Source organism: Bubalus kerabau, chromosome 6, assembly GCF_029407905.1.
Source record: "Bubalus kerabau isolate K-KA32 ecotype Philippines breed swamp buffalo chromosome 6, PCC_UOA_SB_1v2, whole genome shotgun sequence".
NCBI classification, from domain to species: Eukaryota; Metazoa; Chordata; class Mammalia; order Artiodactyla; family Bovidae; genus Bubalus; species Bubalus kerabau.
Genome location: NC_073629.1, coordinates 17,366,211 through 17,504,973, shown reverse-complemented (window position 1 = coordinate 17,504,973; position 138,763 = coordinate 17,366,211). Strand labels below are relative to the sequence as shown.

Below are 138,763 nucleotides of genomic sequence, written 5' to 3'. Positions count from 1 at the left end.
ACTTCTGCCACCCCTTGTCGTTCACCACACTGCCATTCCGGTCCAAACTAGCCACTAGAACTTCCGTCCCTCCAGCCATTGACAGGTGCTCTGGAGAGCAGAGCAACCTAGAAATTCCGTGACCTGTCTCCCTCACTCTACGTATACAGGTACGGAGCACCCTACTAGCTGTCAGTCTGCAAAACTCAGTTGTATTCCTAGCTACTGACAACAGTTAGGGGAAGTTTTTTTATAACTTTTCTTGGAGTAGAGTTGGTTTACAGTGTTGTGTTACTTTCTGCTGTACAGCAAAGTGAATCAGTTACACATATACATATATCCACTCTGTATTAGAATCCTTTCCCATATAGGTCATCTTAGATTATTGAGTAAAGTTCACTGTGCTATACAGTAGGTCCTTATTAGTTACCTTTTTTATATAAATTACCATGCTTATGTACATCCGAATCTCCCGATTTATCCCTCTCCAACTCAGCCGAGGGAAATTACTAATGCCATTTGTAATAGAACCAAAAAAAATTTTTTTTAGATATCCAGGAATCAATCTAATAAAATATATCAACTCTGAAATGTTGATGAAAGATCCCAGATAATTTTGAAGAAGATGAACAAAGAGTGGACTTCCCTACCAGATAGAAGACTCATTATAAAGCAGTGGTCATTCAAACATTGAAGTAATGGTGCAGAGACAGAGAAATAGAGCAAAGTAGAGATCCCAGAAATAGGCCCACACATATAAATGGAAATGAGAGTAAGGGGGTGCCATTGAGAGGGACAGTGCAAATCAGTAGAAAAGGACAGCCTAGTTCACAAGTGGCACTGAAATAATTATGCGTACGGAGAAAAAAAAAAAAACTGGTTTCCATGCTACATTACATAGCATACAAAAATAAATTCCAGCTGGGTTAAAAACTTAAATATAAACTTGTAAAAAAGAAAACTTTAAAACCTTTAGAAGAAAATTATAGAAAAATATCTTTATGACATCAGGGCAGTAAAGGTTTTCTTAAAGATAAAAAGAGTATAATCTGGGGCGGCAGGGAGGGAAGACTTCCCTACACTTAAATTTAATGTTCATCAAAAGACACTATTGAAAAAAATCTATCAGCCAGGGGAAAATATTTGTTTTGTATTGTTATATGTCTTCACATATTACTGACAAACATACAGTATCCAATACACTTTTTTAAAACTACAAATTAACATGAAAAAGACAAACGATGCGATAGAAAAACTGTTTAAAGAATAAGAACAAGCAGTTCACAGAAGAGCAATGATGGAAATTCAAGCTTCAATTATATCATTGAGATATCAGATTAGGGAAAATATTTAATCTGACATTTAGGACTTTGCACAAATTCATACACTGCTCAAAGGATTCACATAACCTCTTTGGAGAAAATTTCAGCAATATCAAATGTAGGGAAAATGTACATTCCCTCTGACCCAGCAACTTCACATGGAGGTTTATTCCCTAGAGAATCCTGTATACAGAGAAATATGTGTAAGAAAATGTATGGGAATATTGTTTGTAACAGCAAAAAAAGGAAGTAAGTCTACCTGCCAGGAGACAAATAAACAGGAGAATTCTAGGAAAGTGGGTACATAAATTACGCAGTATTCATGAAATGAAATATGATACACAGTACAGTACTACATAAAGTGACAATTAGTGAACTAGCACTAATAACAACATGGTTGGATTTCACAAAGACAATGCTAAAAAAAGACAAATCAAGTTTCAAAAGTATAAAGTTTAAAACAAACAAAACAATACTAAATACACAAGGGAAATGATAAACACCGAATTCAAGATGACAGTCTCTTGAGTGTAGGGGCATGAGAGAATAGTGGGACCAAAGAGGATTCAACTTTATTTGCAGTGGTTTATACAGTTTTTGTAATTGTGGTAAAAACACACATAACATGATGTTTGCCGATTTTACGCGTACAGTTCAGTGCTATTAAGTGCATTTACATTACTGCATAACCATCACCAACATCCATCTTCAGAACACTTTTCATCTTGCAAAACTGAAACTCTGTACCCATCGAAACAACTCTCTGTTCTCTCCTCCCTTAGCCCCTGGCAATCATCATTTTACTTCCTTCTATGAGTCTAACTGCTAAGTACCTCATATAGGTGGAATCACAGAGTATTTATCTTTCTGTGACTAGCTTATTAGCATAATATCCTCAAGGCTCATCCATGTTATAACATGTGTCAGAATTTCCTTACTTTTTAAATTTTAAGGCTAAATAACATGCCGTTGGATGTAAACATCCCCATGTTGTTTACCCATCCATCTGTTGATGAACACTTGGGTTACTTTCTCCCATTGACCTTTGTAAATAATGCTGCTGCTGCTGCTGCTAAGTTGCTTAGTCGTGTCCGACTCTATGCAACCCCATAGATGGCAGCCCACCAGGCTCCCCCATCCCTGGGATTCTCCAGGCAAGAACACTGGAGTGGGTTGCCATTTCCTTCTCCAATGCATGAAAGTGAAAAGTGAAAGGGAAGTTGCTCAGTCGTGTCCGACTCTTAGCGACCCCATGGACTGCAGCGTACCAGGCTCCTCCATCCATGGGATTTTCCAGGCAAAGTACAGGAGTGGGTGCCATTGCCTTCTCCGAAATAATGCTGCTACGAACATCAAAGTGAAAGTGTTAGTCACTCAGTCCTGCCCGACTGTAGCCTGCCAGACTCCTCTGTCTATGGAATTCTTCAGGCAAGAATACTAGAGTGGGTTGCCAAGCCCTCCTTCAGAGGATCTTCCCGACCCAGGAACCGAACCCTGGTCTCCTGCATTGCAGGCAGATTCTTTACATCTGAGCCAGGGTGTACACATATCTCTTCAAGACTCTGCTTTTAACTATCAGTATTTTTAATATAAACTCAGACATCAAACTGCTGAATCATATGGTAATTCTACTTCTTCCCTGGCAGTTCAGCTGGTTAAGAATCCCCCTGCAATGCAAGAGACCTGGGTTTGATCCCTGGGGTGGGAAGATCTCCTGGAGGAGGCCATGGCAACCCACTCTGGTATTCTTGCCTGGAGAATCCCCATGGGCAGAGGAGCCTGGTGGGCTGCAGTCCATGGGGTCTCAAAGAGTCAGACACGACTGAGCAACTAAGCATAGCACATGGTATTTCTGTTTAATTTGTTGAAGAACTACAACACATTTTGCCACAGTATTTGACACTCCCACCAACAGTGCACAACGGCTCCAATTTCTTCACATCTCCAACACTTGATTTTTTCTTTCTTTTTTTTTATATTAGCCATCCTATCGGGTGTGAGGTGGAAAGTCATTGTGGTTTTGATTTGCACTTCCCTAATGGTGAGTAATGTGGTGCATTTTTATGTGTTTATTGACCATTTGCATGTCTCTGGGGAAATACCTATTCAAGTCCTTTGCCTATTTTTCAATCAGATTGATTTCTTTGGTTGTTTAGTTCTGGGAGTTCTTTATATACTCTGGATATTAAGCTCTTATCAGATACAAGATTTGCAAATATTTTCTCCCATCTCATGGATTTCCCTTTTACTCACTTGATTGTATCCTATAATGCACAGAAGTTTTATTCTGATGTAATCCAGTCTGTTTTTTACTTTTGTTGCTGAGCTTTTGATTTTGTGTCCAAGAAATCATTGCCAAATCCAATGTCACAAAGTTTTCTCATATGTTTTCTTACAAAAGTTTTATAGTTTTAGTTCTTGCATTTAGGTCTTATCAAAGACCTAAATGGTTTATATCTTTAGCTGGTGGGTAATTGGGCATTCCTTATGTTATTTGTTTGGGCTTCCCTGGTGGCTCAGAGGTTAAAGCGTCTACTTGGAATGCGGGAGACCCGGGTTAGATCCCTGGGTCGGGAAGATCCCCTGGAGAAGGAACTGGCAACCCACTCCAGTACTCTTGCCTGGAGAATCCCATGGAGGGAGGAGCCTGGTAGGCTACAGTCCATGGGGTCGCAAAGAGTCAGACACGATTGAGCGACTTCACTTCATTCACTTCTTTATGTTATTTGTTACATTGTGTGATATGTGCATGTATAGGTCCTTTCTGCTTCACTTGTTTTTCTAGGACCATATGACATGTGGTCCAGTCAAGCTCTCCTTGCCGTGGTCTCTGGTGCTGCTCCTTAGAAACCACCTTGTATCGGGCTTTCTGGGTAACTCAGCTGGTGAAGAATCCATCTGCAGTGCAGGAGACCCCGGTTTGATCCCTGGGTCAGGAAGTTCCCCTGGAGAAGGGATAGGCTACCCACTCCAGTTTTCTTGCCTGGAGAATTCAATGGACAGAGGTGCCTGGTGGGCTATGGTCCATGGGGTCGCAAAGAGTCAGACACGACAGGGCAACTTTCACTCACTCACTCACTCGGTCCAGCTCTGGAGTCCATGCTCTTCATGCCTCTGCAGTAGCAGTGGCAGTGGGTTTTGCAGTGGTTGTAGCGGGTTTGGGGGTGGGAGGAGGTGTCAATAGTGAGTGCACGCCATAGTCAGAGTTCAAGAATACGAATGTAGACATTCAACCACTGGAGTGAAATGGAAAAACTTGATGACTCTAAAATTGATCATTAGAATTTATTAAGGTTTTACTTTAATCCTGAAAGTAGAGCTGTCCTTTTCTTTCTGGGCCCAAAGGAGAAGAGGTACAGAGCCCTGTGATACAAGCGCAGTTGGGCTGAGAGCACCAATAAAAGAGGGACCAACATGTGCCACTCTTGGGTATATATTTGGACCAAACTCTAGTTCAAAAAGATACCTGCACCCCAATGTTCATAGCAGTACAATTTACAATAGCCAAGACATGGAAGCAACCTAAATGTTCACCAACAGATCAATGCATAAAGAAGATATGGTACACATATAGAATGGAATGGCAAGGCACTCCAGTATTCTTGCCTGGAGCATCCCATGAACAGAGGAGCCTGTCAGGCTACAGTACCTGGGAACACAAAGAGTCGGACACAACTGAGTAACTAACACTTTCACTTTCAGATCAATGAATAAAGAAGACTGGGCTTCCCTGGTGACTCAGACAGTAAAGAATCTGCCTGCAATAAAGGAGACCCAGGTTTGATCCCTGGGTTGGGAAGATCCCCTGGAGTAAGGGAATGGCAACCAACTCCAGTATTCTTGCCTGGAGAATCCCATGGACAGAGGAGCCTACAGTACATGGAGTCGAAAAGAGTTGGACATGACTGAGTGATTAACACTTTCGCTTTCAGATCAATGAATAAAGAAGATATGGTACATGCATACAGTGGAAAGTTACTCAGCAGTAAAAAGAAGGAAATAATGCCATCCATGCAGCAACATGGATGGACCTAAACATTATCATAGTAGGTAAAGTCAGACAAAGACAAATATCATATGATGTCATTTGTATGTGAAATCTAAAAGTGGGTGAAACAGGACTTGCCCAGTGGTAAAGTGGTTAAGGCTCTGCTTTCCAATGCAGAGGATGTGGTTTAATCCCTGATCTGGGAAATAAGTTCCCACACGCCACCAGGTATGGACAAAAAAGTTAAAGCAGTAATAATAAAGTAGAATATGAAACAAATGAACTTATTTACAAAGCAGAAACAGATTTACAGACACAAAATGCAAAATTCTGGTTACCAAAGGGGAAGAGAGGGGAGGGATAAAAGAAGAATTTTGGATTAGTAGATATACACTTCTGATATAAAATAAACAACAAGGTCTTCCTGTATAGTACAGGTAACTGTATTCAATAACCATAATGAAAAAGAATATATGTGTGTATGTGTGTGTGTGTGTATGTGTGTGTAACTGAATCACTTTGCTTGTACAGCAGAAACTATGCAACACTGTAAATCAACTATACTTCAATAAAAGTAAACAAATAAATAAAATAAGAGGAGCTGAAAGCCATTTCCTCACCCACCAACCTTCCTCCTTCACCTCAACCGGAAAGAAGAGCTAATCAAACACTGAGCCCTTCCTCACCATTTTCAGGAACTCCAGAGAAATGCAGAGTATTTCCCCTTTGAGGAAATGCCCTTCAAGGTCTCCCTGTCCTAAACCTGGACAGGCTGCAGCCTGAGCCCCACCCCACCACCCCCAAGGGCTGGGGGCCGAGTGGGAGGCCCCTCACCTGCCTGCCGTCCTGTCTGAAAACCCAACACTCAGTCAATTCTTTGTATCTGGTTGCCCACCACAAGGTACAAAGCTGGCTTAACACTGGCTTTATCCCCTTAATTCTCACCACAGTCAGGTGGCGACTTGACTCTGGGTCCCAGCCAGCCCCGCAGTCTGACTTTAATCCCTCTTAAAGACTAATGAGCTGTGACCTATTTTGTTTTGGCTTTTCACTGTGGCTGATGCTGCTGCTTACCTTGCCCCTGGCAAGAGACAGCAACACAGAGTATAATAGTGCCTCCCTTATCCGGAGGTGAAAGGCTATAAAAGAAAAAGAAACACTCAGGAACCAAAGAGGGGAAGTTAACATTCACTGAGTGCCAACCAGGCGCCAGGCACAGCTTCAACTCTCTAAACAATCCACTGTCCATCTCTGAGTGAGGAAACCAAGGATTGAAAGAGGTGAGCCTGCCTGAAGTCACACAGGGCACGGACTCCAAGCTGTGGCTCCCACTGGAGCCCCCTGCCCCAAGCCCTGAACAGGGCAGCTGGTTTACAGATAACAAGGCCAAGGCTGGCAGAGGTCACATGACTCTCCCAAGGCCACACTGCCAGTGAGGGACAGCACAGTCTTAACTCAGAGCTCCTGAACCCTAACCCAGGCACTCATGCCTTCTTTGGAGGGTAGTAGAGGGCTGCTATTGACTCCTCAGGGGGGCAACACTTACATAATTTGCTGACCACTTAGTTGGCAAGCCAAGGAACTTGCTGAAACACAAGATGGGAGAAGGAAGCCACCTCAGCTCTCTTGGGGTAGGACGTCCTGGTATATGCAGTTTGGGTTCTGGGGGGAAGCCCACGGTCACCCCTCAGCATGTTTAGAAAACTCCAACTTAAGCTTAGGGTGAGGCGGCTCACCCCATCCTCTCTGTGCCCAGCCTGGGCCCTGGGGCACAGCCTCACCAGGACAGTGTTCTGGGTACTGAATAAGGACAAGGTCAACACTCACACCTGCAAGCTCTGGAAACTCCTGAGGAGGCAAGATGGGCTGACTTCTGGAGCCTTCTCTTCTGTTCCCTAAACTCTCACCCTAGCCCTTTGGGTCTCTTCCTTGAAGCCCCCTCCCTGGTCTTTCCCCAGCTGAGCACCCCTCCATCTAGCACCTCCCATCCAATCTATGTCCCCACAAAGGCGTCCCTCAGTGAGGCCTCCCAACTTACAGGTCTTATCAGAGCCCTTAGGCCCATCATCCCTCACAGAGCTGGAAATTCCCCAAGGACAGGGCTGTTTCTTCCCCATCTGACAGGTGTCTGCTATTTGTTTCATCTGCACCGCTGCCCTCCTACTGCTAAGGACAAGACGTTTGGATCAGGAAATTCAAGAGAAAGAGATGTGTTCTGGTCCCAGTTCTTCATTCCCAGTCATGTCCAGGAGTGCCCGGTCACCATGGAGTTTTTCCCAACAGAGAAGGAAGGAATTCTATTGCCAATGATGCAATGCCACCCTCCACCCTGTGGGCTCAAGGCAAGTCATTGTGGTTGAAACTGGCAGGAAGAAAAACAGAAACAGGCAGCTCTGATGTCAGATTTCAGGACACCCCAGCCCCAGTGTGGGTGAAGCACCCCTCACATCAAATGCACAGCCCACAGTTATGCTCTGGACCCCAACACATAGGCCGTCTTTAACCTCAAAAGCGCTCCTCCTCTTCCTCCTGCAAGGCCCCAGGAGTTGGTCTTCGTGCCTCTCTTCTGCAGCAACTCCATCCCCCTTCATCCTTTGGGTTTGCAGCAATCACTGTTGGTCACCAACAATCTATCGGGCCCCTCCCCATCCTTCCTCTTTTCTGGCAAACTCCACCTGCCATGAGGAAAGTTGAAAATGCCAAAGACATCTCAAAAGTTCCTTTGCTCCTAGAAGTGGCCAACTTCAGATCTGGTTCTGAAGTACTGTGAAGGAGAAAGACTTCTCCTGGAAAATTTAGGAGAAACATTTTCTGCCTTGGTAAGAAAAAGATTTGGTGGGGGAGGGGAAATATCTCCTTCTTATGTTAATTGTTGTTGCTGAGGGAACTATACTTAAGGCTGCTGGAGAGGGGAGCAAAAAGAATTACAAAGAAATTGGCATGGTTGAGCTGCAGAATTACCCAGACCAGGAACCCCTGACATCCAGGTTTCTTGTTATGAGAGAATAGGCTCCACTTGTAATCCAATTGAAATCAGTTTTTCTGGGTTTTTTGTTTGTTTGTTTGTTTGTTTTCAGCCTAAAGGATCCCAACTGGTACAAATTTCCTCTTCCCAAGACTAATCATAGAGACACTCAATCTCCAGCTCCCATCCTTGTACCTGCCCAGAAATCAGACTTCAGAAATCAGAAGTCCCAACCAGACACTGTCCAGCCACAAGGCCCACTTGGGCTGAACTCCTGCCTCCCATCTATATCACTAAGAGAAAAAGAGGTAGAGCAAATATTAATATCTGGAAACCTGAGCATCTGGAAATCAGATCATCAGATCCCAAAGGGAGGTCAAGAGGATAAGGTAGAGAGAAATGAGGTCCGGTTATCCAGTTGGCTTTTTCACTGATGCAGCTTGGTATGCTATTTCTGCTATCTTCGAAGTAATGTAACGATATTTCTACTGTCTTCTAGATGTGACCTCCTGGGACTTCCCTGGTGGTCCAGTGGTTAAGCATCCACCTTCCAAAGCAGCTGGCGCAGGTTCAATCCCTGGTTGGGGAACTAAGACACCGCGTTGCAACTAGAAAGCCCATGCCTCACAACTAAGATCCTGTGTGCCACAACTAAGACCCAAAGCAGCCAAGTTATTAAATAAATAAATAAAAATTAATTTTTTTTAAATGTGACTTCCTCCTTCTGTAATTTCCTCTTTCATACTAGATCAGTGCTTTTCACCATATCAGTTCAACTCCTCCCACCTTTGCACTCAAGGCCTCCTTGTATTCAAAGCCCACAGCTCTTCTCTGGTGGGACAGGTCTCACAGTCCCCACTGCACACCCTCCTTCAGGCTGCACCTGCCTCCTTTTCTCACCCACCCATGGGCCTCCACCTGCCAAGCTCAGATCAAGTCTCCCTTGCTGCACAAAGCCTCCCAAACTACAGTAAACCTTCTGACCTCTTCCTTCCACAAAGGCTTGAGATTTTATTTCCTCCAACACATCATTCAGCCTGTAATGTCACAGGCGTAACCATTTAACTGCCATGTACATTACTGCCTGTCACAAAAACCAAGACCCTACTCCCTAAGTCATGGCCCCAGAGGGCAGGCAACATAAAGGTCACCCTGGCTTGTAGATTCTCCAATTGGTGGGAGCCGGTGGCCTTGGAGTACAGAATGAAGCAGGGCAAAGGCTAATAGAGTTTTGCCAACAGAACACACTGGTCATAGCAAACACCCTCTTCCAACAACACAAGAGAAGACTCTACACATGGACATCACCAAATGGTCAACACTGAAATCAGATTGATTATATTCTTTGCAGCCAAAGATGGAGAAGCTCTATACAGTCAGCAAAAACAAGACCAGAAACTGACTGTGGCTCAGACCATAAACTCCTATTGCCAAATTCAGACTTCAGTTCAAGAAAGTGGGGAAAACCACTAAACCATTCAGGTATGACCTAAATCAAATCCCTTATGACTATACATTGGAAGTGAGAAATAGATTTAAGGGACTAGACCTGATAGACAGAGTGCCTGATGAACTATGGATGGAGATTCGTGACATTGTACAGGAGACAGGGATCAAGACCATCCCCATGGAAAAGAAATGTAAAAAAGCAAAATGGCTGTCTGAGGAGGCCTTACAAATAGCTGTGAAAACAAGAGAAGCGAAAAGCAAAGGAGAAAAGAAAAGATTCCCATTTGAATGCAGAGTTCCAAAGAATAGCAAGGAGAGATAAGAAAGCCTTCCTCAGAGATCAGTGCAAAGAAATAGAGGAAAACAACAGAATAGGAAAGACTAGAGATCTCTTCAAGAAAATTAGAGATACCAAGGGAACATTTCATGCAAAGATGGGCTTGATAAATGAGAGAAATGGTATGGACCTAACAGAAGTAGAAGATATTAAGAAGAGGTGGCAAGAATACACAGAAGAACAGTACAAAAAAGATCTTCATGACCCACATAATCATGATGGTGTGATCACTTACCTAGAGCCAGACATCCTGGAATGTGAAGTCAAGTGGGCCTTAGAAAGCATCACTACGAACAAAGCTAGTGGAGGTGATGGAATTCCAGTTGAGCTATTTCAAATCCTGAAAGATAATGCTATGAAAGTGCTGCACTCAATATGCCAGCAAATTTGGAAAACTCAGCAGTGGCCACAGGACTAGAAAAGGGCAGTTTTCATTCCAATCCCAAAGAAAGGCAATGCCAAAGAATGTTCAACCTACCGCACAATTGCACTCATCTCACACGCTAATAAAGTAATGCTCAAAATTCTCCAAGCCAGGCTTCAGCAATACATGAACCATGGAATTCCAGATATTCAAGCTGGTTTTAGAAAAGGCAGAGGAACCAGAGATCAAATTGCCAACATCCACTGGATCATCGAAAAAGCAAGGGAGTTCCAGAAAAACATCTATTTCTGCTTTATTGGCTATGCCAAAGCATTAGACTGTGTGGATCACAAGAAACTGTGGAAAATTCTGAAAGAGATGGGAATACCAGACCACCTGATCTGCCTCTTGAGAAACCTGTATGCAGGTCAGGAAGCAACAGTTAGAACTGGACATGGAACAACAGACTGGTTCCAAATACGAAAAGGAGTTCGTCAAGGCTGTATATTGTCACCCTGCTTATGTTAACTTCTATGCAGAGTACATCATGAGAAACGCTGGGCTGGAGGAAGCACAAGCTGGAATCAAGATTGCTGGGAGAAATATCAATCACCTCAGATATGCAGATGACACCACCCTTATGGCAGAAAGTGAAGAGGAACTAAAAAGCCTCTTGATGAAAGTGAAAGAAGAGAGTGAAAAAGTTGGCTTAAAGCTCAACATTCAGAAAACGAAGATCATGGCATCTGGTCCCATCACTTTATGGGAAATAGATGGGGAAACAGTGCAAACAGTGTCAGACTTTATTTTTGGGGGCTCCAAAATCACTGCAGATGGTGATTGCAGCCATGAAATTAAAAGACGCTTGCTCCTTGGATGGAAAGTTATGACCAACCTAGACAGCATATTCAAAAGCAGAGATATTACTTTGTCAACAAAGGTCTGTCTAGTCAAGGCTATGGTTTTTCCTGTGGTCATGTATGGATGTGAGAGTTGGACTGTGAAGAAAGCTGAGTGCCGAAGAATTGATGCTTTTGAACTGCGGTGTTGGAGAAGACTCTTGAGAGTCCCTTGGACTGAAAGGAGATCCAACCAGTCCATTCTGAAGGAGATCAGCCCTGGGATTTCTTTGGAAGGAATGATGCTGAGGCTGAAACTCTAGTACTTTGGCCACCTCATGCGAAGAGTTGACTCATTGGAAAAGACCCTGATGCTGGGAGGGATTGGGGGCAGGAGGAGAAGGGGACGACAGAGGATGAGATGGCTGCATGGCATCACCGACTTGATGCACATGAGTTTGGGTAAACTCCGGGAGTTGGTGATGGACAGGGAGGCCTGGCATGTTGCAATTCATGAGGTCGCAAAGAGTCGGACACGACTGAACAACTGAACTGAACTGAACTGGCTCTGCCTGCCTCAATTCTGACTCCAAGAAGGACAAGTTCACAGTGGCTTTATTTGTGAACAACATGTTCTCCAGAAGCATCCCAACGCAGGTCCAGCCTGCCATCACCAAAGAGCACATCCCATGTCAACAAAGAGGGGCAACTTCTCGTGTTTGCTAGTCACAGGTCTCACAATATCACCCAAAACACCACAAACACCGACTCTGACCATTTCACATTTTTCCAGCACTTATCTCCAAAATATTTTAGGCCTTTATATATTTCTCTCAACCAGAATCTATAAATCAAAATACCTGGCAGTCCAGCAATTAAGACTCCAGGCTTCCACTGCACAGGACTCAAATTCGATCCCTGATCAGGGAATTAAGATCCCACGTGCCATTCAGGACAGCCAAAAAATTAAATTAAAAAAAAATACAAGAAAGTTGTTCATTAAAAATAAAATTTTTAAAAATAAATAAATTGGGACTTCCTTGGCAGTGTAGGGCAGTGGCTAAGACTGCGGGTTTGCTCCCTGGTTGGGGAGCTAAGATCCCACATGCCTGGCAGCCAAATATCCCAAACATAAAAGCAGAAGAAATATTGTAACAAATTCAGTAAAGACTTTAACATACTAAAACCACCTTAAAATAAATGAATAAATAAGTAAAACATCTAACTTGCTTTTGTTGCCTACATGTGAACAGGGGCCTCCCTGTCCATTGCTACCACCGCCCCTGCCCTGCCTGCCCTGCCTCTGTTTCCCCAGTTCCACATCTGTCCAAAGCCCTCCCCAAGATGCCTGCAAATTACAGGAGTCTTTACATTTTCTCGCTTCTCTCTGCTCTGGAGAGTGTTTTCTGAAATACCTCTATGAGTAACCTGTAACAATGAGTTACATGTGAAATTTAATCTTTTCCTCAATTTCCACCTAAAAACAAAGGAAAGACATACAAAGGACCCACGTCTGCCTCCACCAGCTTCCAGCAAACCACTCCTCACCCTCTTTCCTGTGTGTGTTTGTGTTTGTATACACACACATGCACACGTGTGCTAAGTCACTTCAGTCGTGTCCGACTCTTTTCGAGCCCCTGGACAGTAGCCCACCAGGCTCCTCTGTCCATGGGATTCTGCAGGCAAGAATCCTGACGTGGGTTGCCACGCCCTCCTGCCCCACCCCTCTCTCTGAGTCCCCTAAATGGGGATGACTTCCCTCCTTTTTCCCCTCGCCCCACTCCTCTTATTAGAGTAACGCTGCTGCCCTCTCCTGGCCATTTCAGCAAAGGCCCTAGGCAGCTCTGCAGTCCGTCCCCTTTGTCCTGCCTGCTTCTCTGAACTGAGAGGGCTGATGTCCCCAATCCTCACATATACCATTCCCCACAGCTACTGCTCCCAGGAGTCAAGGACACATCCTTACCTTCTTGGCATCAGGCTGGAAGGGCAAGGAAGAGACCCACAGGCCTACTTTAACCCACCCAGAGTGAAGCCTTATCCTTACCATTAGACCAGCAATTCACGTTCAGGGGCTGTCTCCTGCTCAGAGCAGGACTTGGGTCTCCCCTCCTTAAATTGGGAGCTTCCTGGGGGTCATTCTATGATTGGGGCTAGCCCCTACTTCTCCTGGCTTCCTCAGGCGGATGAGAGCAAGCTCAAGGAACAGAGCGGCCGCAGACCAGATCTCCAGCCGCAAACCAGGGTAAACATAGCAGCTGAGCTTCCAGATGGTGAGGACAGGCCAGCGTCACCTTGCTCTGAACTTTGCTGAGACAAAGAGGATCAAGGTATATTGATTTTTTTTCCCTCAGATATTAATCACATTATTAAAGCCCTATTTTAACTTTTTAAAATATAGGTGCTTGCATGAGCTGGATGAATATATAAAAAAGGAGGAAACACTAGAAAATCAACACACCCTGGGAGTGGATCATGATGTAAGCTCCTCCCTGACCACTGCTGTGGTTCTCACAGCCGTCTCCCGTGAAAGCAAGCAATGAGCTCACCTCTCCCCAGGGCCCAGGGCCTTTATTACCCGCACGGCCGGTGCTTCACCCCTACCTACCTTCCATCACCCCCTCCTGTATCCTTCTACATTCCCCAGACAACATCATGGACTGGCCACACAGGCCACGGCAGACGCAGATACTGGGAATCTTAGAGGGCCCTCAGCAAGAAAAATGAAGGTGTTAGTCACTCAGTCGTGTCCTGCTCTTTGTGACCCCATGGGCTATACATAGCCTGCCAGGCTCCTCTGTCCATGGAATTTTCCAGGCAAGAGGACTGGAGTGGGATGCTATTTCCTTCTCCAGGGGATCTCCCTGACCCAGGGATCGATCCCCTATCTCCTGCATTGGCAAGCAGGTTCTTAGCCACTAGCACCACCTGGGAAGCCCTTTATTTTCCAGAGCTACCTCCTTTATTATATATTCACCCAACTCATGCAAGCACCTAGATTTTTAAGAGTTAAATGGTTCAGAAAAACTTTTAATAATAAAAAAAAGAGCATTCCCTGCCACCTGCAGGTCCTCTCTCCAAATACACATCATTTTAACTGTTTCTCTTTCGCTTATTCTGTACTCACTGTTCATCACCATGCCATGCTTGTGGCTTATGCTTCTTTTACTCCAGGCACTGACTTTAGACATTATCTGCTGAATGCCTACAATAAACAATAAAGATTAACTTGCCTTTTTTTTTTTAATTTAAAAAAAAATTTTTTTGTCAGGGACATAACGTGGCACACCCTTGCAGTGGAAGCCTGGAGTCTTAACCACTGACTTGGCAGCGAAGTCTCTAACTTGCCTGTTTTCTACTTCCTAACTCTTCTCCCTGTCTTCCTCCCCAGTGTTGATAAACTATTATTCCAGCTCTTCTCTTGACTACTTGTGCAACTTCTAATAAGAAATGGAGGCCCCCTTTGTTTGTGTTCAGCCAGTGCCTCTTAGGAGAAGGCGATGGCACCCCACTCCAGTACTCTTGCCTGGAAAATCCCATGGATGGAGGGCCTGGTGGGCTGCAGGCAATGGGGTCGCTAAGAGTCAGACACAACTGAGCGACTTCACTTTCACTTTTCACTTTCATGCATTGGAGAAGGAAATGGCAACCCACTCCAGTGTTCTTGCCTGGAGAATCCCAGGGCCGTCTATGGGGTTGCACAGAGTCAGACATGAGTGAAGCGACTTAGCAGCAGCAGCAGTGCCTCTTAACCTGTCCCTCTTTAAGATGAACTTGTCAGCACTTCAGCCTCCCCACCAGTCACCTCCCCGTTCCTTCTCCTCCCACCTTCTGTCTTATAAACTGTTGTGCAAAAGATTCATGTTCTGCTCTGGGACCGTAATTAAACCTTCAGGCTCTGTTTATAGGTTTAGTATAAATAACCGAAACCAAAGCACAGAGCTTACATTGCTATGGCAACATAATTATTGTTTACTCCACAGCCGGAAGTTGCTAAGATGACTGTTTTATCTAATGGTCCAGGGTCACTCTCCTGGTTTCTTACAGGACAGGCCTAGCATCAAAGTTGAATAAAGCCTTCTTTTCTTTCATCCTGTCCATTGCTCAAAATCATGCCACATTCTGGTTGCTTTGTTTCTGAACCATGACTTTCTTATTATTTTCTATTTTATCTCAAGTCACTCATTGCTTTGGATTTTTTGTTGTTGTTGTTGTCTTCCTCTGGTTAAGAAAAGGCAACTATGGGACTTCCAGGGTAGCGAAGTGAAGTAAAAGTCGCTCTGTCACGTTGTGTCTGACTCTTTGTGACCCCGTGGACTGAAGCCTGCCAGGTCCCCCTGCCCATGGAATTCTCCAGGCCAGAATACTGGAGTGAGTAGCCATTGCCCTCTCCAGGGGATCTTCCCGACCCAGGGATCGAACTGGGGTCTCCTGCATCACAGGCTAGTTCTTTACCAGCTGAACTTGTAGTCGTCCAGTGCTTAAGAATCCACCTGCCAATGCAGGGGACGTGGGTTCGATCCCTGGTCCGGGAAGATGCCACATGCCGCAGGGCAACAAAGTCAGTGCACAACTACCACTGAGGCCCACATGCCGAGAGACGGTGCCGTGCAACACGGGAAGCCACAGCAATGAGAAGCCTGCACACTGCAACAAGGAGTTGTCCCCACTCTCTGCGACGAGAGAAAGCCCACGTAGCAGTGAAGATCCAGCACAGCCAGAAAGAAACAGATACGATTTTTAAAAGAAGAAGAAGAAGAAGTTCCAGGGAGCTTGTTCATTTTCTTTAGGGAAATGCTGGGTCCAGACAGCTACTGCTCCGCAAGCAGGTAAAGGAAGAGAGGAGAGGGGTGTGGCTGCTCTGGATGCCCACAGACTTTCAGCCAACTCTAGCAATGCCAGCCCCCTACTCATTCCCATCCTCCATGGCCAACTCATCCTGAAGTCTCCCTGGTACTCCAAAATGCACATGAGTTTCCAGTTTCACTCCATTCCCTTCCTGGCATCATATTCTGTCTGAGGCTTCCTTCACTCAACCAACATACCTCCTTCAATTTTCCGTCTGTTGTAAACCTTTGAATCTCTGACTCACTATCTGATGCATCTCACATCACCTTTCCTGCTATGAGCTTCCATCCCCTTTCCAGTGGAATCTCTGGAGAGAGACACAAACACAAATCCTCAACCCATTATTTGGAGCCAAATATCCATTATGATTCATTTACTATGTTCTCTTCCAGGTTTTTTTCTAACCATAAGTTTCCAGTTCATGTTCCACAGCATATTAATTTCACAGGAGATTAAGTTTTCTGCAAAGAAAAGAAAAACATGTAGGCAGATCACTTTGGGAAAAAATTCCCTTTTAGAAATTTACAGTTACAGATTAACATAATGTCAGTGTTCAGAATTGCAAGCAATGGGAACTGCCTCAAACTGATTTGAACAGGAAAAGATTTTAGTCAAATGATGGTAGACATTTGACAGGTTCACCGAGAAGACTAGGGAATGAGAGCTTACAGGCTAGCGAAAATGGGCAAGAATAACAAAAGTTACACAAACAGAAGCGTAGACATAACTGTGCCACTGTAGCTTCTGGCAAGGACCTGCGTGGTCACGCTGGGCACTGGGCTACACAGGCATCATGGCCCTGGCAAAGCTGCTGCCAAGGCCAGGAAGGAGTCTCCATAACCCCTGATTCTTGGGGTACCTGGCCCCCCTCCAAACTTCCAGGCAGGTGCATCTGTGATTGGTGCAGTTGTCAAGGAAGAGAGAAATTAAGTATATAACCGGAATTTTGAGCTTCTACAATGGGAGATGGATTCCACTTCATCAGATGAGATCTTCCCCACACATGAAATGGAAATCCAGGAGCTGGGCGGCCAAAATGAAAAATTACCCACTTCCCATATCCAACAAGGCTCTGAGAAGACTCGCAAAAAATAAATCCTTTCTGATAAGGTTTCACTTAGGCTCTCCCCACCTTGCAGTACCACATCTCCTTTTCTAGAACAATTATTAACATCTCACAGAAAGTAATGCTCTACAGAAAGCAATATGGGAGATGCTGTTACATACATATACTTAGAGTAATATCAAAATTGGAAACATACTGTACACATAATTTTGTATTATTTAATGTGCAATATTATATAACAATATATACGTTAACAGGGCATGGTTAATATACTTCCCTTGTTTCTGCTTTCTTAATGCTCTCCTTTTTTATACTTTCTTGCTCTTCCTTTGATTACTGCTTTTGTTACATGGGTCACGCTTTATTTCATCATAGTTTCTCCAGTTACTTGGAAAACATGTATTTCACTCTCTATTTTTCCTGTGGATACTTTAAAAAAATTGTTTTTAACTTTCTACAAATATTATTCTAATCCTGAAAGTCAAGAATAAAATTGTATCCCTTCATTTTCCTCATATATTATAAAGAAATGTATACACTTTTGCTTTTTCTAAACCCACTTCCTGTTTAATGTTAATATGGTTTACAATTTAAACTGCAATTGTTGCCAATAAATTATTGTTTACATTGTATTTTTTCTTGAAATAATTATTTTTAAGCTTACTTTTAAAGTTTAGTGGAACAGTAAATTAATAATATATTTGGTTATTATATTGTGGACCTAACTATAAGTTAAGTGTCTTTATTGGTTTATTATTAAGAATTCTAAGCCACTATGCCTCAAGTTCTTCATTTGGATTCATCTTTTGATTGGGGTCATACTTCCAGTAACTTATTGCAAGAAGAGAATATAATCAGTATATTTACTTCCAGAAGAGAATATAATTAGATCACTTTGACCTTGGCAGGTCTGAGAATATTTTTCTGATGCCTTCACAGATGGCCAATAACTTAGTTATAAAATTCTGAGTCAAAAACTTTTTCCCCACAAAACTGAAGATTTTGCTCACTTGTGATCCTTATGAGTAGATTCTAAGAAGTATGAGTCACTTGAATCATTTCTTTCTAGATAACATTTTCCCTCTTATAATCCAATAACTTTTTCCAGAGCATGTCTAGGCATTTCTGCCTTTATAAATTTTGCATGGATTGCAGTAAGTCCTCCTCCTACACATTCTTGTATCTTTTTATCTCAAGGAGATTTTCTTTCTTTGTGTTGTACATAATTACTTCGGCTCTCTTTATTCTGCCCTCTTGCTCAGGAACAATCATCATCACACGGGCTGGTGCTGAGATTAAATATCCAGGTGTGGAATCAGGGCCACCTGGACTCACACAAGCTCTGTGATCTTGGGCATGTTTATTAATCTTCCTAAAGCTGTTTCTTCAATGGTGACAATCCTCGGCAAGGATTAAATATGATGCTTATAAATGGATTAGCATAATGACCTGAGAAGTATCAGGTTGCAAAGTAACCAGGGTTTTGTCTTCTTGTTCAAACTCAAGTAGAAAGAAAGGAAGAACAAGGAAAACACTTTTTTATGATTATAACCTCACGTTTGCTTCATCTTAATTTTGCACTTGATACTTAATCCACCGTGCTTGGAATAATTGTGTTTTTAATTTTTCCCTCTGTTAAGAGTGTTAAGATGTTTTAAGCCTTTTATATAACCCAAATAATTTTATTTATAATGTGAATAATTTCTAATTTATCTGTGTGCAATGAAGATATTCAGGCATTAGTATGAATTTTTAAACAAGTATTCTTTTTAATATTTGTTTATGTATTTATTTGTCTGTGCCAGGTCTTAGTTGAGGCATGTGGGATCTAGTTCCCTGACCAGGGATCAAACTTGGGCCCCCTGCACTGCGAGCTCTGAGTCTTAGCCACTGGACCACATTATGGAAACTCCTAAGGTGAATTATGTTTAATAATATAAAAAGCTAATCCATGTGCTAGATGCTACAGCTCTAGAGTAAGTTTGGGATTTGTTGTTGTTGATTTGTTGTTTGTTCTGTCCCCCTATACCTACCTCACCCATGTTAATGGCCAGGTCTTCCGCGAGTGACAACTCACAATCCTATTAGACTACTTAGCAGCTGCCATTACTGTTACAATAATGTCACAGACCACTTCCAGGCTCCTCTTTCTGCTCTCTTACACCTTCTTCCTGCCCTCTGCTTCTTTGGGAATTGCATCCTCAAAGAGTCAAAAACAACTGAGTGACTGAACTGAACTGAACTGATGAGATACCATAAGATTGGGAAGAACAGGAAAGATCCCGGGGCTCTGGTTACCTCCGATGGATAGAGAGAAAAACAGGATTGCAAATATACGCTTAAAATAAAATAAACCTTTCAAGAGACTTGTCCAGTTACTGATAACCCTGTGTAGCCAGGAGCTTCCCTCCTTGCCCATATTAGGAGAGAGAGAAGGGGACTACCCTTTCTAAGAACCGCATTCTGGGACTTCCCTGGTGATCCAGTGGTTAAGACTGTGCTTCCAAGGCTGGGAATGCGGGTTTGATCCCTTGTTGGGGAACTAAGATTCCATGCCAGCGGTCAAGAAAAACAGTACCATTCTTCTAGGTATCCAGGCCCCCACACACATCCATGTGGCTGTTCGAGAATGAGATGGAAGTTTCAGCCAAGTCTTCAGGCCCAGGGCCACCTTCCTGCTGAACCAGCAGATGCTGGCCCTGATCAGCTGCAAGAGGCACCATCTTAGGGCCAGACCTTGTTCTGTAACCTCAGTGACCTCTGTCTGCTCCTGCACTCCAACCCCACCCAGTCATTGCCCTGGCTCCTTGGGGGTTAGGAGGTGCAGGGTTTGAGGTTTGGAGGAGGGGTCTTAGGGAAGGATTACATATGTATCCAAATCTTTATTTTCTTTTTTATCTCTAGCCCAACTCTTTAAAATGCAAGCACCAAAAATGTGACATCGATGTCCTTTCAGGTTCTGCACTAACTTAAAGCCACCAAGTGACTCTGGTCCAGCAGCCTAAGTAGTTGGAGGGCTTGGGGTATCACTCAGTGGAACCAGAAGAGGGAAGACCACCAAGGGCCCCCAGCTCCAGCTCCGACCCCTTGCAGAGAAGACCCTTGAGGACAGTGGTTCTCAAAGTGCAGTCCACCAAACAGCAGAACCAGCAGCTCTCGGGAACCTGCAATAAACGCGAATTCTCAGCCCCACCAGACCTACTGTTAGAAACTCAGATGGTCCTGCGATTTGTGTATTAACAAGCCTTTCGGACGATTCTGATGCATGCTACAGTTTGGGACCCATGGCTCAGATAACAAATGTCTCTCTTGTTTTCACAAGCAGAAGAAACTCTCCTGAGAGAAGACAGAGGAGAGTGCTGCCAGATTTCCTCAGCCCTCGTTCTTCCTCATATTTCATACTTGTTGTCCGTAGAGATTTTGTCTTTCTCTCTACTTCCATGAAGGGTTTCCCAGGTGACATAGTGGTAAAGAATCCATGTCCCAGTGCAGGAGACTCAGATTCAATCCCTGGGTCTGGAAGATTCCCTGGAGGAAGAAATGACAACTCTCTCCAGTGTTCTTGCCAGGAAAATTCCATGGACAGAGGAGTCTGGCAGGCTACAATCCACGGGGTTGCAAAGAGTCAGACATGACTGAGCAACTGAGCGTGCACACACGCCTAGCCATCGTGAATCATTCTATAAGAACATGATGGTATCAGGGGATGCAGCCCAGACCCCTTTTCACCAGAAGCTCTCTTTGCAATCTCATGGCAACTTTGTGGGATGGATCATGTTATCCCCACTTTTCAGCTGAAGAAACTAAGTTTCATAGAAGTTAACTGCCCTTTGAAAATCCACCTCCCTCCCTTCTGCAATGCCATTCAGCACCAGAACACCTGGGCATGTGTCTCAGCCCCGCCACCAGCCCTGAGCCATGGGCCCCGAACTTCACTTGTCATAGCCTCTGTCTCCTCATCCGTAAGGTAGGAGCACAGCTGACCTGGCCAGCCCATCTGCCTCACAGAGTCATTTGCAGAGCCAACTGGGAGGAGAAGACATTAATACAGTAGTTATCTCTTAATTATCCTCGACTGTATGTGCATGTGGGGAGGGGGGAGGTGGACAAAAGACAGTGGCCCAAGGAGTTTGGGGTTGGGGCGGGGGCAGAACCACCAAGGATATAAGTTGCTGTGATAGAGTATGAATGCAGGGGTTCTGAAGGGACGTCTTATGAGGACTCTTCTGACTGAAAAGAACAAAACTAAAAGTAGCTTCAGAGGGAAAAAAACCTCATATCACTAGAGGATACAGAGAAATGCCAAGACTCAAATGATATCACCTGTTTTCTAGGTGATGGATCCACTGATGCCCTGTCTCTCTTAGAAGATCCCATTCTCCCCTGCCTAGGAGGACTTCCTCCATGAGAAGACAGACGGCTTTTATCACATATGTGTGGCAATCACAGGGAAAGAGAGCTTTCTTCCTCTAGCATCCTTCCCCCAGGAAAGGACCCCGATTGGCCCAGTTTGGGTCCCATGACTTAAAAGACTTGCTCCTTGGAAGAAAAGCCATAACAAACCTAGACAGCGTATTAAAAAGCAGAGACATCACTTTGTCAACAAAGGCCCGTCTAGTCAAAGCTATGGTTTTTTCAGTGGTCATGTATGGATGTGAGAGTTGACCACAAAGACTGAGCACCAAGGAATTGATGCTTTTGAACTGTGGTGTTCGAGGGGATCAAACCATTCAATCCTAAAGGGAATCAACCCTGAATATTCACTGGAAGGATTAATGCTAAAGCTGAAGCTGAAGCTCCAATACTTAGGCCACCTGATGGGAAGCCCCAACTCATTGAAAAAAGACCCTGATGCAGGGAAAGATTGAAGGCAGGAGAGAAGGGGTGACAGAGGAGATCATTTGATGGCATCACCGACTCAATGGACATGCATTTGAGCAAGCTCCAGGAGATAGTGAGGGACAGGGAAGCCTGGTGTCCTGCAGTCCACGGGGTGGCAAAGAGTCAGACACACAAAAAAATAATAATAATAAATTTAACAAAAAAGAAGAGTCGGACACAACAGAGCAACTGAACAAGGTCACGTGACCGCCCTTCAATAATCTTGTGGCCAGGCTGACATCGTGCACAAGAGCTGGATTTGAGGCTTGAAGAAAAGAGCATTCTGACACCTCATTTGTGTAGTTTGTTTTTATTGCAAATTCCATCCCACAAGACATTCCAGAGGATCTCAGGCTGGAAGTTGTTCTCTGAAGTTTTCCAATTCCCCCTCATGTTTTTGACTTTGTCACAATGAAACTGCAGAGTGACAAGATCAAAAGCTGACCTTCAGGAAACTGCATCACCTGGACCTGACCCCTAGTTTCAGGCACAATGTCCTCTTGGCTCTGAGCCCCCTCTTGCTGTATCACTCCTGTAGCAAAGCCACACTGCATCCAGGTCAGCGTGGTCGTCGACCCTCATCCACCACGTGTCTCCTCCGTCCCAGGGCCAGGAGGGACTGAGCACAGCAGGCCAGCCAGGGCCCGCAGCGCCAGGGGACAAGGCTGTCGGACCAGTCAGCCTGCATTTACACACCCACTGCAGCTTGTAGGAGTAAAGCGGTATAACTGGGAGCACAGCCAGAATGAAGTGAGTGGGGAAGGAAAGTTCCTCAGAAGGGGAAGAGAGAGTGGTCAGACCTGAGTGCATGAAAATGAAAGCAGCAAGCACACCAAGAGCCAACTGGCCTCCACGGGCCTTCATGGGGCATCTGACCTTACTGAGCCCTTCTCACCCGTCATGTGGTCCAGTTTGACTCGCCAGCTCTGCGCAGCTGGCTTCCTACACCAGCTCCATGAAGAAGAGTTTCCATTTCCAAGACCAGAGAGGGGAGGCTGTGGAATTTTTTGGCCAGAGAACCCCAAGAGCGCATGAGTCAGCCATGAGGGCCCAGGTCCTGGGGCAGGGAGGAGGGGCTGACCCAGCAGAGAGGAAGGGGGAGGGGAGGACCTGGACTGGGGCTCGGAGGGAACAGGAACCTCTCTCCTGCCCACCAAGGCCACTCTCCAGGGACCCAGCTCAGGGCTGAGTCGGTCAACCCCACACAGGGAGGGAGTGCAGATTGCCTGCAACCAGGCTGAGTGAGTTGGGGAGAGGGGGAGGGTGGCTAGCAAGGTGGGGATTCATCTCTGACTTTCTCCTCCAACAGCTGCCCAATCCAGGAGCTGGAAACTGGCTTCCCCTCTGGACTGAATTCCTCACTTCCTGTCTCTTCTCCTCCTGCTGCTTCCAGCCAAGCCTGAGCCCCAACCCCACCCTTAGCCTGCTGACAAAGCCACCCCTGGCCTCTGAGGAACAATAATCCCAACAAATGTATTACTACCAGAGTGAAGACTCTCCTGCAGGCTTCATCATCTATTAATCTATGTGCTAAGTGGCTCAGTCATGTCCAACTCTTTGCAACCCTATGGACTGTTGCCTGCCAGGCTCCTCTGTCCATGGGACTCTTCAGGCAAGAGTACTGGAGCGGGTTGCCATTTCCTCCTTCAGGGGATCTTCCTGACCCAGGGATTGAACCCACATCTCCTGCATTGGCAGGTAGATTCTTTACCACAGCACCACTTGGGTTCTCGTTAATCTACATCATCTCATTAATCCTAACCCTGTATGGTGGCTTCTATAATTATCCCTATTTAGAGATGAGCCAATTGTAGAGAGAATATGCAGCTGTCCCCAAAACACACAACCAAGAAATGAGAGAGCCAGCGTTCAGGTCCCAGTCTGTTCTGGGGATCCAAGCTGGGCCCCCCTCGCTGCTCTCCTGCCACCTCATGGCTGACCCAGGAAGCTTCCTGGTCATCCCTTTATTCATTCCACAAACCCTAGAGTCAGTGTTGCTAAGAGAGCGCCCTAAAATGGAGCCAAGAGGCCACTGAGGGACTGAGACCTATGCCCGTCTCAGCCCATATGGAAACTGACCTTTTAACCTTTCATTGTCTTCACAAAGACATCCAGAGCATCTGCTCGATGTTCCAAGATACTTATCGGGACACTTACCCTAAAATAACTCACGACAGCCTATCCCTTAAGGACAATACTTCCTTCCTGTGTCAGAGGACAGATTTGTGGCTTTTGTCTTTGTGAACCCCTGACTGTCTCTTCCTCAGAACACTCTTTCTGGTTTACCCCAATCTGTGCCTCCAGACTGCAGGTGTTAAGAGCCCAAATGAAGTTCTTTGTTCTTTGAGGCCTTGATACTGATTGTTGTCGACAAACTTGACGTAACAGGATGTTAAAAAAAACAATGGAACTTTTTCAACTGCCTTCTTTTTGACTGAGGCTGCAGGCTGAGGTCAAAGGGTTAAGTTTCTGCACATTCTAAAGAGAGGCTCTTAACCAACTATGGAGAACTTCCTAGGAAGGAGGTGAAGCAAAAAGGCAATGTCTTTACCTATCCCTCGACTCGGGGGAAGGAAAGGCTGGGGTCAGTCAGAGACAGGAGGGAGGCAGGGTGGTGCGGCAAGGCTATTATCTGTTCCCTCCCGACACCCGAAAGAGGTGGAGGGGAAGGCGCTTCTCCTTCCCCTTAAGCCGAGTGAGAGCCACTCAGGGCACGGGCTGTGTCCTGTGGACACCTGAACCCTCCAGGCGAGAGGCTGGCTGCTCCAACAGCAGGTGTGGAGAGATGCCTGCAAAGGGGTGAGATTGCCCTCCCGCAATTGTGGGACAATTACTGGGGTCCTATGGCCAGACCCTCACCAAAGGGGGCCTGCCTCCAGGATGGAGGGACCCCAAATGAGGGCCTGCGTGGAGACTTCTGCTGGAAGTCAGAGCAGAGTAGAGGTGAGATGCTGTAAAGGATCAATGTAGGGGGGTTCTGACAAACCCATAAAAGTTACCCTCGCCCTGAGAGAGTCAGCATTTGAGCCCCCACCCATGAGGACTCCAAGGCCTTTTGATGCGTGCCCTGGTCACTAAGACCTCTGTGACCCCTTGTCTCTCCTGTCTCTGTCCCCCTAGAAGGGCCAGAGGTGACGTGGTGAGCAGGGAATGAGGGTGAAAGGGCGGGTGAGAGCAGTGAAGAGGCCACCTCCCTACCCCACAACCCCCACCCCCACCCCTCTTCAGCCCCCACCAGGCAGGCCAAGGGCTTTTACTGGGATGAGAGATGGAAGTCTGGACTCAACTTTTCACTTCCTGAAAATTAAGAGCTGCAAGATTTCCTCCACAGATAGAGAAGAATGAGAAATCAGGTTTAACGGAGAGCATTTGGAGGAAATAGAGATTCGTTTTCATCAATACTTCACTGAGTGCGAGCATTCAATAAGCTGGTTATGTTTCGTGAATCACCTGCTCTGCACCCCATACGGTGCTGGGAATGAGGGACACAGCAGTGAATATATCCCAGGTTCCTTGTGGTCCTTCTGGCATTTCCATGAGAGTGGAATTCCAGGTCTATGCCCACCCATAGCTGTGTTTCCCCGCCACCCCTCAGCCATGTTTCTGAAAGGGTAACTCGTGGATACCCTCTGCTTGGTATGTGCAGACTCAGGACCCACGTGTTGAGCCTGATCTTGACTAATCAATTCCTCCCTCCCCCTGCCTCAGAGCTGAACTTGTTCTCCAGCTTCAAGTTGCGTGGCTCCGAGTTCTGTGTAAAAATTCTTGTGCGGTCCCCCATTCCTAGCCCTTTATCCCACATCCTTCCTGAGTGTGGAAGTGTGTCCATCCATCCAACAAAGATGTATGGGACGCTTATTAGGTGGCAGGCTCTGTGCTAAAATAAAGATAAGGATGACACGGTCCCTCACTCCGAGTAGCTCCAAGTGTGAGTATCAGGAGAGGAGATGGAAGGAAGGGGAAATGAAGGAGAAGAGGCTTATAGGCAGGTGTTTCCACTAAGGCATGAAAGTGAAGTCGCTCAGTCATGTCCGACTCTTTGCGACCCCTTGGACTGTAGCCTACCAAGCTCCTCTGTCCATGGGATTTTCCAGGCAATAGCACTGGAGTGGATTGCCATTTCCTTCTCCAGATCCACTAAGGCGTACCAGGACTAATATAGACAGGTATAAGAGGTGCTATGGGAGTTAAGAGCAGAGACCCAACATGTCACAAAGCAGGTGACACTTGAGCCTGGAGTGGGTTTCCCGAGAGAAAGAAGAAATTGCCTGGACAAATCATGGGATGGACACGGCAAGATCTAGGGACCAGGGCAAGTGTCCAGCGTGTGTGCAGTGCTCCTTTCTACCAGCAGAGGGTACTTATAAGGGCACCAATCCCATCCTGAGGGCTCCACCCCCATGACCTCATCCAAACCCAATTATTTCCCAAAGGCCCCAGCCTCCAAATATCATCATGTTGGGGATTAACATATGAATTTGGAGGAAAGCAACATTCAGTCCATAGCAGAAGTCAATACAGGATTTTAAGCTGCAGAATCAGCTTTATTAGCCAGAAAGACAAATTTGACAGCAATGTGGAAGACAAACCAGGTCTAACTCAATTTTTCCCTATGCTGTAGGACTGCCCATCAGCAGAGCGGTGCGACTCAGCACTAAAGAGGGAGGGTCTGACTTCTGATCGAGACATCTGGCCATCGGGTTCTCCCAGGCAAACTGTTGGCAAAATCTCACCACCCCAGACCTCTCAGGCTTCCCTGTATACAGGACCACGCTGAGTGGAGACTGAATGGCCAGCAGGGGGCACCAGAGGACTGGTGATTGGACTGTCACAAGTCTGGTCAGAGCCTTCCCACCACGTGGTGAAAAGGAAAATCTTCCAGGTACCAGACCCTGGCACAGCCTGATCCCTTGGGTTCCATCATTGCCAGCCTCTCCCACCCCTCACCCCAACCCCACTCTGACCTCAAATAAGAGATCAGAAAAGGAAGGAGGTGGAATTTTTTTTTTCCTCCAAATTCAGGGCAAACATGCATACATACTTTTTTTTTTTTTTTTTAAGGCTTTTCTCAGTTTCTTAGGAAGGTTTTTACTTACCAAACTCAGCAACTTCCTGATCAAGTTTTGGGTCATACTTTTGTGTGTTCCTAAACTAATGCTCTGAGCTGTGAGCAAGGACCCTTCTCAGAACATAAAATCACAAGCTAGAGCTGAGTGTGAGCCTCAGAACTAATTACTATCTGGTAATAATTCATACGACTGAAGGGACTTAGCAGCAGCAGGAGCAGCAATAATTCACACTCGAGAGTAACTCACAATTTAAATCTATATTTATTAATATATTTACCATAGATATCTGTAACTGGGAGGAGGAAAGGACCATCTAAATGTCCAAAATTAAGGGACACCAGCAAATGTGGAACACCAACAGGAAGGAACTGTGTCACCAGTAAAATGGAAATGATGTACTTGTAGGAAAATTTGGTAAGAGAGTAGAAATGCTTGTCTCTTCTTTTTGTAGGGGAAGGGGGAGGCACTAAAAGAGTTTAACTCAAATGGCTATCATCAAAAAAAATCCACACATAATAAATGATGGAGAGGGAATGGAGAGAAGGGAGCCCTTCTACACTGTTCATGGAAATGTAAATTGGTACAGCCACTATGGAGAACAGTATGGAGGTTCCTTAAAAAACTAAAAATACAACTACCCTGTGATTCTGCAATTCCACTCCTGGACATATATCCAGAGAAAAACATGATCTGGAAGGATACATGCACCCCACTGTTCATTGCAGCTCTGTTTACCAAAACATGAAAGCAACCTAAATATTCAGCAACAGAGGAATGGGCAAAGAAGACACGGTACAGATATACAATGGTACATTACTCAGCAGCCATTAAAAATAGTGAAATAATGCATATGCAGCAATATGGATAGCTCTAGAGATTATCATGTTGAGTGAAGTCAGACAGAGGAAGAGAACTATCCTATGAGCAGAATCTGGAAAGAAATAATACAAACGAAGTTATTTACAAAGCAGAAATAGACTCAGACTTAAAGAAGGAATTTATGGTTACCAGGGGGTAGGGATAGTTAGGGAACTGGGGGCTGACGTGTATACACTGCTGTATTTAAAATGGATAACCAACAAGAACCTACTGAGCTCTGCTCAGAATTATGTAACAACCTAAATGGGAAAAGAATTTGAAAAAGAATAGATGCATGTAAATGAGTAACTGAATCACTTGGCTGTCCACACGAAACTACCACAGCATTCTTAATCAACTATACTCCAATATAAAATTAAAAGAATTTTTTTCTTAAGTTTTTACTCATTCCTGGAGGCAAATGTAGTCTTCCTTCCCAGAGAGAGTGAGGGCAAGCAGAGGAGTATCCTGCTTGGTTGGGAATTTGATTGTTTGCTCATTTATTTTAAAGAATAAGTGATTATAATGCCTGTTTTATATATTTCTGTATTCTGGTACATTGTGTAATTCTTAGGTACAAAACTATTAGCATTTTGTCAATATGGCAACATTAATTCAATATTTTTTAAAACCTGAAACCCTAACCATTTTCATATTGAGGTGTACCTAAGAATTATAGGTTACATTAAAATTTCAACTCAAACAAAGGTTAACTCTATTAGAAAACATTTTTCTATACTTCCATAATCTGCAAAAGGTGACAGAAAATGGCAATCAACATAGTAAAAAATAATTCTTCTTATCCCTGAGCAAAGGATGATGGACATTTTAGTAGTGGTTGAGAATCTACCTGCCAACGCAGGGGACACGGGTCTGATCCCTGGTCCGGGAAGATTCCACATGCCTTGGGACAGCTAAGTCTGTTTGCCCCAACTACTGAGCTCCGGAGCCCCCTCCTACCTCCCCAAGCCACAGCTACTGAAGCCTGCGTGCCTAGAGGCTGTTCTCCATGACGAGAGAGGCCACGGCCACGAGAAGCCTGCGCATGGCAACAAAGCATGGCGCCCTCCCCCACCACAGCAACCTGAGAGAGCCCACACAAAGCAATGAAAACTCAGTACAGACAAAAAATAAATTTAAAAAAAATTTTTTAAGAAATGAGGTCATTAGGAGATGGAGCCAGCTGCCCCTCACCCCTCTCAGTCTAGATGAAGATGACAGAACCTTCAGTAACTGTCAAACTGTCCACAAAGTTACATTCACAGCTCAAGGATGCACCACTGATGATGAATGCTCTTTTAAATTGTGTTCTTTTTTAAATTAAAGTATAACTGGTTTACAATATCATATTAGTTTCAGGTGTATAACATAGTAATTCAATGTTACATATTATAAAACGATTACCACAATTAGTCTAATTATCATCTATCACCATACAGAATTATTACAATAGTCTTGACTGTGTCCCCTATACGTGTATATATCCCCGTGGGGATATAATTTCACATTTACTTTTCACATTTATTTTCACATTATTCCATTCACATTTATTTTACTTATAATTTTCACATTTTATTTCACAACTAGAAGTTTCCACCTCTGAATCTCCCTTACCTATTTCATTCATCCTCCCCTGATCTCCATCCCCTGGCAATCACCAGTTTATTCTGCCAGAGAGGAAGAAAATGTTCCCTGCCCTTTTTGGTTCTTCTGGCTGGTATGAGAATTAAATTGACATGAGGCAGATTAAAGGGAAAACATCAAAGAGAAGTTTAATAACATACATACACAGGAAAGTCCAGCCTCGTGGTGTGGCCAAAATTAATTAATTAATTAAAATCTACAAGTATTTACTATAGTTTCTACTGAAACAATTTTTTTCTAAAATCACCCTCATTTCTAAACAAGATAGCCAAATTAAGACTAAAAATAAATTCAGTTTCATTAAACTTGGTCTGATTATTTAACATAAATCCAACAAGAATAGCTATTGACCAATAGGCTCTTTTAAATCAGCTTGTTGAGAACTTTTCATAAGAAATCTCCAGAGTGAACTTTTAAACGCCTCCGAGGTCAGGAAACCATGCCAACAACCTGCCATCAGACTTGCCTGTGATCCTTACAAATTTGGGTGAATTCCTCTCTGTCTGAGGTCCCCCAAATATCCTGAGGTTCTTGTGCCTGCCAGGAAGCGACCATTCTTACTCACCTGGTAAGACTGCTGGGAACCCTGTAAGGAAGGTTCCAGACTATTTTTCCAAGGGGCTTTAAGACTCAATAACATCAATCTTAGCTCCTTAAAGCTGTCACATCTAATTCTATGCATGTCTCCTTCAAATATGATATTCCAGTCAAAGTCTTTATAATTGTGTTTCCAATTGTGTCCTATTAGAAGGAGAACAGATTCTTAGCAAATATATTAAGTAATTATATTGCCAGGGCATCCCAAGTGGTGCTAGTGGTAAAGAACCCGCCGGCCAGTGAGGAGGGGAGACATAAGAGACGCGGTCCACGGATCCCTGGCTCAGGAAGATCTCCTGGAGAAGGCCATGGCAACCCACTCCAGTATTCTTGCCTAGAGAATCCCATGAATAGAGGAGTCTGCAGGCTACAGTCCATAGGGTCTCACAGAGTTGGACACGACTAAGGCAACTTATCTCACACACACGTATTACTGTGAAAATAAGAACACCCACTAAGAGGTGCCAACTTCTGAAAGGACCAGGGAAAGAGAAAAATAAAAATGTTTCAACTGTCCTTACAAAGGTATAACTTACCAAATAGCTGTTAAGTCATAGTTAGCTTAAAAGGAAAGGTGTCCTTATAACTGGAAAACAAAGATTAAAAAGTCAGTAATATCCCAGCTATGGTTTTTCCAGTCGTCATGTATAGATGTGAGAGTTGGACTATAAAGAAAGCTGAGCACCGAAGAATTGATGCTTTTGAACTCTGGTGTTGGAGAAGACTCTTGAAAGTCCCTCGGATTGCAAGGAGATCCAACTAGTCCATTCTAAAGGAAATCAATCCTGGGTGTTCACTGGAAGGACTGATGCTGAGATTGAAACTCCAATACTTTGGCCACTGAATGCAAAGAACTGACTCATTGGAAAGGCCCTGATGCTGGGAAAGATTGAGGGCGGAAGGAGAAGGGGACGACAGAGGATGAGATGGTTGGATGGCATCACTGACTCAATGGACATGAGCTGGAGTAAGTTTCCGGAGTTGGTGATGGACAGGTAAGCTGCAATCCATGGGGTCAAAAAGGGTCGGACACGATTGAGCGACTGAACTGAAACTGAACTGAATATTCCAGACAAAAAGTTATACAAATTAGAATTGTACTCATCAGTTCATTTTAGTCCCATATAATTAATTCTTGTTGATCTCGATCTTTTGTTAGTATTTTTAGTATATTCAGAAAGCCATCAGCGTTTTCATTAGAGTTCTGTAATTTCTTACCTAGTTTCACTGGTATTATCTAAAAGTCATCAGAAACTTGTCTGTTTTTTAAAAAAATGTCCTATCTATGAAGCTTAAAGCATTTCCCCCAAAACATCAGAGTAAGATAACTGTCTTTAAATGCCAAAAGACTTTAAATGCCACATTAAAGATTTGATTACAATGCAATTGAAAAAGATATTTGGTCATTTCTGTGACATACAACATTTGAACATAATAACTAGAAATATAACTGATGACATAACAGGATATATCCAACTTTTAGGAATTTTATACAATTTCTAGCATATTTATGTTAATGACATTTATCCATACAATATAACCTAAGAAGATTTATCATTATTTATTTGATAATGTGTTGCATGTAATTTAACATGATGAATGAGACTAATTAGTTTAATATCTCTTTTGGAGATGTTTCAGGGGCCCTTTGATTCTCTAAGTTAGCTAGTGGTCAAAAGGGCTTTATTTAGCATTTGATGTGGGGAATTTTATCAAAGATTTTTTACACACTTGGTCAAATAGGATCATAAGTCACTGTGAAACAATACTTATCCATTTAACCAAAGTTTCAATAAAAGATTTCAAAGACAAATACAGGAAGTTACAACATATTATTAATACTTAAAAGGTAAAGAAATTTGTACAATTTGTTACCAAAAAAAAAATCAATAGGGAATTCCCTGGTGTTCCAATGGTTAGGACTCAGCACTTTAACTGCCATGGCCCAAGTTCAAAATAGATCGATATTCCAAGAAAATGCTCTCCTGTTATTAGAGAGAGAGAGCCAGATTCTAATTTTGTATCAGCTTACTTCTATATTAAAACTCATTCACTTAATTAAATTCATTTTAATCTTAGCCACCTTGACCATATATAAAACTCTTTTTTCCAAGGTTCCTTTTCCACAAATCTTCTATAATTTAATTCTTTACATTCAGAATTTTGTCCCACTATCCTCTCTCTCTCAACCTCTCTTTAGTATAAAATTACTTTCTTTTCCCTTAACAAGATGCATTTCCATAACTTTATACTTCTAAAATTTCTTTGCATATGAGAATGTTTTCCTTCTTAATTTTAGTAACTTTAATTACATATGTTAATTAGAATTATTAACCCTTAGAAACCTTAATTTCTATTTAAAAGTAGGAAGCAACCAATTGAAGACTGTTATACCAGTATTTTTTCTTTGGCAAACTTATACATTTTATAATTTCTAAAAATATACATTTCCTCATAGCATAACTTTTTTTTCAGTGGTACATGACATTTTTCTAATAGACCCAAACATCTTTAGTTTTTCAATAATAAGAAAAAAGTAAGTAAATTCAGGCTTATTTAGCAATTAATGTTTCAGCATTTTATCTTATTTGGAAATAATCTAGGCAACTAATGAATTTCCATCATTTAACTTAGCAGAACTAAAGCGTTAGATGTTCCTGAAAGATCTTGGAAACTATCTTTAGACCGTTAGATAGATTTACATCTTTCTAAGTCAATAAACTGTGGAAAATTCTGAAAGAGATGGGAATACCAGATCACCTGACCTGCCTCTTGAGAAACCTGTATGCAGGTCAGGAAGCAACAGTTAGAAGTGGACATGGAACAACAGACTGGTTCCAAATAGGAAAATGAGTACATCAAGGCTGTATATTGTCACCCTACTTATTTAACTTCTATGCAGAGTACATCATGAGAAACGCTGGGCTGGAGGAAGCACAAGCTGGAGTCAAGATTGCCGGGAGAAATATCAATAACCTCAGATATGCAGATGACACCACGCTTATGGCAGAAAGTGAAGAGGAACTAAAAAGCCTCTTGATGAAAGTGAAAGAGGAAAGTGAAAAAGTTGGCTTAAAGCTCAACATTCAGAAAACAAAGATCATGGCATCTGGTCCCATCATTTCATGGCAAATAGATGGGGAAACAGTGGAAACAGTGACAGACTTCATTTTTTGGGGCTCCAAAATCACTGCAGATGGTGACTGCAGCCATGAAATTAAAAGACACTTAACACTTAGAAGGAAAGTTATGACCAACCTAGATAGCATATTCAAAAGCAGAGACATTACTTTGCCAACAAAGGTCCATCTAGTCAAGGCTATGGTTTTTCCAGTAGTCATGTATGGATGTGAGAGTTGAACTGTGAAGAAAGCTGAGCACAGAAGAATTGATGCTTCTGAACTGTGGTGTTGGAGAAGACTCTTGAGAGTCCCTTGGACTGCAAGGAGATCCAACCAGTCCATTCTGAAGGAGATCAGCCCTGGGATTTCTCTGGAAGGAATGATGCTAAAGCTGAAACTCCAGTACTTTGGCCACCTCATGTGAAGAGTTGACTCATTGGAAAAGACTCTGATGCTGGGAGGGATTGGGGGCAGGAGGAGAAGGGGACGACAGAGGATGAGATGGCTGGATGGCATCACTGACTCGATGGACATGAGTTTGAGTGAACTCCAGGAGTCGGTGATGGACAGGGAGGCCTGGCATGCTGCAATTCATGGGGTCGCAAAGAGTCGGACACGACTGAGGGACTGAACTGAACTGAATATATTATAAAATTTTACATTTAATGCTAATAACTCTAAAGACACTCTTATTTTAATTAAACCAATACCTTTAAACTTGCTTTTATTTACTTACCAATGATTAATCCTATATCATGCGAACTTGAAAACATTTGAGTTAGTTTCTATTATACTTTTGAGCTTTGGAAATATTTAATCTGTAAGTGGTTGCATTTATTTATTTAGGCCATGCCACATGGCTTGCCGGATCTCGGTTGCCCGACCAGAGATTGAACCCGGGCCACAGCACTGAAAGCCCAAGATCCTAACAATTAGGTCACCAGGAAACTCCTGTGACTACTTACTTTTTAGAGTACTTTTTCAAGTTAATTTTGGCAATATGATTCTGAGATAGAAAAATACCATATCTATCATGTACATACCCTCTACCTGCCTAACATTTTTCTGTCTGGTCTAAGAATTAAATTGACTTGAGACAGACTAAAAGGAGAAAATCAAAAGTTTGATAACATGGATACATGGGAGAGACCCAGAAAAACTGAGTAACTCACCAAAATGGCCAGAACACTCATCTTAAATACCATCTTCAGTGAAAGATAAAATAAGATGTTGGAGGTAGTGGTTTTGGACTTCAAAGGGGAAGAAGGTAATTCCCATGGAGATAGAAAAGCAAATGTTTGGTAAACAAATATTTGCTGGGTCATTTAAAGATTAAGAGACACAGAGAGAAATTTTATCAGAGTGTGTTAGGTTCCTCCCTATCTACACACCTAGTCCAGTGTTTCCAGCAGCATTTATTAAAAAGGCTGTCTTTTCCCTTTTGTATATTCCTGCTTCCTTTGTTGTCGATTAACTGACCACAGAAGTGTGAATTTATTTCTGGACTCTATTCTGTTCCATTGATGTATGTGTTAACGCCCTCAAGGTCCATCCATGGTGTCGCAAATGGCAGGGTCTCCTTTCCTCTCATAGCAGAATAATACTCCATTGTGTATATATATACACCACATCTTTATCCACTGAAATTCACTTAAATAGTTCCCAGATGTTGACTATTGTGGGTAATGCTGCAAAGAACATGGGAGCACAGATGTCTCTGAGAGATTCTAATTTCAAGTCCTCAATAAACCTGTTTAAAAAAAGAGAAAGAGACAGCTAATTTTTCTTGTAATGAAAACAGTCCCTGGGTGAGGTGCTAGCCTCTGGATAGAGGGCACCTATTAGATACAGAAGTCACTGTGCCGAGAGCTTTGAAAACAAATTCATTTATTTTAAAAGTATGAGAAATCTGAATATGCAAATAATGCATATATAATAATGAATCCATTTTGGTTCACATTTGTCTTTATGCCAATACAGTAGTAAAAGACGATTTTTATTATGCTCCTATGGGGGAAAGAGTTCACAGAGGCAAAAGTACTTAGAGCTCATGAAGTCAAAAGCAGTCCCGCTTCGAGGTAATTTGTGAGGAAATTGGTCACAGCCCTCAAGCGCTGCAGGGAAAGAACCAGGATTGGCGACCCTACTCCTCAGTCTGGAACTCTACCGCCTCCCCTCAACCCTGAACCCTCCAGAGAGGGCAGAGCCTGGGCAAAAGCTCTGTTAGCTCCCAAAGCATCAAGGGCCTGAATACTGGAACACCCTTAAATAAGGAGAGCAGAGGCGTGTGCTGAGGGAGGGTCTGGAGGCTTAAAGAACTGTGCAAGGAGGAGAGCTCCAGGGAGGGAGCTTCCATATAGGACTCCCCACCTGAGAGCCCTACCGTTGACCTGGAAAGTGAAAGTGTTAGTCGCCCAGTCGTGTCAGACTCTGTGCAACCCCACGGACTCTGCCAGGCTCCTCTGTCCATGGAATTCTCCAGGCAAGAATACTGGAGTGGGTTGCCATTCTGTTCTCAGGGGATCTTCCCATCTGAGCCACGAGGGAAGCCTGGAGGCAGGAGAATAGCCTCCTGAGGCTGTGAGTGTAGCCTTCCCAAGGAGAGATGTGAGGGGTGCCTCCGGACCTTCCCCACCTTTCCCCCTCCCTCTGAACAGGGGCCTGGGGTGCTTTCCCCTGGACTCGGGGAGGACACAGGCAGGGCAAGGGTCTGCTTGGACATCCCATTGAGCAATGACCGGTGGCTGACTAGAGTTTCCCTTTCTCCCCTTCTCCCCTCCGGCTCTCCCACCACACCCTTCCTACAAGAAGCCAGAAGAGCCGCAATCAGCCCCACTTCTGACCCTACACACCCCCCACCGCCCCTTACCCAGCTCCTTTTTCAGGCTCCTCTGGGTCTGTCCCTGCTAACCACCTCGGCTAGGTTTATAAATTAATTCCCAAAGTGCCAGGAAGACTGGCATGCTCACTGCAGGAGTGTCATCACAGGCCTCCTAGCCAACCACTGGGTGCCAACCTGGGGCATCCTAGCTTGTCTACAAGTCCATCCTCACCACATATCCAGGAGATCCTACAGGTTCATCTTTGGGTAACTGCCTGCCCTCTTCCTGCCACCCCACCGCACTCCAGGTCAGATCCTCATTGTCCCACTCACAGGGGTCACCAGCTTCCAGGCCTCTTCCACGGGCTCCAGATCTCTTTGAAGTCCAGGCTTTCATCAGATCACCACCTCATTCAAAACCTTCAATACCAATTGCATACCCATAGTTTAGAGGCAGGGCTTTCAAACATTCCTATCCCTGGAAAGTGTTAGTGGCTCAGTCGTGTCTGACTCTTTGTGACCCTATGGACTGTAGCCCTCTGTCCATGGGATTTTCCAAGCAAGAATACTAGCCATTATCTTCCAGAGGATCTTCCCAACCCAAGGATCAAACCCAAGTCTCCTGTATTGCAGGCAAATTCTTTACTGTCTGAGCCCACCAGGGGAGCCCTTTATTCCTGGAACCCTTTCTTAAAAGGAAACACTATGGAGGAGGCTGGTCTATGAAAAATACCAAAAATAGGGCTTCCCAGGTGGCTCAGTGGGTAAAGAATCTGCCTGCAATGCAGGAGACACAGGACATGTGGATTCAATCCCTGGGTTGGGAAGATCCCCTAGAGAAGAAAATGGCAACCCACTCCAGTATTCTTGCCTGGAGAATCCCATGGACAGAGGAGCCTGGCGGGCTACAGTCCATATGACTGCAAAGAGTCGGACACGACTGAGCAACTGAGCACACAGCACTGGCTGAAATGGTAAGTGGTCAGAGCTGCACCAAATGAGAATCACCCCACCATGGGCCAGCCCCTAAACCACCTTTGAGAACCCACAAGAGCTCTTGTAGTTCAAAATCCACTAGATCCTATCAGACTAGCTAAAACTTTTTAAAATGATACTGCCTAAGGCTGTCCAGGATGCTGAATCGTTTACCACTAGCGGGAAGTGGGAACTGTGACTGTCATTTTGAAAAGTAATATAGTAATAGCTATTTAAATTAAATCTGTATAACCCCTTTAGCCCAGCAATTTAACTCCTGAGATTCTGTACTAAATAAATAAAACCATCAGTTCTTGAAAATGTGTATACAGAGATGTTTATTCATCAATATTATTATTGTTTATAGTGAAAAAAATTGGGGGTAGGAAATGCCCACCACTAGGGAAATAGGAAATAGGAAACAGCAAGCACCACGTGGTGCCTCTGTACTATGGAATAATATACAGCCATTAAAAAGAAGGATTTAGACCTCTACAGGTTGACTTGAAAGGATTTTCATGATATATTGATAAATGGAGAAAAATAAAATGAGAAAAACATATACAGATCATGATGCTATTTTTATAATACAATTATACAAAACATCTCTTATATGTGGGACTGCGTTTATATATAGTAACACAGTCATAAACAAGGTATGGAATAATGCATTCTAGTTTGTTAACATTAGTTGTTTGCGAGAAAATAAAACTTCAGTGAACATCTCAGTTCCCCAGCACAAGCCCTAGTCTCCTGGTGTTGCAGGAAACAGGACCCCTTCCAGGGCCTAAAAGTGGGCTCTTGTCTAACACTCAGAAATGAACTGTCCAAGGAGACACATGTGCTGACAAAGCAAGAGATTTTATTGGGAAGGGGTGCCCAGGCGGAGAGCAGTAGGGCCAGGGAACCCAGAAGGACTGCTCTGCCATGTGGCTCTCAGTCTCGGGCTTTATAGTGTTGGGATTCGTTTGGGGGTTGTCTTTAGCCAATCGTTCTGACTCAGAGTCCTTGCTGGTGGTGCACGCCTTGTTCAGCGAAGACGGATGCCAGCAAGGATTCTGGCAGGTGGTCGGACACGTGGTGTATCCTTCTGGCCTTTCCTGAACTCTTCCGGTTGGTGATGGCTTATTAGTGTTGTGTTCCTTACCAGGACCTACTGTGGAAAGCAACTCATGCGGTGGTCCCTATGGCGCCTGGCTGGGTGGGCTCCAGTCAGCGTGCTTCCCCCAACACTGGGACTCTTCACATACCTTGAGAATTACATTTGCAGGCGTTCTGTACTGAATTGTTTTGCTCCAGAGCTTCCCTGGTGGCCCAGATGGTAAAGAATCTGCCCACAATGCAGGAGACCTGGGTTCGATCCCTGGGCTGGGAAGATCCGCTGCAGTAGGAAATAGCAACCCATTCCAGTATACTTGCCTGGAGAATTCCATGGACAGAGGAGCCTAGCCAGGCTACAGTCCATGGGGTCACAAAGAGTCGGACGCGACTGAGCAACTAACGCTTTCACTTTTCTCTCCCTTGTCTCCCGAGTCAAATGCTTACTGTCTGTGGTAGGTCCCAAGGTTAAGCTCCAAGGAGCTCAAGAAAACAAAGCTATCTATCTAGGTATTTATACTTCAAAAGAGATGAAGACTCAGAATTTAGAGATCTCTAGGATCTAAAAACTGGAGACTCCTGGAGCTATCTTCTTCCTAGAGAAATTTTATTTACATTCCAAAGGGTGGTGTTAGGATTCAGGCCAGTGACATTCCCAAGGAGACCATTCCAGAAGAAGAGAAAAGGTTCCCTTTCCCTCCTTACAAGTAGTGAAAAATCATCTTTCCTTGTCACTAGTCTTTGAATGTCTGGTCCTTGAATGGGACCCAGCCCAGGATAAGATCCAGGCCAAGGCAACTCACTGATTATTTCTATAAATCATTTTGTACACTCTCAATACGTAATGAAACCATTTAAGAGAACAACATGAAAAAGAAATAGCCAAAATATGTCATGATGCGATAAGCACTGATGAACTGGCAAAGAGATTGGAGAGGTCCCAGTTCTGAACTGAAGCTTGCCCAGGGTGGAGGCACTTACTCCTTTACTGGTCTTTTCACTTGTCAAACGAGGTTAATAATTCATACCACCCATGACTCTTCTGAGCACCACAAAAGACAATGGATAAGAAAGTGCCTTGTAAAACTAAAAGCGCTATACAAATGTACAGCGGCTTTATTCTCCACTGTACTGGGTACGCTTGGCAGAGAACAAAGAGTTACAGACTGTGACTCAGTCCTAAAACTCCTTTGACTGGGGCCCGCCCCAGCTTACAGACATGGGCTGTGATGTTGCTGTTTCAGCTTCCTGGGAGTCAGGCTGACTAGGCTGTAGGATTAATGCCTGTTTATACACCGCAAGGGAAAAGGGAGCCTCATCAAGGGCCATGGGGGAACACATGGCCACTTCCACCAGAGGCCTGTATCAGCCTCAGCAAAGGGACAAGGTGTGAAGCCCCCAGATCACATCTGAACATTTCCTTCTGCTCTAAGCCCAGACCCCTGTTCCACAGCGTGAGCTAAAGACTTCACATCCAACCTTACATCAGTTAGAAGCAAATGCAATAAAACATGACCAGTCTGTACCTCCCCTCCACACCCAATCCCCTTCACACCCAGTCTGTGCCTCCCCTCCACACCCAATCCCACCCTCTGAGCAGACCACCCGCCAAATTTCATTGTAAATGCTGCCGCCTCCCACTGCACCCCACAAAAAAAAACTTAAAAACCCTAACTTCAAAGCAAACAGAAGATTTGCTATTTGTTTGCGGTTTTATTTTTAAATCTGTGTTCCTGTTCCCCACCACTACTATGGAAAGACAGCTGATAAAGGACACATCTGTTAAGACGCAGGTGAACCGTGCCTGTTTCATGATTTCCTTCGGCCTCACGGCCTGCCCACCCACCGGAGCTCCCTGCAGATGCAGGGCTGAAGGCCTTGTCTGAGTAGCCCCTCCCCCTGCAGTGGGTCTTCACCCGCTGAAATGACCCCTCCTCCCTCTTTGTATGAAGGTCTTCTTGGCCCCGAAATTGAGGGAGGGGAAGGGAAGGGTTCAGATCCTATTTGTCTTTGCAAACCGCCTTCCTTTCTTTGACTTGCTGGTGGCAGGCGTGTCTTAGCTGAAGCTGAATTGCTTTATTTGAGGGCTAAGTTAGGTTTGTGTTTGTTCAATCTCTAAGCCATGCCCGACTCTTTGCAACGTCATGGACTGCAGCACACCAGGCTCCTCTGTCCTCCACTATCTCCCAGACTTTGCTCAAACTCGCCTGTTGAGTTGGTGACACTATCTAACCATCTTATCCTCTGCCACCCCCTTCTCCTTTTGCCTTCAGTCTTTCCCAGCATCATGGTCTTTTTCAAGGAGTCGGCTCTTCGTGTCAGGTGGCCAAAGTACTGAAGCTTCAGCTTCAGCAACTGTCCTTCCAGTGAACATTCAGGGTGGATTTCCTTTAAGACTGACTGGTCTGATCTTGCTGTCCAAAGGTTAGGTGCCAGGAGCCAAAAGATCACCCGGCTGACATTCCCTGAGCACCAAGTGGCGTGTCCTTCTTCACTGGAAGGGCTCCACCACCATCGGCCCCTCCCCAGGGGCTGGAGAAAGCCAACCCCGCCGGTCTGCAGCGTCCTGCTCTCTGCCCACAAGAGGGCGCTCGCTCCACGCCCCAATATGCTGGGCTCTGGGGTTCTGGGAAGGTACCTTTCCAGGTGGTGTTGGGTGCAACCAAGGCCCTGCAGCCTGGGACCTCAGGCCCTGGGTCCCTTCCTGGTTCCCAACTGTGCCAGTCACTATACCCTGCGGGGAAGGAGAGGCCACTAGAGAAGGAAGGACACCAAAAGATAAGGCTTCCAGCCCTCTTGAGACTGTCCACTCATCTCCACCCCAAGGAGGAAGAAGACAATGCTGCATACCTGGGCCCCAGGAAAGAGCAGAGGTAAGAGGAAAAGCAGGATATGGTCTCCCTTTGAGGTCCCAGAGCCTACAGAGGAACTTGCCTGGGCCCACCAGGCCTGGAGGGGACAGACTATGACAACTGCCCCATCACCCTGAGACACAATTTACCCCCTTACCCCACCCTCACCCCCCACGTGAAAGTGAAGTCACTCAGTCGTGTTCGACTCTTTGCAACCCCGTGGACTGTAGCCCACCAGGCTCCTCCGTCCATGGGATTCTCCAGGCAAGAATACTGGAGTGGGTTGCCATTTCCTTCTCCAGGGGATCTTCCTGACCCAGGGATCAAACCCAGATCTCCTGCATTGCAGGCAGATGCTTTACCCTCTGAGCTACCGGGGAAGCCTAATGCAAACAATGAACTCAGGCAATAATTCAGACAGTTACTCACCTTCCCTGATGGGGGCTGAGAATGAGGCTTGGCTCTAATGGAATAACTGGGGTGATTCAGTTTGCTAAGGCTGTAGGGATTGGCTGGATCAATATTGACAGAAAAGCTTGAAGCCGTGGTTGCCCAGCCCTGGGATCCCCACCCAATCCTGGGGACCCCCCAACCCCACCCCTTTCACGAACACCCCATGATTCACATATTTACACAGCTCCCAGCTTCTCAGACCACCACCCCTAGTACAAATTACCCTGCCCCCTGAATGCATGGACAGACTCCTAAAGCGTGCTTCCCAACTTCAACCACCCAGGGCATAGGCAGCAGAACGGAACTCAAGCATCCAGTGTCCTGTCCGTCTGTGGTGGCCTCAACAGAATGACAGAACACTCCCTGACCAGGCGCTGGGCATGTCAGTGGCGCCTTCGCTGCCCCCACTTCACTGTGGTGAGACGTGGGCCAGCCCCGCCCCCCAGCGCTTCTGGCCCTTCCACTCTGGCCATACCCAGAGCAAAACTAAGTCTTCATCATCAGGGACCTTGCTAGGACTATCTCTGCTCCACTCTGGGCTCAACACAGCCTTACTCAAGCACTATTTCCTCCAAGCCCATCCCAGAACCCACTCTACTGGGGACCACTTGTGTGTGTGTGCATGCTAAGTCACTTCAGTTGTGTTCAACTGTTTGCAATTCCATGGACTGTAGCCCACCAGGCTCCTCTGTCCATGGGATTCTCCAGGCAAGAGTACTAGAGTGGGTTGTCATGCCCTCCTCCAGAGGATCTTCCTGACGCAGGGATCAAACCCCCATCTCTCATGTCTCCTGCATTGGCAGGCAGTTCTTTACCACTAGTACCACCTGGGAAGCCTGGGGACCACTTGAGCCTTTCCTTAAGATGGCTTCACCCAGAGTGGACATCTTTTCTAATTCACATAAAAGCCAACTTGTGAGCTCACAGCCACTCTGTTAGGGTACATCCACCATCTTGTGAGCCTTCCCACCAGTTTTCCTGGCCTGGTGAGTCACTGAGTCACTCCCAGAGGTAACTGTGAGAAAACCTTCTGATGGTTGATGCAGCATCAAGCGGAGGAGGAGACAGAAATCACTGGGAAGCCAGGACACAGGGGTAGATTTAACCAAAAGATAATAATAAATTTATTGTACAATTACCACCATTAGACAGGCAGACCAAATAGAGGGCGTCTCCACCTCCCAATTTATTTTCAGTCCTGGAGAAGTTCATTGTAGATCATAGCCAAGGCCCCAGGAAGGTGACATATTCTTGGAAGTTCACCACCTGGTCCTTGTTCTGGTCCAGTTCGTCCATTAGCTCTGCGATTTCCGCATCCTGCATCTTTTAATGTGTCAGAATGGGAAAGCCAGACTCAATGGTGATGAGACCTTGAGTTCTCTGCATTTCCCCCTCCCAGGCAGCCCTCTCTCATACAAGTGTCTCTGTTCTCACTCATCACCAAAGATCCAGTTCCACCTTGGGTTCACTTGGCTTTACCCCTCCTCTGTTCCTCACTCAAGGGGAGGGAATTCCAGGCTGAGAGTAGCCCCAGCCCCACAGAGTGTGAACCAATGGTAAGGCATGTGGTCTAGGGCCCTGGAATGTGGACAGGGTGAGTCAGATGTGCCTGGCACCCCGCCCTCTCCCAGTCCTGCTGCTAAAGAGTGGGAGGTGGGGAGAGGGGGCCTGGGAGGCTCACTCATCTCCCCAAGGCTGAGCTCCTTCTGGACAAGCTCTTTCAGCTCCTTCGTGCTCAGGGTGTTCTTGACACCCTCATGGCCGGAGTACTTGTGGCAGATGGCCACCAGGAGGCTAATGGCCTGATCTGGGGGGTCCCCATAGCTGAAGACTGGGCTCAGAGCTGCAGGCAGCGGGACAGGTCAGCAGCCTGGGCAGCAAGGCTTCTCACTCACCCACACGCCTCAAGACCACTGTCAAGCAACCCCTTCAACTCCCTTTGACTAGGGTGAGGTGAACCTTGGTGGAGAAAGAAGAAAGCCTGGGGCTGGAAGGGGAGGGGGAGGGCAGACTCTAGGGCCAAGAGATGCGTGCCCTGCAGAGAAGGGAACCAGAGCAGAGGTGGTTCGAGGATCCTAAGGAATAAACAGGACCACAGTTGAGAACTCTCCTCTAGGGGTTCCAAGAAAGTTGGGGAGTATGTTGGGAGTGTGGGATGGAGGCTGCACACCCAACACACACACACACACATCCTCACAGGACCACATACCGTGCCACTGACACACCCCACGCCCGGGACACACCCTCCTGCAGCCTCCCAGGCCCGCTGTGGGGAGCTGCCCCATAGGACGCCTTAGCCCGGGGCCAGCCTGACAGGGCCTGCCTCTCCCTGCCACCGGCCTACTCTGAATGCGAGCGGACCAACCCGGGAGCGCCGCCCCAGAAGGACCGGGGCCGCCCTGGTGAGAGAACTCACCGCCGGTTGCAGCGAAAGGAGAAGGGAGCGACTGAGCGGAAGGCTGAGCGGTCGGCCACCCGCCTTGTAGTGGCCCGGCCGAGAAGCCGGTCAGCGAAGGCGCCCCCGCCGCGCACGTCCCGCCCCACGCCCCACCCTGCCGGCTCTTTACGCAGCACCCCGGCCGAGCTTTGCAAGTCCCCTGCCCCGGGGGCTTTTCGGGGCTCCGTGGGGTGGGTGTGAGGGGCTTAAGGAAGACCTGCACTCCCTCCTAATCTCCAAAATTCAGTTTGTCCCCCGTGTCGTGATGTGACAGGGCAAGGGGAGTAGACGGAGAACCGGGCAGGGACTGTGTGTGTGTCTGTGTGTCTGTCTGTCTGTCTTTCTGTGTAGAAGTAAGGGGGTAGTGATGCAGGGAAAACCCTCAATGAAGGATAGAATTGACAGGGCATCTGGAACAGCCATCCCACTAGGGAAAATAAATTCCTGCCACCACCACCCCCTCTCTTCCCGCACCCCACCCCCTCCCTTCCCACACCCCACCCCCTCTCGAATTCCACTCGGAACCTCTTGGCCTTTAAAGTGCACGCACACCCGGGCGAGCGGAGCCCTGTGTCATCAGTTATTTACCCTCCACTGCAAAGTTTTTCAGATCCTCTCCTAAGGATTTTGATATGGAGAAGTGGGGAGAGCAGAAATCTCTGGACCCCAGAGATGATGGGGCTGGGGCTCATTGCAAAGGGGGAAATGGAGGAGAAGGGGGCTGGCATGGAGGTCAAGGCCAGACTCTTGTTTTCTTAGTGTGTTGGGGGTGGGGACGGGGTGGGGGGGGTGACGGGGAGGGGGGTGGATGGCGGGGAGGGGGGGGTGAGGGGCGAGCGGAGGGAGAGCCTCCTGTGAGCCAGGGACAAGTCGTTCTGGCCTGCCCACCACTGCCCTCAGGAACCACATCCCAGCTGCCCCCAGTGATAGGGACAGAACAAAGGGGCCAAGTAGTGGGTAAGTTAATCCCACTGGGGGATTATAAGTAGAAAAAGTTTGAGAGACCCCTATGAATTGATGATTACTCAAGAAAGTGTGTTTGCTTAGCCACAAAATCAAGCAGGCTTGCTTAGCAACGAAACCATGCATCAGAACATAAGACATACCCCCAAACAACAAAACAATGATGGCCTGAGCCCCACATCCTGCCCAGTGAGCTCAGTAAGTTAATGATCCCTAGGTCGTGCTCTCTGTACACATAAAAAACAGTGATTTGTGGACCTAACTTGACCATGTAGAGATAAGAAAACTCCCCTGCTCAACCCAGAGGAGGAGCTAATGATGGAAGGATGATGTCTACTCAAGAAAGACAAAGGTCTTCTCCCCCTCCCCACCTTTCCTCTGATTGTAAAATTGTAACCCAGTAAGTTCTTAGGGCCCGGCATCTCTCACTCACCCACTTGTTAGCCTCACAATCGTCCTCTTCCAGTAAATCACTTCTTATCTACCACTTAGCCTCTTGCTGAATTCTTTGCTGTGCTGAGATTTAAAGGGCTATGGTACCAGAGCTCTTTGGAGCTCCTGAAACAGCACCTAAGGATTTCACCCATGTCCTCATTCCCCAAGCCACTTTCCCCCAGCAACTTTCTCTGCATACTTGCAGCATTCCCTCGAGGCAAGCAAAAGCCTGGCCCCACTTCCCTGTTTTGTTTTGTTTTTTTTTTGGAGGGCAAGACTATGCCTGGATAAGATTAGTCACATCCACTCTGAAAGACTCAGAACCCTAACTCCCAGAGGCTGTCCACTTACTCAAGGAGAAGCTCTGCCTGGCCCCACCCCACCCCCAGCCAAGATGGAAAAGAATTCTACCAAACCAGCCCTGGACACCTGAAATGGAAAACCTTTATTCCTCTGCTGGAGGGGAAGGCTGAAGCAGAGTCTATCTGGGAGGGAGGGGAAGGCGAGGGGCCATGCAGGGTTTGTGAGCAGAGCTGCAGGGGCCAGGGACCAGGTCCCGGTCACTGGTTCTCCTCCAGAAAGAAGTCATTGTAGGCCATGCACAGCGTGGTCAGGAACACCGAGTACTCCTTGAAGTCAATCTCCTGGTCGCTGTTCTTGTCCAAGCTCTTCATCAGGTCATCAATGCTGCTCTCCCTCATCTTCTTCAAGGGCCCAGATAGAGAGACAGGTCAGCCAGTCACCTCTCCCAGCCCTGCCGTGCCCCCCTGGAAAGGTGGCCTTGGGCTGATCCCCAGCTGAGTCAGCAACACGGAGCATCTCAACCCCCAGAGCCTCCCCCCAGGCCACAGCCAGCATGGGATCTGACACCAAACAGAGCCTCCATGCCCTGACTCCTCAACCTGAATAAATGACTAGAGTGCAGGCTACTGCAGGCACCCCTCTTCCTCTCAACAATTTCTACCATTCAAAGAAACAGCTAGATTTTCCTACAACACCTCATAGAAACAGCTTGGTGACTATACTGGCGCTGAGCAGGATCCAAGTCTTGCTCTGTCCCTGTTGGGGATCATTCAGAACGCAAGCAGATCACACATCCCTCCACGAGAGCAGTGGTTAGAGCTGTGTTCCCTAGCTAGGAGAGCCTGCAGGACAGCTGTATGGCACGAGTGCATGGCACCCAGGTCTGCTCTCTGTCTGGTCCCCTGCCCTCCCAGCCCAGCTGTACAAGAGGAGGGAGACAGGGCACTTGGGGGGGGAACAGGAAGAAAATACAGGCACATCCTGCCTGCTCCTCTCCACTGCCCTCCACTCCAGCTTTGCCACAGGAGACAGGACGTCGGGACATACAGAGATGGAAACAGCCTCTCTGTGACGCCATGCTTGTCCCCAATCTGGGCTCCTGTTATAGTCAGGCCCTCCCCAGGGCCTCTGTCTCCCTGTAATTAACCCTGCCGGACCCATGGCCCCTCCCTCTGCCCTCATTAACTCCAGGATGCAGAGAAGTAGGCAGGAAGGCCAGAGGGAAGGCCTGGTGACACCCACACCTGCTTTGGTCCCCTGTCCACAGAGACACATTCCCACTTTTCTCTAGGGAGGTCCACTAAGGTTCAGGATGCCACAGGAGAGCCCCCCGCCCCAGGCTGATTTTAAAGGAAAGAGGGAGAGTGATACATGGAGCTGGCCTGGAATTCCAACCTCTCACTAGCTGGAGATTATATAATGCATCTGAGCCTCAATTTTTTTTAACTGTAACAATAATATGATGACTACCTCACAGGCCTCTCCCTCTTCAGTTGCCTCCCTCCCACCATCTCCATCTGGTAAGAATCAGTTCTGCTTCCTTCCAACCTGTGTTCACAAACTAGCAGAATGGTCCTTTTGGGTCCCATGTCAGCATTGGCTGAAAGCCCCAGCAGTGGTGGATGCACAGAGCAGGGCCAGGTGGGAGCCCTGGACCTCCGAACCCCCTCACCCACCACCCACCCCATTCCTCTCACAGATTCCACAGCTGCAGGAACCCAGCCTCAACCTGGAAGTCTCCTCGATCTCTCTCTCTGAACCCCTCACCCGAGCTGAGGTCCTCCCTGCAAACACTGCTCTCCTCTGTTCCCAGTGATACCTGATTCATCCCTCAGCGCTAGGTCTAGAGTTGTACACGCCCAGGATGTTCACCGTCTTCCTTGGGTCTCCGCCCCTACTTTGGGCCGTCCTGTCCTGGCTGAGACTAGTGTACCTTGCAGACACAGGTGTGTCCCCTCTGGAGGGGCCTCCCCACCTCATGCTGGGGAGCCCCTGACAGTGGCATCCCCTTCTTTTCCCTCCCCTCCCCCACCTGCCCAGGGAGCACTGGGACTCTGGGGTGCAGGGGAGGGACCGGAACCTACCTCACCAAGACACAGCTCCGTCTTGATCAGTTCCTTCAGCTCCTTTCTGCTCAGAGTCAGTTTGCTGCCCTCTCTCCCAGAATATTTATGGAAAGTGGTGACCATAGTGGTCAGTGCCTTCTCCAGAGGGGTCTCCATCACGGTGTGCAGTTCCAGAGGCTGAAGGAAGAGGGAAAGATCACATTCCCCAGGAAGCCGGACCCCATCACTAGCCCCTCTCCAAGCTTCTCCTTCAAGGACCAGTGACTGGAACTCATAAGACCAAAGTCTGGCACGTGGACCCCAATGTCTCAGGATAGGCTGTAGTGAGACCCACAGCAAACTTGGAACAGCCAGAGCCTGACCAGCCCTGGAAGGAGACTGCACACTCTCCTGCTTAGAAGATGTTGAAAAAAAGGTCTAGGTGCAAGTTGACCTCCCCAGAAGAACTGGTGGCAGATGGTGGAGCCAGTGAAGGGTCAGGATTTTCTTCCGGCCTGACCCAGCTTGGGCACTCACTTTCCAGAGGTCATTCTCCTTACCCTAGTCGCCCTCCTTGGCCCAGGAGCCTGAACCGCCCGCTATCAGGGAGTGTCCCATTACAGAAGTGGGGGACAGGGCAAAGAGAGAGTCCGGGGGTTGGAGGAACCTGGGGCTGAAACTGGAAGATAAGATCTCAACAGGAAGCCTGGAGGGGTGACAGGACTTGTCCGGCTGGTCCCCAGGCTCCAGCCCAGAGAACTGTACACACAGACCAGTCATGAGTCAGGGAAGGAAGTGGGCCTCCTCTCCGGGGTCATTGTGAAGGCTGGATGCAGAGACTGGGTCTGATGGGGCCCTCCAGTCCACCAGCACAGCCACACACCCCTCCAAAGGAAGAGGCTCTTGGAGCTCCTGTGACTCAAACTTGGAAACCACTTCCCCCTTAGGCAGGAAGAAGCCAACACCCAAGGAACTTGGGGTTTGCAGGTTAATCTGTGTAGGGTCCTGAGCCAGGAAAGGAGGAAGAAGCTGCTGTCTCCTAACCTCAGCCGGAAGCCCACCTGGCTATTCCTGCCTCCTACCTCCCCAAACCCTCAGGAGACTCCCCACCACCGGGAGATTCCCCACCACCGGGAGACTCAGCCAAGACCACAGTGGAAGGCAGGGGTCTTGGCAGTTGCAGCAGCCTCCTGGCTGGTTCTGATCCCCACCTCCACCTCCAGAGCCACTTCTCGGGAAATTCTCATAGCCATGATGCCAAATACCTGGCCCTCTCCTCCCTGAGCACATGCCCACTCATCGGACCCAGCCTTTCTTGGGGGAGGTCACCAGAGCTTGTCAGCTTCTGGCCTCATCGCCCAGCTTGCCCTACCGTATAAATGAGCAGGGAGATCAGAAGGAAGGACTCACCAAGGAAGGAGAGAGCCAGAGAACTCACGCGGCAGACACAGGCTGCCTGCCACTGCGCTCTGCCTTTATTCCCTTGTTCCAGTCCCCAGGAAACCAGGGGAAAGAAAGGGCCAATAAGAAGGGGCCAGGGACAAAGAGGCCTAGGTCAGAGCCTCCTGGGACATGGCTGCAAAGAAACCCCCTTTTGCAAATCTCACCTCCCTTGTTTCTAAACAGAGGGGATGGGAGCATATGGAGTTTACTATGGTACATACATTTTCAATCCCAGAAGCTTTGTCTTTCCAACCAAAACCCAGAACTCACAGTCTGATGGGACGACAGCCAGGCTCCCTGGAAAGAAGAATCAGGAGGTATGCAGGGTATCCACCCATACCCTAGGCTGCTTTTTTTTTTTTTTTTTTTATACCACAGCCACCCAAGAGCAGAACAGATGCATCTCAAGATGGGAATCAGCAGGGGAAGATGTTTCCTGCCAAGGGCATGGTCAAGGTCATTAGCGAGTATGGAGACTAAAATTTTAAAGGACTTTTCAATGATGATTCCTTCAACACCTCACTGGTCACCATGGGAAAGAATTGTCAGAGACTCTTGGGGAACTGAGAATCAGGGAGACCAAGGCAGAAATCAGGGAATGGTAGGGCTGGATGATGGGGTAGAGGCTGTGGACTCTGGGGAGCAGGTTCAAGGTGCAGTAATGACCAGGGTGTGGGTCAAGGAGATTTGCCTATATCCCAGGAGAGACTCAGACATTGTTCTGTGATTAGTTGCTCAATCGTGTCTGACTCTTTGCAACCCCATGGACTGTAGCCCACCAGGCTCCTCTGTCCATGAGATTCTCCAGGCAAGAATACTGGAGTGGGTTGCCATGCCCTCCTCCAGGCGATCTTCCCAAACCAGGGATTGAAACCAGGTCTCCCACATTGCACACAGACTCTTTACCATCTGAGCCACCAGAGAAGCCCAAGAATACTGGAGTGAGTTGCCTATCCCTTCTCCAGGGGATCTTCCCAACCCAGGAGCCGTGTCGGGGTCTCCTGCATTGCAGGCAGATTTTTAATCAGCTGAGCTACCAGGGAAGCCCGGACATTGTTCTACCACCAACCAGTTCAAGAATGAGAAGAGAACAGAGTTAGGGGCTTAGCACCTGTGGCTGATGCCGCCTCACCCTAGCCTGTCTAGATGCTCCCTGCTGCCCCCAATTCCACTCCCACCCTCAGCTGCCAAAGGTAAAGAGGCAGCAGGGACTGGTCGCTAAGCAACAGGAGTTTCCAAAGTAGAGAGTGATGCAGAAGGGAGACTCAGGGGAGGGCACTCCAATGGAAGATGGGCAGACCCGGGGCGGGCGATGAGGGGGAGAAGGAAGAAGTGGCAAACTTTTTCCTGGATCAAAATTCTATCTGAGTCTCTGTAGTCACACTCTGAAGGAACATCTGAGTCACCTACCCCACTCCTCTGCAACTTGAGAGAAAAACAACACGATGAGAAAAAAAGGGGAAAGCTTGAAAGATCACGGGAACCAGACCTTCTCTGTCTCTGGACCTGCCTTCTACTCACCTCTTCATTGAAGGTCCCTGTACCACCCAAGCAAGGCCTGAAAATCTAACACCCACCCATTGCAGGCTGGAGCTGCTGGTCTTTAACCTAAAGAGAAGCACTATCGTGCCTGATATTTTCGGGAGGGGTGGGGAGGAGGGGAGGAGAGTCTCAATTCACTTATCAGATTTTATGCCTAGAATTTTGTCTCCAAAACTCTGGTCGCCTCCCACTATCTCCCTCCCTCCCAGCCCAGTTACTGTCCACTCTTCAGTTCCAAGGTCCTTTGTCCTCCTCTGATGGAACATGACTGTTAACTGGTAACAAATCTCATCCCAGGGCCTCCGGAGAGATAGGCTTAGAGAAGGATGATATTCTCATGCTGTGGCCATCAACCTGCCCTTCCTCCATGTCACCTCCCTGATCTGACCCTGGACAGGAAGGATTCATCTTTCCTGGGGCCGGAAGCCAGGGCACTGGAACAGATGGCAGGCAGGGTCCGAGCTGTAAGTGTCAGGACTGAGCCTTCCTCCCCATTCCACTCTGGCCTCATTACTTCCTCCCCATGACTCAGCCCTTTCCCCACCATCCCAGGGCACCCACACTCCATTCCAGGCCCCAGCCAGGAGCAGATGTGACCTCCGAATCCATCCCAGCCTCAGTCAGAGGTCCTGCCAGAGGCAAGGCTGGGGAGGTGGGATGGGTGAGAACACTGTCTAAGATCCTACAGCTGGGACATTCCAAGCCTCTGGGGTCCCTTTCCCTGCCTTTGACCCCATCCGGAGTCGCCTCTGTCTTCCACACACATGCACAGTCCCCCACATCGGTCTCCCACCCTCACTAGTCGGCTCTCCACTCTCCACAAGACGGCAACTCAGCTCCCAGCATCCTCCATTACCCCCGCCCCACTGCCCCCGCAACGCATCCCTCAGGCCCCACCCCCACACCCCCGGAGTTTCTCAGACCATCAGCCTCATAGCTTTCAAGAATCTTTATTGAACTTGTTCAGTATGGTGCTCACGTCTGGAGGAGCCAGGGTGAGGTGATGTGCCCACTGCCAACAGGAAAGACCCCAGCTGGCAGCGCCCCACTACCCACACCTGAGGAGCCTTCACTTTTTCCGGGGTTGCTTATCAGGGAAACCTTCGAAGAACTCATTGCACATCATGGCGATGCAGGACAGGAAGACGCAGTACTCCTGGAAGTCCACCTCGTTGTCCTTGTTGCAGTCCAGGTTGTTCATCAGTTTCTGGAACGCAGCTTCATCCGTCCTTTTCTGCAGGAGGAAGAGGCTACGGGTGGAAACCGGAAGCGAGGTCGGGGTGGGGGAGTGGGCCAGAGCTAGGACTGGGTGAGGCTTGAGCTCCAGATGGGAGCTCAGGAAGCCACAGGCACCCCTTTGGGGCCTGGCTTTGGACCTCCAGCCCTAGGGGCTAAGCTACCCCTCAGATGAAGTCTGAGGACCTGGGTACAACTGCATAACGGAGACCACAGCCTCTTCTACCAAGGTCATTTTAAGAGTCCAATTATACAATGGTCATGAAAGCGTAAAGATTGATACAGACGGCAACTGGGATTGCTCAGGAGAATTCTGTAGGTGTGTGAGTGTCTCCAGAGAACTATATCTTCACCTCCACAACCCAAATAGAAACTCAAAAATGGTTTATGGGGCGGGCGGATGGTGATAAAATAGGAATATGAGATTAACAGATATACACTACTATATATAAAAGAGATAAGCAACAAGGATTTACTGTATAACACAGGAAACTGTATTCAATATTGTGTAATAACTTATAATGGAAAAGAATCTGAAAAAATAGATGTGTATATATAGCTAAATCACTTTGCTGTACACCTGAAATGAACACACTGTAAATCAACGATATTTCAACTAGAAAAAAAAAAAAGAATAAGAAGGCATATAACTTTCACAGAGTCTTAAAAAAAAAAAAAAAAAGAGGTTCATTGCTGGAGTGATGGCAAGAGTTCGACCATCGCAGTTCATGATCTCAGCTTTAAACACTGACTTCCTTGGGAAGTTACTTAGCCTCTCTGAGCATCAGTTTCCCTCCAGGGAAGTTGTACAGAGCACCATACCCTATCTGCTCACTCTGCCCTCTTTCTGAGGGTGCTAGGAAGTGCGCGGCGGGTGCTCACCGTGCTTTGGCCACAGGCACCCAGGGTAAGCTCTCTGCCCAGAAATTGCCCATGTCAGCAGCAGATGCCAGCTGTAGGTAATGCTGAGCAGAGGACGGGTGCCTCCCAGGCAGTATCACTCACCCCCAAGAAGCTGGGCAGCTCCCGGGTCAGCAGCTCCTTTAGCTCAGACTTGTTGAGCTTGAACTTGTCACCCTCCTTGCCCGAGTACTTGTGGAAGGTGGACACCATCACATCGAGGGCCTTCTCCAGGGGGTATGCCATGGCAGCAGTCAGGAGCTGGGGGCAGGGTCACAGAGACAACCTTATTTTCCCCACCCCACCCCCAGCTATATATTTGTAAATGCCCCCGACTCCCATCCCTCAGGGAGCACATTGGTGATACTGTTCCCATCCAGAAAGGGGTTCAGCTCCTAGCGGGAGAGGGAAATGTATGCTTGGGGCAGCAAACCCCTGCAGGGCCTGGTGCTCAGGCTCTGGGTTCCAGGCAGCCAGCTCCCCAGGAGCACTTCCTCCACCCTCACTTGGTCCCTTCACCCACTCCTGAGCTCAGCCCACAGCAGCCCCACCCCATCCCATTCTTTCCCCCTCCCAGCACTGGGCTGGGCGAGGCTGCTGGAGGCTTGCCCAGGGGCCTAGCGGAAAAAACCAGTGCATAGGGAGGGGCAGGGTGAGGTGGCAGAGGCACGGATGCAGGGGAGGGACGGGGAGGCCACCCTCCCTTGGGCCGGGCTGCTGGTGCAGGACCGAGGCTCCTAGGACATAACCAGCCAGAGCCCACAGGCGCCTTCTGCCTTCACTATGCTTTCCACACCCAAGTGTGCCACCCAGCAGACACCAGCCAACGTGCACACCCACCAGTCACATACAGCAGCAACGCCACACACAAGCCCCGGCATCACAGAACCCCTCAGACAGTTCCCACCAGCCACCTGCACACTTGTTGTTCTTTCCTGAATGCACACACACACCACCCACCCCAGAGCCTCCACATCGGAATCTCACATCTGGACCTGTTTAGCGCCTCTGGCCCCCACCCACCCCCCTTTCTCCTGCCCCCCGCCTCGGCCTGACACCCCTTGCGTGCCAGTCAGGCGACCACAACTCACCAAGAGAGAGGAAGTGCTGGGGAGAGATGATGGGGAGAGAGGAAGAATGGGGAGAACCCAGCAGTCTGACCTATTTATACCCGGGCCAGGCCCTGCCCATGGCAGGGGATGGGGGAGAACAGGACCCAGCCCTCCTATCGTGGGCTGATGTGGTGAACACAGTGGCCCCCCTCCAACCCTCTCCACCCGCCCAGCCTGGAAAGCCAGCTTCCTGCCCCAGCAGGCACAGACGAACATGGGAGAGCCCCAGGGGCACAGGCAGGGGCCTGGAGGGTGGGTGTGCACAGCTCTGCTTGAGTTTTAGGGAGCTGGGGGAAGGGACAGGCTGTGCCTGGGGCATGAGGGACAAGGAGGACGTGTCCCACCAGGCAGTCGGCATAGAGGGGTGGAAGGTGGCAGGTGGGAAACTGCCCTGGGATGTGGCTGCCCGAGAACACAGGGAGGGCCCCTCAGGTTCGGTGCTGGGGATGGCTCATGCTGCCCTGCGCCCCTCCCCAAAGAGCTTCCTACTATGTTGAGTGAGCCCCGGGATGGGAGCTGGGGATCTGGGAGGAGGAACAGGCTAACACCCAAAGGAGGCTTGGGGACCCCCACAGGTACATCCTTGGAGAAAGGCACTGGTTGCAGGAGTGATGGAATGGGGAAGGAGAGGCATGCCTTGGGGCTCAGGGATGGACTGAAGAGACCGAGAGCGGTGGGGTGGCAGAGGGCGTTGAGAGGGGGCTTAGATTTGGGCTGGGTGTCAGGCATGAAGAGAACAGGGAGCGGAGGAAAGTTAGAGGTGATACAGCACAAAATGAGGGGAGGCAGGGATCAGGGGAACCTCCCAGCGTAAGGTATGAGCTCAGGGGTTGAGGGAGGGTCAGGAGTCAGGGGTTAAACCCCTCAGGTGGCTGTGACTTCAAGCAGAGGGGTCTGCCTGAAGGTCCCTCTCCTTCCCCCTTCAACAGCAGAGCACCCCTCCCCAGATGATCAGGGAGCAGCACCCTAGTCCAACCCCTAATCCCATTAGTGCTGCGCTCTGGGCTCTCATAGCCCAGGGCGGGGAACAGACCCGCCCTCTCCCCTACGGCCCCACCCTCCTCCCAGAACATCCGGTCTGGGGGATTGAGTTTGACCCCCCTTTCACCTCCTTCACAGCCCAAGGGAGCGTCTTCTTCAGAGACCCGCCGTATACAGACAGACAGAGAGCCCCCCCACCAACTGTCCTCCCATGGACTTTGTCCCCAAGTTGCCCCCATGCCTTCCTGCTGGACATTGGGACCATTTCATTTCCGCAGGGTCTGAAACTGCCCTCAACCTCCTGTCCTCCCGTGGAAAAGTCCAGGGAGGGGTGATGCCCCAGTGCCGTCGTCTCAGAAGAACCAAACGAAGCCAAGTGATGCCAGTTCTTTATTAGAAACAAAAGAGGCCTTTGCCGCCACAATCTGTCTCCCAGACATGCTCTTCTGAGCCTTGACAGCCACCACCGCTGTGGCTGGTGGGGGGAGGCAGCGGCTGGCTGCTCTTCAGATCACTAGCTATGGTTCTGGGGATGGTCCCCTCGTGTTTCCTGGACTCATGGGTTGACACACCAGGGGCAAACCTGGGAGAGTCTAGAAGGAGGGGCCCCGGGGGCTGGCAAGGGGAGAGCTGCCGTGCCCAGGATGACCTTGGGGCAGAGCCAGAGCGGCTCGGTTACTGGGCGCAGGAGGGCTTCAGGGGGCTGTCCTTGAAGTACTCATGGCAGTAGATACAGAGGCAGGCGAGCAAGCGCATGTACTCCACAAAATCCACCTGGCAATCCTTGTTGGTGTCCAGGACGCTGATGAACTGCTTGTAGTCACACTCCCGGAGCGTCGTCTGTGCGGGGTGGGGCGGGGAAGGATGAGGAGGCAGGCTGAGGAGGGCAGAGCAGCCTGGTGCACACATCCCTCCCCTCGACGCCTCCTCCCCACCATCAGCAACCCACGCCCCTCCGGGGTCAACCTCAGCCTCCCTGTTCTGAGGATTCACCGTGTCAGTTCCCCTCCCAAGCCCTCTTTCTCAGCCCTAATTTACGGAACGCCGGCTGCGTGTCAGGCGTTCTTCACAGAGCTCTCCCTCAGTCTTCCCAACTGCCCTGCCAGTCTGGGAGGTGATTTTCTTCCACTTTACAGATGAAGAAACTGAGATTCCGGTTGTGCCTATTTCCCTCCCAGCACCCCTCCCCACAGTCTAACCTCCACCCCCTTGTGCCCCAGACTCTGAGCAGGGTCTCTTCGCAGAATTCAAGCAGTGCTTCCCTTGGGGGCTCAGCCCAGGTGCTCACCGGGGCCCAGGTAGGCAGCTCCTTCTCCAGGAGTTCCTTGAACTTCGCCTGGCAGAGCGGGTTTCCAGAGAACTGTGAATACTCCTGAAAGGTGCACACGAGAGTAGCCAACGCCTGCTCCAGAAGACTGGCCATATTGCCTGTCATGGAACAAAGGTGGGACTCATGGCAGAAGCCAAGTCAACCCCTCTCTCACCGCTGCACTCCAAGTGTCCCAGGGACTGAGCCCAGACATGGATTACCCCTACATGCTTCCAACCCCACAAGCTCCTCCTCCTCTGAGCAGCCCTCCTTGACTACACCAGCTCCTCATTTATTTTCCGACCGCCCCCACCGTCTCCCACCACCACCCCTTGTTCTATTTCTGGACACAGGCCTTAATTGCCCAACATCACTGCAAACCCCTCAGGGAGAGCGGCCCACTCGTCACCTCACTCTCCCACAGTGGTGGTAGTTCAGTCACTAAGTCATGTTGGACTCTTTTGTGGCCCCATGAACCATAGCCAGCCAGGCTCCTCTGTCCAGGGGATTCTCCAGGTTCTTACTGGAGTAGTTTGCCACTTCCTTCTCCAGAGGATCTTCCTGATCCAGGGATCAAACCCTGGGTCTCCTGCCTTGTAGGGGTTCTTTACCATCTGAGCCACCAGGGAAATCCCCACTTATTGTCTCCATCTTTTCTCATCTGACACCCAACCATGGCTCAGTCCGGCTCTGCATCACCCTCTGAGACACAGCCCCCTGAACCTAGAATCTTCCTCCCCTACAGGACCCCAGAGCCCCTTCCATAGGAACCTGCACGGAGATCCTTGCTCTGCGCTCCCGGCCTCAGGTCCTTGGCAAAGCTGAGCATCCTTAGAGAGAGTCAGGTCTCAGAGGAACCCCTACAGTCTCACCACCACCCTCTCACCATCCCTTCTGCCCTGAACTCAGGAAAGCTGCATCCAAAGATCCGCTATGCCTCTGACTAGCTGTGCAGGCGAGGATGAGCCATTTAAGGTCTCAGGTGCCTTATCTGTGAAATGGGGTTAATCCCACCTCACAGACCTAGTCGGGGACCTGAATCAGATGGTCTCTGGAGACAACCAGCTCCAGTAGGGACCAGTCTGTGATCTACCCCAACTATAGCCATCACCCTGACCCCTGAGGGTCTGGAGACAGAAGGCTCTGCAGACAGGCACCCCGTTCTGTTAGAGGGGAAGCCCTCCCCAGAATTGCCCACCCACCCCCATTACATTGGCGCCTCCCACCACCCTCCTGGGAGATGCCTCTAGCCTGGGGAAACCCTAAGGCAGCCAGGAAGGCATGTGTTGTTTCCACGTGAGCTGAGTGACTCACTCCTGGTTCCCCCAGGGGACAGGAGTCCTGCAGCATGTGGCAGCCTGGGCCAAGGCTCTCTCCCTCCCTAAAGATTTGTCCTCTGCTGGGCGCTGTGGATGGTCAAGAGTAGGGAGAGACAATGAGGTTAAGTGCTGCCTGGGGTTTAACGCTTTGTGACAGCCCAGGATTGGAGCAGAGTTCCGGGTTCCCAGGAGAGGAAAGGGCCATGATGGCAGGGAATAGGAAAATGCAGAGAGGCTGAACTGCCCTTCTGGGTTCCTGCCAGCCTGCCTGGTGCCACCACTGTGGCTTTTTCAGGAGCTCGGTGCCTGGAGACTAGAGCGAATCCTCTCTTGCCCGCCTCCCTGGCCCATCTCACCCCCCTGGCAGGAATGAAGGGAGTGGGTGAGGGGGGAATTAGCTGCGGGCAACAGCAGTGCCTTAAGCCCACATCCCCATCCCTTGGCCAGACCTCAGCTCTGCACACCGCCTAAACCCAAGCTCCCCAGCATCCCCTTACTGTGCCATGGAATACCTGAGTCCATCACCAGACTCCCTTCACCTCATTAGTCCCTGCTGTAGTCATCCCTCTGCCCTCAAGCTCAGACTCTGAGCCAGGAGACAGAACTCGGGCTGACCAACACCCAACCCACGGCAGGACCCAAGCAGCTGGTACTCACCACTGATGTTGGCGTTTCAAGTGGAGGAACCCAGACACAGGACATCCCTATTTGTAGCCTCCCGATGAAGGAAGGGAGTAATTATGGGGCGATCCAAGTAGGTCAAGCTCAGGATGCCCCCCAGGGGCTCCCCTGCCTCCCTCCCTGGCAACCCCTACTACAAACGCCACTCACATACCTAGCCATGCATACATCAAAGGCTGAAGACACCACCACCTCTTCATTTTCCCTCTGGCCTCCCCCAGCATTGGGAACAGGGCATGGCCTCCTGTCCATCTCCTTCCTGCATGGTTAGAGGAGACAGGTCGTTCATCACAGCCACCCCCCATCTCTTCATGCTGAAGAGGCATCCCAGAAGAAGGATGGACACATTTTTGCCTCACCCCAAGAGAATCCCCGTGCCAGAGAGGATCTTGGTGAGCCTCTGGTTCAGCACCCCCATTTATGGTGAGACCACTGAGCCCATCAGACACTCTCCCGGCTAGATCCCCAGACCGACAGTCTTTGTGATGGGGGCATAGCCCTGGTGGCTCAGATGGTCAAGAATCTACTTGCAATGCAGGAGACTGGGGTTCGATCCCTGGATCGGGAAGATCCCCTGGAGTAGGGAATGGCTACCCACTGCAGTATTCTTGGCCTGGAGAATTCCATAGACAGAGGAGCCTGGGGGGCTACAGTCCATGGGCTCACAAAGAGTCAGCTACAACTGAGCTACTAACATTTTCACTTTCAAAGGGACAAAATAGGTGATTAAATAGGTAATCCCACTAGGGGATGGTAAGTAGAAAAATATGGAAGACCCCTGAATGTTAATGATTACTCAAGAAAGCAGGTCTGTTGTTGTTTAGTCGCTCAGTCGTGTCCGACTCTTTGCAACCCCGTGGACTGCACCCCGCCAGGCTCCTCTGTCCATGGGATTTCCCGGGCAAGGATACTGGAGTGGGTTGCCAATTCCTTCTCCAGGAGATCTTCCTGACCCAGAGATCAAACCCACACCGTTGGCAGGTGTATTTTTTACCACTGAGTCACCAGGGAAGCCTTAAAGCAGGTTTGCTTAACCACGAAACCGAGCAGGCTTCCTTAGCAACAAAACCACACAAGAGAAGCACAAGACATCCCCCAAAACAAGGAAACAGTGGCAGCATGAGACCCACATCCTGCGCAGCGAGCTCAGTCAGCTGAAGATCCCTAGGACATGCTGTCTGTACACATGAATAAAACAATCATTTGTGAACCTAGCTTAACTATGTAGAGACAAGAAAAGTGCCCTGCTCAACCTGGAGGAGGAGCTAACGATAGAAGCATTGATGTCTACTCAAGAAAGACAAAGAAGTTCTTCTCCCCCTCCCCATTTTCCTCTGATTATAAAACTGTAGCCCAGTAAGGTCTCACGATGTGGCATCTCTCGTCCTCCCGCTTGTAAGTCTCACAAGCGTCCTGTTCCAGTAAATCATTTCTTCACTATATCACTTCACCTCTCCCTGAATTCTTTTCTGTGCTGAGACATAAAGAACTACGGTACTGGAGCTCTTGGGAGCCCCTGAAACAGCACTTAAGGGTTTCACTTGGACACATTGGGAGGAAAACTGCTTGCTTCCCTAAGGGATCATCAGCAGAATGCCTTGAGACCTGGGAGGAAGGCGTGCTGCTCCTAGGGGCCCTTCTGGAAGGCTAGGCTGTGTTTTCCTGGTGCCCCCTCACCCCACCCCACCAAGCACAGACTCTCGCCAGGGCAGCCTGGAGCTAAAGCTCTTGTGTCCTGTCCTCCTGGCTCCACATGGCACCAAGGCCGAGCTCCCTGCACTCCCTTGGGGTGGGGGTAGGTTTCCTCTGGTTTGGGGCTTAACGGTATAGCCCTTTGGGGTCCCAGCATTATGTGGGATGTCCCCTTTGCCTCCGCTCCTCAAATGAACCCTTCCTCTTTCCACAAACAAAGCCAAAGGTCACTTTGGCTCAGTTTAGTGATGTCCTCAGGGTATGAGGGGCCTGGTACCGGGCTCTCTTCCTGGAATCTGCTTTCACTTAGATTTTGATCTCATTCCTTACAGCCTTGTGAGCTCTTTAATGCTTTGAAAAGCTGTTTTTATTCTCTCCAGCACTTTTTGTTGTTTTTAGCTGGAACCGGCACAGATCACCATATTACCAGAAATGGAAATCCCTTTATATCACTTCTCTCCTCCCGCACCTCATCCCTGGGCCCGAGAGACCCCTCCTCATTTCTCAGAAAGAGAACTCAAGATCCAGAAGAGTATGGAATGGGGAAGAAACCCTAATGCTTATGGGGCAGCCAGAGAGTTCACGACACCTTGGCCTCCCTTGAGTCCCCCTGCACCTGAAGCTCAACCTTGCCATCAGCTCCCTGAAGACTCAGCCCCTTTAGATGAGGGAACCGAGCAGTGGGAGGGCCGGGAAAGGAGGGCTGTGATTATCTCTGTTTTATAGGCAAGGAATTATGGGGAGTAGGGGACAGAAGCAGGGGGCCAGTGTGGACCAGCGATTAACTCAGTTCTGGGTCAAGCACTTGTTCCCACCTGTGCCACCCCAGGAATGCCACGAGCAGCCACCTTCCTTAAGCAGATCACCTCACCTCTCCGGGCCTCATTTTCGTCATCTGTGGATGACCAAGGAAAATAATGGTCACCGTTTCATAGGACTGCTGTGAGGCATAAATGAGTTAGTATGTACACAGCTCATAGACAAATACGCTGGCACCTGCTGAGCGTGTGAATGTTAGCTGAGAGGCAGGTAACTTGCCCAAGTCACACAGTTAATTAGTGATGGAGTAAGAGCCGTTCATGACTCATGTCAGTATTTATTTTATTTTTTTAAGGTATACTTATTTTTGGGTGCGCTGGGTCTTCGTTGCTGCACAATGGGCTTTCTCTAGTTGTGAGGACCGAGGGCTGCTCTTCACTGCAGTGTGAGGGCTTCTCATTGCCGTGGCTTTTCTTGTTGCAGAAAAAGAACAGGCTCTAGGTACACGCGGGCTGGGTTGCTCCATAGCATGTGGAATCTTCCCAGACCAGGGATCAAACCTGTGTCCCCTGCATTGGCAGGTGGATTCTTAGCCACTGCACCACCAAGAAGTCCTCATGTGAATATTTAGAAGCACCTCTCCTAGGCATTGGAGGTACAGCCATAAACAAAACAGACAAAATCCAAGTTCTGTGGAAAGGACCCTCTAACACAGGCAACAAATGGTAACAAATAAACGTATGAGAGATGGGTAACATAAATGCAAGGGAGAGCAGGAAAGCAGGGCTACAGTGGTGGGCCTGGGGTACTCTATGTGAGTGGTCAGGGAAGAGCCGGGCCACCTGCTCCCCGTCTCAGTCCTTATCCCCCAGCCCTTCCTGTTTCTCAGCCTGGCTGCACCTCCCGGGGACTCCTCCCCTTTGTTTGCCCAGACTGAGGCAGGAAGGCACTCACCCTAGGAGGTGACCGCTGAGGGGAGGGTGGGTGGACTGGAGGGTCTGGGAGGAGGTGCTTTGGGACTGGAGGACCGTCATGAGAAGCCCCCTTCACTGAGCCCTCACTCTGAGTTCCGCCACCCTCCTCTCTCCACCTTGAGGTCCTTTACCTTGTTTGGGTCTTGACTTTTTTTTTTTTTTTGATCTGGAAGATTCCTGCCCTGAGACTTCAGTGTGAAAGTTCTTCATATCATTTGACGGTCCTGTGGAGCGTGTGAGAACGGAGGGCCCCGCGTCTAACTCAGCAACCCCACGCGAAATCCCCCACTCAGTGGGGGCGGCAGGAAGAGAAGCAGATGCTCTCTGACCTGGCAGGACTGTCCCTCCTCTCCATCTCCCCTCCCTCCTCGCCAGTGTGGAGAGAGTGTGGGAAGGGGTATTTGACTTACCAAGGCTGGAGCCAGGGAGGCCTTTGCTACAGAATTAGGGAATGGGGGTGGGGAGAGAATCTGAACTGGGATCAAAGAGAACCTGTAGAGCTTAGACCTACTACCTCTTTTGAGTGCCTAGTCAATGCCTGACTCTGCCCATTTCCTGGATGGGAGCCCTGAGTTGGTGAGGAGTTCAAATGACCTAAAGGTGGGAGCATGGGGAGTCTCATTTGGGTCGCTCCTATTGAAGGCAGGAGAAGGGGACAACAGAAGATGAGATGGTTGGTTGGCATCACCAACTCGATGGACATGAGCCTGAGCAAGCTCTGGGAACTGGTGATGGACAGACAGGGAAGCCTGGAGCACTGCAGTCCATGGGGTCGCAAAGAGTCAGACACAACTAAGAGACTGAACTGAACTGTCTCAGAATCCACCTTTGCCTTCTGTCCCTCTTTTCTCGCAGGACAGACCTTGAAGAGCAAAGAGCAGAGTCGCAATGGGACACAATGGAAGGGGAGATATATTTCCCTGAGGTTCTGCTCCCTGCCCTAATTCCAGGAGAAAGTGAGAATCTGGCCAGCAGGCCCCTGAGCAGCAAGCACCGTCTTCCAGACCCTCCTGCTCTCCGCCTTGGAACGGAGATTTGCAGGGAGTGGTGGGATGAGGGAAGATTACTGAGACCAGCTAGGAAACTCATGTGTTTGTTAGTTTGTCAAATACACAGAAAGAAATTTGTCCCATTAGGTGCCTAGCCAGTCGGGGAACAGTTCCAGAGGCAGCCAACCGTGGCCAGTCTCCACCAGCCCAAACAGCCCCAGAATCTGGGACAGAGTGCCAGCAGAAGCCAGGATCCACTGCAAGCAGTCACACTACGGCCATGCGATCACCAACATGTGGACCCACTTCTCCATGTCTTCAGGATCGAGAGACCAAGGGCATCTGGACCCTGCCCAGCCAGGTCCCCTTCATCTCACACAATGCCCAAGGGGAAGGAGAGGAAGGCCCAGGCTGTCGCCTGCATGTCCCTTAAGCAGGAGCCCCTTTCTCGCAGACCTGGGACAAATTCCAGTACCACTCCCTGTATAACTTTTGTTGCTGCTATTCAGTCGCTAAGTCATGCCAGACTCTTTTGCAATCCCAAGGACTGTAGCTCCTCTGTCCATGAGATTTCCCAGGCAAGAATACTGGAGTGGGTAGCCATTCCCTACTCCTGGGAATCTTCCTGACACAGGGATCAAACCCATGTCTCCTGAACTGCAGGCAGATCCTTTACCACTGGGCCACCGGGGAAGCCCGTATTTAACCTCTCCCAGCCCCTATGTCCTCCTCTGTGAAATGTAGAGGGACAGAGCTGCAGGCTGTTCACCGTGGGGGCGGACTCAGGGTGGGGGAACCTGAAGCAGCGGGTAGCACCTGACTCCATGTTCCCACAGAGAACACTGAGCTCCGAGGCCCAGCCAGCAGCCAGAGACAACCTGTCCTGACTTTATAACCGGTGCTAGAAGTGATACAGCCCTCACACAACTGCTGTGAAGAGTCAGTGGGATGTTGCTCGAACAGGCCTATCAGAGAGCCTGGCCAAAACGAGAGAGCCTTGAATGGCAGACGCTTCCTCCTCTTGATTTCCTTATCTGTAAAAGGGGCCTAATGATAGTTTTCTGGGGGGTTACCATGGGGCTGAAGAAACAGTGTTCCTGAAAGCAGCTTTGGGAACTGCTGTAGAAATGTTAATTACCATTATCATACATCCCTGACCTGTATTCACTGGTTCCTTTCCCTACAGGGTATTATATTAGGAAATAGGCTCCTCTCTTTTCATTGCTCAGCCTGACCAACCTCGCCCAGCACCAGCCCCAGATGTGCAGTTAAAGCGGAACATGAGAACAATCAGGGTGTCTCACTCTTTATTTGGGGAGAGCTTTTGTCTGAGCTACTCTGTAAGCAGTTCCCAAGCAGCAGAGCTTGCCAGGGAAGTGAGAAAAGTAAGAAAGTAATTCACAAAAATATTGTCTATTACTTGTCTGCTATCCATCCCCCCTTTCCTTTTCGTTAAAACTCTTTTTCACTCCTCGCTTCCACTGCAGGGGGCATGGGTTGGATCCCTGGTGGAGGAACTAAAATCCTGCATGCTTCATGGTTCAGCCAAAAAAAAGGAGCTCTTCAATTCGAGTAGAATTTAGAGAAAATATAGAGCGCCCAGGACAGCCGTAGTACAAGGTCATGTTAGTTGCTCAGTTGTGTCTGACTCTTTGCAACCGCATGGACTATATAACCCACCAGGCTCCCCTGTCTGTAGGATTCTCCAGGCAAGAATACTGCAGTGGGTGTCCATTCCTTTCTTCCAGGGATCTTCCTGACCCAGGGATTGAACCCAGGTCTCCCACACTACAGGCAGATTCTTTACTGTCTGAGCCACCAGGGGAGCCCCAGACAGTCTTCCCAGACAACAGATGGCTCTCAAAGTAATAAATGGCCTTGGGGCCAAGATCAAATCCTTGGCCCTGCCAAGGAAAAGGGCCTCAGGGTAAGATAAAGTCAAAGAGGAGAAATTTCATGTGGACTTCAAAAAGATTTAAGGGCAAGTCTCAGATTTCACATACATATTATGTCTTCTATTAATTTTAACAGTGTGTCTTCTTGAGCCTTTCAGACAAGAGGGTTTTTAAGAATCATAAGGATATTTTCTCCCAGCACCCTGACTCTAAAGTGGAAAGGGCCAGTTTCAAAGAGATTTATGAACGTGGCTTTTGTCTAACTGAATTTGTAAGTTGATAGACAGGAAGCCCACAACATTTTTAAAGGAATTTTATCATCTTGCACTGAAAGGAATAAAGACAGCTCACAGCAAAAAGCAGCTTTGGGTCTTTCACTTTCAGCACAGCAACTGGGCCAGCCAGATGACAGGGCAACACTGAGCAATGAAAATACTGTCAACCAGCAAAAAAAGTTTTATTGAGTAAAACTAAAAAAGATAGAGAGTCCTCCTGGGCCAAAGAGACCCATAGCAGGGAGCCACAAGCTCTGCATCAGGACCGCGCTGGGGAGCCCTGGAAGAAATCATTGCACATGATCGTGATGAGGGCCAGGAAGACGGCATACTCCTGGAAGTCCACCTGCTGGTCACTGTTCTCATCCAGATCACCCATCAGCTTCTTCAGGCCCTCCTCATCCACCTTCTCCTGAAAGCAAGAGACAGTCAGGCCATCAGCTCTTGGGGCAGAACCCAGCTTTCCCCTCTTCCCTGGGCAGCAGGTAAGTGGTGAGCAGGGAGCACCTGGAGTGATGGGGAGCAGGGAGGTCCTAGGAGCACTAGGGTGCCCTGTGGGTGGGGACACAGGGGAGTGCATGAGCCAGAGCCTCCAGCTCTCCCTGCTGGGGGATCCCAGACCCTCCCTTCAGAGGATCAGCTCTGCTCCCCACAAGGGCCCAGCAAGATGGGCATTACCCACATCCTGCTGATGAGGAAACTCAAGCTTTCTGAAGCCACCACCACGCCTTATCACCAGAAAAATGAATTCCAAAAAGGCAGACTCTTTCCCATCCCAGATAAAATGAAACCAAATTAGAAAAGTATGATCAAAAATATTTTTTTAAGAAAAAAGGACATGCCTCGTATGTTCAAAGTCACTTTGGGATTTGTTCCAGCAGCTAAGACTCCACTGGGATTTGGTCCAGTGGCTAAGACTCCACACTCCCAGTGCAGGGGCCCTGGATTCAATCCCTGTCGGGAAACTAGATCCCACATGCCGCAACTAAGACTCCCTCCCATGCGCTCTCAAGGACCTCGTACCCCTGGACTGTACCCAAGGCCGCTGCCAGAGCCCAGTGAGCCCCACTGACCAGCCCCGGGAGATGCTCATCTCCGCAGCCCTGGCATCAAGCCCACTGGCCTGTGGAAGGGGGTGGCGAGCCGGAGCTTCCTGCCCATGTACCTCCCTCTGTCCTCACTCCAGTGCAGCCAAATAAATAAATATTTTTTTGGTGGGGCGAAGGGGGAGTGGTGCACTTCTCAGGTGGCACTTGTGGTAAGCAATCCGTGTGCCAGTGCAGGAGACATGAGACACTCAGGTGTGATCCCTGGGTCAGGAAGATGCCCTGGATTAGGAAATGGCAACCCGCTCCAGTATTCTGGCCTGGACAGTTCCATGGGCAGAGGAGCCTGGCAGACTATAGTCCACGCGGTTGCGAAGAGCTGGACACGATTGACCAGCTGAGCGTGTGAACACACGTGAGGGAGGAGCTGATTAAAGGGAGGGCAGGGGGCCAATTGAGAACTGATGGCATTTCTCTCCTAAACATCTCAGGGTGTGTCTTAGCTGAGCTTTTCTCTCCCTAGACACCTTCTTAGTTTGGCAAGTAAATATGAAAACCAAAAGAGAGAGGATGGAGGGACGGAGAGAGAAGGAGATCACAAATGAGAGCTGTGTGATCCTGAGCAAGTCACGTCCCCTCTCTGGGCTCGGACAGCACATCCATTCTCCGGAAAGCTGCAGGGAGGGGCTGGCAGTAGAGCACCCACTCGCGCACACAAAGGCTTCCCTCTCACTCTGGTGAGGTCATAAAGGGCTTGACCCCACTCTGGTGTCTGCATCCCCAGGCCCGCCCACGCCCAGCCAGCGATGGAGAAGACATTCATCCCGTGCCCCCACACCACACACCAGGACCCTCTCACCCCCGGTCAGCCCCACTCACCCCCACAAAGCTGGGCAGCTCCTTGTGCAGAAGTTCCTTCATCTCCCCCTTACTCAGCTTGAACTTGTCGCCCTCTTGGCCAGAGTACTTGTGGAAGGTGGCGACCATCACAGCCAGCGCCTGCTCCAGGGGACTGGACATCTTGGATCTGAGGCTACAGGGGTGGCAAGTGAGGGAGATGCCTCAGCCCAGCCTGCAGGACCGTCTGCTGCCCTTGTGCCCCAAGCTGCCTCTCCAAGTCCCTCTCAGAATGGGCAGGCAGGGCTGCGTCTCCGCCTCAGCCTGTGGCTCCCTGGCCAGAAGCCATACCTCCATCTCACACTAGGTGGGTGAGGCAGAGGCTAGACCTTCCCCTGTATTTGGAAGGGCCTCATGTCTCCTCCCATCATACTTGGTACCCAGAGCGTCTATGGGGAAAAAAAAAAAGGCAGGGTGGCCAGAGTCCCACTGGGGATCCTTTCTGTCAGCTTCTATCATAGGCCAGTGGCTCTGTGCCAGGGCTGCGGAGACAGGCGTCTCCATGGGCTAGTTAGTGGGGCTCACTGGGCTCTGGCAGCGGCCTTGGCTACAGCCCAGGGGTGCGAGGTTCCCTGAGGAGTGACCTCCCCCCTCAGCCAGAGGGCGTCGTTCTCCCACCTAACTGGAAGCTCCCTTGGGTAGATCGTATCCTCCATCAGACCAGGGCTCTCACCCGGTAGGGAATGTGTCTCCCCTCACGCTGGAGGCACCGGAGCAGGGGTGCTGGCAACTGAACACTCTCCCTAACAGCAAGGATTCTACTGGGACTGGAATTCAAGAAATTAAAAGCCCAGTACCCCAGGATCAGGACAGAATCTGAGACCAAGGACAGAATTTGGAGGTCATCCTTTCCAAGGCCCTGCCTCTCAGAGCGGTCACACCACCCAGGGAGGATTAGGCAGGTCCCAGGGTGAGGCCAGAGGAGCAGGCCCCAGGGGCAAGAAGCACCCTGGGCCCATCCTGCCAGCCCTGCCTTCAGGAGGTGGGAGAAGACGGGACGTGGCAGGGCCGTGCCGCTGCTCAGGGCAGGGGCCCAGGCAGGCCCACTCGCTTGAGATCCTTGGCTCTTAGTCCTGCTGGAATCCAGGACTTTTCAAAAACAAACAAACCAACCCAGGATTCTCCTTAAAGCAGCCCCCCTCAACTCTCCCACCACCACACACACTTCATATGCCTGGACCCAAACCCCCAAGAACCAGCAACATTCAGACTGAGAGATGCAAGACAGGCCCCAAGAGCAACCCCTAAACCTCACAGAGCAACTGGGAAAAAGCCTCTATCTGACACTTCACAGGACGTCCCCCCAAATGCAGAGACCCACAGAGGCCCCAGGCCTTCCACCAAGGGAGCCAGAAGGAGACAAAGAGCAACATAAGGGGACATCCCGCAGAAACTAACCCAACACTGTAAATCAGCTCTGCCCCAATACAAGCCCATTAAAAAAAAAAGCCAAAGGGACAAAGGCAGAGACCCACGGGGGTCTTGCCCACCCAGCCCTGCCCAGGACAGATGTACTCACCAGACCAGAGGGCAGAGAGAGACTCAGGAAGGAAAGCAAAGGTCCAGGTGCCCAGAGTTGGAATTTATATGCTAGCCCCACTGGCCCCCAACTTTGCATTTTAAGGAAACCAAACCTGCCCTAACCTGATCCCGTCAAAGGCTGGCCTCCTGCCACCCCCACATACCCCCTCCCAGTCCCTCCTTTCCCGACAATACCGGCTCCTGGGCAGCCAAGGGCAGCCCCTCCCCCGGCCCCGCCCTGGCCACAGCGGGAGCGGGAGTTGTCAACGGGAAAAGGTATTCTGGGCCCTGGGCGAGGGGAGGCAGCCCCTGTTCACGGGGGCCTGGAGATTCAGGCCCAGTCTTGTTCTCATGACAAATGCCTGCGAGTCACAGTTCGTTGGCGTGCCCGAAGCTGCAGGTGCGTGCTGGGACTTCACGGGCCTGTGTGTGTGCTGGGAACCAGGAGGCAGCTGGGGGCTATCAGGAAGAAGAGGGCAGGGGTGACCGCAGGGAAACAAAGTGGCTTTTAATAGCCGGCCCCAGAATAACTGTCCGTGACATACTGAGGCAAGAAGGTGTGCTTTAAAAGACCTGGAAAGGCCCCCTTCGGGTAGGAAGGGGTCTGGCAGGAGACAGGGAGGCAGCGAGAGGTGGAGATGGCTCTGCTGGGGTGAGCAGCAGTCTGTGTGTGTAAGGAAGGCCCAGGAGGGTTGAAGGGAGGAGAAAACGCAAGTCTCCTCCAGCTTGGGAGGTGGGCAGGTGAGGAGGAGGCCCGCACAGCTTCCCAAGCCAGGAGGCCAGGCTGGGGATGAGGTCACAGCCTTGGCCTCTCTCACCCACTCACCCAGAGAAAGGCAAACACTGAGGCCTGTTAGGACCCAGCCCAGGGGAGGGCCTTTCAGAGAAGAGCAGACTTCACGCGGCCTCTTCCCAGGCCCCCCTCGCCTACTGCCTCAGTCCAGCCCAGGCACCGCCCTTCCTGTGTGCCAGCTCCCCTCCCCCCTCCAGATGTCCACCAGCTTCTTTTCCCTCCTCCGGAGCCCCTAGTCCTAGGTGACTCACCCGCGGTTCCAGGCCCAGAGGCCCAGGCAGTGACTCAGCGGCACCGCCCTCCTCCCCCAGGGCTAGGGCAGCCGGAGTCACGGGACAGCAGGCAGAAACCCCAACCCAGCTCCGGCAGACAGGGCACTGGAACAGAGAACCCCTCATCAGGCCCATTCTGGGGAGTTTGGGGTCATGACACCACAGAGAAACTCAGACTGAGGACCCACAGAGGATCAGACATCGAGCCAGGCTGCTGTTTCCCCGGCGGTCACTCGCAGTGGGACTCGGGAGCGGCCTGAGCAGCATAGATGAAATCAGGCCTCAGGGGCCCCAGTGCCCTCTCCTACACCTCTGCAAAGCCACCCAGTGTCCTTCCTCCCCAAGGCACTTGGCCCCCTTGTGCTACTGTTCTTCCCTGTCAAAACCTATTTCAGGTCGAGCTTGGAATAAAAATTGTTCTCCCCGAGGGTAAGGATCAGTGGCGTGCAATGCATTGTTTTGTACAGCACTTCTTCCATCTTAACTGAGGACTTCGGCAGATGGCACTTCTGCTCAGAAACTGCAGTGGCGTCCCCATGGCCCTTGCTGGAAGTGAGGTGCTCGGGCTCTGGCCCCTACCTGCATATCCAACCTCTCCTGTACTTCTCCTAACTGCCTGCTCACTGTGCCTGAGCACCTGGAGTGGCCAGGACTGCCTATGCCCATCCTTCTGCTCAGAATGTGCCCACTCACCACATCCCTGCCTCCCGAAGTCCCACGTATCCTTCAAAGCCCAGTTCAGTGCCCCCACCTCACGGAGCTGCCCCAGGGCTAACCAGGGTCTATCTCCACCTGCTCTGTCCCACGGCAAGCACTCCTTTTGTACTCAGAGCATTCTAATCTCGATTGAATCAGTCGTGTGGCTGTCTTCTCTCGCCCTCACTCCCACATGGTGAGCTCACCGGGCAGGGACCGCATGAGCAACGGGTCTTGCCCACACCAGGTGCCATCCCGAGTTTACGGTTGGCACCGTAGGGGGTGGAGTGCTGGGGACAGTATCAGGGGGCCTTCCTACCTCCCGAAATCACATCACTGATGATGCTACCAAATCATAACTTCTCTGCCTGATCCCAGGAGTGGAACTGAGACACTGGCTTGGAAAACAGAGCTTCAGAGAGCTATGAGTCCCTGAGGAGTGACGACAGGAAATATCTTGCTCTGGGGACCCATTGAGGGAAGGAGCACAGCAAAGTCCCCAGAGGGCAGGGATGGAGACAGGAGGCAGACAGAGGAAGAGACGAAGAAGCAGTCAGACAGAAACTGGGAGAAAAAGTCAAAGAAAAACAGAGTCACGGAAAGTGTGAGGGAAAAGGGAAGACCAGAGAGATAAGAGAGAGCACCTCTGATGCTAGGGACAGCAGCTGGACACCTGTCCCAAAACTGAGACCAGGGCTGGGTCCATCAAGGAGCCATATTCCTGAAACTGATGAAAATCACAGTAATTTGCCACTAACTTGCTGTGTAATCTAGAGTAATTCCTTCCCCCTTGCAGAACAGGAAGGTTGGATAGGCTGACCCCTCAAAGTCCAATTCCATTCTATGCTCTCCACTTCTTCATGAAGGCAGAGAAGCCAGGACGCAGGAAGACAGTGGACACATCCTGGCAGTGACTGTGCCCATGCCCAGCTTGGGAAGCGGGGTGTCCTCTTTCCCCTAGGCGTGGTTCCAGGTGCCAAAGTTTTCCCATCAGCAACTCCTGGGTTTTCCCCGTCTTGTTCATGCCCCCTGGTGGTTGAGATGTGACATTGCAGGCTGGTCTCCCTATTCTTTCCCTCCCTCCTGTCTGGGTCGGCCAGCCCTTGCCCAGCCCGGCTCTTGACTCAGGCAGGAGAAGACAATGCTGATTCATCTCCACCAAGCCTTCCCACGCCCACACCTCTCACACCTGCATGACGTATGAAGTGTTTCCAGGACAGTTCCTGCTGAGACGCCCAGGTGGACTTCTGAAATGGAAGTTGGATGCCTGGAAACAGTTTAAAAGCCGTGGGGAGGAGGCAGGAAGAAACTAGGTGGCAAAAGGGAGCTCCGGCTGAACACTGTCAAGCTCTGTCAACCTCCCCACCATCCCTGGGGCAGTTCCAGGGAAAGAGAAATGGTCTCGCTGCTGGGGCCCTATGGCCCTTGCCTTCCCCTGACTTAAGCATGAGACTTGAGGAAGCTGCACCAACCTCTGAAGTCAAAATTTTTCACCACAAGGATCCTCTTTATTATTCCTCTGCCCTCCCCAAATCTGCTTTGAGATATTTTCTCTCAACAAACTGCATGAAATAATTTATCTAGCTATCGCCTGATGGGTCTTCCCCGGTGGCTCAGTGGTAAAGAATCCATCTGCCAAGGCAGGAGACGCAGGGGACAAGGGTTCCATCCCTGAGAAAATGGCAACCCACTCCAGTATTATTGCCTGGGAAACCCCATGGACAGAGGAGCCTGGCGGGCTACAGTCCATGAGGTCACAAAGAGTCAGACACGACTGAGTAGACTGAGCCCAGCACAGCACATCCCCTGAAAGCCTATTCGGCATGAGAGAACCTGCATTATCACACTGGGTTTGGGTCATTTTGGATCTTCCATGTGTAATGGATTTGTCATATCCTTTGCTGGAGGAGTCCAGACTGACATTATGAGCCACCTCCTGAGTGCTGAGTGATGTCCATATATCACCCCATTTAATTAACACAAAAATCCCAGAAAGTTGGTACAGTCTTACCACCACTTTGCAGAGGAGAAAATTGAGGCTCAGAGAAGTTTTCCCAAGTTCACACAATTAATGAGGCATGGCTTAAACACAGGTGGTCACAATGGTAAACCTCCCTGCTGCTGCTGCTGCTGCTAAGTCACTTCAGTCGTGTCCGACTCCGTGCGACCCCACAGACAGCAGCCCACCAGGCTCCCCCGTCCCTGGGATTCTCCAGGCAAGAACACTGGAGTGGGTTGCCATTTCCTTCTCCAGTGCGTGAAAGTGAAGTCACTCAGTCATGTCTGACTCTTAGTGACCCCATGGACTGAAGCCCACCAGGCTCCTCCACCCATGGGATTTTCCATGCAAGAGTGCTGGAGTGGGGTGCCATCGCCTTCTCCCTAGAAGAGCCAGTCATCAAGAATCCCCTAGGGACTTCCCTCATGGTCCATTGGTTAAGACCTCACCTTTCAATGGGGGGATGTGGGTTCAATCCCTGGTCGGGGAGCTAAGATTCTATATGCTTCATGGCCAAAATGCCAAAACATGAAACCAAAACATTTTTGTAACAAATTCTATATAGACTTTTTTTTTCAAATGGTCCACATCAAAAAAAAAAGAATCCCCTAGAATCCTAACCTTCTGATTCCTACACAGACCAACCAGCCATCCCCTCACATTATACCCAACCTTTGAGTCTTATTTCTGGACCTCACCCAGTACCCAGGAGCCCATCTGTCTGCCTGCTGTGTTCTGACATCTTCAATGACCCCTCTTCCTTTCCCTCCAAATGCACTCTGGCTTGAATCTAAAATAAGCTTAAAAAAAAAAACTTCCTCAGATCTGCCACCTCCCTTGACTCTTATTGTTGCAACAAATAATACCTCTATTCACACAGTGACCCAAATCAAAAACTTGGCTGTCTTCCTATCCTCCCCTTACTGCCCTCCAGTTACCCAGGTCAGGTGACCTGACCTTCTAAATACTGCTCAGTTTTGTCTGCACTGCCTGAGACCCCACTGTATCACCTTGCTCCTAGGCTATTGTAAGCACATCCGGACTTTTCCCCCACTTCGAACCATGTCCCCCACTCTGACCCATTCTCAGTTCTGCCACCAGGGTGATCTTCCTAAAATTCAGATCTGACCGTATCACTCTGCAGGTATAAACACTGAGGGATCTCCCTTAACTTTAGGAGAAGGCTACCCAGCATGGCGCACCTTCCTAGGTACCCAGCTGTGCTGAGGCACGTGCCATGCCGTTCCGTGCCTCTGAGCCCTTGCCCAAGCCGTTCATTCTCTCAGGGAGAACGCTCTTCTTGCTTTGTGCCCCTGAATCCCCTATTGTTGCTGTTCAGTCGCTCAGTCATGTCAGACTTTGCGACCCCACGGACTGCAGCATGCCAGGCTTCCCTGTCCTTCACTGTCTCCCAGAGTTTGCTCAAACTCATGTCCATCAGGTCGATGATGCCATCCAACCATCTCATCCTCTGTCGCCCGCTTCTCCTCTTGCCTTCAATCTTTCCCAGCATCAGGGTCTTTTCCAATGAGTCGGCTCTTCACATCAGGTAGCCAAAGTATTGGAACTGCAGCTTCAGCATCAGTCCTTCCAATGAATATTCAGGACTGATTTCCCTTAGGATGGACTGGTTTGATCTCCTTGCAGGCCAAGGGACTCTCAAGAATCTTCTCCAGGACCACAGCTCTAAAGCATCAGTTCTTCGGCAATCAGCCTTCTTTTCAGTCCAGTTCTCACATCCATACATAACTACTGGAAAAATCCTAGCTTTGACTAGAGGGACCTTTGTCGTCAATCTCCTGCTCATCCTTTATTTTTTTTTAGCCACACTGCGAAGTATGTGGAACTTTAGTTCCCTGACCAGGGATCAAACAAGTGCCCCTGAATTGGAAGCTCAGAATCTTAAACACTGGACCGCCAGGGAATTCCCTCCTCAGTTCAGTTCAGTCGCTCAATCGTGTCCCACTCTTTGCGACCCCATGGATTGCAGCACACCAGGCTTCCCCATCCATCACCAACTCCCAGAGCTTCCTCAAACTCATGTCCATCGAGTTGGTGATGCCATCCAACCATCTCATCCTCTGTCATCCCCTTCTCCTCCTGCCTTCAATCTTTCCCAGTATCAGGGTCTTTTCGAATGAGTCAGTTCTTTGCATCAGGTGGCCAAAGTATTGGAGTTTCACTTCAGCATCAGTCCTTCCAATGAATATTCGGGACTGATCTCCTTTAGGATTGACTAGTTGGATCTCCTTGCAATCCAAGGGACTCTCAAGAGTCTTCTCCAACACCACAGTTCAGAAGCATCAATTCTTCGGCACTCAGCTTTCTTTATAGTCCAACTCTCACATCCATACATGACTACTGGAAAAACCATGGTTTTAACTAGATAGACTTATGTTGGCAAAGTAATGTCTCTGCATTTTAATATGCTGTCTAGGTTGGTCATAGCTTTCCTTCCAAGGAGTAAGTGTCTTTTAATTTCATGGCTACAGTCACCATCTGCGGTGATTTTGGAGCCCCCAAAAATAAAGTCAGCCACTGTTTCCACTGTTTTCCCATGTATTTCCCATGAAGTGATGGGACCAAATGTTATGATCCTAGTTTTCTGAATGTTGAGTTTTAAGCCAACTTTTTCACTCTCCTCGTTCACTTTTATCAAGAGGCTCTTTAGTTCTTCTTCACTTTCTGCATAAGGGTGGTATCATCTGCATATCTGAGGTTATCGATATTTCTCCTGGCCATCTTGACTCCAGCTTGTGCTTCTTCCAGCCCAGCATTTCGCATGATGTATTCTGCATATAAATTAAATAAACAGGTGACAATATATAGCCTTGACATACTCCTTTCCAGATTTGGAGCCAGTCTGTTGTTTCATATCCAGTTCTAACTGTTGCTTCTTGACCTGCATACAGATTTCTCAGGACGCAGGTCAGGTGATCTGCTATTCCTGTTTCTTGAACAATTTTCCACAGTTTGTTGTGATCCACCCAGTCAAAGTCTTTGGCATAGTCAATAAAGCAGATGTAGGTGTTTTTCTGCAACTCTCTTTTGATAATCCAACAGATGTTGGCAATTTGATCTCTGGTTCCTCTGCCTTTTATAAATCCAGCTTGAACATCTGCAAGTTCACAGTTCATGTACTGTTGAACCCTGGCTGGAGAATTTTGAGCATTACTTTGCTAGCGTGTGAGATGAGTGCAATTGTGTGGTAGCTTGAACATTCTTTGGCATTGCCTTTCTTTGGGACTGGAATGAAAACCTTTTCCAGTCCTGTGGCCACTGCTGAGTTTTCCAAATTTGCTGGCATATTGTGTGCAGCATTTTCACAGCATCATCTTTTAAGATTTGAAATAGCCCAACTGGAATTCCATCACCTCCACTAGCTTTGTTTGTAGTGATGCTTCCTAAGGACCACTTGACTTCACACTCCAGGATGTCTGGCTGTGAGTGAGTGATCACACCATCGTGCTTATCTGGGTCATGAAGATCTTTTTTGTACAGTTCTTCCTACTCACCCTTTAAATTTAGCTCAAAGATCAACTCCTCTGTGCAGCATCCCTGGATCTACTCCCCAGCCCCCTCAAATACTAGAACACGTGCGTGTACATGTGTGTTCACGTGCGCACACACACAGAGCCGGGTGTTGGCTTAAGTTAGGTGTCCCTCCTACGTATTTCTGCAGCCCTTTGCCAATTGCCCTGTAACAGCACATTTTACGTGTAGTTGTGGCCATTTATTTATGTGTCTTCCCCAACTAGACCAGGCTGCTGGGACCTGGATGCTGAGTATGGTCATCTCCTAGGATCCCCGGTGTTTGACACGGAGCAAGTGTCCCGTGAATGGCCAGAAGGAGGCACAAGCACAGTCCCTCGTTGCCACCACCCTTTCTCCTTCTTTTGACCCCACATTTCCAAGACTCTAAATCCTCTACCCCCATCCCTGAACCTTCTCAAAGCTGACTTGCAGGAATTCCCTGGTGGTCCACTGTTTAGGACTCAGCACTCTTGCTGCCAGGGGCTTGGGTTTGATCCCTGGTCAGGGAACTAAGATACTATAAGCTGCAAGGCTCAGGCAAATAAACAAATAAAAGCTGACTTTCTACCATCCTACAAATCCAGCTGTCTCCAGTGTCACCAGAAGCCGCCTTCTTACCAACGCCAGTTTGGGGGAGGGGGCAACTTAACAGCCCACTCCTCAGAAGGGCTCTTCAGAGGGAGGGGCCGGTCCACGCTTCCCAGCTCTGCTAGAAGAGGCCACGCTCCTAGCCTGCTGCTCTCTTTCTCCACCAGCCAGCCCTATCCTGTCCTCACCTCCCTGGTGACCACACTACCCCCAGGGGCAGGGGCAGGAGGGCAGCTGCCCTCTGTGATGAGATGGGGAAGGTCAACTCAAGAAGCAGCAGGAGAGGAACTTAAAGGGCTTTGGGCTCCAGTTCTAAATTATATTCTCTGGTCCATTTCCTCAAAACTCAAAAAGGAGTGGGCTGTGAACAACTAGTACCCTCAGAAACCCCAGTACTTAGGTCTCCTCCGTCTTGGCCCTTCTACTGCATGTACACCTTTTATTCCTCATTCCTCAGGGGTCTGGCCAGGAACAAACCACTCTTTGCACCCGCCCACCTCCAGCCGCCCTCACCCTCATTGGTGTCCTCATGAGAGAGGGCTCCCAGGGGCACAGGCGCCTTCCAGGCCATTCCCCCGCACTGCTGGACTTGCCTCTCTGGCCCGCAGCTCCTTACAAGGTCAGAGTACAGGGGCCTGTAAGTTGCTACGGTCCGATGCCTGACTCGGGGGCCTAGATTCTGGCTGTCCTGCTGGCAAGCACTCAGGCCTGGGTGTCAGACAGACCTAGGTCTGAGGTGGGGTTCTGTCATTTGCTAGAAGATGGGGCCACAGATGGAAAATATCACTTGGTGAAACTGGTGCCAACCGGAATCAACACAAAGGGGAGTGATTAACATTCTTCCCAGAAACACTCAGCTTGAGAGATGCATTCTGTTGTGTTCTGATAAATCTAGGAACTTCTGAAATCTCAGAAAGGAGCTAAAAGCAGTTTCAGAAAAAGGAAGATAACTCAGGAAGGTGAGTAGTGATTTTTAAAACCATAGGGTATTGCTCATGAGGAAGTGGTTTAAAGAGAGTTGTTCTAAGAGATCAACGTATAATACTAGGAAATGGTTGTAGCAAAGAAGTTAAGACATTGGTGTTTGAGATTGAATCTTAACTCCACTGTATTCTAGCTCCATTGATCAAAATCTTTCAGCCATAAGAGATGGCAGTTCAAGGCAAGCTCGCTGAACAAAAAAGGGGATATACTATGTTACATAACTGGTAAGGTCACTGTGATAATTTACAGGTCAATGAACCACAGCCCCGGGACCCAGAACTTAAGACCATCCATCTATTTGTCTATCCTTCTCTCATCACTGTCTCTCTGCACGTTGGCTTCACTCTTACTGTAACAAGGTCTCTCTATATATCAAGGAATGTAGCCACAGACTGTTCCAGCTTTGTAAACCCAGGGTTCACATATCCCAGGAAGAGCCTTGATTGGCCCCACTGGGCTCACGTACTCAGCTGTTGACCAATCCCTGTTTCCAGGGACGCAGGGTGTTATAAACGGCCAGCGTGGGTAAGGTTCCCAGCCTACCATCAAGGATCTCTCTCCAAGTGGAGGAAGCAAGTTACCTCAGTCACTACACTCACCTGTGACCTTACAAACATGACTTAACCCCCGCTGGGAATCAGGAGGTTCCTGTCACTCCTGTAACATGAGGACACTATCATCTACCAGAGAGATCAAGTGAGATAACACATGTAGAGTCCCAGCGAGCACTCAGTGAATGTTACTAGATACAACAGTAAAAGCGGAAACCAGGATATACAGTTAGACGCAATGTCGTTGCCCAGATGGGGTCGTCTGACACGTCAGCAACATGAAACCAGGATCAAGCCCCACACATCCACTGAAACTCAAGGACCAGAGTCTACTTCTAGTTTCCCTATCAATATTTATACATTTTTTTGAGCCCTTATCTTGTCTTCTGCTAATCTCAGGGATTTCCCAGGTGGCTCAATGGTAAAGAACCCACCTGTCAATGCCAGAGACACAGAAGACGCAGGTTTGATCCCTGGGTCAGAAAGATCCCCTAGAGAAGGAAATGGCAACCCACTCCTGTATCCTTGCCTGGAGAATCCCCATGGACAGAGGAGCCTGGTGGGAAGAGTCAGACATGACTGAGCATGCACCCACAGTATCAGGTATTAACACTTTTTAATATAAAACTAAGATCATGACATCTGGTCCCATCACTTCATGGGAAATAGATGGGGAAACAGTGGAAACAGTGTCAGACTTGATTTTTCGGGGATCCAAAATCACTGCAGATGGTGATTGCAGCCAAGAAATTAAAAGACACTTACTCCTTGGAAGGAAAGTTATGACCAACCTAGATAGCATATTAAAAAGCAGAGACATTACTTTGTCAACAAAGGTCTGTCTAGTCAAGGCTATGGTTTTTCCAGTGGTCATGTATGGATGTGAGAGTTGGACTGTGAAGAAAGCTGAGCGCGGAAGAATTGATGCTTTTGAACTGTGGTGTTGGAGAAGACTCTTGAGAGTCCCTTGGACTGCAAGGAGATCCAACCAGTCCATTCTAATAGAGATCAGTCCTGGGTGTTCATTGGAAGGACTAATGCTAAAGCTGAAACTCCAGTACTTTGGCCACCTCATGCGAAGAGTTGACTCATTGGAAAAGACTCTGATGCTGGGAGGGATTGGGGGCAGGAGGAGAAGGGGACGACAGAGGATGAGATGGCTAGATGGCATCACCAACTCGATGGACGTGAGTTTGGGTGAACTCAGGGAGTTGGTGATGGACAGGGAGGCCTGGCATGCTGCAATTCATGGGGTTGCAAAGAGTTGGATATGACTGAGCGACTGAACTGAACTGAACTGAATATAAAAATAATAAAGAAAATCTTAAAATTGAGGAAAGTCTGCTCGTTTTCTTCATTCATTCTCCTAGCTTGGAAATGAACATATTTTGTCCAAATAATTGGTAAAACATCTAGGACCAGCATCACATATAGCAGTTTGGTGACAACCAAGGCTAATCTGGCTCAATGCCTCCTCGAACCCCATGTCATGGATAAGGAAATAGATTCCCTACATGAGGGGAGTCACACACATCATCATCCCAGGTTACTCAGGATGTTAAGATCATCCACCTCTAGTTCTCCTGACTGTTTATTCAGCAACCAACCTCTGGTCTTTATTTGGATTCTCACAGAAACTTCCCTTCTGGTAAGAAATGGAGCTGGTTTCTGGAATGTTTGCGTTCATCACACAGTCATAAGAATTCACAAGAATTAGTCTCTCGGAACAAGTTCATCCTTGAGTTAAGTAATAAAGACTTTTTAAACCTGCCCAGCTTCTGACTTGATAAACATCTGCTTCTAAACCAGAAAGAGGGCAGCAGTCAAGCAGGAGGGGAGAAACTCACAGATACTGAGTGTTTACTCTGTGTAAACATTGTTCCAAGCACTATACCAACATTATCTAATTTAATCCTCCCAATCACCCTGTAATGTGGGGAATGTCTGTGATTAATAGATCAGGAAACAGAAGCTCAGGGGATTAAGCATAGAGCCAGGACTGAAACGCAGGTTGGCCTGGCTGCCGAGCACCACTCCTCAATCACCCCAACTCCCTGCCTCTCCTTCACCCGAAGTTTCTTCTCTAGTCACTTCCCTGGTTGCTCTTCTCCCTGTCTCTGCTGGTGGCTGACATTAGTGTTCTACCCTTTTCTCCCTTGCTTGCTTCCCTCCACCTCCTTTCTTTCTCCCCCTCTTTCTCACAGCATCATCATCCTTTCACTTTGGTGGTGGTTTAGTTGCTCAGTCATGTCTGAGTCTTGTGACCCCCATGGACTGTAGCCCACCAGGCTCCTCTGTGCATGGGATTCTCCAGGCAAGAATACTGGAGTGGGTTGCCATTTCCTTCTCCAGGGGATCTTCCCAACCCAGGAATCAAACCCGGTTCTCCTGCATTGCAGGCAGATTCTTTACCAACTTGAAAGAGTGTGAATCTGCATTCAGGCCGCCCCACCCTCCCCTGAGAGTCTCAGGCTCTCACTGCTCCCCTGGTCATCTAATGGGCATCACTCTGCCTTCTTCTGTAGAAACCCCAGACCCAGCCAGGCAGCCTCGCCAGCCCAGGTCCTCACTGAGCTCAGACCAAGTGCTGCCGGGTTTTCCTGGGAACCTCACCTGGCCACCTCTTCCTCTCTGTGCCTGTAGCTACAGCCTCACCCCAGCTGCCCTGGGAGAGCAACCTCCTGACCAGTCTCTTCCTGGACCACAGCCCCTCCCTTCATTCATTCTGATCATAGCTATCCGATCTATCCCTCCCTTACTCAAGAAACTTCTGGATCTCTTCACTGACCATCATATCATTTAAACTCTTCACTGTGTATGAAGAATCTAAAAAGAAATTATATAAATGAACTTATTTACAAAACAGAAGCAGACTCACAGACTTAGAGAACAATCCTGCAGTTAACAGGGAAGAAGGATGGGGGAAGGGATAGTTAGGGAGTTTGGGACCTACATGTACACACTGCTGTATTGAAAATGGATCATCAAAAAAAAAAAAAAAGAAAGAAAATGGATCATCAACAAAGACCCACTGTGTAGCATAGGAAAATCTGTTCAATGTTATGTGGCAGCCTCAATAGGAGGGGAGTTTGGGGGAGAATGGATACAAGTATATGTGCGACTGAATTGCTTTGCTATGCACCTAAAACTCTCAAAACATTGTGAATTTGCTATACTCCAATATAAAATAAAAACTTTTTTTAATAAATAAATAAACTCCTCAGTGTGGCTCTCAAGGGTACAGCTCTCCATTTCATTCCTCATTCATACACTCAACAAATGTTAATTAGGTAGTAACATCGCAGCAGGCCCTGGGGATACACTGGTGAAAAAAAAACAGACACATTCCTTACACTGGTGGGGCATGTAATCAAGTGAGGATGACAGCAAGTAAACATAAATTACAAGTTATAGTAAGAGCTATGCATGAAAACCAGTGGATGCAATGAGAGAGAATCATCACCTGGGCAGGGTGGTCAGGAAGGGCCTCCTGAGGGATGAGGAGTTCCCCCAAAGGGAGTGGAGGATGAGCATTCCAGGCATTGACCCAGAGATGGGAGGAAATTTGGGGTGTGAAAGAAGCACATGAAGACCAGTGTGGATGGGGCATGGATGGCGAGGCAGAGAATAGCACAAGCTGGAGCTGCAGAAGTCAGAAGGGGGTCAAGTCATACAGAGCCTTGTAGGCCAGTGTAAGGAGTTACGGATTTTATTCTAATAGGACACCAGGGAAGGATTTTAAGTAATAGGGTGGCATAATCTAACTTCATTCTTAAACATGACTCTGGGGCACTCTCGATGAAAAATGGCAGAGTATACAGCAATACAGACAGACCAGAGATTATTAAACTGAGCGAAGTAAGTCAGACAAAAACAAATATTATATGATATCACTTAATACGTGGAATCTCAAAAAGTGATACAGGGACTTCCTTGGCAGTCCAGTAATTAAGACTCTGAGCTTCCAATGCAGGGCATATGGCTTCAATCCCACGGTTGGTTACTGAAATCCCACATGCCGCGCAGTGAGGCCAAAAAATTAACTAATCAAAAATGTTTAATAAAATTTAAAAATGATGTAAGTGAACTTATTTACAAAACAGAAATAGACTCAGACCTAGAAAACAAACTTATGGTTACCAAAGCGAATGGGGGATAACAAATTAAGAGGTTGGGATTAACACATACGCACTACTTATAGGACATTCCATCCAAAACCAGCAGAATACACTTTTTTCTCAGTGCATACGGAATATTCTCCAGGATAGATCACATATTGGGCCACAAGTCAAGCCTCAGTAAATTCAAGAAAATTGAAATGATATCAAGCATCTTTTCCAAGCACAAGGTTATGAGCTCAGAAATCAATTACAAGGAAAAAAAACTGGAAAAAACACAAATACGTAGAGGCTAAACAATATGTTAGCAAATACCAATGGACCTCTGAAGAAATCAAAGAGGCAATCAAAAAGTAAATAGAGGCAAATGACAACGAAAGCACAGCAATCCAAAACCCACGAGGCCCAGCAAAGCAGTTCTGAGAGAGACGTTTATAGCAATGTAATCCTCCCTCGGGAAACAGAAAAATCTCAGATAAGTATATACACACTCCTGCATACAGAAGAAGTAAACAACAAGGATCTACTGTATGCACAAAGAACTATACTCAGTGTCTTATAATAGTCTATACTGATGGTAAAGAATCTGAAAAAGCATGTGTGGAATGTGTGCGTATAACTGAATCACTGCTGACACTTGAAACCAACACAACACTGTGAATTAACTATACTTCAATTTAAAAAAGGAAGAAATAAAAAAGAATCAGACTTCTACTTCCCTCTGATTGAGATGTAGCCTTCGTACTTTTCCTAATTCATAGCTAAGCTCACAAGAAAGCAAATTTTCAGAGGCCCAAAGCAAAGAAGAAACTATAAGGAGTGAGCATGAGTTAATGCTACAGCTGTCCTTGGGAAGGGGTGGTTTCTAGTCTCAGAAACAAAGGGCTTCAGTTTTTAGGGACCAGTTGAGAAGAAATGAGTCTTTTATCTGCAAGTAGCTGGGGATTGGAAAGCCCCTTACACGAAGCAAGACCCTCAAAGAACTGCTTCCTTCATGAAAGAATGGCCTGAAAGGAAAATCTCCCACCAGCAAAATGAGATTACAAGGAAGCTCCTATAGCTTGACCTGGACTCTAGATGGGGAAAAATAGTTTTCCTAGAGAAATTTTAACCTTGGGTCTGCCTTTGTGCAGATTTGGGGTTTTAGTTTACGGGGCTGGCATGGTTCAGAAAATCTGGAAGTAAAAAGTTAGCATAAAATGTGGTGCTAAACGGGTGATGGCCTGGGGTACTCAATAAATGCAAAATTATTTTGAAGGCCCAAACTCTTAAAACAGATCAACCAGGATTTCCCCGGATAAAACTGAGCGTGACATTTGAAAAATTACATAAAATAGGCAGTTTTGCAGGGGAGAAATATATATATATATATATATATATATATAATTCATCAACATGGACTAAGAAGACTGAAACCCTGTAACTATCAAAGAAATTGATCACTAGTATAAATTCACACAACAAAGATAAAAATAAAACAGATCCTGATGATTTTTGCCGAAGTTTACCAAACAGCCAAGAAAAAAAAGTCTTATACAAAACTTATATTTCCAGAAAACAGAAAAAGAGAAAATAGTGCCTAGCTTACTTTATGCGGAGAAGGCACCGGCACCCCACTCCAGTACTCTTGCCTGGAAAATCCCATGGATGGAGGAGTCTAGTAGGCTGCAGTCCATGGGGTCGCTAAGAGTCATGTCATTTTCCCTTTTCCCTTTCATGCATTGGGGAAGGAAATGGCACCCCACTCCAGTGTTCTTGCCTGGAGAATCCCAGGGACGGTGGAGCCTGGTGGGCTGCCATCTGTGGGGTCGCACAGAGTCGGACACGACTGAAGCGACTTAGCAGCAGCAGCACCAGACTTTATGAGGCAGATACAAAATAGTCTCTGAGGTAAAGACTGCTGGTTGTCCCATTACTTACTCTCCTCTTATCTCTTGTAGCAAAAGAACGCTTACTTTTAAGTTCAAGTAAAGGCCACAGTCCCCAGTCCTCCCTGCCACATGACTAAGCTCTGGCCAAGAGAAGTAGATAAAAGTGATGAAACAGAGCAGGAAACTGTGGGGCCTTCCCGGGGCAAACCCCACCCCACCATCCATGCCCTCCACTTGCTGCTTCTTCATAGGAAACCTTTGGTCTCCCAGGCATTCCATGAGTCACAAAAAGCCAGCTCAAGCCTCAAGGATTGAAAGAATGTGAATATATAGTAACAAAAGATAGAAGCTGGGCCAGGAGAACCAGTAACAATTTAAACAACAGGTCAGCCATCTGGCAGTCCCAGAAATCCTAGCTTCTCCTGAAAGACATGGAAACCAGTGTCCAGCACAAATTCCTGAATTGTTTTGTGAATACTAAAACCATCACCAGAAGGAAACGGCTAGCTGCATGACGACCAAACTGTAGCCTTGATATAAGCTGCTCCATCTTGAGCAGTACTGATATCTACAGCTTGTCTAATGTCAGAAATGGGCCTCAAGGAAATGTGAACAAATCAATCCTGGAGCTGTAGATTACAGATGATACTGACCAGGTCACTGTATGGCCGGTTTTGAGATGCTGGTCAGAGCTGACTGTGCTGTTCTGCATGTAACTCCTGCCTGCACAACCCTGAAAGTTCCCGGTTTTTCCCTGTAAAATGCTTTTCCACCTAACTGGCAGCTGAGAGATGGTTTGGGTAACACTCATCCATCTTTCCAGGTTGCCGACTTCCTGAATAAAAGCATCTGTCTTTTCCCATCAACCCTTGTCTCTCAAACATTGACTTCTGAGCTGAACCTGGATTTGGTCCCAACTCCGGCCAGTAACAGTGATATGCGAAACTTTTGTTTGTTTGTTTGTTTGATATATGTAAGTTCTGATTCATGCCCTTAATAGCAGAGAACATGCCATCGTTCCTTCACTGCTGCTTAAAATAAAGATGTGCCATTTGAACCATACAAACCAGAGACAGCTGAGCAGAACCACCAAACCAGCCCTACACCATAAATCTCCAGATAGTACAAGATAAACAAATCAATTTCTGCCTCCTCCTTGCCTCTGCTATTTTTGGTATTCGTTACACAGCCAAATCTGTAGACTAAGTAGATCACCCTAGATGCTAGCACCAGAAATGTACCATATGAGACAGGAAAATTAGAAATCAATCTCAATTATGCTTACAAATGCAGAATCCTAAATAAACTATTAGCAAATGGAATCCAGCATTACAGTTAGGAAAAATGCATCATGATTAAAAGTTGGGTCAATGCCATGAATGCAGAGATGGTTTTAACTGTATTAATGTAAGCTACCTCATTAATAGGTTAAAAATTAAAATTATATGATTATTTCAACAGATGCCAGAATAAATTCAATACTCATTCATAATAAAAACTCTTAGTGATCTAAGAATGGAAAGAAATATCTTAACTAACAAAGAGCATCTATCAAAAACCTACTGCAATTTCATTCTCAATAGTAAATGAATGCTTTAAATTATTCTTATAAAAGTCAAGAACAAGGAAAGGGTTCCCACTGTTACCACCTTGCTGCTGCTGCTCCTGCTGTTAAGTCGCTTCAGTCGAGTCCAACTCTGTGCGACCCCATAGACGGCAGCCCACCAGGCTCCACCGTCCCTGGGATTTTCCAGGCAAGAATACTGGAGTGGGTTGCCATTTCCTCCTCCAGTGCATGAAAGTGAAAAGTGAAAGTGAAGTCGCTCAGTCATGTCCAACTCTTCGCAACCCCATAGACAGCAGCCTACCAGGCTCCTCCATCCATGGGATTTTCCAGGCAAGAGTACTGGAGTGGGGTGCCATTGCCTCACCACCTTACTCAACATTAAATTGAAGATTATGACCATTTTTCTTAAGATCTCAGGATTAGAAAAATGATAATAAGATGATTGCCTCCATGGAAAGACAAGAACTCTTGGCAGCTGACTACAAACAGGGCAACATAAAAGCCCTGTCAAGATAAGAAGCTGATGAAAACAGGTGTGGGCTGACCTAAGGCAGCCAAGCCTCCTCCTCCTGTAAATCCCCAGAGCTGGAGGATGAAAGAGACTGCCGCTTCCCAGAGTTTAAAGTTAAAGTTTGGAGGTATATCCCTCCCCACAGTGCTGCCTAGTAGAGGGGCAGCAAAGAAAATAGTGACCCTAGTTCTCTGGTGTCTTTGGCTGAGGGGCCCAACACCATCAGCAGACACGATGACTGAGAACAAATCCCACCCCAGCCCAGGAAACATATACCTGCAAGCCAAAATAATCAGAACCTTAAGTGATTAACTATTATAATGACATAGAAAAAAGAGCAACCTAAACTGTTTGGAGCAAAAATGTTGAACTTGATGAACCAAGAGGTTAAAATAAGATAAAAATTTCCTCAAAATATAAAGAACAAATGATAGAAATAAAAAATAAGAAGCCATAAAAAAATAACAGAGTAGACTTATTCAATATAAAAGACATATTCATTGACATTAAAAGCATGACAATTGGGGAAAAAATAAAGGATAGACACAGCTGGAGAACAAATGGGTGAACTGGGAGATCAGGCTGAAGAAATCTCCCAGTTCAGTTCAGTTCATTTCAGATGCTCAGTTGTGTCCGACTCTTTGCGACTCCATGAACTGCAGCACGCCAGGCTTCCCTGTCCATCACCAACTCCCAGAGCTTGCTCACACTCATGTTCATTGAGTTGGTAATGCCATCCAACCATCTCATCTTCTGTTGTCCCCTTCTCCGGCTTTCAATCTTTCTCAGCATCAGGGTCTTTTCCAATGAGTCAGTTCTTCACATCAGTTAGCCAAAGTATTGGAGTTTCAGCTTCAGCATCAGTCCTTCAAATGGATATTCAGGACTGATTTCCTTTAGGATTGACTGTTTGGATCTCCTTGCAGTCCAAGGGACTCTCAAGCGTCTTCTCCAACACCACAGTTCAAAAGCATCAATTCTTTGGAGCCCACCCTTCTTTATGGTCCAACTCACATCCATCCATCCATGACTACTGGAAAAACCATAGCTTTGACTATACGGACCTTGGTCAGAAAAGTAATGTCTCTGCTTTTTAATATGGTGTTTAGGTTCGTCACAGCTTTTCTTCCAAGGAGCAAGCGTCTTTTAATTTTATGGCTGTAGTCACCATCTGCAGTGATTTTGGAACCCAAGAAAATAAAGTCTCCCAGAGGGCAGATGAAAAGATTAAAGGGACAGAATATTTCAAAAGATGCTAAATGACGTAAAAACTGTGAGATCAGAATAATAGGATTCCCCAAAGAGCAGAAGAAAAAAAGGGGGCAGATATAGCTGAAGAAATATGGTAATAGATTTCTGAGAATTAGAGAAAGGTTAAAGGTCTCAGATTGAAGGCATTTGCTAAGTGGTAACTGGGGTAACTAAGAGGAGGGAGGGGGGAAACAAATTCAAACTCCTATCAAAATTTAAGAACATCAAATCAGATAAAATTCTAAATATCTTCAAAAGAAATACAAAGGAACAAAAATCAAAGTGACATAAGACTCCTCAACAGAAACACTAAATGCAGGAAGACAAAATAGCAAATTTTTTCCCTAGTTTTCTTTTTTTATTGGAATATAATTGCTTTACAATGTTGTGTTAGCTTCTGCCATACAATGAAGTGAATCAGCTATATGTGTACATATATCCCCTCCCTCTCGGACTTCCTTCCCACCCATCTAGGTCGTCACAGAGTGCCAGGTGACCTTCCTGTGCTTTATAGCAGGTTACCACAATGTTTTAAAATATTTAAAGAAATCTTGCAAAGAGCCAAATTAGTCAATCAAATGTGAGGGTATTAAAAAATATCCTCAGTGCAGTCCAGTGGTTAGAACTCTGTGATTCTACTTCAGGGGAGAGGGAGGAAAGGGGACAACTCCAGGGAACTAAGATCCCACAACCTGTGTAGTGTGGCAAAAAAATAAAATAAAATATGATTATTTTAAAAGGCCAAAGGGCAATGGGGAGAGAGAGAATGAAAGGGTTAGTTGGAGAGCAGAGTCTCCAGCTGCTGCAGGTTATAGTTACAAAAAGAAAAAGAAAAGGGACCTGGCACAGAATTTTATTGTCAGCCTGAGGGAAAACACTTGAAGGACAAGACAGCTAGCATTTGGTTGGGGACTTAAGCAAAAGAAGAATCAACCTGAATTTTAGGGACTGTCAAGATGATGGGATAAGAGAGAGAGGAAAGGACAAGATTAAAAGAATACGAGGGTGTGAAAACGTACTTTTCCTGTTAAGGGAAATATAAAATGAATGATACACTTAGAAATTATTGCAAGGAGGAACATAGGGTTAAGTTAAAGCAATCACAATGTTTTTTAAATTTAGAAGGTATAACTTTTGAAATATAAGAAGAAAGTTGGCTTTATCCATTGGAAAGCAAGAAAGAAAAGAAAGGAGCGGGGGGAATGACCGAAAAAGCACACTATATGAAAAATCAAAATAAAATGGCAGAATAAGTCTTAATGCTATATAGATATCTGTAATGTGTGTTATCAGCTCAGTCCTGTATGACTCTTTGAGACCCCATGGACTGTAGCCCGCCAGGCTCCCCTGTCCATGGAATTCTCCAGGCAAGAGTACTGGAGTGGGTTGCCATGCCCTTCTCCAGGGAATCTCCCCAACCCAGGGATGGAACCTGAGTCTCCTGCATTGCAGGCAGATTCTTTACCATCTGAGCCATCAGGGAAGTTTCAGTGTCTGTGATAAAGATGAACAAAAGAAACATACTTCTTAAAAGATTCTCAGATTGGGTTTAAAATTATTTTCAGCAATATGTTGCATACAAGAGAAACATTTAAAAGAAATGTTTTAAATATTTGCATGTATATATATATAATATATATATATAGCTGAGTCCCTTTGCTGTTCACTTGAAACTACCACAACATTGTTAATTGGCTATATCCCAATACAAAATGTTTTTGTGTTAAAAAAAAAACATTAAATTTAAAATATTTTAAATTAAAAAAAAAAAAACAGAATGTGGTGCTGGAGATGATGCTTCAGAGTCCCTTGGACAGCAAGGAGATCAAACCACTCAATCTTAAAGGAAATCAACCCCAAATATTCATTGGAAGGACTGACGCTAAAGCTGAAGTTCCAATACTTTGGTCACCTGATGCGAAGAACTGGAGAAAAACCTTGATGCTGGGATAGATTGAGGGCAGGAGGAGAAGGGGAGGACAGAGGATGAGATGGTTGGATAGCATCACCAACTCAATGGACATGAGTTTGAGCAAACTCTGGGAGATAGTAAAGGACAGGGAAGCCTGCCATGCTGCAGTTCATGGGGTTGCAGAGTCAGACACAACTTAGTAACTGAACAACAACAAAATAATAATAATAATAAAAAACAGGTGAAAATATACCAGGTAAATATAAAGCATAAGAAACATCAGGGGGACTTCTCTGGTGGTCCAATGGCTAGGACTCTGTGCTCCCAACGCAGGGTGCCCAGGTTCCACCCCGTCAGGGAACTAGATCCAACATGCTCCAACTAAGACTGACTGCAGCCAAATAAATAAATAAATACTTGCTGTTGTTGTTTTAAAGAAATATCAGGGAAGTAATTTTGATGTTTGATAAAAGAGAATTCAAGTTGAAAAAATGTAAGAAACAAGAGGAACATAATACAAGAAAATACAAACATCATGAACATACAAACACCAGTAATATAGCCTCAAACTATATAAAGCAACAGCTAACAAAACTTCTGGAAGAAATAAATGAAAATTATGGTTAGAAATTGTAATACACTCTTCTCAGAAACTGATTAAGGAGACAAAAAATAAACAGAAATATAAAAAAGCTGAATGATGTTATTGGTAAATTCATATTATTGGTCTATATGTATATATAAAATTCTACACTCAACAAAAAGAAAATAAACACATGTGGACCCTGTAATATTGAATAAACTCTAGGATGCAAAAGAAGTCTCAATCGGCTCCAAAGAATCATTATTACACAGGTTATAATTATGTTTCCTTATTATAATACAATAAAAAATTTAATTAATAGGTAATAAAATAATTTTAATAGAAAAAAATGAAAAGGGCCCTAGCGTTCATCAATAGTATGGAGAAATAAGTTAGAGCATATTTAAACAATGAAATATGATACAGTAATGAAAACAAATCACTCCATCAATATGGATAAAACAAGAGAGGAAGCTGCAAAAGAATCTCTGCATTACGGTACTGTTTACTTAAAGTGCAAGAACATGCAATACTAAATAACATATTGCTTAGGAATATGTATATGTGTGATCAAAATTATCTTTTTTAACCAAGAGCATCATAAACACATAATTGGGGATGGTGATGTATGAGAGCAAACTTTGCCACCCCAAAATATGTCCCCTTGGCTTGAAGATGCATTTAATTTTAAGAAACATAAGATTCAGGAAGTCTGCTTCCTTTTCCGGTAAGCGGCCTGAGGTGACCCCTAAAAATGGTGTGCTATTCACTTGACCCAGAAAACCCCACAAAATCATGCAAATCAAGAGGTTCAAATCTTCGTGTTCACTTTAAGAACACTCGTGAAACTGCCCAGGCCATAAAGGGTATGCATATCCGAAAAACCACCAAGTATCTGAAGGATGTCACTTTAAAGAAACAATGTGTACCATTCCGTCATTACAACGGTGGAGTTGGTAGGAGTGCGCAGGCCAAACAGTGGGGCTGGACGCAGGGTCGGTGGCCCAAAAAGAGTGCTGAATTTTTACTACACATGCTCAAAAATGCAGAGAGTAATGCTGAACTTAAGGGCTTAGATGTAGATTCTCTGGTCATTGAGCACATCCAAGTGAACAAAGCCCCCAAGATGCGGCGCAGGACTTACAGAGCTCATGGTCGGATCAACCCCTACATGAGCTCTCCCTGCCACACTGAGATGATCCTTACTGAAAAAGAACAGATTGTTCCTAAACCAGAAGAGGAGGTTGCACAGAAGAAAAAGATATCCCAGAAGAAACTGAAGAAACAAAAACTTATGGCCCGGGAATAAATGCTGCAAAAAATAAATGCAAATAAAAGTAAAAAAAAAAAAAAAGATTCAGGAAGTCTTTCTTTTTTGTTGCTGTTCTTCAGTCACTAGGTCGTGTTCAACTAGAGATCCCATGATCTGCAGCACGCCAGCTCCTCTGTCCTCCACTATCTCCTTTAGTCTGTTCAAAATTCATGTCCATTGAGTCGGTGATGCTATCTAACCATCTCATCCTGTGCCACCCCCTTCTCCTTTTGCCTTCAATGTTTCCCAGCGTCAGGGTCTTTTCCAATGAACCAGCTCTTTGCACCTTTTTACCTCCCACTTAGCTGCCAAAAAATATATGTATTTATTTTTTGGTTGAGCTGGATATTTGTTGCTTTGCGTGGGTTTTGTGGGTTTTCTCTAGTTGCAGCCAGCAGTGGTGGGGGAGAGAGGGGTGCTACTCCTTGCAGCGCCCTGGCTTCTCGTTGCAGTGGCTTTTCCTTTTGCAGAGAACAGGCTTTAGGTGCCTGGGCTTCAGTAGTTTCGGCACAGAGACTCAGTAGTTGTGGCGCATGGGCTTAGTTGCTCCACGGCATGTGGAATCTTCTGGAACCAAGGATCAAATCCATGTCCCCCTGCACTGGCAGATGGATTCTTATCCAGTGCGCCACCAGGGAAGCCCTGCCTAAAGAATTTAGATAAAAGCCAAAACAAAGCTATCACCAAAGATATCTGCAAAGAATCTAGGCTAGGTGTGGTAGGGCAAGATCAGAGTCCACTCCTGTCCCATTGTCATGGCCCAGCAAACATTTATTTACCAAATATTTGCTTTTCCATCTCCGACTGAATTGTCTTCCTTCCCTCTGAAGTTCCAAACCACTGCTCCCTAAATTCCTCTTTTGTCTTTAGTTGAAGATGTTACTCAAAGTGAGGGTTTTGATTCTGGTGAGATACTAATATGCAGTTTTCCTGAGTCTTTTCCACATATACGTATTATTAAACTTCTGTTTGATTTTCTCCTGTTAATTGGTCTCATGTCAGTTTAATTCTTAGACCAGCCAGAAGAACCTAGGAGGGCAGAGGAAAATGTCTTCCTCCCCATCACTGGCTACAGCTGTGGAGAAGGTCAGTGAAATAAAGGATTGCACATGGAGGCCTTCGCCTAGATCTGTAAGTTTTGTTTGTTTTAAGGGACCTAGAGCAAATATTTTTTAATGTTTAAATTCAGAAAAGATTATGATTGGATGCTGTGCTATTTTCTGTACTTTTCTATATACATGAAATATTTCATCATTAAAATAGTAGAAAAAGAATATGAAAGGAGAGAGCGTCCATGAAGGGAAAGTAAGCCATAGACAAGGTAGAAAAAGTTGTTTAGCCTGAGATTTTCCCATGGAACTCGCATCGGCAGCAAATGGAGGAGCCATGTCTACAGGGTACAGAGAGAAAAAATGTAGGACCTGAGAATTTTATGCCCTGCCAAGCAGCAAGTCTCAAGCTGAAAGAACTCAGGAAATGCAGAAGCCAAGAGCCCTTTGAAATCCAATCAACCAAATAATTACTCAAATAAAGGATGCTGAAATGAAGCCAGGCTTAAAGGTCTGTTTGTAAGTGCTGAATTCATAGAACGAAAACTAAACTTGCCTTGGAAATCGTGGTTACAAAACAGAATATAAATATTGTACATGTCAACATTTTAAAATTAACTAATATAACTCTTAGCAATTGGTAGATTGGGAGGGGGGAAATGGAAGTAAGCATAAATATACTGTTTTCCTCATCCTTCTGGTAGGTGATGAGGAGTTGTTTTTTTATCTCTTTTACACATTAATATTTCTCATAATAAAAAATAATTTACCTGAAATTCAATAATTTGTTCATTTTCCCACTGCTGCTTGTCCCTTTTATCTACAAGCAAAACTTAAAATATCTTCTTTTATTATAAATAACATGTACTGTGGTCCCATTTTTATAACTTTTTCTTCTGTAATCTATCAGTCTCTCTAGCTATCTGAACTGATAAGAGAGAGCGCCAAATGGTATTCAACAAATGGTTAATGCTCATTTCTGAACAGTGGGATAGTGATTAATTTTTCTTTCTTCTCTGTACCTTGCTTCTTAATTTATTGTTCTTGTTGCTGCTACTGATGGATATGGGTCATGGGCATTTCTTTAGAAGGAGAAAAGATGACCTTGGCAGTTACTTCAAGAATGAATTGAAGCAGGATTTGTGGGAAGCAGAGAAGACTGGCCCTTGCAGTGACAGGGAGATAGTGATGGCTTTGAAATGATGGGAAGGGTGGTGGTTCAGGGGTTAAGACTCTGTGCTTTCATTGCATGGGGCAGGGGTTTGATCCCTGGTCAAGGAACTAAGATCCTGTATGTCACATGGCCAAAAGAAAATTTTTTTTAATTTTTAATTGAAAAATTAATGAGGTGATGGGAAGGGCATTATGGAGAGAAAGAAGTGAATATTTTGAGATTTATCTTTAAATAAAAGAACTTGTTGATCAATTAGGTATGGGGAGTAAGATGTAAGGAAGAACTCAGGAAGACTTCTGGATTTGACTTGAACATGTGCAGATGGTTCAGTTCAGTTCAGTTCAGTTGCTCAGTCGTGTCTGACTCTTTGCGACCCCATGAATCGCAGCAGGCCAGGCCTCCCTGTCCATCACCATCTCCCCCACCATTAATATGGGAGGTGGGGTTGAGGAAACGGATCACGAGGGAAAACCAAGAGTTTGTTGTTGGGCTTGGTCAGTTTCATGTACTGTGAGTCATCCACATGGAAGTTCACTTATTCAACAAATACTGTGTGTGTGTGTGTGTGTGTGTGCGCGCGTGCTCAGTTGTATCCGGCTCCTTGTGACCCCATGGACTATAGCCCTCCAGGCTCCTCTGTCCATGGGATTTCCCAAGCAAGAATACTGGAGAGTGGGACATGGAAGCAATCCAGATGTCCATCAGCAGATGAATGGATAAGAAAGCTGTGGTACATATACACAATGGAGTATTACTCAGCCATTAAAAAGAATACATTTGAATCAGTTCTAATGAGGTGGATGAAACTGGAGCCTATTATATAGAGTGAAGTAAGCCAGAAAGAAAAACATCAATATAGTATAATAACACATGTATATGGAATTTAGTAAGACGGTAACGATAACCCTGTATGCAAGACAGCAAAAGAGACACAGATGTATAGAACACTCTTTTGGACTCTGTGGGAGATGGTAAGGGTGGGATGATTTGGGAGAATGGCATTAAAACATGTATAATATCATATGTGAAATGAATCGCCAGTCCAGGTTTGATGCATGGTACAGGATGCTCGGGGCTGGTGCACTGGGATGACCCAGAGGGATGGTATGGAGAGGGAGGTGGAAGAGGGGTTCAGGAGGGGGAACACGTGTACACCCATGGAGGATTCATGTTGATGTATAGCAAAACCAATACAATATTGTAAAGTGAAAAAAAAAAATACTGGAGTGGGTTGCCATTTCCTTCTCCAGGGGATCTTCCCAACCCAGGGATTGAACCCAGTCTCTTGCATCTCCTGCATTTGCAGGCAGGTTCTTTACCACTGAGCCACCTGGGAAAACCCAACAAATATTAAGTACTTATTATGTGCTAGGCACTGGGGGACACTGTCATGAACAAGTGAGACAATGAAATCTTCCCTTGAGGTGCTTGCAATGAACAATGAAGAAAAAGTAAAAGCACGTGGAATTTTAGAGGTCATGAGTGCCATGAGGAAAAATAAAGCAGGCAGTGGGAAGAGGGTATACCAGCCTGTGGAGAGGTTCAATTTTAAATAAAGTGATCAGGAAGGTTCTATTGGAAGAGTGACATTGGACCAAAGACCTTAAGTAGATGCGGGAGATGCCACGTGACTATCTGGGGAAGAGAACTGTGCTCTAGTACTGAAAGAAGGGGTTGTGAAAACCTCTCCTTATAGGCAGACTTTCGATTGGTAACTGAACTGGGAGGGTTTGGGGGGACGTTTTGTAGGACTGAACCCCTAACTTGTAGGTCTGATGCTATTTCCTGGCAGATGGAAGTGTCAGAATTGAGCTGAGTTTAGGACACCCTGCTTGGTGACGTGGGGGAAAACTCACACTCTAAAATTGGAATTGGTGTCAGAATTGCAGATGCTCTTTAGACAGAACCTCTTCTCTTCTCATTTCACTCTCTACCCCTTGCAAGCTCATCCATGCCCAAAGCTTAGGTTTCTGTCTATATGTTTCTGCTTCTCAACCTGCCAATCCAGCCCTCTCCTCTGAACTCTGATATGTATATCCAACGACTCCTTTGACATTACTACATAAAACTAAACTTGCTGTATCCACACACCTACTCCCCCAAATCTAGGCCTCCTGCAGTTTTCCCTGTGGCAATAAATGGCACCACCATCCATCTGGTTTCATAAGTCAGAAATATCGGTCTCCTGGACACCTGCCTCTCCCTGGTCCATTATGTCCAATCCATCAAGACCTGATGATTCTACCCTCTAAATCTCTCACAAATGCATCTGCTTCTCACATCTCCCCACCACCCCTCTCCCCACAACTCACTGTTCTTCATCTCTGTTTTATTCTTCTTTACACACCATATGATTTCCTTGTTTGCTTGCTGCTCATGTATCTCCACCTGACTAGACTCCAAGCTCCCCAGAGATAGAATACTGCCCGGCAGGTAATGAGCACTAAACAAGCACATGCTGATTGGGGTAAATGAGCCTGCATGCTCACTCTCTCTACCGGAGGTCAGGAGACAGTCATAGTTGAGAGCCGAAGCTCCCAAATCAGACTGCCTGGGCCCCACCGCTTATCAGTCGTATGATCTCTGGTAAGTTATGCAACTTCTCTGTGCCTCGGTTTCCTCACCTGTCAAATGGGGATAACAGAAGTACTTACTTCATTGGGTTCTGGGGATTAGGGATTTAATATGTGTGAAACACTCAGAACAGTGCCTGTATAGAGTACGTTTGTTTGTTTAGTTGCTAAGTCGTGTCTAATCCAACTCTTTGCAATGCTATGGACTGCAGCCCACCAGGTTCCTCTGTCCACGGGATTTCCCAGAAAGAATAGGGGAATTAGGTGTTATTTCATTCTCTGGGGGATCTTTCTGACCCAGGGATCAAACCCGCATCTCCTGCATTAGGCAGATGGATTCTTAACCACTGAGTCACCCGTTGTTCAGTCATCCAGTTGTGTCTGACTCTTTGTGACCCCATGGACTGCAGCAGGCCAGGCTTCCTTGTCCTTCACTGGAGAAAACCAGAGAGCCACCAGAGAAACCTCGTATAGAGTAAGTACTCAGTAACAGTTAACTATTTGTTAAAGTATCTCTTCACTGGTCTCCCTGCCCCTACTTTACCCCTTCTCTTAATCTTTTCCATGTGGCAAAATAAGTGAAATTTTTCAAAATGCAAATCTGGGCACATCACACACCCAAGTGCGCGCGCATGCACGCGCGCGCACACACACACACACACGCTCACATTGCTGAAAGAAACCATTCAGTGGCTGTCAATCCTGAACATGCCCCTGAGGGAACTCTCCAGCCTCATCTTGTAATTGGGCTTTAGCCACACGCACTTTCCCTCAGTAAAAAGGAGCTTCCTGCCACAGAAACTTTGCATATGATGATCTATTTGGGTAGCACTTCTTCCCCTCAACTTTACTTTCACAATCTTCCCCTTGCCTGGATAACTTTTGCTCATCTTTTAAATCTAAAGAGTCACTTCCACAAGGACACTCCCCACTCCCAGACTAAATCAGGTTTCTTTGTTTAAAAATACTATAGGGAATTCCCTATGGTCCAGTGTTTGGAATTCCTATGGTCCAGTGTTTGGAATTCCCTATGGTCCAGTGTTTGGAATTCCCTATGGTCCAGTGTTTAGGACTCCGTGCTTTCACTATCATGACCCAGGTTTGATCCCTGATCCAGGAACTAAGGTCCCACAAGAGGCCTGATGTAGGAAAAAAAAATTTTTTTTGCTGTAAATATGATCCCTTGGCAGTTGACCTCAGTTTGTAATCATCCACTTGTTTGTGTGATTGCATGGTTATTTGTTGTCTTCTCTAAACTGAAAGTCCCATAAAATCAGGAAACATATTTTTCCTTCTCTTTTTACTGCACCATCTACTGTGCCTGGCACATACTATATTCATTTTTTTAATTTATTTTTTTGGCCGCACTGCCGGGATGGAACACACGCTCCTTATACTCCTTACAGTGGAAGCTCAAATTCTTAACAACTGGACCAGGGAAGACCCCAAAGTACTATGCTCTGAATGAGTAAATGAATAAACAAATGAATGTGTCCTCAGCAGAAGCAACCACAACCACCACCCAGGGCCTGTAAGGGGCTTAAATGCTTCATAATCACTGGGGCCAAGACACAGACACAGCCTCTGACCTTTGGGCAGTCCACACAGAGTTAGGAATAGCAGGGGCCTGAGCGGCAGGTCCGCTGGTCAGATCAGCAATGTGTCTTTAACTAAGTCATGTCACTTCTCTGAGCCTCGATATCTTCATCTATAAAATGTGGATTATGATTCCTGTCTCATAGGGCTGCCAGGAGGACCACAAGAGCCTTGGATGAGAAAAGTTTTTTTAAACTTTTAACACTGGACTTACAGAAAGGACTGCTTTGTTTTCTGAAAGGGACTTTACTAGGAATAGAAATGGAACAGAAAATCAAAATGTATAGGAAATACAAAAGCTGACCCAGGTGGTTTTAGGGTTCTTACCCTAATGTGGGAAGATAAGCCAGGTTCTCGCCTTGTAGAATGACGAGCCTGGAGACAGATGGGTTTGATGGGCACAATTTATTGGGTACCCACCCCCTTAGTCCCAATAGCTTAGATACTAGGGCAGGCCAGTGTGAGACCCCAGACAGAGGGACCCTTCTCAGCTCCACTGTGGAACCCCCACAGGAGCCTGTTTCTGGGCCCCATCCCCCTGGTCTGCTCAGGCCCTGCTCACGCCATCTGGTCCCTGACTCCTGGGTGAGGGAGAAAGCCTGGCCCTTTGCTGGCCCCAACAGTCCCCAGGGAGGCCTCCAGCTGAGCTGCCTGACCTCAAAGTGGCTGCTTTTGTTCCTTTGGGGCCTCTCTGGCTCCAGGCCCTGGAGCTCAAGCAGTGACTGTTGGTAAGCTTCTCTGACCTCCACTGAAGCTCAGCGTCATCGCCAGTGCTCTAGGGTTACACTTAGAACCCTCTAGAAATAAGCCGCTAACTGGGGTCACACATCTGCTCATTTCCCACCTGCTGTTCTAAACTCTTGATGGGTAAAGTGTTGGTCTCCAGGCACAAACCAGGGACAGTGAAGGGAGCTCTATTCTGAGTTGCCTCCAGGATCTTTCATGGCATCCTCACACCTTAGGCTTTAAGGAACTACCACATCATGTCCTTGGCAAAAGGCTTGTACACAGAAAACTACAAAAGATTGCTGAAAGAAATTAAGGAAGTGACAAATAAAGGGAAAGACATCCCAGATTCATGGATTGGAAGGCTTAATATAGTTTAATGTTCATACTATCCAAAGTGACCTAGAGATTAAATGAAATCCCTATCAAAATCCCAATGGCATTTTTTTTCAGAAATTGAAAAAAACTATCCTAAAATTCATATGGAATCGCAAAGGACCCCAAGTAGTCAAAACAATCTTGAGAAAGAAGAATAAAGCTGGAGGCCTCACACATCCTGATTTCAAAACACATTACAAAGCTACAGTAATCCAAACAGTATGGACAGGCAAAAAGACAGACATACAGGCCAATGGGCCAGAATGGAGAGCCCAAAACTACACCCTCACATATTTGATTGAATGATTTTCAATAAGGATATCAACACCACACAATGGGAAAGTGATAGTCTCTTAAATGGTATTAGGAAAACTGGATATTCATAGGGAGAAGGCAATGGCACCCCACTCCAGTACTGTTGCCCAGGAAATTCCATGGATGGAGGAGCCTGGTAGGCTGCAGTCCACGGGGTCACTAAGAGTCAGACACGACTGAGCCACTTCACTTTCACTTTCCACTTTCATGCACTGGAGAAGGAAATGGCAACCCACTCCAGTGTTCTTGCCTAGAGAATCCCATGGATGGAGAAGCCTGGTAGGCTGCAGTCCATGGGGTCGCACAGAGTCAGACACGACTGAACCGACGCAGCAGCAGCAGCAGGATATTCATATACAAAGGAATGAATCTGGACCCTTACCTTACACCATATACAAAAATTAACTCAAATGGGAACCTAAACATAGACCTGAAACTATAAAACTCATAGAAGAAAACTTAGGGAGACATCCTCATGACATTGTAACAAGCAAATATTCCTTGACATCAAATACTTTGGCCACCTGATGCAAAAAACTGACTCATTGGAAAAGACCCTGATGCTGGGAAAGACTGAAGGCAGGAGAAGGGGATGACAGAGGATGAGATGGTTGAATGGCATTGCCGACTTGATGGACGTGAGTTTGAGCAAGCTCAGGGAGTTGGTGATGGACAGGGAAGTCTGGTGTGCTGCAGTCCACGGGGTCGCAAAGAGTAAGTCAGACATGATGGAGTGACTATGGATGGCATCACTGACTCGATGGACGTGAGTCTGAGTGAACTCCGGGAGTTGGTAATGGACAGGGAGGCCTGGCGTGCTGCGATTCATGGGGTCGCAAAGAGTTGGACACGACTGAGCGACTGAACTGAACTGAACTGATGACACCAAAAAAAAGTAACAAAAAGCAAAAAAAAAAAAAAAAGAAACCAAGTAACAAATAGACAAATGACACCATATTAAACATATAGTTTGACTGCAAGCTCATACTGATGCAGGTCACTTTTAGAAGGTTGAGGATCTGTAAAGGATTCCAATAAAACTGTAAAACTGTTTATGACCGTGCATCTTTTGAAAAACCTTAAACCTTGGGGTACACTTCCTGGAGTTGAAAACCACTGATCCAGACCCCTGCAGGCTAGAACTCCTGCCCTATTTCTCCTGGGGGCATGTGCTGTCTTTCCATGGCAGGGAAGAAACACAGAAGCTGTCATTGTCCCCCACATCAGGTGTAACGCCTAACTCTGCCTCCCACACCCCTCTTTCTTTGCACCCCACTTCCTCATCCCATAAATTTCTCTGTGTACTAGAATCATCTATGGATGAGAATTCAATATCTCAGTCCTACTCATGACTCAACATGAGAGTCGTGGCCCCTCTCTCCTGGAATTGCAGTAAGAACTAAATGGGATGCAGTGTGTGCCCAGAAGTTGAATATGAGTTGCGTTTGGGCTATGAGGGCCCAGAGGTAAGGACGTGTGACCTTGGCCCTTCAAGGAGGAGGGAAGAAGTTGCTGACCCATTGCTGACAGCACCTGCAGGGTCCCAGAGTCCTTCTTTCTTCCTCTGCCCTTGGGGTTCCTCATGAGATTCCCCCTTGCTGCTCCCTTGCCTTAGGGCCCCTGGCAAAGATCACCAAAGCCTGAGGAGGTTCCAAGGAGTGGAAAGGCTTTAATAAACATGACAAAGGGACTGGGTGAGGGGGAGGAAAACTCCAGATCAAGCCTTTTTCCCATTTCAGTGGCTGAAGAGGAGGGAGGGGGCTCGACCCTGTTCCCAGATGCAGAGGCAGCTGGAGGACAATCCCTGGAAGTCTCCTCTACCCAGCAGAGGGGCTGAGGGGAGGGCGAGAGAGAAGTCCTTGCTGATGCTGCCAGGAACCCCGGAGACCTGAAGCAGCAAGCTGACCTCTGAGGTCAGGAGAAGCCCGGAATCAGGCAGGAACATCAGAAGTCAGAAGGGTAGACGGACTGAACAGGTAGGGAAACTCTTGGGTCCCCATACAGCATTGTCACAGAGGGGCCCCAGGGTCCGCTGGCTCCAGGGACTGAGACCCACAGGGAGGCACCCCCAGACTGAGACACTCACAAAGGGGCCCTGACGTTTCCCCTCACCCTGTTCAGCTATGGTCCGAGGAGGGTCTAGAGGGAGCAGAGAGGATGGGCCTGGGTGGGCAGAGGAGGCTGAGGAGGAAGCCTAGGAAGGGCATTGGGGGAGGGACGGCGGGAGGGCCTCTAGCTGCTGCTCTGCTGCTCCTGCTGACGGATAAGGTTGGCGATAGGGCTAGTGATGCCGCCTATCAAGGTCCAGTACTCGTCAAAGCTGATGCGCCCGTCGTGGTTGGCATCCAGGTTCTGGATAAGCTTGTCAGCAGCCTTCCGGTTCCCCGTGTCCTGGGGGAGAATCAAGGATCAGCAGTGCTGATGTGGCAGCTCTACAGCGGCCCCAGGCAGGACCCCAGGCCTGGGCTGCTGCTGCCCTCGGAAAATGGGAACAGAGCCCTCACTGGCCCAGGCCTGGGCACGCTGAAGACAGAGGCCTGCGTGGAGCTGAGACCCTGGTTTGGGGGGACGGGACTCTGAAAGGACAGAGAAAGCGGTCGGGAAGGACACCCAGAGGGGACAGGGCTTTGGGGGCTGAGGAGGGCCAGGCCCCTGGGTCAGGGGAAGCTCACTGTCAGCATATGGTTGAGCTCTTTCTGAAGCATCTTCCGGAAGCTGCTCTTGCTGATCTTGTTCTTGACCAGGCTGTGCTTGGAGACGTATTTGTAGAAGTTTTCCACCAGGACGACCACCGCCTTCTCCAGCTCCGTGTAGGAGTCCGCCATCTCACTGCCTCACGCCTCACGGGGCCTGGGCGCCAGGATGAGGGGAGGAGAGGGCAGCTCACAGGCCACATCTCTGCCTAGGTCTCCCAGCCCCTGTCCTCCTGCTGGTCCCACCCCCTGGCCCCCAGCCCCCCATGCTGGCCGGCCAGACCCCAGACCTCGGGAGGAGGGAGGGAAAGGAGAACCCAAGAACCCAGGCTGAACATGGAGGTGGGCCTGGAATGAGAACTATGTGTCTCCTCTCATCCAGGTGATCTCCAGCTCAACCGCCTCAGCAGGTTTTCCAGGCCCTTCCCCAGCCCCAGGCACTGGGCTTGTCAGAGCCCCAGAGAGAAGAGAGGATCCGTGGGAAGACAGAGAGTGCCAGCACCCATCCCTCTGCCTTCTCCATACCCAGCCTACCCAGGGTCCCTGCCCCGGGAACAAGTATCAGCTAGAAACTCATAGGATGGGCCACGGGGGCTGGGGAGGGACAGGAGCCATGTCCCCCACCCCCTGGGTGGCCTGAGACCTGGCCCCAGGCAACAAAGCAGGAGGCAGACCTAGGATCTCCCTAATCCTTCAGCTGGGCTCCAGGACAGTACGTTCAGGGTCTCAGGCCATGGCTGTCCTTCTCTGGTTAAACAATATCCTGATCCACCAGGTCAGGCTTTGTGCAGGCCCCCACCCACCCCGGGCTAGCCTAACCTCCCGCATATCCACCTCGAAATATACAGCAGGATCTAAGGACCACCCCCCCACCACATTACCTAAGGAGGAGCCAGGCCTGGTCCTGCCCCAGCTGGAGACAGCTGGAGATGGAGCCTCCGAAGCCAGCCAGAGGCTACACACGTCACCCCCTCGCCCCAGGACAAAAGGCACTCACATTCCAAGCGGATACAGCCAACAGAATAACAGGATATGAGGGGAGCAGGCGGATCTACTCTGTGAGTCACCACCCATGCCCGGAGCCCCCCCAAGTGAACCCTGGCAAATGAGCCTTCCCTCCCACCCCCAAGCCCAAGGATGAGTTGCAGCCGCCTTGCCCGTTGGTCCTGGCTCTGGACAGTGGACACCGTTATCAGGGCATCCCGTGATTCGCTTTGGAAGGGAGGTCCGCTTCCCCAGCCCACCACAGCTCCCACCCCTGCCACCTGCTCTCCCTTCATCCCTCTTCCTGGGCCCTTTACCCTGCCCTCTCCACCTAGCTGAAGCCTGCCCAAACCCCACCTCCTGGGGGAGGTTGCCCTGGCCCTTGCCGTCAGTACCCCCCTCCCCTGACTCCCATAGACTCTCAGCCGCTGTCGGCTGGGCCCACTAGCTAGTATGGCTGCAATCTCTTCTAGGATCTTCTCTCCTCAGACACCAGACATTCCTTGACGCAAGGATGGTGTTTCTTACATGCAGCCACTGCGTTTCCTGAACCAAACAATAGGACATGGAGACTTGGGGACCACTTTTTAAAACCCAAGATATACAACCATCTCTGCATCTCCCCTGGCCCACATGACCTGGTCAATGCCTTGCTCAAGGTAGAGGTTTTATAAATATTTCACCTCCTTCCAGCCCTGACACTAGGCAGCCAAGGTCCCTGACCACCCTTCTAAGATGTCTCTTCTATGAAACTTCTTCTAAAGGAAGGGTGAGATTCAGAAGGACAAAGCCAGGATGCAGGAAGGAAGGAGAGTTGAGAGGGAGAGGGGTCAGGCTGAGGCGACTCTAACCAGGAATTCTCCCCTTCTCTCCCCTGCCTCGTCCACCTGACCATCTGGCCTGTGGCCAGAAGGATGAAATAAGGAACCAGAAATATAGGAAACCCTACTCTTTTTCTAGTGAAAGTGAAAAATGAAAGTGTTAGTCGCTCAGTTGTGCGCAACTCTTTGCAACCCCCGTGGACTGCATATAGCCCTCCAAGCTCCTCTGTCCATGGAATTCTCCAGGTAAGAATACTGGAGTGGGTTGACATTCCCTTCTCCAGGGGATCTATCTTCCTGAGCCAGGTCTCCCGCACTGCAGGCGGATTCTTTTCTCTCTGAGCCACCAGGGAAGTCCTCTTTCTTTATTGTGTGTAATTGTGTGGTTCAATGTTCACACCTTTGTGAGACTTTCATACAAACGCTCTAACATTCACAAATGAAGACAAAAGTGTTTCAGTCCGTGAACCGTCTGCCTTCCTGCCCCCGGATGCGGAATGGGCCACGCCTCTGACCAGTATTCCTGAGGATTCCTGAAGCTGCACTCATGTCAGCAAGAATTTTATCAACTACTCCCAACTAACCTTGGGAGTGGGAGAAAGTTCAGAGAACCCCTGACTTTACTCATCCCAGACCTTGTTCCCCAAATGAGGAATCCTGAGGGAAATAGGAATAGGAAAGGGAGGGACTCCCCTGGTGGTAGGATGGATGAGAATCTGCCCACCAATGACATGGGTTTGATCACTGTTCCAAGAAGACTCCACCTGTAGCAGAACAACAAAGCCCAGGGACACGACTACCGAGCCTGCGCGCTCTAGAGCCTGAGCCGCAACTACTGACGCTCTCGTGCCTGCAGCCTGTGCTCCATAGCAAGAGAAGCCCCCACAATGAAACCTGAACAGCGCAACTAGAGAGTGGTTTGCACTCACCCCAACTAGAGAAAGCCCATGCACATCAACAAAGACCCAGTGCAACCATAAGTAAATAAATAAACAATTAAAATAAAAAAGGAGAGCAAAGGGAAAGAAATGGGTTTGGGGGCAATGTGCCACTGTCCCTCTCCCCCGCTGGTCACCCACTCCCCTCCCACCACCTGCCTTCTTGGAGCCCAGTCCTGCCCTTCCTTTTTACCATGTCTCATGGCACCCCACTCCAGTACTCTTGCCTGGAAAATCCCATGGGTGGAGGAGCCTGGTAGGCTGCAGTCTATGGGGTTGCAAAGAGTCAGACGCGACTGAGTGACTTCACTTTCACTTTTCACTTTCATGCATTGGAGGAGGAAATGGCAACCCACTCCAGTGTTCTTGCCTGGAGAATCCCAGGGACGAGGGAGCCTGGTAGGCTGCCGTCTCTGGGGTCGCACAGAGTCAGACACGACTGAAGCAACTTAGCAGTAGCAGCAGCAGCCTCTACCTGGCAAGACATAGGTGAGCTCCCAGGAGACATCTCAGCACCTCCTGTCAAGTGCACAGTCACCCAGAGAGGTGGGCTTCAGATCCCAGGCTTCCCAAAATTCCCCACCCCACCTTCTTGTCAACCGGACAACTCCGGAGATAAAAAAATGCTCTTCTTTTTTCTGAAGGAAAGATATCAGAGGCTAATAGTCAGGTGTCATCACCTCCCTCCCCTGGGGGCCAGGAGACAGGCCCTCACTACACCCAAGCCAAGGCCACCTGCCCCTCCTGCCTACCAGGCCAGAGGGTCCCCAGACAAGGGGCTGGGGGGAAGGGAGGTGGTGGGCCTTCCCCTCAGCCCCTCCCTGGGAAGGGCGGGGCAGGAGGTAACAAGTGCGCTGACTTTCCTCTAAGCAGATCCTGTGCTGAGAGTGATGGGGGAGCTGGACTGTATACTACAGCCTTCAGAAAAAGCAGAAATAGAAGACTCATCCTGCAAAGGACCCTCTCAGCTGGGGCCCCGACCGCCGGCAAAGTTCTTATTGTCTTCACCTTGGCTGATTCATCATTGAGCAACTGAGAGGCCCCCACCCCCACCCCGCCCACCTCAGCCCAGCTTGCTGACTTCTCCAAAAGCTCAAATTGCCTTGACACCACCTTCCTGGGTCTCAGTCACTCCAGCCCCACCCTGTCCCCCCCAGGCACTGGGCCCCACCCCTCCAAGGGCCTCTTCTTCACCCCCTCATCTGTTTAACTCCCCAGTCCCCTTCCACATGGAGCCCACACCCTCTAAAACCCACCTTTTCTTCCCCACTCCACACATACTTCTTGAGACTTAAATTGTTCCCAAGTATTGGGATATGTCCCTGGACTCCTATCCCTCCTAGTCATCTCCGCTCTAGAGCCTAGTCCACCCTCAAGCTTAAATTTGGCATTCTCTGCATCCCTTCCATTGACCTCACTCCTGTATCCACCATTCATTTGCTTACTCATTCATTCATTGACTCATTCATTCACTCATTCATTTCTTTCTTAATTCACTCATTTGCCCCAGCTGTCTGCAAAGCACAGGAAGGCAAAATTTACCACCAGGCTGTTAATGCTTTGCTCTATATGCAAGGCTGTTCCAAACTACTTCTCCAGCCTCTACAACTCCACTCTCTGTCCCCCCTCCTCTAGCTCTTTTCCCAGTCCCAGAATATCTCAAATAGGTGTCCCTGCCTCACCCCTCCTCACCCTCACAGAACTCACAGCACCTAATACACAAATATACATAATCATAATAAGCAAGGAATTCTGCCATTTCTGATCCTCTCTGCTTGGGTGACCCATCTACTTTCCAAACGCTTCTGCTTTGAGAGTGTGTAGCTGGAGGAAGAAACCTGTTTATCTGAATTTTTTTTCCAGACAAGTTACGCTGGAGGAGCTTGCTGTGGACACACACATACCGCTGCACTTGGCCTCACCAACACCCAGCCGGCGCCTCTCTAGCCGAAGGGGAAAGTGTGAGCCCTGCTCCCCAGCACTCCGGGGCTCCATCTCCCAGCATCCCTGCCCCCACCGCCACCCTCCTGGGCAGGGCAGGGCAGGGGAATTCTCCATAGGGCCGGTGGCTCCACCGAGCAAAGCAAGTCAAGCCTGAACCTGCCTGGGTCCTGAAGTAGAGGAGAAGCTGCCCAGTTTCCCAGCCCCTCTCCTAGAACTCAGGCTCCAGGGGGCCTCACCCAGGTTTCTCCTGGTCTCAGAGCACTGGGACCTGCTGGAGTCAGAGCTACAGAGAGGCCACCCAGGAGCTGCTTCCCCTCGTCAGGCTGCTCTCAGACCCCCTGGGCCCTTGCTGGCTCCTCCTGGACTTCATCACCTGTTCCAGAACACAGGCCTCAGAGCCCAGCGAGGCCTGTGTCCAGGGTCTGGCTATTCCCCAACCCCCACCAACACACATCTGCCCTGAACTCTGAGTGAAAATCGGAGCAAAGCTTCTCAACACTTTACCCGGTGGCCCAACCGGGGGAGAGGATCCCAGGCAGCTGCTGGGCTGGGGAAGGGGGTCTCACCACTGCATCCACTCCTCTGAAGCCCTCTCCAGCCCCCGACCCCACTAGAAAGCTCCATTCCCAAACTGGGTTTGGGGGAAAGTTAACAATTAATGAAACCTTCCTGCTCAGTCTCTGCAGGGCCCCTCTCCTCAGGCCCCCTTCACCGCCCCTTGTCCCGGCCTCCCAAGCCTGCGAGGCCCCTCCGGCAGCCCCAGACCTCCCAGGATGGGCCTGAGGTGCTCACCTGCCTTCTCGGTCCACTTCCTCTCCTGCAGGGCTCTGGGGCCTGGGCTCTGGCACTGCCAAGCAGCTCCCCACGCTCAGCCCAGCCAGGACTCCTCCCCGCTGCACTCCCAGATTCTGTCCCACTCCCTCCCGGCCCTGCCCGGCGGAGCTGGCTCGGTGGGGAGGTAGTCACTGAACTCCCTCTCGACTGGGCCCTGGGGTTGGGCCCTTGTTAAAGGGATACACACCTTTTTTAACATCCTTCCGCCCCCACCCAAGAGGGAGTGGTAGAGGTAGCACTCCCCCAACCCCACCCTCCTCGTCCCCCAGGCTCTGAGCAGAATTTACAACTTCGAGAAAGGAAGGGAAGGACAGTCACCTGCCCTACTCACCTGGGGTCACTGGGAGCCCAGTTTCAGCGGCCCCTAACAGACATGTTCAGTTAGCATTCCAGGCCAGCCTGGCTGGCCACAGAAAATATGACTGTTTGGGATTTCAAGAGTAATGCCCATTTCTGTCGGCTCCAGTCAGAAGGATCCAGAGATGTGGCTCCTGTCTTCCCCATTCAGTGCACCCATCCCTAAGACCTCATGTGCAACAGAGAATTCTTCTGAAAACGACCCCTCCATCCCTTTTTCTGAAATACCATAGGAAACTGGCCAGGGATGTCCCAGAGGCAAAAGCTGACTCCAGGAGGGCCCCATCCCCCCCCCCGCGCCCCCCCTTCCAGTGACTTCAGCTCCCTGGGCTCTCACTCTGCGTCAGCCTCTCTGTTGAGTAGTCACATCACATGTCCTATCCCATTTTTACAGATGAGGAAACTGATACTCTGAGATGATGCCCATAGTAAGTGGCAGAGCTGAGATTCAACCCCAGGTCGGTCAGGGTCAGCCCGTTTCGCAGCCTCACGGCTCCCTCGCTGCTAGTCATGCAGGCCCCAGCACACCTGGGTTCATGTCCTTCTCCCCACATGTGCATACATGCCCCGCTCTCCTGCCAGAAGGCCAGGCCACTGGCAAAGTACAGCTTGATCCTCAGAAAGGACCAGGTCTCCCACCTTTTAGGCCTGGTGCCCTCCTCAACCCAAATTCACAGGAGAGTGTGAGTCCCCCCAGTCACTTCCGCTGCCAACCACTGCACCTCCACATGAACCCTGCCACCCAATGACTCTGCTATTCACCCGCACTCACCCCAACTCCTTCTTACCCATGGACCCTTGGGATGGGAGGTAGACCAATCAAGACAACATCTTTCATTTTTTCCATTTTTTTATTAATCAAATGATACAAAACAACCATCATCCTGTAAATGCCCAAGCGCCCAGCTGGTCCTCTCACTCCCAAGTCCCCGTCCTCAGCCTCTCCCCAAGCCTGCTCTTTCTCCCTTCCCCTTTCCTAAGCCAGGGAGACAGGGTCCTGAGAGGAGGCTGAAGCAGAACTAGGGACAGGGAGGGAAAGCACTGGACAGTTTGGGTTGGGGAAGAGATTAGGAGGGGTAGTTTCATAGAGACCCTTCTTAGTACCAAATGTCCATCCCTATTGCCATACCCTCCAAATCATTTCCCACAGCTCAGCTCCTCTCTGCCCTTCCCCACTACTAAATGATGTGGCCCTTACACCATCCTCAACCCTCCAGCAGCCTTCCACATATGTCCCTGGCCCCAACGACTCCCCAAGCCTCCCCTTGGTGGGGACCCCTGGACTCATAAGCTCCACAGGGATGAAGTGCACAGAGGCCCCAGAAGGGCCATTATGAACCTGAACCCTGCAGAGATGAGCCAGATGGGGCTGGGGAATAGTGTTGGGGTGATGGAGAGAGGTGTTTAAGGTCCCCTTTCCCCAGCATCCCACCCGACCCATCCAGAATTCCAGGGGAAGGTTTTCAGCTCCCCTGGACAGCATTCTCCAGCTTCACACTCTTGGCTGCTTCTCCAATCAGCTCCCAGAAGCTCCCGAACTCCAGTTTAGAGTCGTTACAGTTGCCCAAGTTGGCAATTTTCTCTTCCAGCCCACAGTTGCTCTGCAAGGAGGGAAGACACCACAGCTCAGACAAGCAGTACCTTCCAACCTTCCCACCACACCCTGCCCAGGGGCAGGAAGCAGGACCTGAGCCTGCCTGGCATTGACAGAGGAAGGGCTAGGGGTTTGCCAGTGCCAGGGGCTGTGGCAGCGTGGGTGGGGTCTTGGAGCACTTGCTTGGGAAGTCAGGGTACTGCCTGGGGCGGGGTTCACTCTCTCAGTACCGGCATGAGGTGGGGCAGCTGCTGGGTGACCAGGTCCCGGAGCTCGGAGGGAGTCAGTGTCTCCTTCCCACCCTCCACCGAATACTGGTGGAAATTCTTGATCAGGGTCTCAATGGCCCTCTCCACATCACTGAGTTCCTGGGCATCCTGAGGACAAGGGACATCACCCATGTTAGGGAGGCCTCACCCACCCTATGACAGCCTGCTTCCCCAGGAGCCCGACAGAGCCAACAGAGTAAGACAGCTGACAGGCCCATGGGCCCTCGCCCACCCCAAAGCCCAGCATCCAGCACCCTTTGCCTCCACTGTCCTCTGCCCTCAGCCACGGGTTGGGCAAGGCTTCCTCCCCGCCTCCCCCAGCCTCCAGGCAGGGCAGGTCCTAGCATGAGGCCCAAGCATCCTCTTCAGGGGGGCCCATCTTCATCACCCTGTGTGGGCACCAGAGAGGAGGTTCGGGTCTCACAGGCAGGGTCTGGAGTGCAGAGCAAGGCCAAGGTGAGGGGACAGAAGTCAGTGGGGGACACAGACCCTCAGGGTGAAGGAGAGGAGCGGAAACAGAAAGATCAGGAATGAATGGGCCCACCTCAGCGTTGGCTGACCGACACTGTCCCATGATGCTCGACGCGCTTGGCCCTGTGGTGAGAGTTTTGTCGTCCTACAGCAGGCCCCAGAGGAGCTGATGGCTCATGATCTGCTCAGAGGAGAGGGGCAGCTGAGCTAAGGGGAGAACTCAGCATTTCTTGCTCAACTATCCCCTTTGGCTGCACCCCAGATATTCTGTGCCTCATCCAGGGGGTCAGAGCCAACACCACATAAGCCCTTCCCTGCCTGGGCTCCAGGAGCTAAGGTCACAGCCCCAGGCCTACTATCTAGAGGCCTCTCCTCAGCCCCCCACTCCTGTTCTGTACACACACACACACACACACACACACACACACACACACACCAGCCTCCAGGGCCTGGTCCCCCAAACCTTCCCCAGCCAGACTATGCTAGGATAGGCTAAGCATGCCCTCTGAACCTGGTTCAGTCCATTTGGGTGAAAAGTCCTGGGTCTCCTTACCCGCTGGCAGCCTCTGAGACAGGACTGAAGAAGCCAGCTCACCTGAGCTCAGCTCTTATACCTGGGCGGAGAGAGGGGAGGCAGGGGGCTGGGCCTCCCAGCTCTAGCTGGGCCACCCAGCTCCAGCTGCCGCCTGGACTGTGAGCCTGCAGTAGGGGCTCCACCTCCTAGGGCCCCACCTCCATTGGCCACAGTTCCGGGAGCCCGCCCCGTCCTGGCCAAGAGGAGGGAATCGTGGAGAAGCTGGGTCTGGGATCCCCCTGGCCGCAGACCAGCAGGCAGAGTCCAGGGAAGAAAGGGGAGGAGAGGCTGCTGAGGGAGAGAGGGAAGACTTGGAAACACAGTGTCGTGAAGCCTGGGAGGAAAGGCCTGGAGGAAAAGTAAGACAGAGAAGCAGAGGGGCTCTGAGAGGCTCTGAGTCAACTACCAGGAAAGGAGAAGAGGCCGGTCAGGGCGAGTTTTGTGGCCTAGAGGGAATGAAGGACACGTGGCTTGAAAGATGTCCCCAGGGACCTCTCTGTCCTTTAAAGTGTCACACACACACACACTCCTTTCCCCTCAAGGCCAATTTAGATAGTGACACTCAAGCCTGCTGAGGTCCCAGACCCCAGCCTTCCCCAGTCCTGAGGGAAGAGACTTGGGTCAGGAGAAAAGAGCCAGAGAAGGGCAGCCTGGAGGAGGGAGCCGACTGAGGGTTGTCTGGGACTTCCTTTCAGTTCCCGGAGCAGCTAGCACGCAGGCTATCTGTCAGCTAACAATCTCTCCAAACTGGTTGGGCTAGCTGCTCCTCCCTCCCTCAGAATTCCGCATCTTCCCTGACCAGAGGCTGCATTGCAACCCCCTTCCTCCAAACACACAATCCAGCACCCACGACAACATCCAGGGAGCCTGGACAGGAGTTTGAGTTGGGGGGATTCAACCCAACCCCAGGGGCCCTCCTCAGCCCATGGGGAGGAAGAAGGCAGGGGAGTCAGTGTGATCAGGTGAAGCTCAGAGCTAGAGTCTCTAGGCTCCTTTCCTAAATTCTGAGGTCTAGGCATATCTCTCAGTGTCCCTCCCTCGTCTCTCTCCTTCCAGGGTTCCTCTGTACTTTTGCCCTCAATTGGGCTTCCCTGGTAGCTCAGGTGGTAAAGAATCTGCCTACAGCGCAGGAGCTGCTGCTATTGCTAAGTCGCTTCAGTCGTGTCCGACTCTGTGCGACCCCAGAGACGGCAGCCCACCAGGCTCCCTCGTCCCTGGGATTCTCCAGGCAAGAACACTGGAGTGGGTTGCCATTGCCTTCTCCAATGCATGAAAGCGAAAAGTGAAAGTGAAGTCGCTCAGTCGTGTCCGACCCTTAGCGACCCCATGGACTGCAGCCTACCAGGCTCCTCCTCCGTGGGACTTGCCAGGCAAGAGTACTGGAGTGGGGTGCCATTGCCTTCTTGGAGTGGGGTGCCATTTCCTTCTCGACAATGCAGGAGACCCTGGTTCAATTCCTGGGTTAGGAAGATCCCCTGGAGAAGGGATAGGCTACCCACTCCAATGTTCATGGGCTTCCTTGGTGGCTCAGACAGTAAAGACTCTGACTGCAATGCGGGAGACCTGGGTTCGATTCCTTGTTGGGAAGATCCCCTGGAAGAGGGCATGGCAACCCACTCCAGTATTCTTGCCTGGAGAATCTCATGGACAGAGGAGCCTTGGCGGGTACAGTCCATGGGGTCGCAAAGAGTTGGACATGACTGAGTGACTAAGCACACAGGGGTGTCTGTGTCTCAATGAGAGGACCCTTCCGGAAGTGTCTTATTCTTTTTTTTTTTTTCTTTTTGGCCGCACTCCGAGGTATGTGGGACCTTAGTTCCACAACCAGGGGTTGAACCCACATCTCCTGCATTGGAAGGTGGATTCTTAACCCCTGGACCACCAGGGAAGTCCCCAAAGTGTCTTATTCTGAGAATTCTTCTGAAAGGGTCTCAATCTGGGGACCCCTCTGAGGGTATTTCAATCGCAGTGTTTCTCCAAGAGTGCCTCAGCCCGAGGTCTCTAATATCTCAGTCTGGGCGTCCCTCTTAGGATATCTGTCTTGGGGGAGCCACTCTGGAATGTCTCAAATGGACCCTCAGAGCCCCAGCCTGGGGTTCCCTCTGAGGTTTCTCTGTCCAGGGGTACTTACAGGGCAAATCTCAATCTAGGACCCTTTTATGACGTGTGATGAGGAGACTGTCTTAGACTAAACGTTCCTCTGGACTCAGAGGCCTCAAATGATAGCCTCCTGACAGTAAGGCGGTGCCAGGCCCTGGAAGGCAGCACCTGCTGAGTTGCCCCACCCCTGCTCCCTCTGGTGGCGGATAGTGTAAACGGCATGCCTCTCCAGCCAAGAAGGATGAGAACAGGGTCCAGTGTACCCACTGAGAGACTATCTCAGTTCATCACAGAGGCTCTGGAATTTCAACCCAGTTTCATCTATTCTTTTTTTTTTTTATTTGGCTGCACCGGGTCTTAGTCGTGGTACGCGGGATCTTCGACCTTCACCTTGCAGGATCTTTAGTTACAGCATATGGGAGCTAGTTCCCCGACCAGAGACAAAACCCAGCTTCTCCACATTGGAAACGCGGAGTCTTGGCCACTCCACCGGGGAAGTTCCAGTTCCACCTATTCTTGTCTTTGTGACTTAACGTCTCCAAAATCTGTTTCCTCATCTTTGATACAGGACTTAAAAATAGTACTTCCCTCAACAGCCTGTGAGAATTAACTAATACAAGAAAATGCTCAGCACCATTCCTTGCACAGACCAAGCCCTCAACACATGTTCACTGCTATCACTACCATCCAAGGACACAAACCCTAGGAATAAGAAAGTGAAAGCCAAGACCAAGCCCCAGAGCAGCTGGCGGGATATAAGTCCCCTCACATGTCCCAGAGAGCTCAGTCTACCTTTCATATATTCACTCATCAACCGTGTATTACTGAGCACCTACCCATTCAAGACCTGATGCTGCAGAATATTTGAAGACGAATTATGTTGGTGCTCATAATTTTGGGACTTGCCCTCAGGTGGGGGCAGAGCTTTCCCACCCCCCTGGTCTCAAGAGAAGAAATCAGGATGGGTCTGGAATAAGCAACATCTGTGTTTCAAGGAGAAAGCTTTATTTGCGGGAAGTGGGGTTCAACCCAGCCATGCCATGCCCGCCCCCATCCCAGCCAGCTGGCTTCACTTCTTCCGGATCTCCAGGGCCTTCTCTTTCCTAATCTCCTTTGCCAGCTCCCCAATCAGCCTCCAGTACTCGCTGAACTTGAGCTCTGAGTCCTGATTCACATCCAAGCTCTTCATCTTCTCATCTAAGGAGCCCACATCCTGGGGAGACACCACAGCAAACAGTAGAGTTAGAAATGACTGGACACAGGGAGACAGGGAAGAATTGCCAGTCACTATTCCCTTCCCTCAAAGAGCACTAGGGCTACCCCCACACCTTCTGGACGAAGCTGCAGCCCCAACATGGCACTGCTCTGGTGCCCGACTCCAGGGGGAAGCAAAGGGTGGAAGTGGGGAACCTGGTTATAGTGTGTGCTGTGGTCTAAACACACCCACCATGGGGGATTGTGAACCATAAACGTGATGTCACTGAACGCAGAGTCGGGAAGAGATGCACAGATGGGCCTTCAACTGCAGGTACCAAGAGGCTTCAGCACATCATTGCACCAGCCCTGGGATAATCCCAAGGACACTTGGGGAGCCCTTGTAGCCATGGACTCCCTCTGACCACCCTGAGTCTTCTCAGGCCACCCTCCTCCTTCACAGAAAGTTGGAGGCGTTCACAGCACTTTGCTGCCTGCTCGCATAACCCTCATGCCTTCTCATTCTTCCAGCCGGGTCACTAGCCTGGTAGATCAGGGGAATGGCAAGGACACAAGGTATCTGGTTTTCTAGGGGGTCCTTGGCAAAGTCTCTCCCAGCAGACCTGTGAAATCTAAGGATATTCTAAGTCGGACCACCGTGATCAGAGGATTTGTTGCCAGATGGATAACCACAACAGAAAAGTTGACTGTTGAACAACAGATCCATGTCAAACCAGACAAGGATGCCTCAGGCACAGCGCATGCCCAACATTTGAATCAACGTTTGGATGAAGGCTAAGGCGGCTTTCCAGATCTATAGATGGCACGAAACTAATTCATAGAAGAGCTCAACAGATGTTTTTAAAGGCCACAGTCACACTTAACTGTAAAATACTATAAGCATTGCCAGTGGAAAGCAATTGCAAGTGTTACATGGGGAGGGAGAGGGGAAACATCCAATTAGTCAAGAGAAAGAAATAAAAAGTAAAATTGTTAACAAAGAGGATGTAAATCCACCCCTTGTTATATTAGCAATTAGATAACTGTATACCTAGGAAAAACCAAAAAGAGCAATAAAAGCTAACATTTCAGCAAGTGTAAGCATTTAATAGTGCTGACTGGTTCCAAGCATTATGCTGAACATATTACATGCTTTACATCATTCAGTCTTCATAATCTGCTAGAATGAAAGGCTCCAGGAACACAGGGCCCTTGTCCATCTTGTCCACCACCGTGATACCAGTGCCTGGGAAAGTGTTTGGCACAGAGTGGAGGCTTGGTCACTACTATAACCCAAAGTCTAGGACAATGTCAGAACAGAACATAGTAGGCACTCAATAAATACTGACTGAATAAATGCAAGACCACTCCAACAAGAACGGTATGAGTCCAGTTCACAGGTGAGAAATCAAGGCTCAGAAAGATTAAAGTACTCACCACAGATGACAAACTAGACCCTGTATTTGAACCTAGGTTGTCTAGCTCGGAGCTTATGCTTTTAGCTACAATTCTGTATTTCTTTCCCCCCAAAAAAACTATCAGAAATGATAAAGTATCTGGTGACAATATTAATACTCAAAAACAAATACCATTTTGGAAATATAATATGAAAGAGTCCACTTAGAATAGTAAAACTATAAAATAAAGCACTCAGGAAAAATATAGAACTATATTTTAAGCTTTTGTGAAGAAAACTGAAGTGAAGGCTATGGAAGAAAACATGGATAGGACTGAGGGCAGGAGGAGAAGCGGGAAACAGAGGATGAGACGGGTGGATGGCATCACTGAGTCAATGGACATGAGTCTGAGCTCCAGGAGACAGTGAAGCGCAGGGAGGCCTGGCGTGCTGCACTCTGTAGAGTCACCAAGAGTCGGACAAGACTGAGCGACCGGCCAACACCACCTAAGAGCGAGACACCACTCTAAGTGCTGAAAATAAAGCAGTGAGCAGATTCCTCCCCTTTATGAAAATCAGAATGCTTCCTCCAATGGAAAGGAAGGAAATTACTTGTTACTTCTTGGTAACATAAAATTATATAATGGAAGAACTTCCCCGGTGGTCCAACAGCTAAGACTCCACACTCGCGATGCAGGAGGCCTGGATTCAATCCCTGGTCAGAGAACGAGATCCCACATGCTGCAACTCAGACTTGGCACCGTCAAATAAGTAAATAAATATCTTAAAAATAAATAAAATTAAATTATGTAATGGAGGCTGTTGTGAAGAAACTGTCCTGAAAGAAAACAGCTCTAGGGTAAAGGGGACAGAGGGCTATCCAGGTGGTACAGTGGTAAAGAATCCACCTGCCAATGCAGGAGACGCAAGAGACGCAGGTTGGATCTCTGGGTTGGGAAGATCCCCCGGAGCAGGAAATGGCAACCTGCTCCAGTAGTTTTGCCTGGGAAATCCCATGGACAGAGGAGCCTGGCGGGCTACAGTCCATGGGGTCGCAAAGAGTCAGACACGACTGAGCGACTAAGCACACATCAGTCCTGATGTCTTAGGCTTCCCTGGTATCTCAGCAGTAAAGAATCCACCTGCAATGCAGAAGATGTGGAGATGAGAGTTCAATCCCTGGGTCGAGAAGACTCCCCTGGAGAAGGAAATGGCAACCCACTCCAGTGTTATTGCCTAGAAAATCCCATGGACAAAGGAACCTGGCAGGATACAGTCCATGAGGTCACCAAAGAGTCAACACGACTGAGCGACTCAACAATAACAAAGGTACAGGGCACAGGAGGTGATTTCTGTGCTCGGTGGCGAAGGAGGGCCACGCTGAGGACGTGCCATCTGAGTCAAATGAGGAGTAAGTCTAGCAGACCCCCGGGGGATGTGCATTCTGAACCAGGAGAGGAAAAGCAGGGACGGCAAGTATAAATAACTCTCCCTGCTTTTGAGGAGTTTTACTACAAAGGGGAGCAGAGGTGTAAGGCATAGCTGGAGGAAATTACAGGGTCAAGTTCGCAAACTGATCAGAACAATCTAGTGGAGAGGGAAGTTTTAAGATTTTTTTTATGTGGGCCATTTTAAAAGGCTTTATTAAATTTGTTACAGTATTGCTTCTGCTTTACGTTTTGATTTTTTGGCCACAAGGTATATGGGATCTTAGCTCCCTGACAAGGGATCGAACCCGTGTCCCCTGCATTGAAAGGGGACGTCTTAACCACTGGACCACCAGCGAAGTCCCTACAGAGGGAAGTTTTGATGATGCAAGAGAAGAGAGGAAGAATTGGGAGAGTTACGTCTTTCAGAAGGTGAGAAGGGATGGGATTTAGCGCCACCAGCAGAGGGACCAGCCTTAAAAGCAGAGAGAGATCATCCCCGTAACATGAAGGCAGGCAGGAAATGCGCTGATCAGTTAGTAAATTTAGGGGAGGAAGCACATAGAAGTTTCCTGATGGCTTTTATTTTCTCAGTGAGAAAAATTCTCAGTGACAAGGAGACTATGAGAAGAGGTCCTGGAGTTGAGGAGAAAGGAAAAGTTGTGAAATAATCATGTGAAAGGGCTGGTAAATGAATCAAGTAGGGGAATGGAGAATGACCAGGCATTGCCAACAGTCATAGATTTAAAGGAAGACAAGTCAACGTGGAAGTATATTTTTCTCCAGCCAAATTCAGCCGCAGAATGGTGGGTTTCACCAGCAAGCTAATGGAGCTGAAATGTCGGAGTTAACCCGGGTTGAGATTTTGCCAAATAACTAGGACAGAAACAAAGAGAATCAAGGGGAGTTGAGCAAGTGATTATAGTGGTGAGCCTTAGAACCCAGGAGAGTAAGAAGGGAAATGAGGTCTTGAGGGATGGTGATGGAAGATGGAAAAGTGTTAATTAAGGTCAAGAGACTGAAGGTCCCAGTGGAGTCAGGATGGTGGAGTGGAGGAATGGAGTGGATGGAATGGCAGGAGGTGGTCGATGAAGAGAGGCCTGAAACTGAGATTGTGGAGACGATGCACTGGTAATGACAAGATCTAAAGATCTTGAACAGGGCAGTGGGGCAGAGAGGCAAGAATGCTGAGATGCAGGAAGACAGAATCTTTGAAAGTAAGGAATTCAAGAAATCGAAAGGCCCAGGTGTGGAATGAGTTGTCTTGTGGATTCTGACAGTGGCAATGACGAGAAGAAAAACCATAAGCCAGAAGCTGAAGAGCTATAAGGTGAACAATTAAAATGGCAGGCATATGTATGAGCTTCCAAGGAGCTGAGTGTCTCATGATGAAGATGGAATTTCCTGGCAGTGCAGTGGTTAGGGCTCTGTGCTCTCGCTGCCAAGGGCCTGGGTTTGACCCCTGGTCAGGGGAACTAAAAAAAAAATCCCACAAGATGCCACAGGTGCAGCCAAAAAAAAAGAAGAAGAGATGGGGAGAGCAGGGACGGGAGAGGGAGAGTGGGGGAGGAGAAGGAGAAGAAACTATCATTTGGAAGTTGCAATGAAAAGCAAAGAGGTCACTACCTGCATTTCCAGGCCCAGAAGGAATTAGATTTGGAAGAAAAACCAGTCATTATTTGACAGGGCTACAGGGAATGCTGTATTTTCAGGGGAGAGCCTGACGTTTCCTGTGAGAAGAGGAAGGGAGAAGTTTAAGGATGTAGGAGATATTCCAGATGATAGACTATGCATTTCAGAGACTAGTTTGTAGGGATTTTTTTTTTTTAATCCATACTCACACACTTTCGTGTGCCTGTGAATTTTCAGAAAGGATGTAAATGAAACTGAACAGCCTGGGATGATGTGCCAACTCAATGCAGATGAAACGTAAATCCCTACCCCATCCTGTAAGTAGGAGAGGAAGAATGATGGTGTCAGTTGCATTACAGAGGGGATTCCCAGAGAGCACGGAGAATAACCACAAACCACTTACAGGAACCTCCTGCTTTGAGATTCTGCGACTCTGTGAGTTTGGCTGTGTTTTTATTTTTAACAAACCCTTCCCCACAGCTGAGCCTTGGTTTCTATACATGTGAAGTGAGGACTTTGGACCATATTTTCTCTTGGCCTCCTTTCAGCTCTGATGGCCTATGAATCTTCTGGAAACCAGCTCTGGGTCCACTCCTGTGCTGGGAAAATGAAACCAGAGAGGCACAGACAGACCCAACAAGAACCCAACAGCATCGTCTGGCAGGAGCACAAAGCCCTTTGCAGCAACACACGTGCATTCATAGAATTACCTAGTCACACACACACCAGGCAAGAACAGCCAGAACCATTTACACACGCAGTTGCCACACCCTTCTTCTCAGTCCACCTGTGATCACCTTATGCTCAGCAATATCTCCTCACGGACCCAGTGTCCTTCAGTCCCTGGTTCCCAAAACCGCATGCCTAGAGACCCCCACCCACCTTGAGCAGGTGAGGCAACTGCTGAGTGACCAGTTCCTTAAACTCATTGACGCTGAGGCTGCCTTTTCTGCCTTCCCGCCCTGCGAAGGTGAAGAAGGTGGTGACCACTGTCTCAATGGCCGCCTCCAGCTCAGTGAGTGGCTCGGCTGCCATCAGGACCCTGCCGCTGGGGCTGATGTCCTCACGGGGCTGGCCTGCCGGAGGGGGAAGGAGAGGAGGGGAGCGTCAGGACAGGCCAGAGGCCCCTGCCCTGGTGCTGCCACCTCAAGTCTCTGCCTGAGGAAGCCTCACAGGGAAGAAGAGAAGGGGCAGGGATGAGGGGATGGAGCTTGGGGCAAGGGACCAGGCAACGGTACCTCAGCGTAAGGAGACAGGAATGTTCACTTCCAGGAACCCCTTCCTCTCTAGGTCTCACAGTCTGGGGATCCTTTTGCTGTATCCGTGTCTCAGGGACCCCTGTGCGTTGGTCCCTCAGTCTGGAGACCCCTCCGTCTGGGAGGAGGCTTTCGGACTGGGGTCTTTCTTTGGACTCCTCTCAGTCTCGTGTGGCCCCTCTGTGGGGTTTAGTCCCAAGGACCCTTTCTTGGAGTTTCACCAGCCTCAAAGGGTCACGGGGTTGTTTGTCTCCAAAGCTTGTTTGTGCAAGGACCTGGGTCTCCACCCGCCTGCACTGCACCCGCCCCCACACACACACACTGGCCGCTCTTCCCAGCAGAGAAGCCAGGGTCTGGCAGATGCCCAGCTGTGGTCAGGGCTGGCTCGGTCTGGACAGAACCCGCCTCTCTGTCGCCCCACTCGCATCTCCCCTCGAGGGCAGCTGGGAAGAGTGTGGAGCTCAAGACCCCACAGCCCTCCCCACCCTCGTCTCCCAGAAACAGCAGTCTGGGCTGGGTACTGGCACTTACAGCGGGAGGCAGTGGTGGAGGGGGACTGGGGGGTGACGGCTGGGGCCATGCCCACTCATCCTCCCTTTTCCAGCCCACCCCCTCCCCTCTGCGAGGACTGTTGCTGCATTTCCCAAAGCCATTTCCTGAATCCCAGTCTAAGCCAGGTCCAGGGGAGGGACTTGGGAGCCCAGGGCGGAAAAAAATGCTCCCCAGGCTCCCTCCGGGGTTAAAGGGAAAGACTCACCGGGGCAAGGAGATGGGGTGCAGCAAGCAGGAGCCCCAGAGCTGTGGTTTATAAACGTCCAGGAAGGAGGAGAGAGCCCCTCCCAAGCCCGGAGGTGTCAAATTTCGTCGTAGATTGTGGAGAGGAGACCTGTCCAATCACACATAAGGCATCCCACCCCTGCTCCAGCAATCAGGCCAGGAACCCTGGTCCCCACAACCCAGCCCACCTGCCTCCCCTTGGTGAGGGAAGGGACTCCCTGGAGCTGCGTGGCCAGATCCCACTCATCAGGCATCCTGGGATCCCATCGCTCCCAATACAGGGAGCCTGCTGGCCCACCATACCCCCTTTTCTAATGAGGTGTATGTATATTTCCATTGCAGAGAAGGCAATGGCACCCCACTCCAGTACTCTTCCCTGGAAAATCCCATGGATGGAGGAGCCTGGTGGGCTGCAGTCCATGGGGTCGCTGGGAGTTGGACACGACTGAGCGACTTCACTTTCACTTTTCACTTTCCTGCATTGGAGAAGGCAATGGCAACCCACTCCAGTGTTCTTGCCTGGAGAATCCCAGGGACGGGGGAGCCTGGTGGGCTGCCATCTATGGGGTCACACAAAGTCAGACACGACTGAAGCGACTTAGCAGCAGCAGCAGCCTATTGCCATTGGGAGAAGGCACTGCATATTGGAAAAACCAACTGGGGGAGCTCAGCACTGAGAGGTCCCATCTAAGAAACACCACAGAGGGCCCCTCAAAATGAGACCCCACTAAGGACCCTGCAGCCCAAGTCCTCCACAGAGGATCCATTCTGAGACCCGACAAACAGAGGGGGACCCAGGCTGAGTGCCCCACACAGAGGAGACCCTGGATTGAAATCCCTCAGTGGGGTTGTCAGGCTGAAACCCCTCAGGGAGACTCCCAAGACTAAATTATTCACCGAGGAGTCCCCTCCAAGATGAGCCCCCTCAGTCAGGTGCACACACCTCCTCTCTGCCCGGCTGCACACCCATTATTACTGGGAGGGGAGGGTGGAGCATGGGCGGAAGAGTCCAGAAGGCCTCTCAGTGTTCCTTCTTCCCAGGACCTTTCCCACCTCCCTTCTTCCTGGGCCCTGCCATTTGGGGCCCCCGCGTGGGGGTGGCATCCAAGGCTGGAGAAGAGGACACAGGGCAGCCTGTTTCAGCCCAGGAGACAGAGGGCGCCTCTGTCCACTCCTGGCCCCTCGCCCCACTGGGTGTCTGTCTGTGAAGGGGTGGAGCCGGTGCGGAGGGGGCGTCACGGGGGAAGGACAGCTGAAGACAGGTCTTCCCGCACAGCTCCAGGAGCCACATTTGCAGCCTCGTCTGCCTGTCCAGAACCTGCTCCCAGGCTGACAGTGAGTATCCTGCCCCATCTGCCCTTCTCCCTGCCCTGGCCAGCCTGGGGAAGAGGGGGCTTCAGCAGGGCTCCAGGAGACTGAGGCAGATAGCACTGCAGTGCCCTGAGGGTCTGAGAGGAGTTTGGGATTTGGGGGAGACATTGTTTGGAAGGTGCTGGGGGGAGGGAAGTGAAGGTCAGAGGGAAATCTGGGAGCTCGGCGGATGAGGAAGCCAGTGGGAATCCCAGCCACTGAGCTTCCAGGAGACCCGGCCCTCCTACCACAGAGCCCTCAAGAGCCCCCACAAAGCTCCCTCCATCTCCCAGGTGCTGGGGAGGAGACCCAGCTCTTGCCTTGCTTCCAGTGGTGTAAGAATAAGAAAGCAGATGGAACTGCTCCTTCTGCACACCCACCCACCAGCAGCCTTTGTGTATCTGCCACCCCACCCAGCCTTGCCCAGGTTCCCTCCCAGAGCATGGACCATGTGATACCAGGAAGAGGGGGCACTAGGGAACTCTACCCACTCCCACCCTCCCTTCATATGACCTCCCTTTCTCCTCCTCCTCTTTCTTGTCCCATACCTCGGCTCCTCTTTCCTCTTGTTCTTTCCCTTTGTTTTTCTGTCTACCCCCTCCCTGCCAAGGTCCTTTCAGAATGGCCCCTACGCAAAATCCCAGGCTGCTCGGGGTCTCCAGGCAACCTCTAGGTGCCCTTCCTGGATGGGGCTGGTAACTGAGCCACAAGCACCCCTCCCTCTCCCTCCATATCCCCTCTATCAGCCCCGGCTTGGGTTCCATCTCCCCCAGGTCTCTGTGACAACCGCTTCTCATGTCCGGAGTTCAGGTGACACATACAAGGGCTCCATTGAAGAGCTAGGATGTCATCTGATCAGGGCCCATTGTCTGACCCCTCAGGCCTGGGGAAGGATGGGGATACCTGATCTGAGATACCTGAGCTACCCCCGGAGGCTGTGGAGGGGCCAACTGTCCCAAGGCCAAGGGAAAGAGGCCCCCTGGCTTGGTAGTCCCCTCTCTTCAACAGACCCCTCCATTTTTCCCCTCCTCTCTCCCAGCCCCTTGGATTTAGAAGACCTCATGCATTCAGCCTTTATCTCCCCAAACACATACCAGCCCCATCCTCCCTGCTGCCATTATCCCAATATCACCCAAGTTGGCCTGGGGACAGGAGCGGCCAACAGCAGAGACAAGATCCCGCAAGTATCTTCTCCCCTTCCTTGGGAGCCCTGGCTCCAGGGAAAAGGCTCAGACATTCCTCTTTCCCTTCCCACTACTCCCCAGTAGAAGGGCTGATTCTGCAGAGAAGTAAGAGGAACCAAACTAGAGGTAATGGAGGGAAGCCAAAGTGACATGTTCAGGCTCCCTCCCCATCAATCTTGGACCACCCACTCGGACTGCCACCCTCTCCACCAAGCTGACCAAGGGCTCCAGGCTGACTCCTTGTTTATGGTGGGCCACAGAGTCAAGGTTATAGAGGGGAGCCCAGCCCACCATCCCCAATAGCAGAGCTTGGCCGTGCTAGGCAGGCAATCCAAGGGTAAAAATAGAGCCAGAGGAAGCCAGACTGGGTCCTGTGACCACCCCCGCCTGCCTGCCCCACCCACCTCAGTGTGTGTCCAGGCAGCCAGGAGCCAAACAGAGTCCACTCCAGGCCTCTAAAGTGAGCCCAGCTCCAGCTGCTCCACCTCCATGCCCAAAGCCCTGACTCTTTCTGGCTAGAGTATGGATTGAAGGGCTCAGAGAATGAGTCTAGAAGTTCTGTTTGTGTAAAATCTCAGGAAAGATGAATTGTGGTGGGGATCCGATCTCATGGCTCTTTGAGCTGTGGGACCCTACCCCAACCCCAGGTACCCTAAGCATGGTCCAAGCTCACTTCCATGATGGGACATGGGTAGGTGAGCTTCGAGATGGGCTCTGAGCTGGAGACGGCGATGGAGACTCTCATCAATGTGTTCCACGCCCACTCGGGCAAAGAGGGAGACAAGTACAAGCTGAGCAAGAAGGAGCTGAAAGAGCTGCTGCAGACGGAGCTCTCCGGCTTCCTGGATGTGAGCACAGGGTGGGGGTACAGGGTGGAGTTGGGGAGGGATGGGGGAACAAAGTACGCTCCTCTCTGCCATCTCCCCACCCCAGCTCAGCCCAACAATCCGTCTCTTCCCCCTCCCCCCACCCCCCACTCCTCTGTGTTCAAGTCAAAATGCCCTGATTTACTGATCACCTGTTAAGGGCTAGGCGATGTGTAGACGCATCAATAACAAAACACACAGTCTAGAAGGAAAAGACTGACATTTGAAAGCATACCTTGATCACCAGGAAGCACCCAGGGCCTTAACAGAGGTGTCAGAAAGGATTGTGGGAGAATATTAACCTAACTGCAGTGGGAGAACCTCTCCAAAGAGGTGGCACTCAAGCCCCTGGAAGATTATTAGAGTAAGTAAAGACATTTTAGGAGGAGGTACAGTATCTGAAGTTTTCCCAGGTGGCTCAGCCTCAGAATCTGCTCCAATGCAGGAGCCACGGGAGACACCCCTGGGTCAGGAAGATCCCCTGGAGGAGGGCACAGGAACCCACTCTAGTATTCTTGCCTGGAGAATCCCATGGACACAGCAGCCTGACAGGCTACAGTCCATAGGGTCACAAAAAGTTGGACACGACTGAAGCAACTTCACACGCACAATATCTGAACAAGAGGATGGGAGAAAGAGGATGGAATATGTTCAGTAGTTTTGATTGAACTGAAGGATGCAGAAAATAAACCAGTAGAAAGTGTATCAGCTTTTAGATTTTATGAGACCTGGGTTCAAATTCTGATGCTATTACTTTCTAGCTGTGTGAGTTTGGGCATGTTCTTTAACCACTTACTGTCAATTTGTTTCTTCTCTAGAATGGGAATAATGAAACCCACTTCATTCTAATTGTGCTAGAATTAAATGAGAATGCTTGTAAAGCTCCTAGTGCAGAACTTGTCACATTGTAGGCACTCAACATATGGTAATTGTTTTTATTATTCTGCCTTGTTAGGGAGCTAATTCTGTAGGCAACCGGAAGCCACAAATGTTTTGTTGGTTTTGAGGAGGGAAACAAGAGTCCCATAATTATAAGTAGTTTTCCTCTTGCTCATCTCTGCCTTTTTCTCCCCAATCAATCACCCCTCCCCCCATGCCCCTGATTCAGTGCTATTCATCTCCCTGTATACCTGTCTCTCCATCTCCTCCCTCCACAGGCCCAGAAGGATGCAGACGCTGTGGACAAGGTGATGAAGGAGCTGGATGAGAATGGAGATGGAGAGGTGGACTTCCAGGAGTATGTGGTGCTGGTGGCTGCCCTCACGGTGGCCTGCAACAACTTCTTCTGGGAGAACAGTTGAGGAGACGGCCCCTTGGCAGCGCCCGTCCCCTCCACCCTGCCATGCCTGCTCCTTCACCCTGCTTCCCCTCACCTTACTTTTCCCTCCCCACCAGCAAGGGCGCAAGAATAGTGGGCTAGGCCTGCAACTCCTCTTTCATTAAAGGCTTCTGTCTCACCAGCCGCCCGTTGCTGTCTGTCTCCTTTGGTAACAGCATAGAGTAGGTGGACAGTATAGAGTAGGTGGGGAAATGAAGGCTGCTCACTCACAACTTGCCTTATTTGAGGAGAGATCTTTTTGGAGAGAGGTCAAGGGACCATTGCATCTTCCTATTTAAGGAATGCTGAAGGCCCAGGAAGGCTGGGATTCAAGGTTCCAGCTAGAAGTGGAGGATGTATGAAGCTAATACGTGTACCAGCGTCTCAGCTATAAAGGCAGAATTTCCCTTCAACCTTCAAAGTATTTACTGAAGACCTACCATGTGCTAGACATCGTATGGGAGCTGGGGACACAGCAGTGAGCCTAACAACACACAACCCTCAACGTCACGTAGGTAAAGCCCAGTAAGGATACCAAAACATTAAACTCACAAATATATGCTAAGAAGGAAAATGAAAGGATCTGATGCGCTTATATTGGGGGCAAGGGTGAAGATGTGTTCATTCACTCATTCTTCAAACATTTGAGCCCTTTATTGTGTGTCAAGGCATAATAAAAATCCCGTATAGGTCTGCATCAAAATCCACATGAACGGAAAACGGCGAAAGTGGACACGGAAACGGGAGGGGAGACGCAAAGGCCCCACAAAATAAGGATTTAACAATATTCTGGCCAAGCTGGGGAGGGAAGTGAAGAGGGAAATACGGACGGACGGTGGTGAGTGGCGCAGAACCCAGTAGAGGTGTGCTCTGAGCACTGGCCACCGCCCCCGGCCTCCGTTGGGGCTTTTGCTATAAATCTACAATTCTCTGACCCGGGCCCGGGGTGAATAAGGGGAGTGCAACTACCCGAGTGCAAACTCCTCGAGCCCAGTGGTCCGCAAGAAAGATCGAGGTACATCCGCCTAAAGAATTTTAGTTGTTGTGTCTTAGTTTCAGGGGCAGAAGGACGCGCGAGAAAATACGGACCACCCTTTCACAGAGATCAAATCAGCCCCAGAGACGCAAATCACTTAATCATCCACAGCCCCTTAAAACCCTAGAGCGAAACCATTTGGCCACGCCCTTCCCTGGGCGGGGCGCTGCGTGTCATATGGACGAGGCCTTTGCTAAAGTCCCGCCTTCTCCCTAGGGCTCCGCCCTAATCCCCGCACAGGCGTGGCACAAGTTCTCCCGCCCCTCTAGGGGTGCGGCGGATCTGACGTCTGACGTAGCTGCGTCGACGCCATTTTAGCCGGTCCCATTCCGCCCTGGGCGTGGCGGCCATTTTGTTTTCCACACCGAGCGGGAGTTGACGGCAGCGGCGTAGTGAAAGGAAGGAAAGAGCAGGCCGGGTGAGCAGGCGGACCGGCCGACCGGACAACCAGCCAGCAGCAACGAACTAACTTAACAATCTATCGCTTAACACATCTAACCAACCGCCCACCAAGTTAACCCGAGCCCCTCCACCGTCAACTCAGGTTCGGCCGGCCTCCGGCCCGCCTGCCGCAGCCGTGGTGGCAGCCCCGGGAGGAGCACTGGCGTCCGTTTCCTTCGGTACGTGTCTGTGGTGAGGAGGGCAGGAGTTTGGGGGCACCGAGGGGCCCGGCAGACGCGGAACAGGAGCTGGTGGGATGTGGAAGCAAATAGGGAGTCGGAGGCCCCGAAGGGGGCGGAGCCCAGGAGAGGGAGGCGGGGGAGACCCCGAACTGGAAAACTCGTCGCGGGATTGATGGAACAGGTCGGAATTTGATAGGGATGAAAAAGGAACGTTGGCGAGTTGAGCTACGTCGGCGGTCCTGACAGAGGTTTGAGACGAAAAGAGGATTACACGACTTGAAGGAACGTTGGAAAGTAATGGCGGCTTTAGGGTTAAATTTCGTGGCGCGCTCTCTGGGAGCGCCCTCCCAGGGGAATGCTCGTGTAGGAAATCTTTCCTATTCCCTTCCTCCCCCAGGTCGCCAGGCCCTTGCTAATGACCCTAACTTGATTGCGAAATTGGTATACCTGTGTCATCTCTCTAGATCAGTAGTTCTCAGTTTTAGCTGCACGTGAAAAGCAGCGAGGTAGACGTATTTTCCCTTGCTATAAATGGCTCAACCCCAGACTTCACCATCAGAGATTGTGCTTGAAATGGTGTGGGCCCAGGCTTCTGTGCTGCCAAGGTTGAGAAGGACCGCTGTTGGTAAAAAAAAAAAAACCAGACTCTTAACAACACTTGCTTTGGGTCTGCCATTTTGGAGGCTTAGGCAGATATTTTTTGTCCTGCGGCCTTGAAACTTAAAGTGTGTGTGTTCAGTCGTGTCCTACTCTTGGCGACCCCATAGACTGTAGCCCTCCAGGCTCCTCTGTCCATGGAATTTTTCAGGCAAGAATACTGGAGAGGGTTGCCATTTTCCTACTCCAGGAGATTTTCCGTACTCTGGGATAGAACCCATGTCTCCTGCATTGGTAGGCGAATTCTGTACTACTGCGCCATCTGCGAAGCCCTAGGAGTTTATTAGTTTGAAGTAACTAGCTTCTGTTTCAGTACGTGAAATGAGTTTTGGTGTGATTGTTGATAGTCATCGATACAAGCCTTTTCATTCATTTTGGGGTCTTTGGGTCTTGTTGAAATGAGATAGTCGCCATTCTGGTTTGCTCATTCTGATCGTTGTCCTTTGTAGATTCTCGGGATTTGAAGATGGCTGCACAGTCCGCGCCGAAAGTTGTGCTAAAAAGCACCACCAAGATGTCTCTAAATGAGCGGTGAGGCAGCCAACAGCAACTTCAGCTCGTTCATAAGAAAACATTACTTAAATTGGCGCTGGGGTCCAATGCACAAAAGTCTGTTTTAAACTAAATACCAACAGAAGGCTACAGACCTCTGTTCTTAGTTGCATCGTATGTGGTACACAGAACAAATTGGGCGGTTGTTTCAAAACCCCTTATCAGTAGATTTCTATATTATGCTATCTGAAATATTTATCTGGTGGGATGTATTTTAAAAAGACTCCTCACACCCTCCCTTTTCTTCACATATTTTTACGTTGATACAGGGGTGGTGCAGCTCGGTAGCATGACCCTGGCTGCAGTAGGCTTGCTGCCCAGTCCAAGGCCAGCAGCGTTGTGTCTGGCCTGTAAGAGGCAGGTAGCAAGCTAAGAATATGTCCAAAGGCCCTTGAATGTCATTCTTGGGCCTTGTAAGAGGCACTTGCTTTGCTCCATTTCACTTTCTTTCCACTCTGCTTTAGTTTGTTTTTGTTTTCAGTTCTTTTACAGTTGAGTGTTCTCTTTCATCCCATTAAACTTAACTTGACAGGAGTAATAGAAGAGTGTCTTCACAAGCTCTTAGATGATTGAACTAACCTTTTCAGAAGTTATCCTTTGGAGTCAGGAAAAATATATCATTTGATACTAAAAAAAGTTATAGTATTTAAAGGCACTTTCTGTCTGAGAGCTTTGTTCATTGAGTGCCTTTGACTAGTGACTTTATTAAGCTGGTATTAGCCACTAAATGATTTACTTATGTTTGTCTTTTCTGAAGCATATTTACTTCTCTTTATCTCTTAGGGTGTGTTACTCTGATTCTCCATATTTGCATATTACAAGTGACCAAATACATGAGAAAATGTGATATGCTCTTATAATTTATGTGGGTATATCATTTTCATGGGCTTTGAAGGTGCTCTTGTCCTTCCGTATATTTGCCCGTAAAACAGCACCCTAAGGTCTCCTGAGGTTTTGGCTTGCTTTGTCCGTCTTTGAAACTACATCTTCTGTCTCTTGTCATCATATCTGCTTATTGCGTGTTTTTCATGCTTTCCACCTCTAAAAGCCGTTACCTGAGCCCTTGTTATCACTTTTGATTGAATGTGCTACACTTAGCTGCATTTCTGAGTTTCTGATTCTTGCAAGTTTGTGGAAGCAGAGGAGTCTTGAACCCACATCAGCATTGATCTAAGTGTACCACTTTAAGTTCGTGGGATCTGGAGCTCCTGGTCTAGCAAGCCATGAAAATGCCAATAAATGTTTTGTAATAAAGCTTTTATTTAAACATCCATTTTGTTCGACCTTGAAGCTTTACTAATATGCTGAAGAACAAACAGCCGATGCCAGTGAATATTCGGGCTTCGATGCAGCAACAGCAGCAGCTAGCCAGTGCCAGAAACAGAAGACTGGCCCAGCAGATGGAGAATAGACCCTCTGTCCAGGCAGCATTAAAACTTAAGCAGGTGAGAGCATGGGTTATAATGCTCCAGAAGCAGCTGATCTCTGTCAGGCAGTCCACTGAGGCTGTCAGGACATGATGGGTAATTATGAGGTGGCTCAGGGCAAAAGCTGAACTTCTCTGGAAGGGAGAAAAGCTCAGAGGATTCCCATTTGGGCAGGTACCAATAAGTAACTTTTTGTTGTTTTTCTCTTTTAGGGAGTTTGCCATCAATGTGGCCTGTTTCTATGTTATCAATGAGTATTAATCTCTTGTTTTCTGATCCTTTGCCCGTAAGAATAGATTGACTGGCTTTTCCACAAAGAATTTTTAGTTTCTGTTTTAGATGATCTTCAAAAGTCCTATATTCCCCATTAAATTATTTACAAATTAGGGAAATGACTTTATTCTTGCTTCCCTAGTACAGGGAATCTGAAAGGCCTCTTAGTCAAAGGTTTTCAGTGCTAAACAGTGGAAAGAGTAGGGTGACCCTCATCTCCACAGCACCTAAAGTCTTGTCAGTAAAATAGAACTACAGCACTGAGTAATTTAAGAGTTAGTGGGTTCACTTTCAAATTTCCATTAAGAAATAATCTTGCTCAGATCTGAAATAAAACCTGCTCTTTATTATTCATAGACTTTTTATGCAAGTCCGGACAGTGGCTGTGGAAGGATATGTCCAAGCTGTGGCTGGGCGTCTGGAGGGCGGTGCCATGCAACTGTAAGGACTTTAACTGGAAGCACTGCATGGCTGTGCATAAAATCAGCAGTTAAATATAACTCCCACCCCCACCCTGAACCATTGGGCTCATTGACCAAAAATAAACAAGGCCTTCTGCTTCAGCTACCTTGAGCCTTGGAGTGGCTGCATTCATCCCTGACTCAGGAAAGCAATAAAAGGCACCACTGTTTTCTAAGAGTAAATATTAAAAATTGCTGAAGACAAGTCTGACATATTATTCCAAAGGACATTTTAACAAGCTTTAAATATAATCTGTGCAGAAAGTAGCCTCTAGAGCAGTGGTGTCCCATAGAACTTTCTGTGATGATGGAAATGCTCTATCTATATCTGTGCTCTCCAGTACAGTAGCCATTAGCCACGTGACTGTTGAGTACTGAAAATATGACTAGTGTGATTGAGGGGCTTAAATTTTTTATTTTACTTCTTAAGTTTTTTTGCGTGTAATAGCCACGTGTGGCTAGTGGATACCTTAGCCTATAGCAAGCACAGCTCTAGAGTGGAAACTGGATGGCACAGCTGACATACTTGAGCTTCTTGTTAAGGTAGAGAATAGGGTTGATGGCAAGGCAGGACTGGGAAGGGAGAAGAACTTCTAAGTACTATGTAGTCTCCCCTTAAAGCACAGATCTTGAGAGGATATACTTGGAATGACCAAGCACAACAGACTTGTAGCATGAAGTCTTGACCTCGTGTCATTCAGAGCCTATCCCTCTGATAAGCAGTTTGTAATCTCATGCTAATAATAATAATTCACAGCATATGGTTGCAGAGAAAATCATTTGTAGTAACTTGTATGTGAAGCCTGAGGATACATAATTTATTTTCATTCATATTGACTTGGTGTTTTTAGGAGAGCAGGTTTGCTAGGTCTTTGCTGTTCAAGGCGACACAGTCATCCATTCCTTGGAAGGAATTTAATTGTCTGAGATCTCGTTTTCATGGTTTCTCTTTGAGGGACAGATATATTGAAAAATCTGTATGGTATATCCTTGTTCTCACATGTGACCTTGAGCTTTATGATTATAGCTCAATTCTAATGCCAGTTTGGCTGGTTTTTTATGGACATATATTTGAGTTATATGTTTATTATAAATTAAAGGTCATTATACTGACTTAATGGAGCTGTTTGCAAAGGTAGACATGGAATTATCACTATTGAAAATATGTAAGGAAAGGAGATTTGACTTTTTTGTGTTTATTTACATCTTAAGGTAAAAAGTGGACCGTCTGGAGATAGATACTCAGAGGAAAAATGGACACACTGGCCTCTTTGACTGAGAAATCAAACTTGTTCTTATGTCACAAGAATTCAAATGAACTTATAATTTAAATTTTGCCCAGAGTGTGATGAACTTCCTATGGTGTTTGAGTAAGCCTTTGAAGAGAGTGGTAGTCCTTGGGCAGGTATGAATCAAGTCATATCATTGTCAACTGGTGGTTCAAAATCAGAATCCACAATTTGAAATATAGTGTTCTTACTAAAACTTGCATTCCAAGTAGTGATATATGACTTCTGTAGCCAAACTAGTGAGATAATTTGTGGTAATGCCAATTTCATGGAACCATACTCAAGCTTCTTAGAAGCTCTGGATCAAAATTCTACTTCTCTTACACTGTGTTCTGAGGCAAAGGCTTGCTTCTGGTTTGGGATCCTTGACAGCAAGTGCAGGTTTATTTCCCACCACACAGACATCTCGCTTCTTTTTCTCTGCACTTTTAGTTGCTAAATCCCATTGGATTGCTTTTTTGATCTCAATTCCTTAACACCTTTTCTTCCAGAAGAGCTTAAAGCAGCGCCTGGGTAAGAGTAACATCCAGGCACGGTTAGGCCGACCCATAGGGGCCTTGGCCAGGGGCGCAATCGGAGGAAGAGGCCTGCCCATTATCCAGAGAGGCTTGCCCAGAGGAGGACTTCGTGGGGGACGTGCCACAAGAACCCTGCTTAGGGGCGGGATGCCGCTCCGAGGTCAGTGCTGTGTACCTGGCAATTGTTCGGGACCCACCCCCTTCCCTTTTCTCTTGGGCTGCTATGGACACATTTGTTTAACATCTTTAAGCCTGAATTTGTATTAATATAATTAATAACTTTTGAAATCACGTATTTTTAATAGTGCTGCATGTCTTTTATCGATACCATTCCTTTTCTGATAATGTGCAATGGTGAGAGGCTATGACCTGCGTAAGAACAGGTAATTCATGTCATCTCCATTCCATCTTAAAACACCCTGCTGCTGCTTGAATCAGAGCACGTTCAAGTTCTAGAAATAAGTCAAATTAAGAAATTTCTGGGTCTTTTGGCCTATATCTTAACTAATCATCTGTTCCTGGTTCTATTCTAGTGAAACACTGTTACACCTGGAAAAAAAGGACAAGTTGACCCATAGCTCTTAAATATATGTAACATTTTGGGCACTGTTACACTGTTCCCTGTATAGTTCTTGTCCCCTGCAAAAATACACTAAGAGCAGGAATCATATCATTTATTTTTAAATCTGTCATGATGCTAGGCACCTATCTGTGATTATTCAATATATACTTATTAACGTGTATACTTACTAATTTATTTAACTGCCAGCTTCTTCCAAAAACGGATTTGTGGTCAGACTTGTTTAATTGATTGAATAAAGAGCAGCTTAATCTGTTCATACTCAGTGTGCAGCTTGCCCCACCCAACCTAAAAATTAACTGAATTAACTCTCATTTAACCCTCACCGCCTTCCTTTGGTTAGAATCTACTTTGTCTCTCTTGGATTTACCTGCATATACATTGTATGCCTCCTCTCCAAGGTCAAAACCTGCTCCGAGGTGGACGAGCCGTAGCTCCCCGAATGGGCTTAAGAAGAGGTGGTGTTCGAGGTCGTGGAGGTCCTGGGAGAGGGGGCCTAGGGCGTGGAGCTATGGGTCGTGGCGGAATCGGTGGTAGAGGTTAGTCAGCTACCAACTTCAGAGACTAGCTTCCCCTTATTTCTCTCCCTTCAAAACTCAGAGCCACCTTTCTGCACAGCTTCAAGTCATAGGCAGGCTTATTTGTTTGTCTTGTTTGTTTTATGAAACTGGCTTATATTCTAAATACACATGCTGGTAGTGTAAAAGTCTGTCATGGGTTTTCCAAGAACAGTGAGGTATGTGTTTACAGAGCCAGATTATATGCAGTCTTCTTTCAGGCTCTTGTAAATTTAAAGTGTATTATTAAAATGACAAGATGGTCAGTTAAGGGTTTTATCTTTTTGGTCCCTACCCCACCACCACACAATCCACCTCGTAGCTCAAAACCCCACTTTGAGTCTAATAATAGAGAAGAGGGGGATGAACAAAAGTAAAGCAGAGTTAAAAAGATGGTAGACTTGGAGCTAGGTATTGACTCAGTTTGTGTCTCTGCAAAACCAGAGATTTTTCCATCAAAGTAGAAAAAGCAAGATGGTATTGTGTCAGTTAATTAACTGACTCTTGTTGATAATCAAACACCTGTCCAGGAAAAAAATACATACATTCTTGTAGCCCCTGTGTATATTTGCTTTGGTCCTTTAAAAGTGTGTGGTGGGTCTTCCATAATTTATGACCTTGAAGTAGCCAGGGGATAATAACTGTTGAGAAAGGACATTTGATAACTTGAGGGCTTATTTTCTTCTCTCGCATTATATGTTGCTTGGCTTATTGAGTTAAGTGCAAGCTAGTTTGGGTTTCAGGATGAAATAGCATGTTCAAATTATCTTGACTTGGTTTCTGAGAGAGACATCACAAGGATTTTGTGGGGAGGAGTCTAAAGTAGCTTTTCAGAAAGCTGGGTATGTTTTGTTAAGTGAATTGAAACCACCTCTCAGATAACCGTAATTGTTACAATGTGAATAGAATCAGGAGATAGAAATGGCTGGAACTACTCCAAGTGTTTTTTCCCAACTCCCTTAATTGTTCCTATGTCAGAATAACTCCTCAGTCTCCTGACATAGGATCAGCCAGCTCCTTAGGTTTGATAAATTTGAGGAGAGATGAGCTAATTTTTCTGAAGGATCGCCAATAAAGTTTAATTTGAAAACTGTCTAGCTTCACATCCCTGTTTCTCTGTGCCCTTGTTACTTCCTCCCTATCTTACTAAATGGAGTTATCTGTAATGTATTTGCATTTTAATTATAAACTTAGAGTGAGTCTCAGATTTTTTAGTTTCTCCATTTTGGGAGAGATTAAGAACTTTTTAATTATCAGTTATTTTCCCTTTGATAGAATTTAAAAAATTAGCATTTAGAGATGAGCATGTAATAAGGGATTCATTATGTGTGCTTTCCATGTGTTGCTTTCTACCCAGTGTGTTTCCTGTTTTTCCAGATTTCTCCTCTTTGCCCTGCCCTTCAGCCTTTCTCAGCTAGGCCCCGCTGCTCTGAGGGGCATTTACCATAGTACCCATTAAACATACTTGTAACTGTTTTCTTCTTTTTCCTTTGGGCCAGGTCGGGGTATGATAGGTCGGGGAAGAGGGGGCTTTGGAGGCAGAGGCCGAGGCCGTGGACGAGGGAGAGGTGCCCTTGCTCGCCCTGTACTGACCAAGGAGCAGCTGGACAACCAGTTGGATGCGTACATGTCGAAAACAAAAGGACACCTGGATGCTGAGTTGGATGCCTACATGGCTCAGACAGATCCCGAAACCAATGACTGAAGCCTGCCCACCCTCTGGAAGACTCTTGTTCAAGTCACACATCTGTAAATAACCTTAGGATAAAAGATGAGAAGAAAGCTGGCTGATACTGAAAGGACCTATCATAATAGGCTCTGGACTGACTTGCCACCAGTTTGTGCATCTAGTGTGTTCCTTTTACTTTTTGATACTATGTTGTATGAAACCCTTTTTTTCCCCTCTGACTGGGGTTCGGTTTTGTTTTGTTATTTGTGGGGGAGGGGTTTCCTTCACCCAGACTTTTCTTTGAACATGAATGTGTTGGCCTTGTGGCTAGTACACCCTCTTCCCCCATCGGCCTCCCCTCATCTGTCATATGCTTTGACAGTCGAACATTTCCTCTGTTCATTTTGGTGCCCCCGTGAAAAAGTCCCAAAAAGAGCCCACCAGCGTTCCACCTTAATGTCTAAGTTTCTGAGAGAGAATTCTGTTTTACATTATTTTTAACAGCCTCTAAAGTGTTCAGAAAATCTGGAGCTCATAAATGCATTCTGCCACATTGATGTTTTAGTAAATTGGGAACATTGACATAGCTATAGGGCTACCAAACACGTTACACGTGCTAGCAGCTCTGATTTAATTAAAGTTATTACCATGTACATTTGTACCACTTAACCATTGTGCTGGGTTGGATATGTGCACTTTCTACCCAGGAATGAGATTTATAAACTTGCCCTCTTGGTTTTGCATCATGCTCTAAGGGATGTTTTGGGGTTGGCTTAACATCCTACAAAAGAGGAGAAAGCCTTTTGGTTTGGCAGATGCCTCAGAAGGGAAAGGGCTGAAAATTGATGACAGATACCTGGTGGGAGGGGTCAGAAGATAACCTTGCTAAAGTGCTGTTGTCCTTCTGTTTACCCCAGACCAATCTTGGTCTTCTCCATTTGTTGACCCTCTTCTTAACTCCCCACGAAGGTTAAAGTTCAACCATAGTCTGTCAACTATTCAGTTTCAGTAGAATCTTTTGTTTCTGGCTCATGATAACAAGAAATTGTTCTCTCAAATCCAGCCAGGACTTTCTCTTTATTTGTTGGGCTATTTGAAATGCTATGGCCACTGTAACAATATTTCAACTCTACCCCTGTAGAGTTGTGAGTCCTTCATGGTTGTATTATAATTCAGGGTGGGGAGGGTGTGAGTTTGGGGCAGAAAGTGAACAATTTTCCCTCTTTTGAATAATCCCCAAGGCAAGATTAACCATATAAAGTAAAGTACTAACTCACTTGGTGCATAGAAAGCTCAAAGGCATTAAAGTCTCAGAAGGCAATACCTGGTACTCCCAGGACTAGTTTCCCTTTTCCCCAGTGCTGTTTAAGGGAAAAGAAGAAACTAACCACCTCCAATCAAACCAGTTACATTGAGCTACTTAGTACCCTAAACTGTGTGTGGTTGCAGACTGGGAAGGAAATTTTGGTTGGGAAGACCTGAATTTGAATCCCTTCTATATGACCTTGCCTATTTAACCTTTAGGTAGGGAAGCAAGTAGTCTAGTGGTAGACGGGAGAGTTTGGAAAGACCATATGGGGTTGGGAGAGTCATGTTGACATAACCAACCTGACCCAGTTTTGAAGTTCCTGTATTACAACTAAATGGAACGTGGGACTGAAGGTCTTCAGCCCAGACATACATTGATAACCTTACATTGTAAAGAGTAAAAGATATGTTTGTGTGGGCGAGGCTAATCTTAAAGATAGCTCCTTAGATCTCTGACTCCAGTAGACCGCCAAGACTTTTGTTGCAGGGGTACTGATTGGCAGTGGGCAGGCTACACCTTGAGATCTTCACTTCCAGGGCTTCCTGGACATGCTTGGGAGAAAGGGCAGGAGCTGCAAGGTGAGTGGGTCCCTTTACCCTCTTCAACCACACAGTTCGGTATGACCCTATCTCTGAGATCCTTACCACTGTCCTTCCCAAATACTTTGAACTTAGCAGATGACTAACATGCATGTGTTCTTCAGGATATTTTTAAGTTGGTATTTTTGGTACCATCTGTAAGCCACTGACATCTGTAAGAAAAGGGGTGAAAGAGGCACTGGGGCATCCTGGGGGTGAGGGGTTGCTCTGGGTCGCAGTAAAGCTGGGCAATGAGGCAACCACTGCAGCTTAAGCCCCCTTCTCCTCTTCCTCTGTATCCCTCTAACCACTCCCCCTTTTTTCTCCTCCTACCTTGAATGTCCAGTGTGAGTAAAGGAGCTTCCCTGCCAGTCGTGGGCCCTGCAATCCCACCTATTGCTCACTGCAGTTCCAGATCTCCTTGAGACCTATTCCCACTTCTGCCAAACTCCGTCTTAATGAGTGCCTAGGTGGAGTAGAGTGTGATAGTCAGCCTAGCTCCTGGGTCAGCCTTTTACTCATTCATCCACCATCTGCCAAGGACTTACAGGCACGAACACATCATTTGTTAGGCACTGAGAGTACAGAGAAGAGACTGATGATGGATCATTAAACTCAAGAGAAAGTTTTACAGAGAAGGGGGAAGAATATTTGAAGGAGAAAACAAGAAAAAAAGGTACAGAGATCTCAGATGTATGCCAGGAAAGGCATTCAGCAGTCCATAGTAGGATGGGAGACACAACTGACCAGATTGAGTAGCCTGGAGCATAGTTGTCTTGCTGAATACCTTTGGCTTTGTGATTTGGGTGATGGGAAGTAATTGAATTTAAGCAGGAGAGTGCCATGGGGTGATTTACACAGAATGGTGGAATATGAAAATGGGCTAAAGGGAGGAAGACCATGGAGTCTAGGAAACTGATGGGTTAGTAAAAAAAAAAAAAAAAAAAAAAAAGCTGGTCTGAACCTGGACCAGCCACATCCTCAGCAGTTATCTGATGTCTGGGATTCCTGTCACAGAGGAGTCGGGGGTGACCTGAGCAACCACTGAGGAAAAGGAATGAGACATACTCCTCTTCCTGGCCTGCTCTTGCTGTCTCCCTAGTTCCCTCATGTGACCCCATGCCTGAGCTAAAGCCAATGGAAGCGCTGCTGCCCAAGCCAACCTTCACCACAGGTACCCACTCCCCTTGGCCTCATACCCTGGAAAGAACTAAGCATCCAGGCAAGAGGGGCTGGCAGAGGACAGGGCTCCAGCCCCCATCAGCCCAAGTGGCAGTCCCTTTCTCCCGTCCCCAGGACCCTGGAGCCTCATCAGGTGTACTGAAACAGCAGTGGCCTGTGGGGCTCCCAGGCATGGAGGCATTTCTGCCCATTTCATAGGCAAGACTCCATGACCTCCCTTGTGTTCCAAAGGGCATATTCGGACAGTTGTTAATAATGAAGGGAGGAACAGCCATGAAATCACCTGAGTCATAATTAAAGTTGAGGGGAGAGGGGCTTCCCAGGTGGCTCAGTGGTAAAGGATCCACCTGCCAATGCAGGAGACCCGAGTTCAATCCCTGGGTCAGGAAGATCTGGAGGAGGACACAGCAACCGACTCCAGTATTCTTGCCGGGATAATCCAATGGATAGAAAGAGCCTAGCAGGCTACAGTCCATGGGGTCACAAAAGAGACTGAGCCTGACTGAGCACACACACGATTAAAGGGACCAGAAAAGCTCAAGATTAGTAGACCAGCCACCTGAGAGTACAAGCCCTACACACACACTGATCTTGTCAGGGACCTTACCTTTGAACCAGTTATTAAACCCCTCATTAAGTTCTCTGGAGGGGAGACACAGAAGCCCACTGGTCCCCTTTGCCTGGCAAAGCAAGAAAGCTATCGTTTTCTGCTTCACCCAAGACACTGGGATTTGATTCACTGGCACCAGTGTACAGAGAGGCCGAGCTTTGGGCAACAGTACTCACCCATCAGTAGTGACCAGCACCCAGACCAGCACTGTAAGTGGGGCAGGACTGGTGGGAGGCTCCTAGAAGGAGGCACAGGGCCCAGAGAGGCTGGGACCTGGGAGGAGACCTTGTCTGGCCTGGCCTAGCCTCTGTGTCCCCGCTCCTATCCATCCCACTGCAACCCCAGGCCTCCCACTACCTCTCCCACTGATTCTCCAGGCAATGTGAAGAAGGCCAAGGGCACCGAATCTTCCAGTTCCCTAGGGACCTTTAAGAACCCACCACCTGCCCCCTCTCGTTCCCCCCAAACACTCACATATAGACACAGGTGTCACAAAAGGGGTATATCATCTTTCTAATCCTGGACCTTCTCCGGGAAACACCTCTAGCTTCTTAATTAGGAAATCTCCACATCTCCAAACTCGTGTTCTGCTTCTAATTTTTAGTTGGTAGTGCCAAGGGGAGAGGTGTTCCAGGGGCCGCTGGATGGCCTACACTCTTGCCTAAAAGGGCTTTCTGACCTCACCATACCCATTCTAGTGACTCACCCAGGCAGGATGATCCCCGCCCACCCCACCCCCAACCCCCCAAGGGTAGAGTCTGAGGCCCAGGATGGCTCTGGGACCTGTGACGGTGGCAGCAATCTACCACCAACCACCAGAAAGGGCCTCTTA

At 48.3% G+C, this 138,763-nt stretch overlaps 11 protein-coding genes across 33 annotated transcripts; 3 read left to right on the top strand and 8 right to left on the bottom strand.

Annotated features, from left to right (window-relative positions):
- Positions 1-42,716: 42,716 nt before the first annotated feature.
- LOC129656383 (protein S100-A6) lies at positions 42,717-43,809 on the bottom strand. Its single transcript, XM_055587069.1, is given in 4 exon segments — positions 42,717-42,760; positions 42,763-42,852; positions 43,212-43,367; positions 43,734-43,809. Coding segments are annotated over 4 exon segments (366 nt in total).
- Positions 43,810-45,791: 1,982 nt separating this feature from the next.
- S100A5 (S100 calcium binding protein A5) lies at positions 45,792-49,493 on the bottom strand. Of its 5 annotated transcripts, none has more exons than XM_055586815.1 (3): positions 49,372-49,493; positions 47,747-47,905; positions 45,792-46,063 (listed from the first exon to the last, which is right to left on the bottom strand). In XM_055586815.1, the coding sequence occupies exons 2-3, from the start codon at positions 47,882-47,884 to the stop codon at positions 45,920-45,922; spliced, it is 282 nt and encodes a 93-aa protein (XP_055442790.1). In that variant the 5' UTR covers positions 47,885-47,905; positions 49,372-49,493; the 3' UTR covers positions 45,792-45,919. The 5 variants fall into 5 exon arrangements, with proteins under 5 accessions (XP_055442790.1, XP_055442791.1, XP_055442794.1 ...); XM_055586816.1 differs by having other exon boundaries at positions 49,421-49,485; XM_055586819.1 differs by lacking the exon at positions 49,372-49,493 and adding an exon at positions 49,118-49,303 and having other exon boundaries at positions 45,792-46,060.
- A 2,135-nt stretch (positions 49,494-51,628) lies between these two features.
- Positions 51,629-54,077, bottom strand: S100A4 (S100 calcium binding protein A4). The gene is made up of 3 exons (XM_055586813.1): positions 53,920-54,077; positions 52,934-53,089; positions 51,629-51,926 (listed from the first exon to the last, which is right to left on the bottom strand). Exons 2-3 carry the CDS (start codon positions 53,072-53,074, stop codon positions 51,762-51,764), a joined length of 306 nt encoding a protein of 101 aa, XP_055442788.1. The 5' UTR covers positions 53,075-53,089; positions 53,920-54,077; the 3' UTR covers positions 51,629-51,761.
- Positions 54,078-55,307: 1,230 nt separating this feature from the next.
- S100A3 (S100 calcium binding protein A3) lies at positions 55,308-56,344 on the bottom strand. Its single transcript, XM_055586812.1, has 2 exons — positions 56,210-56,344; positions 55,308-55,761 (listed from the first exon to the last, which is right to left on the bottom strand). The coding sequence occupies exons 1-2, from the start codon at positions 56,342-56,344 to the stop codon at positions 55,597-55,599; spliced, it is 300 nt and encodes a 99-aa protein (XP_055442787.1). The 3' UTR covers positions 55,308-55,596.
- Positions 56,345-64,972: 8,628 nt separating this feature from the next.
- On the bottom strand, positions 64,973-106,935 carry S100A2 (S100 calcium binding protein A2). 6 transcript variants are annotated; one of them, XM_055584244.1, is made up of 3 exons: positions 106,804-106,935; positions 66,740-66,893; positions 64,973-65,226 (listed from the first exon to the last, which is right to left on the bottom strand). In XM_055584244.1, exons 2-3 carry the CDS (start codon positions 66,878-66,880, stop codon positions 65,074-65,076), a joined length of 294 nt encoding a protein of 97 aa, XP_055440219.1. In that variant the 5' UTR covers positions 66,881-66,893; positions 106,804-106,935; the 3' UTR covers positions 64,973-65,073. The 6 variants fall into 6 exon arrangements, with proteins under 6 accessions (XP_055440219.1, XP_055440218.1, XP_055440220.1 ...); XM_055584243.1 differs by lacking the exon at positions 106,804-106,935 and adding an exon at positions 69,323-69,465; XM_055584245.1 differs by lacking the exon at positions 106,804-106,935 and adding an exon at positions 68,474-68,737.
- LOC129654719 (60S ribosomal protein L17-like) lies at positions 90,225-90,858 on the top strand. The gene has a single exon (XM_055584239.1). The coding sequence runs from the start codon at positions 90,263-90,265 to the stop codon at positions 90,815-90,817; it is 555 nt and encodes a 184-aa protein (XP_055440214.1). The 5' UTR covers positions 90,225-90,262; the 3' UTR covers positions 90,818-90,858.
- On the bottom strand, positions 100,281-107,393 carry S100A16 (S100 calcium binding protein A16). 3 transcript variants are annotated; one of them, XM_055584250.1, is made up of 3 exons: positions 107,177-107,393; positions 101,304-101,481; positions 100,281-101,022 (listed from the first exon to the last, which is right to left on the bottom strand). In XM_055584250.1, exons 2-3 carry the CDS (start codon positions 101,454-101,456, stop codon positions 100,864-100,866), a joined length of 312 nt encoding a protein of 103 aa, XP_055440225.1. In that variant the 5' UTR covers positions 101,457-101,481; positions 107,177-107,393; the 3' UTR covers positions 100,281-100,863. The 3 variants fall into 3 exon arrangements, with proteins under 3 accessions (XP_055440225.1, XP_055440224.1, XP_055440226.1); XM_055584249.1 differs by lacking the exon at positions 107,177-107,393 and adding an exon at positions 106,804-106,943; XM_055584251.1 differs by lacking the exon at positions 107,177-107,393 and adding an exon at positions 106,248-106,368.
- A 641-nt stretch (positions 107,394-108,034) lies between these two features.
- On the bottom strand, positions 108,035-110,248 carry S100A14 (S100 calcium binding protein A14). Of its 2 annotated transcripts, none has more exons than XM_055584247.1 (4): positions 110,090-110,248; positions 109,610-109,717; positions 109,027-109,173; positions 108,035-108,803 (listed from the first exon to the last, which is right to left on the bottom strand). In XM_055584247.1, exons 2-4 carry the CDS (start codon positions 109,637-109,639, stop codon positions 108,666-108,668), a joined length of 315 nt encoding a protein of 104 aa, XP_055440222.1. In that variant the 5' UTR covers positions 109,640-109,717; positions 110,090-110,248; the 3' UTR covers positions 108,035-108,665. The 2 variants fall into 2 exon arrangements, with proteins under 2 accessions (XP_055440222.1, XP_055440223.1); XM_055584248.1 differs by having other exon boundaries at positions 110,132-110,154.
- A 2,945-nt stretch (positions 110,249-113,193) lies between these two features.
- S100A13 (S100 calcium binding protein A13) lies at positions 113,194-119,978 on the bottom strand. Of its 2 annotated transcripts, none has more exons than XM_055586811.1 (3): positions 119,873-119,978; positions 118,742-118,935; positions 113,194-113,423 (listed from the first exon to the last, which is right to left on the bottom strand). In XM_055586811.1, exons 2-3 carry the CDS (start codon positions 118,892-118,894, stop codon positions 113,280-113,282), a joined length of 297 nt encoding a protein of 98 aa, XP_055442786.1. In that variant the 5' UTR covers positions 118,895-118,935; positions 119,873-119,978; the 3' UTR covers positions 113,194-113,279. The 2 variants fall into 2 exon arrangements, with proteins under 2 accessions (XP_055442786.1, XP_055442785.1); XM_055586810.1 differs by lacking the exon at positions 119,873-119,978 and adding an exon at positions 119,098-119,450.
- A 1,101-nt stretch (positions 119,979-121,079) lies between these two features.
- S100A1 (S100 calcium binding protein A1) lies at positions 121,080-124,772 on the top strand. The gene is made up of 3 exons (XM_055584238.1): positions 121,080-121,227; positions 123,122-123,274; positions 124,450-124,772. Exons 2-3 carry the CDS (start codon positions 123,134-123,136, stop codon positions 124,591-124,593), a joined length of 285 nt encoding a protein of 94 aa, XP_055440213.1. The 5' UTR covers positions 121,080-121,227; positions 123,122-123,133; the 3' UTR covers positions 124,594-124,772.
- A 1,145-nt stretch (positions 124,773-125,917) lies between these two features.
- CHTOP (chromatin target of PRMT1) lies at positions 125,918-135,310 on the top strand. 10 transcript variants are annotated; one of them, XM_055584230.1, is made up of 7 exons: positions 125,959-126,266; positions 127,376-127,457; positions 128,770-128,923; positions 129,536-129,619; positions 131,423-131,606; positions 132,428-132,565; positions 134,083-135,310. In XM_055584230.1, the coding sequence occupies exons 2-7, from the start codon at positions 127,393-127,395 to the stop codon at positions 134,286-134,288; spliced, it is 831 nt and encodes a 276-aa protein (XP_055440205.1). In that variant the 5' UTR covers positions 125,959-126,266; positions 127,376-127,392; the 3' UTR covers positions 134,289-135,310. The 10 variants fall into 10 exon arrangements, 8 of the variants coding, with proteins under 8 accessions (XP_055440212.1, XP_055440210.1, XP_055440211.1 ...); XM_055584229.1 differs by having other exon boundaries at positions 131,420-131,606; XR_008715575.1 differs by lacking the exons at positions 132,428-132,565; positions 134,083-135,310 and adding an exon at positions 130,852-131,044 and having other exon boundaries at positions 125,918-126,266; positions 131,420-131,554.
- Positions 135,311-138,763: the final 3,453 nt, after the last annotated feature.

Bases quoted from the DNA above. Each gene is read 5' to 3' on its own strand.
- S100A1 (XM_055584238.1), top strand. From the start codon at position 123,134: ATGGGCTCTGAGCTGGAGACGGCGATGGAGACTCTCATCAATGTGTTC. The intron at 123,275-124,449 runs GTGAGCACAGGG...CTCCCTCCACAG, and splicing joins AGCTCTCCGGCTTCCTGGAT to GCCCAGAAGGATGCAGACGC.
- CHTOP (XM_055584229.1), top strand. From the start codon at position 127,393: ATGGCTGCACAGTCCGCGCCGAAAGTTGTGCTAAAAAGCACCACCAAG. The intron at 127,458-128,769 runs GTGAGGCAGCCA...TCGACCTTGAAG, and splicing joins AAGATGTCTCTAAATGAGCG to CTTTACTAATATGCTGAAGA. The intron at 128,924-129,535 runs GTGAGAGCATGG...TATTATTCATAG, and splicing joins CAGCATTAAAACTTAAGCAG to ACTTTTTATGCAAGTCCGGA.
- S100A14 (XM_055584247.1), bottom strand. From the start codon at position 109,639: ATGGGACAGTGTCGGTCAGCCAACGCTGAG. The intron at 109,174-109,609 runs GTGGGCCCATTC...CCTTGTCCTCAG, and splicing joins GTCGGTCAGCCAACGCTGAG to GATGCCCAGGAACTCAGTGA. The intron at 108,804-109,026 runs GTACTGAGAGAG...CCCTCCTTGCAG, and splicing joins AGCTGCCCCACCTCATGCCG to AGCAACTGTGGGCTGGAAGA.
- S100A16 (XM_055584250.1), bottom strand. From the start codon at position 101,456: ATGGCGGACTCCTACACGGAGCTGGAGAAGGCGGTGGTCGTCCTGGTG. The intron at 101,023-101,303 runs GTGAGCTTCCCC...ATTCTCCCCCAG, and splicing joins AGCTCAACCATATGCTGACA to GACACGGGGAACCGGAAGGC.
- S100A5 (XM_055586815.1), bottom strand. From the start codon at position 47,884: ATGGAGACCCCTCTGGAGAAGGCACTGACCACTATGGTCACCACTTTC. The intron at 46,064-47,746 runs GTAGGTTCCGGT...GGGCCCTTGAAG, and splicing joins CGGAGCTGTGTCTTGGTGAG to AAGATGAGGGAGAGCAGCAT.
- LOC129654719 (XM_055584239.1), top strand. From the start codon at position 90,263: ATGGTGTGCTATTCACTTGACCCAGAAAACCCCACAAAATCATGCAAA.
- S100A3 (XM_055586812.1), bottom strand. From the start codon at position 56,344: ATGGCCAGTCTTCTGGAGCAGGCGTTGGCTACTCTCGTGTGCACCTTT. The intron at 55,762-56,209 runs GTGAGCACCTGG...CACCCCGCACAG, and splicing joins AGCTGCCTACCTGGGCCCCG to ACGACGCTCCGGGAGTGTGA.
- S100A2 (XM_055584241.1), bottom strand. From the start codon at position 67,413: ATGGAGGATACGATCTACCCAAGGGAGCTTCCAGTTAG. The intron at 66,894-67,375 runs GTGGGAGAACGA...CCACCCCTGTAG, and splicing joins CCAAGGGAGCTTCCAGTTAG to CCTCAGATCCAAGATGTCCA. The intron at 65,227-66,739 runs GTGAGTGGGGCT...TCTTGCTTTCAG, and splicing joins AGCTGCCCAGCTTTGTGGGG to GAGAAGGTGGATGAGGAGGG.
- S100A13 (XM_055586811.1), bottom strand. From the start codon at position 118,894: ATGGCAGCCGAGCCACTCACTGAGCTGGAGGCGGCCATTGAGACAGTG. The intron at 113,424-118,741 runs GTGGGTGGGGGT...GTGTCTCCCCAG, and splicing joins AGTTGCCTCACCTGCTCAAG to GATGTGGGCTCCTTAGATGA.
- S100A4 (XM_055586813.1), bottom strand. From the start codon at position 53,074: ATGGCATACCCCCTGGAGAAGGCCCTCGATGTGATGGTGTCCACCTTC. The intron at 51,927-52,933 runs GTGAGTGATACT...TTCCTCCTGCAG, and splicing joins AGCTGCCCAGCTTCTTGGGG to AAAAGGACGGATGAAGCTGC.